We start from the raw sequence: 144,179 nt of genomic DNA, 5'->3' as shown, positions 1-144,179 counted from the left end.
TCTAATTTAGGTTAGACTTAGAAAAATGAACTGTCCATCAAAGGCATAATTAATATACAAATAAATAAAAATGAGGTTTTATGATGAGGAATGAAACCTCATCAACGGCTTGTACACTCAATGCCAAATCAAATAAGACAAGCAACTGGAGCAAAAGGAGGGCGTATTATCATTTTAAAGTTCTTTTTTTTTCTGACAAATTATAAGGTTTATTATATGCCAATAAATGTAATTATTTCACTGTCCTAGTTAATTTATACACCACTATAGGTATATACACTGTTGTTCATGAGAACAAACCCCAAAACCTGAAGTAGTTTGAGAAAGACCTTTATTAGGCCATTTGGTAGAGGAGAGGGAGCCACAAAGGAGGTGTGGTGTGGCTCCCTCCAGTCCAAGCTCTGGAAGGGTTACCTTATAGGATTTAGATAAGAAAACCTACATGCTAGCCACACATGCAGTTAAGCAATTTTGCAAAGAGGGCAACTTGAAAGCAAGGCAAATTGAGATGAATATGAGTAAATACAAACATTCAATAAAATCTGAGTGAAGTCCCAACACAAGGGGAACCCAAAACAAAAGCTGGGTGGTGTCTTGGGAAGATCCAGGACCTGGGGGAAGCCACAATTCCTTGTGGTCATCTCTGGCATTGCTGGAGAGTTACCGAGGTCAGGACAACATTCTGGGTTCAAACACTCTTTAGTCACATAAACTTAGGTTCAAATAATATGAATAAATGATAAATAATAACTCACAATATATATCCCTTAGAGCTAGCTCTTCACAAACTGTGAAGCAGACCTAAGTTTTTCTTCAGCAATCTTACTTCCCATTTTTATACCTTCCACTCCACTTCACTCCCACTCCTGACCCCTTTCAGAGTCCCTCAATTTGCCCTCTGTCATTTTATTACCTCAACCATTCCTATCAAAAAGACATCTGATTAAGAAAATGTCCACTAAGGTGTTAGTAACTTAATGTGTTGCCCCTCTTAAGAATATATGCATTTTAAGAAGCAAAGATTGGGGGTATGGATAGTTGAATGTTGGGCCTGAAGTCAGGAAGACCGGAGTTAAATCCAGCTACAGACACTTATAAGCTGTATGACCCTGGACAAGTCACTTAACCTCTGTCTGCCTCAATTTCCTCAACTGTAAAATGGGGATAATAGTAGCACCTAAACTCTCAGGGTTGTTGAGAGAATCAAATGAAATAATATTTGTAAAGCAGCTGGCACATAGTAGGGACTTAATAAATGCTTGTCTCCTTTCTCCCTAAGAAGAGGCAGGTAACAGGGCAACACCTAACTCAAAGGAATTTGTATTAACAGTGGAGTTCTAGATAGGAGAAAGAAGGGGATTTTTTGGTGAAACTTTCTTATGCCCACCCCTTTCTAATCAAAGCATACAAATGAATGTTGTGCTGACCCCAGTCTCTACATAGTGGATTATGGTCAGCGTTTGGTGTCAATAATTATAAATGAGTAGTTCTCTCAGTATTTGAAAGAGTATGGTATCAGGACAGACAGAACCAAAGACTGAGATCTGAATATAAGTTGATAATCTTTAAGAGAATTTTATGATTTTAAAAACCATTGTTTTTCAATAGTTTTCAGTCATGTCAGACTCTGTGTGACCCCATTTAGAGTTTTCTTAGCAAAAATACTGGAGTGGTTTGCCATTTCCTTCTCCAGATCATTTTACAGATGAGGAAACTGAGGCAGACAGGATTAAGTGACTTGCCCAGGGTCACATAGCTAGTAAGTGTCAGAGGCTATTTTTGAACTCAGGTCTTCCTGACTTCAAGCCCTTAATTCTATCCGATATGGCACCACCTAGTAGCCTATGATAACTTTGAAAAGTTATTGGGTTATTATTTTACTAGAGTTCTTTCTGCATGCATTTAAAATTTTTTCCTTAAACTTAATCATCATCAACATTTTGATATATAAATGAGAATAAAAAGGATTTACGTGAAACTACGAACATCATTAAATCTAGTACATAAATAGAGTACGTGCATGTATAGATACACACGTGCATACATACACACTACATTTAGGCATACAAATATCATATTTGTATGCAAAACACAGAGATATGTTTTATATATCTCTGTATATGCATATATGTGTGTATATATGTATATACATGCACTACATTTAAAACGGTAGTAACACAACCGCCATGTTTGCATCCTCTTCTTCTGTTCTCTAGGTACTTTTTTTATACCTGCACAATCATGTTTTACTGGTATCCTTTTTTGTTTTGTTTTAGGCCTCTCCATCACTTCTTACTAACTCCCTTCCCTTCCCTTCTACCTCCAAATAGAAGCTGTCTCTTCTCTTGTAACAAATAAGTATAGTCAAGCAAAACCCTTAGGCCATGTCTAAAAGCCCACGTCTCATCCTGCACCTCCAGTCCATTGCTCCTCTGCCAAGGAATATGCCTGTAGTTTTCCTTAGAGGCATAATCCATATTTTGATAGTCTGGCCAGATCGGATGTGTGTGGGATGAATGGAAATTTTATACCACTCTGAATAAATGAGTTCCTTTAAGAAAAAAAAAGTATGCACACACACACACACACACACACACACACACACACATATAATCCAACCCACTCTACGCTGGCTTGTCATTGCTTCCTTCCATTCAGAACAAAGGAAAGGCTTGCTTTGTCTTCTAAAACCTTAAGGCATATCAGTTAACCAGCTGCTCTGGATGTGGTTGTGCTGGTTTGTATACAACTCGGAAATGAACTAAGAAATTTTAAAAAGAAGTACAGGGGGAATATGATTTTAGTAAATGGCTACAAAAATACTAAGTGGCTTTAATTCATATTTGGCAACTCTGTCTGATAGTAGACATTGCCAGCCTGTGTGCTCTGCTCTCTTTTTCTACGTAAAAAAAAAAAGATATTTTCTAAGGTGGTTTTTTTTTAACTTCAAGAATTAAAACACCTAATCACAGCTCATGCCCTGCCTAATGTGCTATTCTGTGGATTGCACTCACCCCATTTTCTCACACAGATTTAATGACAAAAGCTGTATTCAAGTATCATGTTGCCAAGGCCTTTCCCTCTTGTAAAAGAGGAACCAGGGGATTATCCCAGGGCTTAACCTACTGCCTGAGAGAAAATTAGACATTTTTAGAAAATGTGTGAATTCTCTTAGGGTACTAGGGTGTTGGAGAGTAGACCAAAACAATCATTTGCTAAATATCATGCATTCTGCTGTAGAGAATAACTGATTGCTAAAACCATTCACTTCTCTGATTACTCTTTATATGGTTTGTTCGTGCAAGAATTTAAGACTTTTTAGAACCACTGGGAACATTCAGCAGCTTATGATACAGGAGGTATGTGGACTTGTTAGCATGTTGTGCTAGGAAAGCAACGCTGGGGTGTATACAGCTTTGGAACCTGCTGGGAAAATCACAGAGAGAGCTAACTTGTGACCAATTTTCCCAGAAACACACTAGAAAGTTATGGGCACTAAGGCTTTCTAGACAATAGTATGCATCAGTGAAATCCTTAAAAGTGACTTAGCTTTTAACTACAGCTCAGAAAAGCTGATGCTGTGAAATGCAAGACACTCTCTTCAAAAGACAGAGGCATTGTAGCATTTTGGTATGGTGGAAAGATCACTGCCTTTCGAGTTGGTAGACCTGGGTTCAAATCCTATCTTTGATGGCTGGTAGCCCTGTGACCTTAGGAACTTAATCTCCATGGGTCCTTGTTTTCTCCTCCATCAAATGAAAGGATTGGATTAGATGTTTTTGAAATCTCTTCCAAATCTGTGATCCGTTTGGGGTTATGGTGGTTGATGTTTTCCTTCAAGGGGCTAGGCACAGCTGAGGTTTCAATACTGATTGCTTTGCTTTGCTACTGAATCATCAATTAATAGATTTAATTCATTATTTTCCAAATCTGGTAGTTACAATCCTCATTTATTGTGCAACTGCAATAATTAGTAGTAGGCTTTGGACACGTGAAGATGCTAATCCCAACCTGGAGATACACAGCACTCTTGTTAGTGAGAAAGGTCATGGATGTCAAGGTGGTGAGTAATAATGTAAGCCTGCACATTCTTAATAAGAGCCAAATAGGTATTTACAAGTAATTGAAAGGAAGGAATATTTTCAGTATCAGAATGGAGTAGGCAACTTAGGCCCTTGGCAGTAAAAATTCAAAACTTCCAAGAGGATAAAGGGGGCAAAATATTCAAACTATGCCTAGGGGGAACCAATGATGTCACCCAGCCTAATTTTAGGTCAAGTGTTTTAAGGCCAAGTACCCACTGTTCACAAGTGAAGGCATAGCAGATAAGGCACCTGGCTGGAGACAGGAGGACTTAAGTTTAAATACAGCCTCAGATACCCACTAGCTGTGTGACCCTGGCCAAGTCACTTAACCCTGTCTGCCTCAGTTTCCTCATCTGTAAAATGAGCTGGAGAAGGAAATGGCAAACCACTCCAGTATCTTTGCCAAGAAAACCCCAAATGGGTCATAAAGAATCAGACACAACTGAAACAACTGAACAACTACCCCCCCCACCCCAGTCTGCAAAGAAGGGTTGGTAGTTTCTCTTATCTCTTCTTTGGAGCCAATTTCACCGAATCACATTTCAAAATATTTAATCCTTGTTGCTCTTTCCATTTACATTATGTATACTGTGCTCCTGGTTCTGGTTACTTCACTTTCCATTGGTTCATAAAAGTCTTTTCAAAGTTCTCTGTATTCATTATATTGTTTCTTATAGCAAAGGGATATTCCATTATAGTCATGTGGGACACTGTTTAGCCCTTCGTTTTAGAGTCTATAGGTAAACTAAGGCAAGTTTCATACTAAAGCCAAATCTACAACATTTAGAGTTTACAATGGGAGGGGAGATCTTACACACCATAAAGATAACCCCAGGGTTGAAGCCAGTCGGGATCCTTCCACAAATAAAGCAAGTGAAATTACTTTAGGAAGCCTTGATTTCCTTTTGGCTTCTTATTTCAAGAATGTCGGAGGCCTTCACTAAATTTTAATCTCCCAGGGGACAGGTTTCAGCTAGCTCACTTACTATTAACATCCCATGAGGTTTTTAATCGGCCAAATAACCTCCTAACCATGAGAAACTGCCCTGAATCCCACAAAATAATGACTAAAGCAAATAAAAAATTCTTAAGACTCTTAATCTCATTTTCTTTATCTGTAAAATGAGGGAATTGGACTTAATCAATGACTTCTAAGGACCCTTCCAGTTCAAAATCTATGATCCTATGATTTTGATTCCTCTGTGTACAAGCTAACTTCTTTCCAAGGTCTGTTGGGTATAAATCTTGTCTATGGCCATTTCTAATAATCTGTACTTGTTTGCCTAACATGAAGAGGCAACTGGTAAGGAGAGGACAGAGAGCTGGGCCTAGAGTCAGAAAGAGCTGAGTTCCAATGCCATCTCAGACACGAGCTATGTGACCCTGAACTTCACCTGTTTGTCTCAGTTTCCTCAATTGTAAAATAGGAATGATAACACCCACCTCACACAGTTGTTGTGAGGATCAAATTAGATAATAATTGTAAAAGCACTTAGCACAATGCCTGTACAAATTCTTCTCTCTCCTTCTCTCCTAATAAACCGGGTCGGTCAGCTTAATATCGATTCTAGATTCCTTGTCTCTGGTTTCCGGATCTCTGAGTGTTCTGCTGTGGACCTCTGTGACACCCACACAAGCTCTGTGACAGCACACACTGAGAGGCCTCAGCCTGGGGAGTGCCAGGCTGACTATTCCCCAGTCCCAGGGAGGAACAGGACAGATAATCTTTCAGAAGTGGAATGCCAGTTTTCTGTCTTCTGTTCCATTGGGATTAGAGAGGAAAAGAAAAGTCCAGTGCAGGCAAGTATTAGAAATACCCCTTTCCCCACCTCTTCAACAACAGCACAACTAAGCATTCCACCAATTACAGAATGATGTAAACAAACAATGCCCATTTTAAAAGATAAATACTTCCTAGGAAGGTTAAGCTTATCAGTTTCTTTCTTTCTTTTTTTTTAGACCAGACCTATGATTATATCAGTGTAAGGTGCTCTCAACGAGGAATACCCCCTACCAAAGATCTTCACTTTCCCTGAAATGTAGTTGCTTAGGGGCACTTCCTGAAAGGTTTAAGTGATTTGCAAAAAGTCACACAGATAATACAATCTGCCCATGGCACCACATCAGGAGATAATAAAATTTGCTTCCACATTCCAAATAATGGGCCCCCGGTAATAAGGCATAGCAGATAAGGCACCTGCCCTGGAGACAGGAGGACTTAAGTTTAAATACAGCCTCAGATACCTACTAGCTGTGTGACCCTGGCCAAGTCACTTAACCCTGTCTGCCTCAGTTTCCTCATCTGTAAAATGAGCTGGAGAAGGAAATGGCAAACCACTCCAGTATCTTTGCCAAGAAAACCCCAAATGGGTCATAAAGAATCAGACACAACTGAAACAACTGAACAACTACCCCCCCCACCCCAGTCTGCAAAGAAGGGTTGGTAGTTTCTCTTATCTCTTCTTTGGAGCCAATTTCACCGAATCACATTTCAAAATATTTAATCCTTGTTGCTCTTTCCATTTACATTATGTATACTGTGCTCCTGGTTCTGGTTACTTCACTTTCCATTGGTTCATAAAAGTCTTTTCAAAGTTCTCTGTATTCATTATATTGTTTCTTATAGCAAAGGGATATTCCATTATAGTCATGTGGGACACTGTTTAGCCCTTTCACGCTCCAGGGAATCCACTTTGTTTCCATTTCTTTGAAACTACTACAAAACTGGCTGCCATAAATATTTTGATGTACATGGGGCCTTTATTTCTGTAACTGACCTTCTTGGGAGTATACGTCCAGTACTGGAATCTCTAAGTGGATGGACATTTTAATCACTTTCTTCTCACAATTCCAAGTTGCTTTCCAGAAAGATTGAATCTATTTATAGATCTACCAGGAAGGCATCAGTCTGCCTGTCTAGGAATTCATTTTGAAGATTGGGGAAAAAACAAACAAATTTTTGTAGTAGAGAATTCATGGACTGCTTAACAAATCCAACACCCTGTCCATTACTCATCTCCCTCATCAGAGGTCCAGAAGAAAAGTAGGTGCTGACCTCAGTGTTTGTGAACTAGTGTCCGAGTTTGGAAGCTACACATATGGAGACCCCTTCTTATAGGAAAAGCATTCCAGCAGAGACATCATTGAGTACATACAGTCAGGGCTTCAGGTCCTTGCTCCCAGGGCACCACCAGTTGTGGCTACCAGTATGCCTTGGATGGATGGGGCTATTATTGGGAGAGGTATGGCAATGACTAGCAGAGAGCTTTCAGTGATATGACTATGAGAGAGCAGAGACCTTCAATCTCAAAGGTGCAGGGACTAGGCTATGTTCCCCTGGGGGTATAGGAGCCTGAAGCACTGGGACAATTAGTGCTAGTCAGCCTAAACCCATCTCCATAAGGGTTCCAAGCATGATCCTCACTCAGACAAAACTCCATGGGGGAGAATTAAGGCATCCCCTGTGATTCCTCAGTAACAGACATAAATTCCAATGGTTCCCTGTAACTTTCAGGATCTAATTAAAATCCTTTTTTTTTTTGGAGTTCAAAGCCCTTTATAATCTGGTCCCTTCATACCTTTCCGGTCTTCTTACACCTTACAGCCCCTTCCATATACTCTTCAGTCCAGTGACATTGGCCCCCCACATGGCTGGCCCCTGCTCATTCTTCCTCCTGCTCTCCACAGGTGTGCAGCTCCTACCTTCCGTAGACAGTTCTAGCTTTGCGTAAGTGGACCCTTCTGTAGACCTCCACGTAAAGAGCTCTGTAATGTGAATTTGCAAGCAGAGAGGGGTGGGAAGGGAGGGAGGAAGGAAGGTAGAAAGGGACACCTGCATCCCTGTGGAGGATGGAGGCTGGCACACAGTGAACCCCAACAGAGAAGGGAGAGCAGGAGGAAGGATACGCAGGGGCCAGCCACATGGGGTCCTGGCCAGAATGGAGTGGAAGGCAAAGAGCAGGCAGACACCTGGGGGTCTGACACAGATAGACAAGAGAGGATGGGCAAAGATAATGGAGGATGAGGAATACACAAGGCCTGTGATACAAGAGAGGGTGGGCAGAGTGGGACAAAGGTCTCCTCTCTAAACCCTAGAGGTCTCAAGCCAAGCCCCCATCAGGCAGCAGTGGTAGTGGTCTTGATGAGGTGATGGGACCTACACCCCTAAAAGGAAAAGACCATGTCTTTGAAGGCAACCCAGTCCCTGAATTTTCCCATACATTTCAGCGACCCAGATCACTGGTGCCTCCACCCAAGGCAACTGACCCACCCCACCCCACCTAGATCACCTAATTAGCTTACCTGACAGTCTTTTCACTGTTTCACCCCTTACCTTCCTACTTACCACTCCTTAATCCCATCCAGATGCTTTCACTGTCCCTTTTGTAGGTAAGCATCAGTTTCACCTCCATTAAGTTGCAGGTTCACTAGGAACCCTGCTCACTTCTATAGGTGTTACAGTAAACTGCCCCTTGACTGGAAGATTGTTTGAGCGTATGCATTCATTCCAGGCAGATGTTGCCCTGTACCCTGACATTTCAGGGCTCCCAGCAACCCCACACTGCTTCTTGGCTGAGAAGCAAGGAGGTGAGGTGGGGGCAAAGAGAGAAAGACAGAGAGACACAGAGAGAGAGAGAGACAGAAAGAGAATGAATAATACTGTAATGCTAACAGATTTTCTTTCTGGAATAAAGATTTTGCTTAACCATAAAGTGAGACCTGTCTGTATTCCTTATTTCTGCTTCCTTCAAGTCTCAGCTAAAATCCCACCTTCTGCAAGAAACCTTCCCAACTCTCTTAATCTTAATATCTTTCCTCTTAGATTATTTCCAATTGATTTTTTAATATTTTTATATTCTTTGTACTTTGTTGCTCCCACACTGTCTCCCCCATTTGACTGTGATCTCCTGGACAGCAGGGACTGGTTTTCGTCTTTTCTTTGCATCCCCTGCACGTAGCACATTGCCTGGCACACAATAGGTGCATAATAAATGCTTGTTGACTTGACTTGGAGCCCAAGGTCACTGAAGAGGAGATAATAATAATAACTGACATTTATGTAGGGATTTAAAGATGGTAGACTGATTTTCAGATGTTGCTTCATTTTATTCCCCACAATACAGTAAGAAAATCTACAATAAATTACTCCCCCGAAAAAACCTAGGGTACGTGCTCTGGTAAATACATACATCATCAGTAGGAAGAGTGAACATACATTGGTATCACACATGAGAGGCACACATAAGGGCCAGAGTACACGTGAGGAAGGATAATTCACACACCCTCACCAATGTTTTCTGGTAATGTAATCATGATGCTTCGACTATGCCTGCTCCCCACTGAGTGTATCCTCTCTGTTGGGTGACTCACCCAAGAGTCTCAGCTGGACTGTTCCCACCCGCCGACTGTAGGGAAATCTCTTCAGTGCTACCCAAGACATTTCAGTCCCGGCCTAAGAGTGCTGAAGTGGCTGAAACCTCTCCTGGAAAAGGCAAGGATAGCAGCTTTTGTTGTTGTTATAACCACCACACTTAGCCAAGAATGCCTTGAGGAATGTCTGCATGCTAAGATCAAGACATTCAGACCCTGAATCTGGGTGGAAATCAAAGTCCTCTGTTACAGATAATTATCTAAGATAGACTTAGACATTCCAAAATCCCCTCTGGGTTGGCATGCAAATGAATTTGACCCAGAACAACAATAACAACACAATAATAGCACTGACTAAATGCCCGGTACTAAGGGCTTTACAAACACCATCTCATTTAACCTGCACAACAACCCTGGGAGGTGGCTGTTGATGTTCACTCTCGTCCCATTCTACCGTGACCCCACGGACAAATAGGGTTTTCTTGGCAAAGCAGTTTGCCATTTCCATCTCCCTGTGTCCCCATTTTACAGACGAGAAACTGAGGCAACCAGGGGTTACCTGTGAGGTAGATGCTATCATTATCTCCAATTTGCAGTTGGAGAAATTTAGGCAAAGGGGGGTTCCAATCCCAAGGTCACCTCACTAGCAAATGTCTGAAATCAGCTTGGAATTCTGGTCTTGCTGACTGCAGGCCCAGAACTTGTCCACAATAGCCACCTAGCTGCCTTAAGTAAACTAAGGAGGCAAGTCATTGATCAAGACCTACTGAGCCAGCATTCTCCCCTTTGTTATGCATATCTGTCAGCACTTAAGCCTGATTGCTTTGTGGCTGTGATTTTGGCCAGCTGGGAAAGATCTGTTTGCCTGCCTAAGAAATCTTAAGGATGAGTCAGTCTTTTAGGGTCAACACTGAATCAAGGAAAGAGCAAAGACTGAAATGAAGGAGGACACGTTAGGAAATGCCCCAGGAGGAGAACAAAGGGAACTGGAGGGGAAGGAAGAGAAGCGATGGTCGTAGGAAAAGAAAGGAAGACAAGAGTTGTAGCACAGAGAGGAAGAACAGGGACACCAGGAACCGCTATGGAAAGATAAAATGTTGAGGTAGCAGGTGGTTGGAGCCATGGAAAAAAAGAATATGCTGAGTGGGAGAAGTCTAGTGAGAAAATAATACTATCCAGGGCAGCTACTTGACTCAGTGGATAGAGTGCTTGGCCTGTAGGAAGACCTGAGTTCAAATCCTGCCTAAGGTACTAGTTCTGTGACTCTGAGCAAGTCACTTAACCTTAGTTTCCTCATCTGCAAAATGGAGATAATAACAGCACCTCTCTACTGGAGTTGTTGTGAGGATCAAATAAGATAACAATTGTAAAGAGCCTGGAACATAATAAGCATCATATAAGTGTTAGCTATTATTATTTGGACATTAGAAAACTTACTGCAAAGGAAAACACTGTAGAGGGCATGTAAGGTGGTAACAGTTCCTTCTTTGAGGCTTCAGAGAAGTCTATTTGATGGGGTGCTTGGGTGCTTGTACTTGGACCCCAATTCCTCCCTAGCCTCAGAAACACTATCCCTGACAATTTCTCCCCAGCCCAAGGACACTGTGCCTAGCAATTACTCATGACTGGGCCCCAGCAAGACCCTTATCTCTTTTCCTGGTGCAGTTCCAAACAGCACCTGAAGGAATTATTAGTTTGAACTGGCTTTGCACTGGGTCATAAAGACATTCTTACCTACTGGACTATCTATACCACCACCCTACCTCATTATCTACATCCTGGGCTCCTCAATAACTGTATTCTAGACTTAAGACCTATGTGTACTCCCTACATCTATCTTGTGAAACAAGACATTGATTGGTGGCAGACTGAACAACTCTCAGTTACCCTGAATTCTAGTTAACTTAGTGACGTACTAGGCCTAAAACCACACCTCTATGTGGCCCCCCTTGTGGGCTTTTCCCAGTTAACTGTGGGTGAAACCCCTGTGCAGTAGATACAAGTGCATGTTCTTTTAGGAACTGACCACTCCTTAACCACTCCCTAATCCCACCCTGAATCACCTAGTTAGCATATTTGGCACATGTTTTGTTATTTTATCCTATATAAACTTAAACTGTACCACTTTAAGATTGCAGGAATCCTTAAGAATCCTTGCCCACTGAAAAGTGTAACAATAAACTTTGCCACCTTGACTTAAAGAATGTTTGGGTCTGTGAATTCATTCCAGAAGACTCACTGTGTACTTCAGTCTTTGAGGGGTCACAATCTCTCAACCTCTCACACCCACAACATATTCATATGCCTTGGGAAACCGTGATGCATATTCTACTCCATCATCATGCCTCCTTTCCCCAGGGCTATTTTAATTTATTGGGGTCATCCCCAGGACCTGGCACAGTGCTTTGCACATAGTAGGTGCTTATTGGGTTGGTCTGGGCAAGATGAGAAGAAAGAATGCCATGAAAATCTAAAGGTGATGGCAAAGTGGGAGCAGCCATCCATCTGAGGTTGTTCACACATGTCAATCTGTCCTAGGTCCAGTGTCCTAGTGATGTGGTTTAGGGGTGCTGGGACACCAAAATCACAACATGTGGATCCTGTTCAAAAGAATTTGACCCAAGCCTTCTTTCAGCCAAAGACAAGGTTTATTAGAACATCCACCATGTTGGGCAGACTCTTAAGGAGTCTGAACATTAGTATACTATTGGCTAGATTATAAGAATCTGACCAGTGGCTAGATTTTAGGAATCTGAGCAGTGGTTAGATTATAAGAATCCCAGCATCTTAATGAAGGCAAGATGGACCTTATATACAGAAAGCCTGTGGGAGGGATCTAGGAGTGGCAAAGTAGTCCATGAGATAACAGAATTACCAAGGGTGAGAAGTGGCGGGCCACACGGAGGCAAGACAATGGTGGGGAGATTGGGTGTAGCCACAATGAAAGGCCAGTTGATTATAGCCTCAGGAGAATGCCAGAGATTTGGCCATGTGGGAAAGTCCAGGGTTTTTCCTTTCTGGGGTGTAGGTCCCAACCCCATCACTAGGTCCCTGCTGTGCTGGTAAATGTTTGGGGTGAGGGGAAGAGAAACAGATTAAGTGTCATCTACGTTATTAACATTTTTCTCTATATATTAAGCCCTGATTTGTAGCATTGGCCAATTTCAAAGGTGCTTATAGTGAAAATTTAACAATCTGATCTAATAAGCCCATTTGAGTCGGCTTGGTATGCTCCTTTAGAAAAGGGGACACCTGTTTAGAAACTTTTGTTATCTACTCTAAGGTATAACTGGAGAAATGAGTCCCAAAGGGTGGAAGAATGGAGTCTGGCTTCTGCAGTGAAAATGGCTGAGGAGGGGAGAAAACAGAAGGAAGCCAGATTACTGTGAGCTAGTTTTAATCAACTGAGCAGGCTTGGGCTCTCAGGTGATAAAACTGGAATCACTGATTCAGTCCACTGTGCTAACCAAAATAATGGTTAAAAAGAAAAAAAAACTGCAATGACAAATGAGGTAATACTGGTGTTTGGGTAGGGAATGATGTAACCAAAATGCATCGAGGTAGCTTAAGAGATTTGAGTCTAGGCTTGTTGAGGCACAAAGGGTTTGCCAATGAATTATTTAGTGAGGAATGAGCCAAAGGAGGGAATCCTCTTATGGTTTGACTAGTATTCCAACTTTCTTAGTAAATACTTTCCACAATAGTAAGCAACAAGAGAAGCATGCTTGTTTACTATTAATGTCTTATATAGGGTATACAGTTATCTGGTATTATTATTCTTCTTCTTTAACCTGGCTATTTAATTTGAACTCAAGAAGGGAAAATATTGCTAATGAATGGAGGTTTTTACCATGTATTCTTCAACTTGAATAGATCATTAGCAAAAAATATGATCTTATTTGATTGGGTAACCTAGATGAATTCTTGTTTCTGCTCTTAGAAGTCTGTTTTAGCCTGGGAGTGGTGGTGCATGTGCCTGTAATCTCTGCTGCTGGGCAGGGTGAGGCTGGTGGATTGCTCAAACTCCGGAGATCTGACTGCAAGAGAGTTAAAAATGATCAGATGGACATATTATGTCCAGCATCAATATGGCAAGTCCTTGGGAACTGGGTAGGAGAGGGGTAAGGTATACCAGACTACGTGGGATCTGGCCCATGAAAAGCTGTTGTATTTTTAACTTGGGCAGGCTAGGGAGATCCACTCTAGGCCAATACATAATCATCCATTCCACAAACACTGAACAAGCACTCGCTATGTGCCAGCCACATAGGTGCTTCGGATGCAAAGACAGCTTTAAAGTTTCCTTGCATTCAAGGAGCTTACATTCTATTGAGGTAGGCAGGGAATAACCACATGGGTATAGCAAGCTATGAAGTAGATAGAAAGCCTCAGTATCAGAAAGACCTGGTCTCAAGCTCCACCTCTGACATCTTGATTGTGTGACTCTGGGAAATGGCGAAAGGGAAGGCTGTTCTGGAATAGATTTGCCTCAAGGGAGGGATTTTAGAATCCAGGTGTATCAGGTGACCTCCTCCTGGCTCTTGAAAATTTGGGTGAAAAGGTATAAATATAACTCCCAATTATTCCATATCCAGAGTAGGTATCCAAAGGAAACAATATTTGTTCGCCACATTAAAAAATTGTAGGTGGGGGCAGCTAGATGGCACAGTGGATAGCGCACTGGCCCTGGATTCAGGAGGACCTGAGTTCAAATCCAGCCTCAGACATATAACACTCGCTAGCTGTGTGACCCTGGGTAAGTCACTTAACCCCAATTGCCTCCCCAAAAACCAAACCAAAAAAATAAAATTAAAATTGTAGGTAAAAAAAAGCAGTCATGCCAGATTTATAAGGAGATAAAGATTGTCTGTGAGAACTGGGTCACTGGGATAGAAATGTTAATTTGGTTGAGCAACAGGTGAAGTAGACATTCAGAGGCTGCATTGAGTGAAACATACGTAATTGGGCACTGGCCAACAGGGGCCCAGTCCTTCAAGCACGCTTAGCATGCTCTGCCTGCTGCTGAACCAATTAGGGCTTGGTGAACCTGGTTCAGGGCATATGTAATGGAGGTCCCTGCCTCCCCTTCAGACTACGCACTGGTCTTCTGGGACTGCTTCCTGTCTACTTGCTGTGTGGTAACTGCCAGATGAGCTGGACCGACTGCTTACAAAAAGCTCCACCCTGGATCCACTGTTTGGCTGGGACCAACATGTTTCAGGGTTGGCTCCTGACTTGGCTCAGGTGATGATACTGACTGTTCTAAGGACTGCAGTTCCTGGACCCCTCATGCCTCCTATACTAGTTTGCTGAATAGCAGGAAAGACTGAAACACAAAATAGAAAAAAACAGTGCCAAGCATTGGTGCCCTGAGGCACCACCGAGAGGCTCACAGCAATTGTCTTCCTCACTTGGGAGCTGTCAAGGAGAGACCAAGGTCAGATTCCTTGTTGGAGCCTTTTGTAGGTACATTCATTTCCAGCTTAGCAGACAATTAAAATGTTTTTCTTCACCACTCAGTGAGCAGACAGGAAAGAATCACATTAAACACCTGTGCATGCTTGGAAGTAGAGGCAGGGCCCTTCATTACACATGCCTAGAAAAAAGACTCCCAAGCCCCCACATATGTTGGTAGTAGGCAGACCACATCGTGCACATTTGAAGGGACTGGACCTCTACTGACCAGTCCTGTTATACACACTAGTATCAAAATACCTATATTCTGTGAGACAAGCAAAAACTGAGACTGACTCAGACATCAGCAGATTCATGCCTCACCCTGTCAAAAATGCAGGGTGGCTTCGGTGACTCCTCTTCCTGGCCCTTCTTCCAGGCCCACTGAAGAAGAGTAGAAGCAGGCTGAAACTGACCTAAACTAGGCACCCTTTGCTAGCTGGGATGCAGCACTGCCCACCCCCACTGCTCCACATGATGAGCAGGTTAGGGTGACCATGGCCCTAGTTCCTGCCCAGCAAAAATGCCCCATAGAGATTAGGAGACATTTTTCATCCACCTCCCACCACTACCCCTGTGGCTAACAATTTCACACCATCTGTTTCTCTTCCTATCCCTTTATTACTGAATCACTGGCCACATAGGAACAAACTATCCCTCTCCACCTCCCTTTTTCTCAGCTCCTAAACCCTACCCCCCATTCATGTCCCATTCAGAATCCACCAACCCCATTTTCTGAAATTCCAAGTTCCAAGTGAAGAAACTTCTTCATCTTTGATCTCTTTTCTTTCACACTCTTCCTACCCATCTACTAGCCCTCACTGAGACCCCTCCCCATGATATTACATCTCTGTTCTTCCTTTCTACCACTGATAATGCCTTCTCTTCCTAACCCCTTCTCCCCACAAACTTCCTAGAGGAGGAATTAGATACGTGCTCCCCACTGCTACTGACAGTCTCGTTCTTTAGCACCATCATTTAGTAATCTCTCCTTCTTTGAAATTCTCAGTATTATGCATTTCCACACAACACAGATTATGGTCCATTCCTTCCAAGATTACCTATTTTTTTTATTCTCTCTCTTTCTCCATCACTGTCTGCCTCTCTGTGTCCCTGTCTGCTACTTTCTCTCTCTCTCTCTCTCTCTCTCTCTCTCTCTCTCTCTCTCTCTCTCTCTCTCTCTCTCTCTCTCTCTCTCTTTCTCCTCTCTCTCTCCAGCTAGTATATACATAGTTGTCTGCATGTTGTCGTCTCCGTTAGAACATAATACTTGTGGCAAAGAATTGGAAATTGAGGGGATGCCTTTCAATTGGGGAATGGCTGAACAAGTTGTGGGATATGAATGTAATGGAATTTTATTGTTCCATAAGAAATGATGAACAGGTATATTAGAAAAACCTGAAACAAAAATCTACTACAAGAGTGATAGAAAGAAAGCCTTTATTACACTTCTTGAGAGAAGCAGTCACACCACAGCCTAGTGGCATGTGCACACTGGTACAATGATAGAAACGACTTTTTTTTTCTTTTTTTAATATAAATGTATTTTAGTTTTCAACATTCACTTCCACAAGTTTTTGAGTTCCAAATTTTCACCCCATCTCCCCCCTCCCCCCACTCCAAGATGGTATGCATTCTGAATATCCCTTCCCCTAGTCTGTCCTCTCTTCTATCTCTCTCCCCTTCTCTTATCCCCTTCCCCTTCTATTTTCCTGTAGGGCAGGATAGACTTCTGTACCCCATTTCCTGTATTTCTTATTTCCCAGTAGCATGTGAGTAGACATGTTGTGAAAAACTAACTCTATTTCCCTTAATCCTATCCTGCCCTCCCATTTATTCTATTCTTTCTTTTGATCCTGTCCCTCCTCATAAGTATTTACTTCTGATTACCCCCTTTCCCAATCTGCCCTCCTCTCTATCATCCCCCTGCTCTCTTGTCCCCTTCTCCCCCTATTTTCCTGTAGGGTAAGACAGATTTCCATACCCAATTGAATGTGTATGTTAAGCCAAATCCTATGAGAATAAGATTCACTCATTCCCTCTCACCTTCCCCTCTTTCCCCTCCACTGTAAGAGACTTTTCTTTTCTGTTTTTTTTATTTGTGAGATAATTTACCCCATTCTACCTCTCCCTTTCTTCTTCTCTGAGTATCATCCTCTCTCATCCCTTAATTTTATTCTCCAGATATGACCCCTTAATCTTCATCTATCTATCTATATACATACATATAATTTTTTTCCTCCAACTACCCTAATACTGACAAAGGTCTCATGAGTTATAAATATCATCTTTCCATGCAGGAATGTAAACAGTTCAATCTTAATAAGTCTCTTATGATTTCTCTTTCCTGTTTACCTCTTCATGTTCCACTTGAGTCCTGTATTTGAAAGTCAAATTTTCTATTCAGCTCTGGTCTTTTCATCAAGAATGCTTGAAAGTCCTCTATTTCACTGAATGACCATTTTTTCCCCTGAAGGATTATACTCAGTTTTGCTGGGTAGGTGATTCTTGGTTGTAATCCTATCTCCTTTGCCCTCTGGAATATTATATTCCATGCCCTGGTCCTTTAATGTAGAAGCTGCTAAATCTTGTGTTATCCTGATTGTGTTTCCACAGTACTTGAACTGTTTCCTTCTGGCAGCTTGTAATATTTTCTCCTTGACCTGGGAACTCTGGAATTTGGCTATAATATTCCTAGGAGTTTTCCTTTGGGGATCTCTTTCAGGAGGAGATCTGTGGATTCTTTCAATTTCTATTTTGCCCTCTGGTTCTAATATATCAGGGCAGTTTTCCTTGATAATTTCTTGAAAGATGATGTCTAGGCTCTTTTTTTGATCATGGCTTTCAGATAGTCCAATAATTTTTAAATTCTCTCTCCTGGATCTATTTTCCAGGTCAGTTGTTTTTCCAATGAGATATTTCACATTGTTTTCTAATTTTTCATTCTTTTGGATTTGTTCTACTGTGTCTGATTTCTCATAAAGTCTGCTTCTAATTCTAATTTTTAAGGAAGTATTTTCTTCAGTAATCTTTTGGACTTCCTTTTCCATTTGGCCAATTTTTCTTTTTAGGGCATTCTTCTCCTCATTGGCTTTTTGGACCTCTTTTGCCATTTGGGTTAGGCTATTTTTTAAGGTGTTATTTTCTTCAGTATTTTTTTGGGTCTCCTTTAGCAAGCTGTTGACTTGTTTTTCATGATTTTCTTGCATCACTCTCATTTCTCTTCCCAGTTTTTCCTCTACTTCCGTTACTTGCTTCTCAAGATCCCTTTTGAGCTCTTCCAAGGCCTGGGACTGATTCATATTTTTCTTGGAGGCTTTGGATGTAGGAGCTTTGACTTTGTCATCTTCTTCTGGTTGTATATTTTGATCTTCTTTTTCACCAAAGTAAGATAATATAGTCTGACTCTTTTTGTGCTGCTTGCTCATGATCCCGGCCAATTACTTGAGTTTTAAACTCTTTGTTAAGGTACAACAAATGTGCTTCCAATGTGGAAAATGTACTATCCCAAACTTCAGGGGTTTGTATAGCTGTTTTCAGAGATACTTGTAGGGACCTGTAAATTTTCAGTTCTTCCAAGGTGGTATGATAAGGGGCGAGGTGTTTACTCCTTTCCTGGCCTGTGACCACAAGGACTCCTTTCTGTCCTGTGACTATGAGGAGGGGTTTCTCTCCACAGCCACTACAAGCTCCATCACGCCAGTGTTCCTCCTCACCCCAGCACTGACGCCCAGAACTGTGGCCCAGATCCAAACACGGGCAAAGCAAGAGATTCCTGCCTCAGCACTGGCAAAGAGATCCCTGAAGTCCCTCTCTGATCAGCCACTGGATTCCCCCTCAGTCTGTGGGCCGGAAGCTCGGGAAGCAGCCACCGCACCCGCGCTCTGTGTTCTGGAACTGGCTCTTCTCTCATGGAAAAAAAGACTTTTCCCACTGACCTTCTAAGTTGTCTTTGGCATTGGTGGATTGAGGAGTCTGGAAGCCACCGCAGCTGCCTGAGATTCAGTTCTCTGAGGCCTGCTCCAGGTTCACTGTGGCCTGCGCACCCACGCTGCGCTGCACTCCCAGCCCGGCGCAATACACCTTTCTGATCGATCATCCAGGTTGTCTTAGGCTAGAAATTTGTTTCACTCTGTCTTTTTGTGGGTTCTGCTGCTTCAGAATTTGTTTAGAGCCATTTTTTGTGAGTATTTGGAGGGGTGTGGGGGACAGCTCAAGCAAGTCACTGCTTTCACTCCGCCATCTTGGCTCCGCCCTAGAAACAACTTTTAAATGATTAGTAAAATCCGTACTCCTCCCCAGCTGAGCCATGATTGGACCAGCTTATCTGAGTTACACTCTTCCTGAACCACCCATCCCATATTCCTCCATGTTCCTCCTTGTCATGTTAGCTCCTCCCAGTTCATGTGTCCCATGTTAAAAAATGGTGGCTATCTCCACCCTTGGGGCATGCCCATTAATATTCAATAAGCTTATTAAGCAAGCATAGTGGAGAAAAGCCTTTCCCATCCTTGACTTTGACAGGCTGCAATCAGTTTAGCCTCCAGGGCTCTTTCTTAAGGAACTAGTTGTTTGTAGAGCGTTTGGGGCACTTTCTGATTGGTTGACGGAGTATCCACAAGATCTTGGAAGTCCTTCTCAGAATCCCCTTGTTCTGTTGTGGAAGCCTAACTTCGAATCCTTTCCCACAGATAGATTTCAGAAAAACCTGGAGAGACTTACGTGAACTGATGCTGAGTGAAGTGAGCAGAACCAGGAGAACACTGCACACAGTATCAGCAACACTATGCAATGACCAACTTTGATAGACCTAGCTCTTCTCAGCAATACAAGGATCTAAGACAATTCCAAAAGACTCCAGATGGAAAATGCTGTCCACATCCAGAGAAAGAACTATGGAGTCTGAATGCAGACGGAAGCACACTGTTTTCTCTTTTTTTTCTTTCTTGTGGTTTTCCCCTTTTGTTCTGATTCTTCTTTCACGACATGAGTAATGTGGAAATATATTTAATGTGACTGTACATGTATAGCCTATGTCAGATTGCACATCATCTTGGGGAGGGGAAGGAGGGAAAAATTTTAGAAGTTTCAGTCCTTATATTTATACCCCCAGTGCCTAGCACGGTGCCTGGCACATAGCAGACGCTGAAAAATGGTTGTTGAGTGATTGATGTCCCTCATTTTACCCTCAGTGTTCACATCTAGGGGTACATGCTCAGTAAGTGAAATGGTAGATAGAATAACTTCCATCTCTCCATCTTTCTCTCTCTTTCTCTTTTATGTCCGCACGCGCGAGCGCACACACACACACACACACACACACACACAATATAACAATAATCTAGTCCTAATGTAACAATGGCTTGAACTACAATGGGAGCCATGTGAGTGGAAAAAAGGAGATATGGAGGGAGAATCACAGATCTCAAACTAGAAGGGAATTTAGAGACCATCTAACTCAAATTCATTTTATGATGGAATCTCCATGGCAAGGAGGTGTCTTACCACATGGGTGGCTGTGGTAAGTGTTGGAGGTAGGATTAGAACCCGAGTCCACTGCCTCCATGCCAATGCTTTTCCACTGTACCATTCCATCAAGAGGACTAAGTAGATATGGGAAAAGTCTCAGGATGACACTGAAGTTTCAAACCTGCATGACTAAAATCTTATGCTCATGCCTTCTTATGGTGTGGAAACAATCCTGACAGGCTACACCCAAAACTTCAGCAGTTCCCAACAAGCTGGAAGGGCTTCAGATAAGACCCAACACCAGGCTCCATGGCTATCACTCAGGAACCAGTCTAGCTAAATTTGGTGGTGCTCACTGCCTAATGGGCTGAAGGATGATGGATTTCCCAATCAGTCTGCATGAATTTTTCAGGCAACTCTCAAATGTCAACTACTAAGTTGGGACTGCATGTTCTATATGTGGAGAGATTAATCTCCATGATGACATCTCAGACCTTTGAAGTGGTGTTGTACTTCCTTTATACCCTCTCTCTTTGCTTGCTTCTATCACTGACCTAAGTTTCTAAACTTTCCAAACCCCAACCCCCCCCCTTACCTGCCCAAACTGATTTCCTCCTGCTGCTCAATAAGCATCCTCTGCTTTGGTCAGGCTAGTGTCCTTATTGCCATGACCTAATCTTGCCTCTATGCTTTCTCTGTCCTAAAATAATGTGCTCTCTACACTTTTCAAGCAATACAAATTGCACCCATTCTTCATGGCCTAACTCTAGTATAATACCCTTTAAGACTACTTCAGTCCTTATGCATTTCCTTTTCCTGAAGTGCAACAGTATTTGTAGTCCACACCACACCAACTCTGAAGCTGTGTGATATCATGGATACCATACTACCCCTGGGTGCAGATTCAGTCTCTGTCATATTCTCTGTGTGATAGGCAAGTCAGTTACTCTCTCTGAGTGTCAGACAACTCTAATAAGATCGACTAAGGCAGACTTTGCTATATGAGAGGAATTTCCCACCCTGTAGATGCTTTCTTGACCTATCCACCCATACAACTTGGCACCAAATTCTATGATGTTATGTTATTTGATACAGTTTCACATACATTAGTCTTATCTCCCCAATTCCTTGTGGGCGGCCCCTAGACTGAGACAATAGCTATATGTCCCTGAGCAAGCTGCCTAACTTCTCTGAGTCTCGGTTTCTTATCTGTAAAATGGAGTTAATAATACCTGGAGCACTTACCTCATAGAGTACTTATGAAGCTCAAATGAGCTAATATGTGCAAAGTGTTTTACAAACCTTGAAGTGCTTTATATACTTCAGCTATTATCATTAACGCCTAGAACATCAGAATACCAGCAGGAGGCTATGGATTTCCCTCTTACATCTTCACCCACAACAGTGTCTAATACAGTGCTGAACACACAGTACATACTCAATTGTGGATTGATTTGTCATCCATCACAACCTGGCTGCCTTTGCTTTTAAAATGTCAAGTTCTTGCTCAATGGTTAAATTTTTCATAGAAACCCCAACATTCAATCAATTTCACAGTTGGGATCTCTATCTAAGGACTAAGATTCCATTCCTTGCTGCCCTCACCTTGCTTTACATTTGAAGACTGGCCATGATCTTTCCAAACTAGGACTTCAGCTATTCTACATTTAGACTAGCCCACTGATAAGGGCCTGGGACGTTAAAATAAATATCAGAAACTCATGCCTTTTTTGATGTGCAGCGCTGTGGGTGGCAGTGACAGCCTGAGAAGTCATTCCACCCTATTTTTCTCTTTATTCCCACCTTTGTTTTAGATCATTTTTTTGCTGCCATTTGGAGAGAAATTCTATTTAGAGTCTTATGAATCACAGTCATAGAATGTTATGAGTGGAGAGACCTTCTGAGAAGTTAGCCCAACCCCTGGCTTGACAAATGACGGAGTTGAGACCCACAGTGGTGAAATGATTTGCTCATGGCTCCGTGGCTGGCAGGGCAGAGACTCAGACAGAATCCTGGCCTCCTGACTCCCAATCTGGTTCTTTTCCTACTGTATCATGTTGGCTCTTATCACTGGACTAAGATCTCCCATTACTTGGTCTTTTTCTTTAGTTCTTTATGGCCATTTACAAAAACAGAAGGAAAAAAAAGATCTTTGACCAAATAATAATTCTTTCCTCACTGGCAAAACGGGGATAATCATAATGCTTACCTCACTGCTGGTTCAAAGGAGATTTTAGATAGATAGATAGATAGATAGATAGATAGATAGATAGATAGATAGATAGATAGATATGTATATGAATGTGTATATATACACACATATACATATACATACACACATACATACACATATATGCACATATTTATATATTTGCAAAACAAATGTTAGTTAATACTAATAATAATGCAAATTATATTAGTCTTACTCTAATCAAAGTCTTAATATATCTTTAAAGTTTGGTAGCTTTTATACCTTAAAACTATATCAAGACTTTTGGGAATGCCCTGTATTATAAATAACAATAAACAAAACGGATTTGAAAAGTATCCTAACAAAAACCCATACAATATTAATGAAACAGGATTATGGCAGATAAAGTAGCTGTTGAAAGATTTAGCACTTCCTTACAGAGAAAAAGGAAGAATATTAACAGATATTCTTAAACTACATGACAAACAGGTCAAAACCCAATGGAAATACTTTTGGAGCAAGCAGACATCACTTCACTTGAGCAATAGTCTAGGCTGATACCAGGTACACACCACTGGGTTGGTTGAATGCAAATGCAAGTAGTTTCCATCTGGATGGAGAGCTTCTGAGCAGCTGAGATCCAAGAATGGAACCAACAGACCCTTAATGAGTGGCACTACATGAAGGTGGCCAGCAAGACTGTGACAGAGAAGCCGTGAACAAGTGACTAATTTATGCAGCCTTGGCGACAGAAATCACAGGATTCGTGATGTCAATTCATGACTGGGTGACTCTCTCCAGAGACTGCAGAAAGGTTATGCTGAAGGATCCCAGAGCTGGTAATTAATGTAGAACATGCTACGAAATGGAAACTGTGAAGCATGACAGGCTATAAAAATTTATTACCCATTGAACACCTGGCATGATATGGCCAGTGGCTAGAATTAAACATGTGTGTGCACACACACATACATGTATGTGTGTATACATACATATATTACACCAGAATCATACCTCATGAGATGTGCGTATATCTCAAAAGGTATAATTCTGATGTAATAATAAATATAATATATAATTATACACATATTTAAACATATACACACATGCGCATACATACATGTATGTATGTGTACACACATACATAACATCATAATTATACCTTGTGAGATGTATAATTCTGATGTAATAATATAATATATAATTATATACACTATAAACATATGCACATACATGAACACATATACATATACATGTATATATATATACACAGGTATATGCATGCGTGTGGATGGATGTATAGATAGATAGACAGACAGACAGATAGATGGCACAGTGGATAGAATGCTGGACCTGGGATCAAGAAGTCCTGAGTTCAAATCTGGTCTCAGACACTAGCTGTGTGACCATGAGCAAATGACTTTACCTGTTTGCCTCAGTTTACTCATCTGTAAAATGGGGATAATAATAACACCTACCTTCCTAGGTTGTTGGGAGGATTAGATGAGATAATAACTGTAAAGCACTTAGCATAATACATATCACATAGTAGGCATTATGGAAATGTTAGCTATTGCTATGATGATGATTACTATTATTTCTATGATTAGATGTCAGTATCTTTCATGGACAGACAATAAAATTACAAATACAGACCTCAAAACATCCCAGAGAACTCACTCAATAAGCTGACCATTATCACAGATGGAACAATTTTCTCACAGTCTCCTAGACATAACAACAATCCATGAACACTTAAGAATACTATTTTAAATAGATGTTGCCATTTCATTCAAATATTCATTCTCTCCAAGTTACATGGAATGAAAAGCTTTCAAAATATAGAGATGTAGTAGAGGAGATCAAATGGGAACAGGATGAAATGCAGGTCAACCCTGTTCTGTCTGCTACTGGAGATATACCAAGGATGCTTTTAGTGAGTCTAAAAAGGATGGTAATGCATCCTACGACTTTTATTCAGCTAGGGCTGTGTAAAAACTATAGTTTCAGATACAATCCTCTCCTAGACAGACTTGGGAGGCAGCATGGCTGGGACAGTGGATAAAGGACCAAACTTGGAGTCAGAAGATCTGGGTTCAAAACCAGACTCTGATACCTGCTAGCTGTGTGACTCCAGCCAATCCACTTAAACCTCTCTGACCCTCAGTTTCTTTACCTGTACAATGGGAATAAAAATACCCATAGTGCCCATATGGTGGAATTGTGGGGCTCGGATGGCATAATAAATATAAAATGCTTCGCAAAGGTTAAATTGTTATATAAATATTCCTTATTATTTTTATATTCCCCTTGAAATGATCTCTTTCTATAATCTGCCTCCATATCCACTTCTTGCCGATGATATAATCAATCTTATAATATGCATAGCATGTGTGGTATAATAGGAGCCACAAATGAAGTTTCCTAAGAGGGCAGATTTAAAGCTGCAAAGGAACTGGATTAGATTATCTCTAAGGATCCTCCAAGTTCATACATTTAATAGAAATAGTCTCTGAGGAGCCCACAGAAGTTCCCCTGAAAGCCGCCAACTGGGACTGAGCATTTTAAAGAGATGTTTGTTTTTAATTAGCAACCAATAACCACAATGGTACCTTAAGGCAGCAATGTGGCACAGTGGATAGTGTACTGGGCCTGGAGTCAGAAAGACTCCTCTTGCTGAGTTCAAATCTGGACTCAGACACTTACTAGCTGTGTGACCCTGGGCAAGTCACTCCACTCTGTTTGCCTCAGTTTCCTCATCTATAAAATGAGCTGGAGAAGCATATGGCAAACCACTCTAGTATCTTTGCCAAGAAAACCCCAAATGGAGTCACAGGAGTTGGATATGACTGAAATGACTGAAAAATGGGGAAAATAATAGCACCTACCTCCCAGGGTTGTTGTAAGGATCAAATGAGTCAATATTTATAAAAAAATAAAATTATATAACATATACTTATATATTTATTTATGTTTTCTGCATCTTTAGGTTAATTATGAGATGGTAAAGATGTGATCTAATGTTGAATACTAACCTCATTAAGCATATGCTTGTTAAGTGTACAGATTTTAAAGATTTTATATAGATGGGACAGTAGCCATATAGGTAGGTAATTACTGAAGTTCTCTTGGTCACCTGTTTATATATAAATGAGGTCTGAATTCTTTTCTTTGGCCTTGATATCTTCACCTCTTTTAGACAGCTTGAAGATTGGTCCCTGAATGCCCTCCCAGTCGTAATGCCTCTAACACAGATCTGCTTCATCAAACCCAGCAGCTTTCTTGTCTTTGTTCTCTCTAGTGTCCCTGGAAAACCATTTTTGCCTTGGAGACTATGATATTAAGGTCTAAAAGCAGTGGTTCTACTATGAGACTGTTTGCTAAAATGGCTTTATCAAATACTTTTCATTTTCTCCTGTTTGCAGTCCTCTTCTCATTTTCATCTTTGAATGTACCCGGGATAACTTTGGGCTAGTTTGCCATGCTTTCTTTAAGCTGGTTTTATCTTCTACTGCTTCTCTCTGCTTTATGAAATAATACTGCTTATAAGCATCCATCAGCCTTCTTCATATGATCTTACAAATGAATTTATACTCTAAGTCAGTGTTGACTTTGGTAGCCATCTTTCTCCCTGTGGGCATGTTTGTTGACTAATGTACTTTCTAAACTCCTTTGGCCTCCTTGCTGTGGCAATTATTTCACAATGCTTAAACTTCTAGTTGAAATTATTACAGTACCTATTAGTTTCAATTCTGTTGTCCATTTCCCATTTTTTATTTTCCACTTCTCGTTTAAATAATTCAGAGTTCAATCATTTTAATTTCATTTTATATCTTTTTATTATCATTTTTTATTTTTTACAAACTCTGAATTTATCTCTGATGATCTAAAAAGTCAAACAGATATCTAACTCAGGTACCTGGGTGACTTCCACATAAATAACAAGTGTTTTCCTGTCAAAATAGAATTTACTTCATTCCTTACGGTGTTATTTGGTGCTCACCATGTCCAGCACCCTACCAAGTTCTTTTTCAAAGAAAGTGTTCAAAATATATAGGGATGAGGCTACTGTGAAAACTACAAGTCTTTGGCTTCATTTCTTCCTTCCACATAATTCTCCTGGTTCTTACCTATTCCTACATTTGCATTGAAGTTACCAAGTATGCTGATTTCATTTGGAAGGTCTTATCAAGTTCTTTGTAGAATTTCTCTTCTATTTTGTCCCCAGAACTCACTGTGGGTAGATAAGCCACAATTATGTTCATGGTGGTCTTTCTGCAAATATTTATCATTAGTACTGTAATACGTGATGACCAAATATTCCATAAAATAATGTTGCCTGTAACTCCTTGAAATATGATAAAGCCCAGTCCAGCAACAACTTTCTATGGCATAGCTGTAAATCATCTTTCCCTTTGGGTTCACCTTTCTTTTTTTTTTTTCTGGTTTCATTCATAGCCAGAATATAAAGACTGGTATGATTCAGCTCGTCCAGCAACATGTCATTGCACAAGGATCCCATATCTGGGGAACTAAAGTTTGCCGATGGTCTAAATTTTGTGGGCTTGTTGGAACCTCCTGTTCTGTTTCCTGCTCTTCTGCCACAGTGACAGAGGAAAAGCAGAAGGGAGTCACACAGGACTCAGCGCCATCTTTTATTAATTCCTTGCTTTATGTGTTGCTGGGGACAACAACAAACAAGCACACCTGTCTAAGATTCTGCCACCTCTGGCTGGGCTTTTTCTTCATCTTCTAATATAGTTTTAGTCAATATGGTCATTCATTCATTTTTCTACTCATGTATGTGTGTATGTGTATATACACATATAAACATAATGTGTACATATGTGCATACACATACTACAGGCACATATACATATATGTATGTACATACACACATATACATGTATATAAATTTGGAAGCAATTGGGGTTAAGTGACTTGCCCAGGGTCACATAGCTAGCAAGTGTCTGAGGCCACATTTGAACTCAGGTCTCCAGGCTCCAGGGCTGGTGCTCTATTCACTGTACCACCTCACTGCCCCCACATATATTTTTGGTTCTTCTAATTTCACTCCATATAAGTCTTTCCATGTTTCCTGCTATGTTTCATGTTTGTCATTTTTAATAGTACTATAATATTCTATTACATTAATGTGCCATAATTTGCACATTCTCCAATTGTTGACAAAAAGGTTGTCTCTGTCTCATTCAAAACAACACACTGAATATAATTTAGTTCTGATGACCTGAGGTCATTTTGAACATCAATTACAACACTGTAAATACAGGTCTCACAGCCTAATGAGCCATGTAGGTTTTTTCAACCCTACAATAACTGGCCCCTAAACTAAAGGGCTTTTGGATTTTTTTCAAAGTGCTTTTGGCTATTTTCCCCCCTTCTCTTCTTTTGTCAGCGATAATTTAAGTGCTTTTGAAAAACTTACTGAATCCTGGTCTCCTCATCTGTAAAGTGGGAATACTAATGCTTGCATAACACACCTTACAGTATTTATTCTGAAGATCAAATGTTACATTTGTAAAAATGTCATTTAAAGCCAAGAGTGCTATACAAATATGATTTGTTATCATTTAGCCCCCAGGTGGCACCGATGGCCACTTGCTTAGGGGTCCCACATGAGATTAGGTTCTAAGGCGTTATCATACAAAGAGTTTTGCAAACTTTAAAGTGCTTTATAAAACTAGCTCTCATTATTATCCACACAAGTCCTTCAGGGTTGAGTAAGTGCCCTGTTCTCTGGGGTTACCAGAAAGTCTATCCATTAGCTCTCCCACTCACTATAGGAAGCTGCCATCTCGTTTAGGGGTGTGCCGGTTCATGCATCTAACCAAGTCAGAACCTAACTCTGAGCTTCCACCCACTGCCTAACTCAGTAACACGCTGTATTTCAGTGCCAATCACGTGACCTCAGCATAATGGAACTTGCAGCACCCCAAGGCACATGCTAGAATTTTATATATAGTAGGCTTACTCTTAGCATGGCAATGGTAAGTAAATAAAAAGTAGTTGATAACAGGGAAACATGAATTATAATAAACAAAAAACTGTACTGTAGTATTTAAGTCTATCATTCTCCTAGACCCTGGAAGATCTCCCATTTAAAAAGGACTGAGGTAGACCAGGGAATTCTTGGCAATATACAAATTTAAATCCTCCCTTGAACAAGCAAGGGGATGAAACAATACAGTTCCCACAGGACATATGACTCATACTTCCCACAGAATTGGTCATTAGGTACGACCCAGGAGTCCAGGCCTTGGCTCACTCATGGCACAGGAGAATGGAACGTGGGAGCCAATGTGAACTGGAACTCAGGAGGGTTGCTGGTTTGGCTAGTCGGTGGCAGAAACATATTGACCTCATCAATGGAGGCTGTAGCCAACCTGGGCAAGTGGTGGTGCTGCCATTGTCCTGCTTCCCTTCCCCTTGAACAAGACCTCACCTCTCTGATGCTATATTATCACTTACTCCTCAATTCCTATGGCCATTATCCCAGGACTGAGCCTTAGCGAGAGGAAAAGCAAGAGGGCACAATTATCGTTACTTTACAAAGCTGTCAGTGCCTTGAGACCTCTTCCTCCCAACTTGCTACTTCAGATCTTCTGTGGGCATAGAACCCAAAGAGCCAAATTTGTTAAAACACTGTAGAATGCAGGCATCACTTGCATCTAAGCTGAGGACTAAGTAAGAATCTCCCCTTAGCCAGAGTAAAGAACACAAGCTTTAAGGCATAGACTTTTCTGGCTGCTCAGAAGTCAGTCTTTTTTCTTCCTAAAGTACTCCATACAGTTAAGGTTGCCTGACATCTGAATTCCAGGTTTTTTAGGTCATATTCTGCATAGATCCTTGGCTACCATCCCACCAACAGACATTACTTACTATACAAGATGTTAATAAATGCCTTCTACTTTAGAGATGTTTCCTGGGCTGGTGCCTAAGCTAACGTTGAGGAGGGAGGGTAATAATAAGTCCCTTAAGTTCTGTTGGTTGCCTGGGATAAATAAGTGGGTAATGATCACTTTACTCACTACTTGAAATGCAATTTGCTATAGCTGATGAAAAAGCACAATAATATCCCAGTTCATTTGTCAGTTTTCTGCTATTTGTACCCCACCACCACCACTACCACCACACACACCCTTTTCCCCATTTAAGAATGGCCTGAAGGTAATGGTAAAGTATGCTTTGGCTTCAAAAGTCAAAAATCACATGACTTTGGCATAATGGTGCTGCTTCCCCATGGAATTTGCTGTACCCCAAGGTACATATTGGAATCTTATATATAGTGGGTTTACTCTTAGCGTAGCATCAACAAGTAAATAAAAAGTACTTGATAACAAGGAGACAATGAATTATAATAAACCAAAAAACTCTACTGAGCTCTATTGTAAGCCCATCATTCTCCTAGACCCTGGAAGATATCCCATTTAAAGGACTGAGCTAGACCCAAGTACTTGGCAATGAATAAATTTGAACAAGCAAGGGATAGAACAATACAGTTCCCACAGGAAACACGGAAAGATGTATATGAGATAGTGCAGAATGAAATCAGAGGCACCAAAAATACAGGTGAATGGATAAATGAATGAATGACCCTATTGACTAAAACTATATTAGAAGATGAAGGGGGGAGAAAAAGCCTTAGTGGTATTAAAGCTTTAAACAGAACTAAGGTTTTTGGAATACCCTCTAAAGTAAATTGTCAGTGCCTGAGTCCTACATCAAACCCGATTCCTCTTTAAGGAGCAATGACCAGAATCCCTTGGGGGACTCTCTGTTTGTTCCATCTGCCTTCTGCCAGGTGGCGAACCATCACCGCCATGCTTTTTAGGAAGGTGAGGGTGTTCTCTTCATTGCAGCACGAACAATGATCTCATTCTGGATACTTTTCATAAAGGATTTAGTGACATTTATGTAATACAGGAATTTATACCTCCTTGGTTTCTGAGCCTACTATTTCCATCCCAAACCCCTTATTTTGAGAAAATTGGCATATGGATGGAGCATGACATAACACAGATTCACGTAACTCAGCCAACCCCACATAAACCAAAGATTACAGCTGGAGATAAAAGAAAAACAAACGCTTTTCATGTAATGACTATCCTGAAGAAATTTAAATGGTAAACCTAGCCTGAATTCTCAGGGCTTTTATTAGGCCATAGAACTGATCATACCCAAATAAAATATTTAAGTGATGGGTCGTTAGAGTCAGCACTTAAATTTTAATCAAATCCTCATGCTACTTAATTTCTTTCTATTAATAATCATCAAACGATATTCCCATGCAAGTGTGCATAATACATTATGAAGAGTTGCTTCAGAGAAGTAGATCCAAGTTTTAAAAAAACTAATTCCTATTGTTTTGAAAATATAAAATAATGGCCATTTACGCTCCTGTGATTTTTATCATTTAGAGAATTATAGATTTATAATGTTGCTCCTTAACAGAGCAGATCATTGACTTTATTGTGGGCTTAAATACACTTGGATTTAATAACAACACTTGCTGTTTCAATTACAACCATGACCTTTTTTTTAAACTTCTCCAATTGTTTCGTGTTATACTTCTTTCATAGGCACACAGTGCTGGGCCTGGAGTCAGGAAGACTCGTCTTCCTGAGCTCAAATCTGGCCTCAGACACTTACTAGCTGTGTGACCCTGGGCAAGTCACTTAGCCTTGTTTGCCTCAATTTTCTCATCTGTAAAATGAGCTGGAGATCTCTGGCAAGAAAACCCCAAATGAGGCCACAAAGAGTTGGACATAATTGAAACAACTGAAGAACATTTGTTCCGGCAGATGAGAAGCCAATTTACTTGGCAGTGACAGTCCAGTTCTATACAATCATGGAACTGGTCTGATAGGAATATCTTTAGAGATCTTAGTATCACAAAACCAGACTGGACCTTCAAGGTCATACATCAACTAAGTCTTGATACATACTATGTGCCAGGCACCTGTCTAACTCCTCATTTTATAAATGAAGAAACCAAGGCCCGCCAAGGTTGAGTGACTTGTCCCAGCTCTCACAGACATAAACAGCATCTATCTATGAACTCAGCTCCTGATGTTCAGAGCTCAGCTCTCTGGCACCTTGCTGCCTCTATCTGGATAGTGTAGAAAAATGCAGGGCTAGACGGGTCTTTTTCTAAATATTTGTACACTGAAATTAGGCTTAATTTTATCCCAATCCAGGGAAGCAGATATTTATGTCTGAATCTCTTTGAAGTGGGATAGTGTAATTTAAAAGTAATGTATGAAGTTTATATTTGTGTTTGTGTAACTGTGCTGTCAAAATCAGTCAACAGAGCGCCATGAATTACTGACTAATGACTCATGGAAAGGACTGGGAAAGTTGTCTCTCTGGTTTCATACCATTAATTTATAATTGCAGTAACAAAATAGGTAGCTAGGTGGCACAGTGGATAGAGCTACAGGCCTGGGAGTCAGAAAGGCTCATCTTCCGGAGTTCAAATCTGGCTTCAGATACTTACTAGCCGTGTGACCCTGGACAAGTCACTTAACCCTGTTTGCCTCAGTTTCCTCATGTAAAGTAAGCTGGAGAAGGAAATGGCAAACCATTCCAGTATCTCTGCCAAGAAAACCCTAAGTGGCGACAGGACTGAAATAGCAAAATAGCCAATAAGATATTACAGGTTAGTTCCAGGTCATCACAAGGTCAACATTTCACAATTTTGTATTTTATAACTTATTTCAAAAGAACAATTTTAGTCTACTTCTGGTGGTCAAAAAGCACTTAAGATAACAACCAAAAAAAGATTTAACAATTTAGTTCAACAAATACTTACGAAATGTCTACTAAGTGCAAAGGCCCTGGGGATTTTTTAAAGAGGTGCAAAACTGAAAGTCCATATATTTGGGGAGACTGAGTTCCATCTTAGCTCCAAAGTAACTTGGATATTTTTTATTTTCTCCAAGAGAGTAAGCTTTTTACATATATAGTTGAAGGTGGATTTTATAAGAGCTTAACGTGCATATGTGTCTGTGAAAATTAAGAATTTTCATAAGGAAAACCATCTTTCATCTTTAGTGATGATAACTAATTGTAGTTTCGTTTAAGTTCTGGTTTTCATCTTTATTCTTAATTCAAAGAGTTAGTGGGAGTTATATTAATACTTTTATTCATGCATTGGCATTTTTCTAAGGAACTTCCAATTTATACATTTACATAATTAGGATCATTAGCACTTGGAAGCGACCTCAGAAATCATCTAATCCAACCCTCTTATTTTGCAAATAAAGAAAAGGAGACCCTAGGGAGATAAAGTCCAAGATCACCCAAGGAGAAATGGGTAGAATTGGGATTCTGTCCCAGGTCCTTGGACTCCAAAACCAATGCTTTTTTATTAATCACTGAGGAGAAAAGCAAAAAACAAAAAAACCCACTTATTTTCCCCCATAATATGAATAAGATGTGGATATTTGGAAATTGAGTATACTTTGTGTGCAATGTTAGTTTTCTAAGACTAACTAAATTAGAAAAAATAAATTTGCTACAAAGTTTGGAGGAAGAGAGAGAGGAGGAAAAGGATATACAAGGAATTAACAGTGATATAAAAAATAAATGGCCTCAATAACTAATAAAAACCCCATTAAAATAAAAGGGCATCTAATAATTGCCACTTAGGTAACGACAAATAACAAATATGTAAGTTTTACTCTTAATAACGTTATCTTAAGTACCGTGGCTTACGTACAACTGTATTCCACACTGCAACAGGGCCAAACGTTACTCCCATGTCTTGTAACCTCAGTTCCACAGGTGTAAGTCTGCTCAAGTATTGCAAAGAAAACACTCCAGGAACACCCACTAATTTGGAAATTCTTCAGGCAGTGTGTGGTTTGTGGCTTTCTGCTTCAACACTGTTAGGTTGGAGCCCAGACCCTAATAAGGGATGAGAAACACTGCAGAATGGGTACAACAGATTTCTTCATCTGCTCCTCAAGGATTACGTTTAGCCTGAGAGATGCTAGGAATGCACCTGAGTCCTGACTGTGGGAAGACAGTAGGCTGAGGCTGAATTGGTCAGGCAGCGCAGGGATGGAGCTGATTTTTGAGTGTCCCGAGGCTTGGCTCTGTTTTGCTTCTGGAAATGAGAATATTTTTGAGAGGGGAGGCTGAATTTGGGATGGAGGCTGAGTTTAGAAAAAGGGCATTTTGATCAGCAGGGCATAATTTTATGCCATAAAGTCTCAGGAGAGTAAAATTATGGAGCATATTGATTGGAGTAATAGAGCACCCATAGTTTTTGGAGTTCCAAGAACCAGGGTTCAAATTCTACCTCTTGGGCCAGTCTTATTTTCTGGAGCTCAGTTTCCCCTTCCGTAAAAATAACGGTTTGAATAGATAATCACTAAGGTACCTTCGAGCTGGTGAGATGAGGGCAGAAGCTTGCATTAGGGCAGGTTCCCCACCCCTGCATAAGGCATACCCCATAGGAAATGGGGGAAGGGTTGTAGAGTTTCATGGATGTGCTGGGCTAACACCATACTTATATTTTCAGTGAGAGCATTTACACCCCAGAAAATCTGCAAGCAATCTCTGCAGATCGTGGTTTAATGAAGCATTGTGTTGATTGTGCAGGTAACACAGTGGACAGAGCATGGGCCAGGCTTCAGGAAGACTGGAGTTCAGATCGAGCCTCAGACACTTACTAGCTGTGCTACCCTTAACTTAACCTGTTTGCCTCAGTTTCCTCAATTGTCAAATGGCAAAAATAACAGCACCTACCTCCCAGGGTTGTGGTGAGGATCCAGTGACATAATCATTGTAATGCACCCAGCATAGTGCTTAGTACATAGCTGGTGCTATAGTATCATTATGATTAAGAAAGTCTTAATAATGCAGATTAAACTTAAAAGTGTGTGCATACCTTTTCTTCTACCAGCAAGCCCCTGTATTGCTATAAACACTGTTTGAGAAAATGTTTTCCGCATCCAGAGAGAATGAACTCTGAGTGCAGAAAGCATACTTTTTAACTTTATTTTTCTTGCCTTTTTTTATTTTTTGCAGTATGACTAATATGGAAATATGTTTTGCATGACTTCACCGGATATCATGTTGCTTGCCTTCTCAATGGGTGGGGAGGAGAGAGGAGGGGAGGAAGAGAATTTGGAACTCAAAATTTTAAAAAATGAATGTTAAAAATCAATTTTTTAAAAAATTGAGCTCAGCAGGAGTGCACTAGAAGACTCAGGAATGAAGTCATCACCTGGTGACTGTAGACTGACAATCATGATAATAACATTATCATTAGTAACAACCACAACTGTCATTTGTATACAGTGTTTCAAGGCTGGCTTCCATTATTGCATTTCAGGCCCACACCCCCCTGAAGGTGGGTGCCCTACCCCTAATTACTAATAGCTCTGAGGGATACAGTGCTCCCAGGTGTGCAAAGGGCTTGACTGACCTGGTGGGATCTGGTTTGAGCTTCAGAACAACCCTGGAAGGCAGGCGATATGTCTTTCGCCCATTTTACAGATGTGGGCACTGAGGCCCGGAGAGGATCCCTGTCTTGCACGGAGTCACAGCTGTCACGCGGCGGTGGTGGAGTTCGAACTCGCGGCGCTGCGCGCACCAGAGTGACGGACTGCGGCGCTCAGAGACTCCGGGCTGGGAACTCCCGCGTGAATGAAGCGAGAGGCGCAGCGGGAGGGAGAGGCGGAAGAGGGGGAGGGAGAGAATGCGGCGAATGCATGCCTGGCTCTCTACGCGCCCCGCCCCCAGGGTAATGTTTACGAAAACGACGCGGCTTTGCTCCTCCTCCCTCCCGCCCTCTTCTCCGTCTCCTCCAATCAGAACACAGCTTTCTGTGTTCCGGGCCCTGGAGCGGTCGCTATGACAACCGACGCCAGGCTCCGTGCCCCAGCTACACCCCCGGTGCCTGCCTGCTGCTCGGCCAGGACGCAAATGGCTGGGTCCGAGAGAGCCGATCCTCTCGGGGCGCAAATGGCTGAACCCCAGAGCGCCGAGCTACCCCGGGTGGAGACGTGGGGCCCGCCGCCTTCGATGGAGCGATGGAAGAAGTTCCACGTCCAACCCTTAGAGGAACAGCTGGAATACTTCGATTTCGACCCTCGGTAACTAGGGGCTCCCGAGCGCCCCGCGGCAGACGCCGTTCCTGTAAACCTAACCTCGGGCTTTGGGAAGCGCTCCCAGTCCGGTCCTTGACCTTCGCCCGAAATGCATCTCAGGAACACCTTAGACCTCACAGCTCCCAGCCCTCCGGCCTCCCTCTGGTCCAGGACCGTGCCTCAGCACGCTCCTCCGTCCTCCGTCCCTGTCCCTCCCAGATATCATCGGCTTTGTACACTCACACCTGCAAGGGACCTTCAGAGGTCACCAAGTCCAACCCCCTCCTATTACCGAAGAGGAAACTAAGGCCAGAGTGACAAGGTCACACAGTGTCAGAGTCCAGACTTGAACCGAGGGTCCCTGACTGCAAAGACGATCTTGATTTCTGCCATTTCATATTCTATAACCTTTGGTATCCTCGACTCCCCCAAACTCATGACCAAGAGCAGAGCTCCGAGTGGACCGAGAACAGAACTAGCCGAGTTCTTGTAGTCCAGGTGCTCTAGGCGGAGACTGTTAAACCTTGTATATGTCATAGAACCCTTCGGCTGCCTGGTGACACTTAAGGACCTCTTCTCTGGATAATGTTTTTAAACGAATAAAATAAGACACAAAGGATTACAAAGGAAACCAATTATGTTGAAAGACAGTTATCAAAATATTTAAAAAGACAAGTCCACTGGCAGTCAGATTAAGAACCCCTGCTCTAGTGAGTCTATACCTGCTCACTAAAGCCCTTTTCTAAAGCTAGAGCCTCTTGATTCTATTTCAGGGGCAATTATTCAATAATGGGAAGAGGAAACTTTGAAAAATATTATTTTATTGATAAAAAAAATCTTGTGTTTTTACATCATTTCTAACTACATCCCTTCATTCTACCCTTTCCAAAACCTTGTAACTAAGATTAAAAAAGATTTTTTAAAGCCAATTTGGCAAGCCAGAGCACACTAACTTCATATATAAAAGAATAAAACACTCTTAATGCAAGATACTAGAAGATAGAGTGGTGTAGTGGGGGAAACAATGACAAACCCTCCCAAAAATGTTAGCCCTTGGAGTCAGGATCAGAAATTTAGGGCTGGAAGGGACCTCAAAGGTTATCATTTTACAGATGATGAAACTGAGAATCACCAAGGGGGGCCTGGTGAAAAGTAGCAGAGTATTTGGACCAGGTCCTCTGACTTTAAATCCAGTTTAGACCAGGAGCCCTCCTTATCTAGGTTCCAAATTTCAGCTCTGCTATTTATACCACTGTAAGCTTAAGGAAGTGGTTTAGTCTCTATGGGACTCAGTTTTCTCATCTGGTTAAAAGGAGAGGATGGTACCAAATGGTATCAATAGTCTATTTCAGCTTTACATTTGTTATCCTAACAGGCAAAAGAACAAAAGTGCTTAAAATGGCACTGAACCAATAATCTCTCACTTTCTTATGGTTCACAAGTCCAGTTTAAAATATCCTAGAGACACTGATTAATTCACTATAAACAAATGCCCTCTTTGTCCAACATACACTTTTTCACACTTAGAAAAACACTTTTACTGTAGATAGATAAAACTTGGATCTTAACTAGTTGTAATCTTTGAAGATTCTGGTGGCCATTTTAAAAATAGTATGTGGACATTGGCCAAAATACAAGTTTGGTAAAATTTCATAATGTTAAATACGTTAGAAAAAAATTTGCCAGCACCCCTCATTAAAATAAAAAAAAAAACAGCCACCACCAAGACTACAAATCCCTATAGCCACTAAACCTAAATGTCTATGGCAAATCCTATTTATTGACATAGAATCATATCCTTATTGGTGGAATGAATTGTGTATGTCACAACTTTTAAAAAATAATGACCTTTTTTTTTTTAAAAGGCAAGACAAATACTCAGGAACTTTCCCATCCCTTGCTCACTTTTTCACCCACTCCACTCCCATTTGGCCCCCTAAGAAATGATAGATCCAATGGAAGAGCCATTGATTAGGTGTCCATTGCTTTTTGGTTCCAGGAATTGTTTATTGTCTCTACCTATGAGCTAGGAATCCCAAAGTCCAAGAATTGTTTGAGTGCCTCCAGAGGTATAGATTTGAACAGAAAGCAACAGCTCAGAGTTGAATAAAAAATCCAGACTGAAATCACTGTAGGCTATGAGGGCTCAGGGAAGGTACCATGACAGTTTGGCACCACAGTCTTGGGACTGCAGCTCCTCCGCGGAGAACGGGGTATGGATGCAAGGTTTGATCAAGAGGATTGAAAATCTAACTTTATTAATAAGGGAAGACATTCAGGACAACTAGGTCATGCAGTGGATAGAGTGTCAGAGCTGGAGTTAGGAAGACCTGAGTTCAAATATGGTCTTAGATACTTACTAGCAATGTGACCCTGGACAAGTCACTTAACCCTGTTTGCCTCAGTTTTGTCATCTGTAAAATGAGCCAGAGAAGGAAATGGCAAGCCATTCCAGTAACTTTGCCAAGAAAGCCCTAAAATCACAGAGTTGGACACAATTGAACAACAATAGACATTTCAACTGCCTGGTGAATTTGCTTCTAACGAATTGTGGCAAGGTATGGGGGAGGAGGGGAAAATGGGAAAGGACACCCGCAAATCTTTACATTTGTCAAACATAAGATTACTATAATCATTTAATACTGTGTATTGTACGTCTACTCCATCCCACTGAACTACCTTTCTATTGTCTTAGCCAGCACCAGATAATTTTGAAAATTACTGCCTTACAGTATAGTTTAAGATCTGGTGCTAATAAACCTTCCTTTACATTTTTTTTCTTCCTTTACATTTTTAAAATGAATTCCTTTGATATTCTTGACCTTTGTTTTTCCAAATGAATATCACTATTATTTTTTCTAGCTCAAATACTTTTTTGGTAAATTAATTGGGGTGGCATTGAATAAGTAAATTAATTTAGGCAAAATTGTAATTTTTATTATATTGGCTCTGCCCAGTGATGAACAATTCATATTTCTCCAATTATTTATTTGTATAAAATGTATTTTAAAATTATGTTCATGTAATTCCTGGGTTTGTCTTGGCAGGTATACTCCCAGGTATTTTATATTGTCTAGAGTTATTTTAAATGAGCTTTTTCTATCTCTTCTTGCAGGGATTTATTGGTGATATACAGAAATGCTGATGATTTATGTGGGTTTAGTTTATATCCTGCTACTTTGCTAAAATTAATTGTTTCGACTAACTTTTTGGCTGAATCTCTAGGATTTTCCAAGTATATCATCATATCATCTGCAAAAAGAGATACTTTTATTACCTCATTGGCCATTCTGATTCCTTCAGTTTCTCTTTTTCTTTCCTTATTACTACTGCTAGCATTTCTAATACAATATTGAATAATAATGGTGACAATGGGCATCCTTATTTCACTCCTGATCTTATTGGGAAGATTTCAAGCTTATACCCATTACAAATAATGCCTGCTGATGGTTTTAGGTAGATGCTTCTTATCATTTTAAGGAACGATCCATTTCTACCTATGCTTTCAAGTGTTTTTAATAGGAATGAGTATTGTATTTTGTCAAGAGCTTTTCCTGCATCTATAATACTATTTTTGTTACTTTTGTTCTGAATATAATGTGATATTAATAGTTTTCCTTATGTTAAACCATCCCTGCATTCCTGGTATAAAGCTCACTTGGTTAAAATGTGTAATCTTTGTGATATATTGTTGTAGTCTCCTAGCTAGCATTTTATTTAGGATTTTTGCATCCCTATTCATTAATGTAATTGGCCTATAATCTTCTTTCTCTATTTTTGCTCTTCCTGGTTTAGATACCAACACCATATAAGTTTCATAAAAGGAGTTTGGTAGGACTCCTTCTTTGCCTATTAATCCAAATAATTTAATGCTGGAATTAGTTGATCTTTAATTGTTTGGTAGAATTTTCTTGTAAATGTATCTAGTCCAGATACTTTTTTCTTAGGAAGCTCATTTGTGTGGCCTGTTCAATTTCTTTTTCTAAAATAGGTTTATTTAGATATTCTATTTCTTTTTCTGTTAATCTAGGTAGTTTGTATTTTTGTATTTTTCCATTTTACTTAAATTGTTAAATTTATTGACATAATTGGGCAGAGTAACTGCTTATAATTGCTTTGATGTCATCTTCATTAGCGGGTTTTTTTTAATCATTTATGATACTAGTGATTTGGTTTTCTTCTGTTTTTTTGAATATCATATTAGCCAATGATTTATCTATTTTATTTTTTTTTATAAAACCAACTCCTACTTTTATTCATCAGTTCAATAGTTTTCTTATATTCAGTTTTATTAATCTTACCTTTAATTTTTAAGATTTCCATTTGATGTTTAATTGAAGATTTTTTACTTGTTCTTTTTCTAGGTATTTTTTTAAATTGCATACCCAATTCATTGGTTTGCTTGTTCTCTACTTTATTGATATAAGCATTTAGAGATATAAATATTCCTCTCATCACTACTTTCGCTGCATTCCATAGGTTTTGGTATATTGCCTCATTATTGCCATTCTTTTTAATGAAATTATTGATTGTTTCTCTGATTTATTCTTTAACTCATTCATTCTTTAAGATTAGGTTGTTTAGTGTCCAATTAATTTTTTAATCTGTGTTTCTATGGTGCCTTGTTAAATATAATTTTTATTGTATTGTGATCTGAAAAGGATACATTTAATTTTTCTGCATTTAACTATAAAGTTTTTATGTCCAGATATATTGGCAGTTTTTCTAAAGATATCATGTATCACTGAGAAAAAAGGTATATTCCTTTCTATTCCCATTCAGTTCTTTCCAGATAACTATCATATCTAGCTTATTTAAAATTCTATTAATCTCCTTGACTTCTTTCTTATTTATGTATTTTTGTTAGATTTATCTAGTTCTGAGAGGGGGAGGTTGAAGTCCCCCACAATTATAGTTTTACTATCTATTTCAAACTATAATTCATTTAGCTTTTCCTTTAAAAATGTGGGTGCAATTGGTGCATATAGGTTTAGTATTGACATTACTTCATTACCTAGGGTACCTTTTATCATAATGTAGTTTCTCAGTTTATCTCTTTTAATTAAATCTATTTTTAACTTTGTCTAAGATCATGATTACTACCCCTGCTGTTTTTCCATCATCTGAAGCATAATAATTCTACTCCAGCCTTTTATTTTTACTCTACGCAAAACTCTCATTTTAAAATGTGTTTGTTGTAAACAACATATTGTTGGATTCTGGTTTTTAATCCATTCTGCTATCCATTTCCATTTCATACCTAAGTTTATCCCATTCACATTCAAAGTTATAATTACTAGTTGTGTATTTCCTTCCACCCTATTTTTTTCTCACTGTTTATCTTTCTGTCCCTCTCTTTTTACCCTACGCTCCTCAAACTTCTAATTTACTTCCAACCACTGCCTCCATTATCTGCACTCCTTCTAAGAGTCCCTCCCTTAACATCTCGCCTCACCTCTGATTTCTTTGTAAGTTAAGAAGACTTTCATACCCTTCCAGGTGTATATATTATTCCCTTTGATGCGAATATGATTCTAATACTACCAGCCCTTTCCATTCATGCCTCAGTTGTTTGACATAATTGCTCCATGTTACCTCTCCCTGCCCAATTTTATTTGTTAGGATCATCCCATCATAATCAACTCAACCCCAAGTCTTCTATCTATATATATATGTTCTTTCAAACTATCCAAGTAATGATAATATTCTTTTTTTTGCTTTTAGGCAGTTGGGGTTAAGTGACTTGTCCAGGGTCACACAGCTAGTAAGTGTCAAGTGTTGGGTCTGAGGTCGGATTTGAACTCAGGTCTTCCTGACTCCAGGGCTGGTGCTCTATCCACTGCGCCACTTAGCTACCCCAAATAATAACATTCTTAAGAGTTACGGATGTTTTCCTATATAAGAAGTAAACAGTTTGACCTCATTAAATCCCTTATAATTGGTCTTTCATGTTTACCTTCTTATGTTTGTCCTGATTCTTGTAGGTCAAATTTTCCATTCAGTTCTGTTCTTTTCATCACAAATACCTGAAAATCCTTTAATTCATTAAATATCCATTTTTCCCCATGCAGAATTATACTGAGCTTTGCTGGGTAAGTTATTCTTGGTTGCAAATCCAGCTCCTTTGCTCTTCAGGATATCATATTCTATGCCCTTCCATCTTTTAATGTAGAATCTGCTAAATCTTGTGCTATCTTGACTGTAGCTCCACGGTATTTCAATTTTTTTTGTAGTTCCTTGTAGTATTTTCTTTTTGACCTGGGAGCTTGGAAACTTGGCTATAATGTTCCTTTGAATCTTTTTCAGGTGGTGATTGTTGGATTTTTTCAATTACTATTTTATACTCTCATTCTAGAACTTCAGGGCAGTTTTCCTTAACAATTTCTTGAAGTATAGCATCCAGACTCTTATCTTGATCACAACTTTCAGGTAGTCCAAGAATTCTTATATTGTTTTTTTCTCAATCTGTTCTCCCAGTCAGTTGTTTTTCTAATGAGAGATTTCACATTCTCCTCCATTCTTTCATTCATTTGATTTTGTTTTATTATTTCTTGGTGTCTTATAATATCATTATCTTACTCATGCCCAATTCTAATTTTTAAGAAGTTATTTTCTTCTGTAAGTTTTTGAATCTCTTTTTTCTAATTGGTTGATTTTCTTTTCATAATTTTGTTGATTTTCTTCTATCACTTTTATTTTTTCCTAATTTTTCCTCCACATCTCTTATTTGATTTTTAAAGTCCTTTTTTAGGCTCTTCCAAGAATTCTTTTTGGGCTTGTGACCATTTGACATTTTTCTTTGAAGTAAAAGTAGCTGTCTTAACTTCACTACCTTCTTCTGAGTTTGAACCTAGATGTTCTCTTTCACCATAGTAGCTATCTGTGGTCGGATTCTTTCTCTTTTGCTTACTAATCTTTTTTCAAGTGGTTTATTTCTTGGCTGTCAACTTTGTGTTAGAGTTGGTCTCTAGACCAGAGGTGTGTGGAATAATGTCTTGGGCTTCAGGTTTTTTGTGCAGTTGTTTTCTGAACTTTATCTGGGGGGCCTGATCTCAGGTATTCTTCTCTGTTCCTGAGCCACTTCTTGGCCCCTGAGCCTCGACCAGGGCCCCCAGCAATGCTGTGACCTTGCTTGGGCAGTCTCTCCTGTGGCTGCAAGCTTCAGCTCACTCTTCTGCCCCAGAACTAAAACCAGGGGCTCTGCTCTCCAGCGAGTGCTCATGGCCAGCAGGGACACAACCTCACTCACCAGCCTGTGCTCACTGCTCCTTGACTACAGCTGCAGCCTGGGACTGCGGCAGGGCAGTGCGCCTGGGCTGTGGGTCCAGCACCGGTGGAGAGCCCTGCACACTTCTCCTAATGAGCCTCCCAACCCCCACACTGTCATGGAAGGAAAGTTCCTGAAGCTGGGGCCACCCCTAACACAGCTGCCCCAAGGGCTTGTCGTTGGTTGATTCTGCCTTATCTGCCTGGAGATATTTGCACTTCCATCAGGTCAGACCAAGCTTGGCTGGGGAAGGGGGGAAGGAGGATTGGAGGGGGGGGAGTCAAGTCTTTCCTAACTTCCTTCCAAATTATCCTAGGCTGCACAACCACTTTACCCAGACTTTTCATTCTTTCTGCTGTTATTTTAAATGGTGGAGGAATCTGGGAGAACAAGGTAGTTTCTGGCCTTATCCCGCCATTTCCCCAGAATCCTTTCTTCAGAAGGATAACTTCTAAGACCCAGGGAAGATCAAGGGAGCCACAGGGTAAGCAAGAAGAGGATTGCAGCAGTTCTACCCATGCCCACCTCTCATGCCCAAACGGGGCCAAGGCCAGAGAATCTGCCGTGAGAAAGTGTCCTTGAAGGTCAAAAGCCCAAGGGAACATGTTAGGATTCTAGAAGGACTGAGATCTAATAGCTGTCAACTTTGATATATTGTAATGTTTTTTCCAGGTTGATTTTGAGGGTTTGGGAGATGCTTACATTTGCTTACATTGAAGTAAAATAACTGTTGATGTCTCACATTGAAATTTTTCCCATATCAGTCATGGAAGAAATTGAACATTTTTTTTTCACTTATACATTTTCTAATAAATTCACTCTAAAAAACAAACATCCACATTTTTTAGTTTTTCTGTAGCAGTACACACACACACATATATACATATACTGCAAGGATAGTTTGTATCATAGAGTGTTTTGAAACACATTTTTTCTAACATCAGACAGGCACTTGTTTATTCTGACTCCCATGTCATAATCTTAAAAAATATAATATTGATAATAGCATTTGTTTTTGTTTTTAAAGCATGTTTTTATTCTGAAGGAAGGGATAGACAGAGAGGGCGAGAGAGAGAGAGGGAGGGAGAGAGAGAGAGAGAGAGAGAGAGAGAGAGAGAGAGAGAGAGAGAGAGAGAGAGAGAGAGAGACCTTTGTTGCAAGCAGTCAGGCAAAACCAATTCCCACGGCCATTTCCAAAAATGCCTGTCCTCTCTTTCTGTACCTTGTTACCATCACTTCCTTGGAATCATAGTTGGTCATTGCCTTGATCCAAGTTGGTAAGACTGTCAAAGTTGTTTTTCCATACAATATTATGGTGATAATGCATTGTCATAGAGGAGACCAGGACTTCTTTTTTTTTTTTTTGGCAATTGGGGTTAAGTGACTTGCCCATGGTCACACAGCCAGTAAGTGTCAAGTGTTTGGTCTAAGGCCAATTTGAACTCAGGTCCTCCTGACTTCAGGGCCGGTGCTCTATCCACTGTGCCACCTAGCTGCCTGCACTTAGGACTTCTGTTGCTTACTCTTTTGTGCTTTAGAATAAATTGTTGGGGCAGCTAGGTGGCACAGTGGATAGAGCACTGGTCCTAGAGTCAGGAGGACCTGAGTTCAAATACGGCCTCAGACACATAACACTTACTAGCTGTGTGACTCTGGGCAAGTCACTTAACCCCATTGCCTAACAACAACAACAGAAAAAAAAATAAATTGTTTCTCCTCTTCGGGCCTCAGTTTCATCATTTGTCAAATGAAGTGTTGGACCAGAGGATCATTTAAAGCCTCTTCAAAAGCACTTTGCAAAGAGCATTTTATCAAATCAGATAAACTAGATAATCTGGGTAAAGCATTTTCTGGCTATAGACAGGTAGATGATGGTCTTACTACCATGGATGGTCGGGGTCATCAGAAAAAAGAGTGTAGCCTCAAACTGTCAATCATTTTTAGAATAAATAAAGTGTTTTCTCGTTAGTCATTAATCTCTGGAGTTTCTGTTAATGATGCTCTAAGTTATTTTTGTTCAGCCATGCACATAGGCTTAGGGGTTCCTAAGCTCAGGATATGAAATTAATTAGGTTAGGGCTCTAAAAAAATTATGCTCTGGAAAAGCAGAAAATTTCATTTGAATTAAGATTTACTCATTAGTACTATTTCCTGTTACTACCAAAAGATAACTGCCATTACTACCATATTTGCAGGCATTTTTCCATCTAGGCTATTAGACATATTATCTTTGTAATATTTTAAAAATTGATTTATTTTGATTTATCAACAATCACTTCCACAAGCTTTTAAGTTTTAAATTTTTCTCCCCTTCCCTCCCCACCTCCCTCCCCAAGACAGCATGCAATCTGATATAGACTATACATATACATTCCTATTAAACATATTTTCACATTAATGATGTTGTAAGTAAGAATTAGAACCAATATACAATATTTTTAATCATGGTAAAAGCTGATAAGATATTTGGATAGCCTTCTGAGTGTTTTTAAGAGACAGCAAGGTGACATTTCAGTGCACAGAGTACTGGGCCTGGGAGTCAGGAAGACCTGAGTTCAAATCCCACCTCAGACACTTGCTACCTGTTTGACTCTGGGCAAGTCATTTAACCACTGTCTGCCTCAGTTTCCTTATCAGTTGAATGGGGATAATAATAGCACCTCTCTTCTAGGGTGGTTGTGAGGATCAAATGAGATGATATTTGTAAATCTTTAGCATAGTGCCTAGCATTCAGTAGGTACTATGTAAGTATTAGCTATTATTATTATTTGTATTGTAATCTGAAAGTTTTTTAGCCTTAGCTTGCCTGTCTTAATTGTATATACATATACCTTAATAGGCTTTCCCAAATTTCCCAAAAATTCTATTCACATGTGCCCCATGTTTCAAAACACTTAAAATATGGAGATTCCCAATTTACAAAATACATAAATTTGGGGGTGGTCTTATTGCAGTATAAGGAATCCTGAACTGGGAGTCAGAAGTCCCAAGTTCAAATGTGCCCTCTGCTACAAAATCACTGTGAGAATGTTAAGCAGTTTACTTAAACTCAGTATCCTCAACTGTAAAATGAGGAAGTTGGAATTGATGATGTTATTCTCTCTACTCCAACCTTAAATTTTATGGTCTCTAGCCTATGATCTATGACTAACTTCAGGGCTCCTTTAATAAGCCCCCTTAATGAACATGGATCCATGATCTTATCAGTATGGATTCTCCCTCTCCAAGTGAATACTGCAACCCATTCCCATCCCATGTGATTCTTGCCGGTGAATCATCAGTTGATCCATCCATCCATCAGCTAAGTGGTACAGTAGACAGAATGCCACGCCTGGAGTCATTAATATGAAGAAGAGATTACTATAGAAACTGGCAGATGTTGTCCATTTCATATATAGTTGTTTGTCTGGAATTATGCCTCCCCCCCCAAAAAAAAGTGTATAGTTACTTTCATTTATAAATGCCTTTGGGATGCTTTAGCTTGCTTGGTTTCCCACCACGATTCCTTTCTGATTCTGATTCTTCCTCACCCTCTTGCCTCCCAACTACTTTTCCCATGTCTTCAACAAGCATGTTTTCTAAGTTTCTTGTGTCTGTTCATTTATTTATTTATCTTTGAGTGAGCCATCCATCCCTGTGGCTACAGGGTCTTTATATTTTTGGGTCTCTTTTATAGCAAGAAATGTCAGCATGGATGTGGTCTTATTCCTCTTGATGATGAAAACCTCTCCTTTCAGAACTAACAACTAAATTAATATTTTTAGTCAGTCTAAAACTATATGAGGATATACTGCTAAGTCTTCTCCCACTCTGCAACCATCACTGTGAAAGCAGCAAAGAGCCCACACAGCATCAAGGACCATTTAAAAATATATTTATTTTATTTTTTTGTGACATTTTGAGCTCCAATCTGTCTCCCTCCTTCCCTCCCAACCCCTCACTAGAGAAGGTCAACATTTGACACAGATAAATCTGTGAAATCACCCAATACATACTTCATACATCAGTTCTTTCTCTGGAGGTGGATAACATCTTCCTTCATGAGTCCTTTGTAGTTGATTTGAATATGCATGTTACTCAGACTCTGTTAGCCATTCACAGTTATTCTCCAAACAATATTGCTGTTATTATATATGATGTTCTATTGGTTCTGCTTGCTTCACTCTTCATTATTTCATGCAACTCTCCATGTTTTCCTAAAATCAACCTGCTTGTCATTTCTTCTTTTTGGCTAGGCAATGGGGTTCAATGACCTGCCCAGGGTCACATAGCTAGTAAGTGTTATGTGTCTGAGGCTGGATTTGAATCCAGGGCCAGTGCTCTATCCACTGTGCCACCTAGCTGCGCCCCCCCCCACTTGTCATTTCTTACAGCGCAGTAGTATTTCATCAAAACCGTATACCACAACTTATTCAGCCATTCCCCAATTGATGGGCATCCTTTCAATTTCCAGTTCTTTTCCACCACAAATGCTACAGGTTTTCTCCTGATCACCTTGGGAAACAGACCTAATAGTGATATTGCTGGATGAAAAGGTATGCACAGTTTTATAACTCATTCGGCATAATTCGAGATTACTCTCCCAAATGGTTGGATCAGTTCACAATTCCACCAACAGTGTATTAGTGTCCCAGTTTTTTCCACACACCCTCCAACATTTGTCACTTTCCCCTTCTAATCATGATTGTAGCCAGTCTGATAGATGTGAGATGGATCAAGGACCATTTTCCATTTATCTGTTTCCCAGATTACTGTAGCCAAATAGTGTATCATTTCCCTACTCAATAAACTCCAGCGGCTTGTTATTGTCTCCAAGAACAAATATGAAATGCTCTGTTTGGCATTCAAACACCTTCATAACCAAGCCCTCTCCTGACTTTCTAGTCTTATTACACCTTACTCCCCAACACATTCTCTTTGATCCAGTGATACTGACCTCCTGGCTATTCCATGAGCAAGACGCTCCATCTCTCAGTTCTCGGTATTCTCTCTGACTATCCCTCATGCCTGGAACATTCTCCCTCCTCCACTCCAACTGCTGGCTTCCCTGGCTTCCTTTAAGTCCCGACTAAAATCCCAGGGCAGTTTCTCTGTCATTTCCTGCTTACGCTGTCTACAATTTGCTTTGTGTACATTGTTTTGCATGCTGTCTTCCCCATTAGATTATAAGCTCCATGAAAGGCAAGGATTATTTGTTGCCTCTTTTTGCATCCTGAGTGCTTAGCATAGTGCCTGGCATGTAGTAGGCACTAAATGAATGTTGGTTTAATTGACTTGAACCTGTTTAAATCTCCTCCTACTTGCCTACTATGGTCGTCGGGTAGAAGACACAGTCCTTTACAAAGTTCTTTCCAGCCTGGCCTTTCAGAGCCTGTGCCTCAGGGAGATAAGGCCTTGAGAACACAGGATCAGTGACATCCATGCAATGATGAGACATTGGCATAGGACTCTTGTGTCAGAGAACATCTCCCTTCCTGGTACATTTAAAATGTGATTTGGCTTACAAAAAAAGGGCACACATTGCTTTTCAGCAGCCCACATTTTATAGAAAGCAATGGTCACCATATTGACGGCTTGTTTGTCTTTCCTCCAGGGTGACCATTTCAGATGATTTAAAAATAGGCTATTTCAAAACAGATCGTGCTACTCAAACAGATGTCACTGAAGTATTGGAAATAAAAAAGCTAAGTGACACAACACAAAAACTAGTCAAGGTAATATCTTGACTTTCTTTTAAATTATTTCGATGCTTTCAGATCCTTATTGTCTTAGTTTGTGTATTCTTCATTGACTGTGTTTCTTGAAATATACTGTTTTATTTTTTCCTTTTAATGACATTCAGCAGCTCTTGGCAGCATTAATTAAACTTCGGCGATGGTTATTTCATCATTGAATACACTTAACTTCCATTAATATTAATATATGTTAACTTGTGCAATGAAGTATCAGTCTTGTTTTTCTCCCTGGGATTTGTCATACATCTGTGGAAATTTACTCAATTATATGTAGGGAAAAAAAGACTGAACCTGAAGCATATTCATATGTATATCCATACACCTATGTGTATATCTATGGATTATAGTTCTAGAGCTGGAAGTGAACACAGAGACCATAAAGATGAGAAAACTGAGCCCCAGGGAAATTAACTGACTTGCCCTACATCCCCACCTACCTTATATTTAGCTATTTTTGATTCATTTGTATTTATTCTCTTTATATTTTTGTTTGTTATGATTGTATATGTACTTTTTGCCTTCTCCATTAAAAGAGATTGAGATTAGGAATTGTTTCATTCTTTGTACTTGTATCAATAGCATTTCACATGGTGCCTACCACACAGCTTAATGACTGCTGTTGATCGATTCATTGTCCAACATATACCTATATATCTCTAGCTTTATATCAAAATACTTACTTGCAAACATGTTATTTGGAGAAGAGTGAAGAACACATTTATAAATGGAACCTACTTGTATAACTAAAACCCATAAAGAAAATTTTATTTCCCCCCCATGGAATAGTATTTTATTTTTTCCAATTACATGTAGACAGTTTTCAACATTCACTTTTGTAAGATTTTGAGTTCCAATAATTTTTCTTCTTCTTCTCCAAGATGGTATGCAATCTGATATAGGTTATACATATATAATCATATTAAACGTATTTCCACATTAGTCATGTTGCAAAAGAAGAATCAGAACAGAAAGGAAAAACCACGAGAAAGAAAAAATATTTTTAAAAAGTGAAAATAGAATGCTTTGATCTGCATTCAGACCCTGTAGTTCTTTTTCTGTATGTGGATAGCATTTTCCATCAAGAGTCTTTTGGAATTGTCTTAGATCATTGTATTGCTAAGAAGAGCTAAGTCTATCAAAATTGATTATCGCCCAATGTTGCTGTTACCATGTACAGTGTTCTCCTGGTTCTGCTCACTTCACTCAGCTTCAGTTCATGCATGTCTATAAAGGTCAGTTTAAAACACATTGCTGAAATCATGAATCCATTGAAGCAACAAAGTTCCTACTTTCTTGTTGACCAAAAGCCTTAAGAGAGTTGCTGACAAGAAGCAAACATACTCATCTGAGTTACATTTCTCCTTAGTGGAAAGATCACTGAATGTGAAGTCAAGAGACCTGATTCTGTGTCTGCTATTTGCTAACTCTATGACCTTGAGTCACTTAACTTTCCTGGGCTTCAGTATCCCTGTCTGCAAAATGAAAGAAGGACTGAATGATCTCTAATGTTCCTTTCAGCTCTGTCTCCTGTGTGATCCCTTTCCCTACAGGAGAATTACTACAACTTTGCCCATTATTTTCAAAATTCCATGAAACATGTTTAACTGAGACTCATCTCAGGTCCTTCACTTTAGGTCCAGCCTTTAAGGCCATGGGTCAGTACACTAAGACTCAGTCCCTGAAACTGTTCCAGTGGGTCACAAACTAACCCACTTATTTTTCTCTTTTTTTTTCTGGCATCTCAATGGGGAAGTTAGGACAAGGTAAAAACATTGTTCCTGCTCACTATAGCAAGCCCGTGGAGAAGGCTATTGGGTCAATTCTGCCTTTTAAACCAAAGATTACTTTATCTCTTTAGTTGTAGTACTGAGAGTAAACAGAATTAATCACGGATGATATGAAATGTGATCAGACCTGAATCCTCTCTCTCTCTCTCTCTCTCTCTCTCTCTCTCTCTCTCTCTCTCTCTCTCTCTCTCTCTCTCTCTCTCTCTCACACACACACACACACACACACACACACACACACCCCATGCCTATACAGGATACTGGTATCTTTATTTTTGTATATAAAACTTTGCCAGGAGTATTAGAAAGGTCAAGTACGTCTTGTCCCCAGAAAAAGCACTACAAGTAGATGGAGTAGTTGGTTGCTTCTACACTGTGATTTTATTACTGCTGCAGGAACCCATCTGCCTTTAAATATCTTTCCATTGGTCCACCATGACAGTCTTTCCTGCCTTTGTAGCCTGAAATTCATACCATAAAAATCATTCTTTTGGGATAGCCAAGAAAGGGAAGAGCAAAATTAAAAGGCTATCATTCAAATGATATTTTCAATGAGCAGTGTGTGTGTGGGGGGGGAGTAGTGAGAATCACTTTAGCCTTTTGAAATTGGTAAATATTAGTTTATCAAATGAATTAATTGTGTCCTTGGAAGACAGTCTGCTTGACTCTGAGGGAAATGGGATAAAGAATAGTTAAGTTTTAATGAAGAAGATGGGAGGGAGTGGGGTTGGCATGGGAACATGGAATGCCAACAAAGTAAAGAGAGAAGCTGTAAGGGGAGGAGGGAAAGCCTGATAGATGGAATTAGATTTGGTTTTGAGTTCTGGCTAACCATTTACTAGTTGTATAACCTGTCTAGAATCTCTGAACATGGGTTTCCTAGTTATCTGTAAAATGGGAGGAGAAAACGGTTATGGTATTTTCAGCACTTAATTTTCACTCAATAACAGGGCTGTTGATTGTTAAATGAGATCAAAATCTGTAAATCACTTTGTAATAGTCAAGCACCACATTAATATGAAGTGCTATGCAATCATGTCCTGGGTTCATATCCTACTGGCATTTATTTGCCTTTGTAATTGGGACCAAGTCACTTAACTTCTCTGGGCCTCAGTTTCCTTGTTTGTAAAATGAAAGAGTTGGACTAGATGACCTCTAAGATTCCTTCCAGGTCTTAATCTGTAATCTTATGATTCAGTAATTATATCATCATGAAAGACAAGGAAGGAGGGATATATCTCTTAGCACAGGGAAGGTCACTTAACCTCTGTCTGCCTCAGTCTCCTCACTTATAAAATGGGCATAATGATAGCATCCATGTTTGTTGTGAGGACAGAATAAGATAATATTTCTAAGTGTTTTGGAAACCTTAAAGAACTATATAAATACCAATTATTATTGTTTTTATTGTAATGGGTTTCTCAGCTTAGGAGACTGGGATGAGGGGACGGTGTGGCAAATACCTAGTTAGTCTACTTTAAAATCTTTTCTAGAGATGTTCCTATCTGCATCTAATAATACATACTTTATTTTTTTTTAGCTTACTACTCTCCTTCAACGAGATTTTAAATATCTCAAAATGTACCTCCAGATGCAATTTGAGGACCGCCTGAAAGAAGAATCCAATAAACTCTATAAAGAACTACAAATGATTATTGAGGAAATAGTAGCTCTTCATGAAAAGGTGCAATTCTGATCATCCCTATTCTGATTAGATAAGTTTGTCTTGTTGGTTATTTGTTTATTTAGTGCTATTATGAATAAACCGAATAAGGCTAACCAGTTGATTTGCATATATGAGGTCCCCATTCTGTGCCTTGGGGTGCTCTTCTATGACTGGGCTAGAGCCAGAGAGAGCAGTGTTAATGACTATCCTTCTTTGAGGAAGTTTCCAAGACCTTGGCTTCACAAGAGCATCCTCTCTAGAACAGAGGGTAGCCAGAATTTGACATTAGCTGCCATCTTGAATTGGAATAAGATTCTTGATCATTTTATTTTTAATGCAGTTTTAATTATGATAAAAGCAGATATAATCTAACTTTTGACCAAGCAGGAGTTGCTTATCCAGTTTATGTGTTATACCTCTGTCTTCCCACATTCTTCTTGCTGAACATTTTGCTGTGTATGGTGCCTCTATGGCAAAAGAGAGGGGCAAGGAGATGATAGGAAATTCAGATGGATCTTTGTTATATTTCCAGCAGCTCTATCAAGAGGTTTAGGGAAGATAGTTTAAACTATTGCCTAGAATGAAATTTCAGAATTAGCTGTGGACTTTCTTTACCCATATAGTCCCTGTCTTCTTGGATTATATATGATCAAGAATTAGATGTATTAGAAACAGATGTGGGGGCAGCTAGGTGGCACAGTGGATAGAGCACTGGCCCTGAAGTCAGGAGGACCTGAGTTCAAATCTGGCCTCAGACCAAACACATGACACTTACTAGCTGTGTGACCCTGGGCAAGTCACTTAACCCCAATTGCCTAAAAAAAAAATTAAATTAAAAAAAAGAAATAGATGTGGTATAGAGAATATTATGAAGAAAAGTGATTTCGGTTAGAAGCTTCCAGTTGATTGGAATAATGTAAATAACAGTTGTATATTATGAAAATTATCCTAGTGGGTATGGTTAGGATGTACTAATAATTTCATTTGCATTTGAATTGCAGAATGAGGACACAATGAGAAAAAGCTTCTATAAGCAGCTGTGTGATGCCATTGCTACTATCAGAGGGGCATATTTGGTAGGTTTTGTCGTCATGGAATGTTTCCAGTGGCACTCCATTTCAGTTAGGGGACCTGAATTCCAGGTCTTTTACTTCCGGGCCTGCCATCTTAAAATTAACCCAGCAGCAATCCGACCCTATGATTATTAACTTAATCAATTTATTGATGTGTAGTGGCAGATATGTCTGCCAGTAAATGAATGTCTGCTATCTAAATTGCCCCTTTTCTTGTATAAATATTCATGGGAAACTGAATCAGTAATTATAATTATAATAATAATAGTTAACATTTATAGGGTACTTACTATGGGCCAGGCACTGTGCTAAGCATTTTAACAATTATTATCTCATTTAATCTTCACAACAACCCTGAGAGGTAAGTGCTATTATTATCCCCGTTTGACAGATGAGGAAACTGAGGCAAACAGAGGTTAAGTGACTTGCCCAGGGTCACATAGCTAGTAAGGGACCCAAGATGGATTTGAACTCAGTCCATCCTGACTTTAGGCCCAGCTTTCTATCCCCTGTGCCACCTAGCTGGCCCTAATCAGAAGGTTCTTTGTTGAACATGGCACAAGGTTAAAGAAATTAAATGATCATGGGGGATATTTAATAGCTAACATTTACACCTTAAGGTTTGCAAAGCACTTTCTATATGTTATCTCATCTTATCCTCACAGCAGCCCTATAAGGAGGTGACATTATAATCCCCCCTTATTATCTCATTCCCAAATGAAGAAACTGGGGCTGGGAGAAATTAGTGACTTGTTCAGGGTAACACAGCAAGTAAGCATGTGAGGCAGGATTTGAACTCAGCTCCTAAGGCCAGGACACTATTGACCTAGTCATCCAGATGCATCTAGATATTTCATCTAGGCCAGACAGCATGGTACTATGAATGGAGAGCTGGCCTCAGGGCCAGGAAGAGCCTCTGATATGTACTTGCCATATGGTTACATATCCTGGAGGCTTGACAAGTCATCTGCTCTCCCAATGATCTGATCAGCTCTCTAAGACTCTGAGTTCCAGAGAAGGTGCCTGCTTTGGTAGAGAGGGGTTTCCTCATCCAGGAATGCCCTTTACCAGTGAGATCCCAAGCCCCATCTCTATCACTATAACAGAGCACAATATTCCTGCACTACTCCTTTCTGTTATATGTGATATCTTCCTCCCTTGGACAGTACTGGTAGATTCTTATTCTCTGGCTCCTTTTCTTCTATGAGGACCATCATCCTTCTATTTGTGCTCACCCTTACAACATTTTCTTTTGTCATTTCAACCTACTTTCACAGCACAGTCCCCTCAATGTGACAGATTCGTTGGTTATATGTTAACTCGCCTGCTTTCTTCAACATAAGGTAACCAATCACCTCATTCTTGAATAGGAAACTGTTTCTAAAGCATATTATAGAAAAGGTTACTTGTCTTTCTTTCTTTTTTTTTTGTTTTGAGTGGGTTACTTCTAAAAGGTTTGGGTCTTTATTTTTGTCAGCAGTCAATGTGTGGATCCTTCTTAATTTCAGTCACAGAAAGCTTTATCCTTGTCCCATACTCTTCCATCTCTTTGGGTCTAGCCTTCTGTCTATTTATGTATTATGGCATGATAACTCTAAGGCTATTAGTGATTATCAGCATGGCAACATTACATATGTAATAGTAGGTGCTAAATACTTACATACAGTAGGTGCTAAATTAATTAATACTTGTGCAACTGAATTTAATTGAATTGATATAGTGGAAAGAATTGGATTTGGAGTGGTAGGACCTGGGGTTCAAGTCTTATTATCTGGGTGGCAAAGGGCAAGGGCCTTAACCTCTCTAAACCTCTGTTTCCTGTAAAATTAGAGGGTTGGACCAGGTGCTCTCTAAAACTTTTCCCCATCTCATTATAATTCTTATGAATTGCATTTTGATACTGAGGTAAGAGCTAGACGTTGTCGATCTGAAATGTTCAGCATAAGTAAGCGTACCGCTCCAGGGCTACTTTATCATTATATCATTCATTTGAAATGATTAATATAAATATGGCACCCCCTCTGGAGCCGCTCACCAACTTCCACTAGTACTAGTAGATTGGGTCCCTAGAGGATGACAATTACTTCAACCCTTAAGGGGTAAAGGTTTTTTGGGGGTTTTGGGGGGTTTTTTTGTGATGTTGCTCATGAGTCCTCATCAGCCGTGTCCCCCATTGATGGTCATTTAGCCAGCCAGACTTCATTACCTTAAAAAAAAAAAGATACCTACTGAGCCAGTCTAGCAGGGACCACCGGCCCCCCCACCCCCAAAGGCTGGGACATAACTCTTCCCCAAGTACATACAAAGCACAGCAGAAAGTGGGCTCAAGTTTAGAGAGGAGAGTGCATGTCAAAGAATAATTCACAGCTCTTTGTTACTGGAAGTCCTTCCCTCCCTCATGGAGTCCATGACCTTCCCCTTAGGTGTTGCTCTCTGCTAGGCTCTGAGGATGGAGAGTTAGTGCCCTTGAGGGGTCCTGAAGATACTTCTTTCAGCAGAATAGTTTGTCTTCAATGTGTCTCTGAACCTCCAATGCAGACCCTGCCTTCGGCTACCTGTTTATCGACATTGCTACAAACTCTGACAGAAACTCAAAATCATTTACCCTTTCATTGTCTGATGAAGGGGCCTTGGGGGAGGGGAGTACAGAAAGGGGGAGACTTTAACAATCTCTTTGGGCTCCTTTCTCTTTCCCTGCGGTCCTCTTATGGCAGTACAAGGGTGTACCTCTTCAATGCACTCCTGAAATTTAAGTAACTTCCTGTTGGAATGCCTTCTCTGAAATATATAAGCCCAGAATTGTGTCTCATTCTTTCAACTAATCCAGATGGCTCAGAAGCACTTCACTCCTCCCATATTAAGTACTTTCCCCCACTTAGTTTATCCCTTTGATTGATTGGTACAGTAAAAATGTTGTTTATAGTTTTGATAGTGATTGTTTTCTGTTCTGGCCAGAAACTCTGAGCTTCTTCCCCTCTCAGACGGATACTTTTGGGCTGGTAAACCAGGCCATCTTTTGCCTCAATTCTTACCTAGCTCTTAGTCGTTGAATGGGCATTGCCTCAGACAAACTGAGACCTGGGAAAGACCTTAACCTAGAAAGGCCAAGGTCTCCCACTGCATCCTGGGCCATCGCCAGTTGTCTTGACTTTTGTCTTGCCACTGAACTCCAATGACTTTGGAGGAGAGAGTGAGGCTGATGACTTTGCACAGCTCTGCCTCACTGAAATCCAGTGCTCTCAAAGTTAAGATATCACCCTCATGACCTCATTGGTCTTCTAGAACAAAGGATGAACAACAATATCTTTGATTGAATCATTGATTCAACATGAAAGACAACTAGGTGGCAGCAGTGGATAGCCTGGAGTCAGGAAGACCTGAATTCAAATTCTGACTCAGATACTTGCTAGCTGTGTGAGGCTGGGTAAGTCACTTACCCTATAGTTGCCTTAGTATGATCAATTATAAAATAGGACTAATAAGCATCTACTGGCCTCATACACTTCCTAGCTGTGTGACCCTGGGCATGGCACTTAAACCTGTTTGCCTCAGTTCCTCATTTGTAAAATGAGCTGAAGAAGGAATTGTTTAACCATTCCAATATCTTTGCCAAGGAAACCCCAAATGGACAAAGAGTCAGACATCACTGCAACAACTGAACAACAACAAAAGTTATGACATGGAACTGTATAAAGAGGATCGTTTGGCTTGACCCCTATTCTCTGTACTCTAGGACCTTAAAACTGAAGACGAACATACTTTAATATTTTAATGGAGCTGTGATCTTATATATATGAGTACTCATTGCAGTAATGCAGACTAATTTATCCATGCCTTTTCATGCTGCATAGCTCTTGTCTGCATTCTTCTAGGACTCTTTAAAAAGGAGGTCCATTCAACGTACAGAAGCCCTTCTTCTAGGTGTTTGGTTTGTTTTTTGGGTTTTTTTTGCTTTTTTTGGTGAGACAATTGGGGTTAAGTGACTTGCCCAGGGTCGTACAGCTAGTAAGTGTCGAGTGTCTGAGGTCATGTTTGAACTCAGTTCCTCCTGACCCCAGGACTGGTGGTCTATCCATTGCACCACCTAGCTGCCCCGCAGGTGTTTTCAACATACCTGTGTAACACTTGCTATTATTAGCTTTCTCCACTGAGCTGTCCAGCTGGGGCTTCTTCTTTCTCAAAAGGAGGGTTATGAGAGTTTTGTTAGATTAATTAATTAATTAGCCTAAATCTAATTGTCACTTTTCCAACTCTTGTTAGTCAAGCCCACTACTGCATCCAGTTAGCACAAGAAAGTTTTGTTTTGTTTTTGTTTTTTGCAAGCACCTTCACACCCCCTCTTCTGAATAGGAAGGAGGTCACTCACGGTTTCCTTATATTTAGGTTGGGGCAGGAAATTCTTCTCAACTCCCATCATCTATCCCCAGCCACTGGGGCACAGAGCACCAGTGCAAATTATTTTGAAGTTATAATAAAACTCACAGAGGCATTTAGGAGGTAGGGTTCAGTTGGTGACCTTTTCCTTGACCACGGACACCTCTTCACCTCTCTGGGCATCAGTTTCCTTGTCTATAAAATAAGGGGGACGGAGTAGTTGGCCTATGAGATCCCTTCCAGCTTTATCCATGACCCTATGACTTCCTGCTGCTAACTCAGGTACACTTGTCATTTGGCAGGAATGATATAGTCAATTATGTGTTACAGTATAGAGATTAAGAGTTTTGTATCGTGGAAACTTTGTCACCCAACCAGCACCCACGAGGGTACATTTTATACTACTAACTCTTGAATTTTTCTTTCTTGGACAATTTCTAGCTACTATTTCTCCCGATATTCTGGACTTGGATGGATTTTCCATGACAGTTTCTTAATCTGGATTTAACTCCATTTGTTTTCAAAATTGTTTAAAAAGAAGAGTTGAGAGTTTCATCATATTGAAGGATCATATTGTATTCCTCATAATATTTGGGCTACAGGTCAAGGGGAAGGTCCTCTCTCTTAAATCTTGGGACTTCACTTTCCTTTATTCTGGGAGCCAGGAAGCCTGAGATTGTTTGAGGGCAGGTGCCTGCCTCCCTCAGCACCCCGCCTCCCTCCCCCGTCTCCCCCCCCCCAGTTTGTTTGATCATGCTTTGAATGCAGTGTCATTAGCATATTCAAATACTGCTTTAAAGCAACAGCAACCGCCACCACGTTTTGGCAATCTAGGATAGTAAAGGTGTTAAGTTTTCTGCCTGATTAACTAGTTAATTCTATTTTAATCCAAGATTATCTTTCTCAGTTTACTGAGAGTATTCTTTGGGATTAATATATGGATCTGATTTTTCAAATTTAATATCTGGCAAATTAGCAAATGTAATGAGATTTGAGTCGAAGGAAAGGGACTTTCCTCTGGGAAATTCCAAAACACTCTCGACAACCCTAGCTACCCATCTTTTAAAAAATATCTTCTTTCTTATCATTACAAACTTGAAAAATATCAACAAGTAAGAACATTTCCTTATACAAAGAACGGCAGAAAAGCATTGTGTATGCTATCTTGAATCTGTAGATTGTATTTAACAGGTGTCAGACTTCTTAAAAGTCTGTATTAAAATGAACCTGCCTAGCCACCTTTTAGGCATCAGTCTCATCCTGAGGATGCTACAAGTCCACCACAATCTCTAAAGTATCAGACTGAAACCAAAAGGCACAGAGGGCTCTCCTGATGGGTGTAAGCAAGCCGCGGCATATTACCAGGGATGTTATAAAAATGAAATGCATGTGGCTCAGTAGATGGAGTGCTAGATTGGAGGTGGGGAGCAGGGGAAAGTGAGGAGGGGAGATCAGATTCTGGCTATACTACGTTATACCTGTGTGACCTGGGGAAAATTACTTAACCTCTCTGAGCTTCCCTTTCCTCATCTATAAAATGAGAGTATTAGACTAGACTTCCAAGTTTGCTATCAGGTTTGTATCTATGATCTCATAAAAGTAATCATTAGCATATTCAGGTTTGTAAAGCACTTTACAAACATTGTGTCTCATTTGAGCCACACAATAGTTCTCTAAAGGAGGTACTACCTATATTATTCTCCCCATTTTACAAAGGAGAAAACTGAGGCAGAGAGCAGTCATGTGAATTGGTCACACAACTGCTAAGGGTTAGAGCTGTATTTTGAACACAGCTCTTCCTGAGTCCAGGTTCGGAGGTCTGTTTGCTATGCCCCAATTTTCTTCTCCATCCTGTGATTCTCAAAGAAATCGATGATCAGAGAATGAAATAGAGCCTGTCATGTTGAGATAGAAGCTAACAAAATGGGCAGCCTGAGGGAGACACTGGTACCCACATAAGGTGAAGAGGAGAGGAAGATTTCTAGGGTATCAATCAATTCAAGTGGTCAAGCATTTATTGAGCGCCTACTAGTTGCAAGAAATTATGCAAAGATAAGAAACCAGTTTCTACCCTCAATTGGCTTACATTCTAGCATACACAAAATGTATGTGAAGTAAATAGAAAGTGACATCTGAGAGAAATAGAATGGGAAATGGAGAAATGGAGAACCAGTGGCTAAGGAGGATGTACCTGAGCAGTGCTTTGAAGGAAAGAAGAATTCTGTGAGTGAGAGGTAATGCGGAAGAGCATTCCAAGCACAGGGGACAACCTGGGCAAACAGTAGGTTAGGCCAGTGGAACATAAAGTGAGTGAGGGGACACAGTGTGACATCAGCCATGCAAGATTTATGGGAGGGCGAGGAAAAAAAAAAGAAAAAATGCACAGGATAAGAAAGTATGGGTGGATTATGTTCCACATAGGAGTACATACATTAGTTAGATGATGGACTTGTAGAATCACCAAAGTCATTAGATTTCACTGTCTTACATTTGGGTTTTTAATATACATAGCTATAATATTATAATGAAAGAATGGGAAAATAATAAACAATAAGTCACAGAAAAATATAGCTAGAAAAGGAATCTTAGAGGTCATCTAATCAGTCAAACCAGCCAGCAAGCATTTATTAAATACCTCCTGTATGCCAGGCACTGCACCAGACACTCCCTCATTTTCTTTCCAGAATTCTCCATGGACCATTCCCAGCCACAGACACAGATGCATAGTTTGTAGCCTTCCCCAAACATCCCTTACTATATACATCCTGAGACTGCTGTGGCTTTTGAGTACTGCTGGTTACTTAGAGAAAGTGGGATATAGGAGGCATAACTAACTACGAGCTGTTGGTACGTGCAGACAACCTCATTGTCTCTGGGATGGCTTTGAAACAGCTCTTGTCCTAGGCTGGTCATCTCCTGATTGATAAGAGTTCACCATGTCTAGCTAGCCCCTGACCAACCTGCCAGTATTCCAACCATCCTCTGGCTATGATATATGCATATGCCCATGTGCCTGGAGTTCTTCTTCCAGGAAAAGAGATCAAAGCGACATTACCATTCCTAGAAAGGGTATGTCATTCAATTGTCCCATGTCTCCACTTATCATCTTTATGACTTCTCAGATCAAAACACTCCTTCCTGGATTGCATGCCCCATATGGATTATTTTCATCCATTAGATTGTAAGCTTCTTGAGGGCAGGGACTGTACTTGTATTAGCAGTGCTTACTGAATGATTTTTTTCTCACTCCTTCCTATCCCTTCTCTTTCTCCCTTTTTTCTTTCTTTCTCTTTCTTCTCTTTCTTTCTTTTTCTCCTTCCCTCCCCTTTATCTTTCTCGCCTTCTTTCCTTTTTCTCTCCTTCATTTCTTTGTTTTACTCCTTCCTCCTTCCCTTCCTTCCTTCCTTCCATCAAAAAAGACCAATTAGAGTACTAGATTGGCTTTCAGTTGACAAGTGCTAGCTCTGTAGAGCTCTTGAGCCATCTTCAGTTTGTAAACTTGATGAGGGCAAGGGTTATCTCATCTAAACTTTATATCTCTCCCAACAGGTATCATGGTATATTTCATACCAAAGGTACTTAATAAATGTTGTTTGGTCCTGTATGGCATAAACTTTTAAAATCTGTCTCTTCCTTCCATACTGCCCCTCCTAACTCCCTCCTTTTTTTCCTCTGAAGCCTCTGAGCTACTTACCTGACACTGAGGATGGTGTAACAACCTACAGAAGAAAATTTAGACATTTTACCTGTCTGCACATATGATGTGGTCTGGGAAACAATGATATATGATCCTGCAACTTTAGAATGTTTAAATGAAAAATTTTCTATTTTAAAATGAAAACCTTAAACTTCAACAGTGAATGGTATTACTTTACAAGGCAGTGTCTACATTCAGTTTTCATTTGCTGAAAGCTACTGCATTTGTATTATTTTTCAGCACTTAATATATATGTGCTGCTAATCACATGAGCATCTGAGCAGCTGATGCCAAGTAAGTGGAATCTTTTTTCTTCCCAAACTCATAGACTTCCTATCACTGTTGCAAACCTAAGGAGAAATAATTAAACTATTGAAATTCAGAGGCCCCATCTTTTTATAGGCTCAAATCCTGCCAACCCCTCAGTGGAGAAAATGAGACAAGAAACTCTTGGTTATAATGAATAAGTAGCTTAAAAAAAAAACCAATAACAGGGTCAGCTAGGTGGTACAGTGGATAGATCACCAGCCCTGGAGTCAGGAAGACCTGAGTTCAGATTCAGCCTCAGACACATAATACTTCCTAGCTGTGTAACTCTGGGCAAGTCACTTAACCCCAATTGCCTTATTAAAACAAAAACAAAAAAACCCCCAATAACAACCATATTTTCATGACCCATGCAAGCAAAAAGGCAAACTATGCTATGTATGTCATTCTATAAATGTTTTAGTGCGTAATTTCTTAATGTCTTTTAGGATAGAAAGTACTATGCTCAACATTGCTGGCTTTGGAAGATATAACATCTAATCTTTGGGGTACAATTATAGAAACTTATACTTGGGAGTACTAAGTCATTTAGAAAAGGACCACAGAGGTAAAAGACCATATTGTTACTTAATTTTGTCTGATTTTTATTTTTGATTCTGGATGTTTTTTTTTTCCAACAGCACTTCTTTGAAGTAGATGAAGAAGTTGCAAAAATACCCTCAGTGAATATAAATATTTTCAAAAGAAAGCTTATGGAGAAAAATGATATAATAACAGATTTACAGGAACAATTAGCATCCTATAAAGAAAATAAGTTTTCCAAATTGGTAAGTTGAAAGGGAAAGTATGGGCTAATTGTGAAAATATCTTTAGCAAATATCAAAAAGATTCAATTTCAGAGGGAGGAAAGTTTGTGTGGTCAAAATTATTACCCCTCTTGAGAGAGCTTGTAGGTCATAGAAGGAATTAAGCTAGTACTTTTTTTTAATCTTGGAGGCACCTTGTAGAAGATCCAGTTCAGAAACAACAGCAGTAATTTCATAATCATCATAAGAACCGTGGACATTTATGCTAGTGTTTTAGGGTTTACAGATAGCTTCCTTATGCTCTCATTTGAGTTTCCCAGCAATCCTGGGAGGAAGGAACTAAAGGCATTAGTGTCCCCATCTTACAGATACAAAATGAACAATTTCCTATTTAGAATGAAAACAAAGTGCCCCATTTTTTTTTTCCCTTGGGGGAAAACTACTCCAAACTAGAAAACTATCAAAGAAGAAAAAATGGAGGAAAAACACAATTTTTTTTTGGTGGGGGCAGAACTGATCCAATGGCATTGTTTTTAATTTTAAATTTGACCTAAATCAGAAGAGTTTGAAGCTCCCTACTTTATTTTAGAGATTCTGAAAGATGCAATGAATATGAGCTCCTTGAGGGCAGGAACCGAGTGAGTAAGCCCTTACAAAATGTTTTTTGACTGACCAACTGACTTCCTACCAAGAGCCTTAAGAATAGTTCTGAAGCAAGACTTGTTAACCTTTTTTTTGTGTGTCATAGCTCTCTGGTGAAGCCTATAGAGCGTGTCATATATTGAAATATAATTATGAAAGTATGTTTAAAAGAAGTTCATAGATTGTCCAATTTCCCTTCATGCAGAAGAAGTCAAAGGTTGCCTTACTGCTCAAACCATGGATTGATGTCTAAGGAAAGAGAAAAGGAAGTGGCTAGGAGGTTTGACATCAATTTTCCTTCTGAGAAAGAAAAGAAATTTAAAAGTCCAGGCACCGAGAAAGCTGTCCTCATCCTGAGCCAGCAAGGAAGGGTTGAGGTCAAGAACATGAGTAACATCACTCTTGGATTTCTTAAGGAACCCCAATTGCTAATTCAGATTTATCTTGTAATCCCTGGTCCTTTAAACTAAGTCAAGGCCAATCATAGTCAAGAGGCTGAGGATAATCTTATTGATATGTCTAGGGCTGAGCCCCTGACTTTCACATTAGAGAAATTTAGTGGAGCTCTGAGTTGAAGCCATTTTGCATCAGGAACATGATGCCTAAGTCTGAGAGGCCCTGTCTAACCCCAGAGGTCTTTGCTAAAACATGTTCCAGGCCCCATGCAAGGTGGCAAATGATACAAAGATGAAAACAACTGTGTTCCTGACCCCATAGAACTTAGAACTGAATAAATGTGTGCAAGCTACCTTCACAAATAAGGAAGAAGCAAGGTAAAATAAGGTATGTGGCAGGTAGGTGAAAGAGAGACTTAGACAAAAAGCGATTTTTAAAACACGTGAGGCGGAAGAACCCCATTCCCCCCCTTTTCTCATCCCCTTCCCATTCATATATTTAAGGCCAAACACCATTTCACTCTTCTTTGCCCCATGCCCCACCATTCCCAGCACCCCTCCCCCCAGTTTCTAGCATAGAGCTTTGTCCATAGTTGGTACTCAACAGATATTTATTGAATGGATTAAAAAATCAAATCAATCCACTAGCCTTTATTAAACCCCTAGTATGTGCCAGACACTGTGCTAGAGAGACAAAAATGAAAAATGGCCCCTGCCTTCAAGGAGCTTACATTCTATTGGAATGGAAAGGTCTTTTATCACTGGTTCACTTTTCCTGACCATGTTTTAGATTTTTCTCTATTACACTGAGATTGTATAAAGATTGTGAGAGTGGTAAACTGTTTGGGCGTATGTTATATAGAAAGTCCTCTTGCGGGGGACAGGTGGCCTAGGTGCCCTTCCAGGGCTGATATGGCCGCAGGTCAGGGATGTGTGGGGCTTGTATCTTGTTTGATTTCATGACAATGTGATATAGAGCAGAAAAGAAAAAAGAACATTCCCCCTGCCTCTATGTCTCTTTTTAAAAATGCGTGTGCTGAAAAGAAAGCATAAGGGAAAATGCTTTCTACCCTTTGGGAATAATCTCCTAAGAAAGTCTGCGCCTTGTAGTGAAGTACATTCTGGTAAATCAGTGAGGACTAAGTGAAGACTTCGCCTTATACAATTGCCCCACCTTGTGGTGAAAAAAAGAGAGGTGCCTAGTGTCTGAAGTTGGAGAAACTGATGGACTTTTGGGCAGAATTGCTTCGTAGAAGTTGCCGTAAAACCAGGGATAGCCCTGGAATACCTATGATATTTTACTGACATTGGTAATGAAATCATATTAAAAAAATCTTAGTGTCAATCAGCTTTATTATCTTTCACATGTACTTTTCTGGGGGATTTATTTTTAAGAACAGTATTTCAACAGTTGTTTTGGGAAATGAAGATACATTAACTAATTCTTTAAATGGCACATTCTGACAAAACAAATAGAAGAAGTAACATCTTTCGGTAACAGAAGATGAATTCCCTCATTAATTAGTACCTGCTCCACCGCTTTGCGTTGTTTTGGAAAAGTTCTTGTGGGTTTTTGTGTGGGGTTTGATTTTTTATTGGTGGGGGAGGGGGGGAAATGCAGTAAGAGTGAATGGGCAGGGGCAGCTAGGTGTCAAAGCAGATAGAGCATCACCAGCCCTGGAGTCAGCAGGAACTGAGTGCAAATACAGTCTTAGACACTTACTAGTTGTATGTCTCTGGACAAGTCACTTAACCCTGATTGCCTCAAAAAATTTAAAAAAAAAAGAGTGAACAGGTACAGGGAGTTGTCAGTGGCCAAGAAAAGTTTAGGAAGCAAGTTTATATCCATTTTCTCTTTCCTGTTATGATGGATTGGAGTTAGAGGCCGTGAGTTTACATCCTCCCTATGCTATTTACTCCTCGTCTCATTTGGACAGGTAATATAAGGAAAATGAAGGGGTTAGACTTAAATGATTTCAAATGTTCCCCAAGAATATGTGGGGCATGGGTAGAAAAGAGAAGAGTTATATTATAAAATAATCTTTTCTCTTGGGACACTTTTTTTTTTAGGCAATTGGGGTTAAGTGACTTGCCCAGGGTCACACATCTAAGTGTCAAGTGTTTGGCCTGAGACCACATTTGAACTCAGGTCCTCCTGACTTCAGGGCCAGTGCTCTATCCACTGTGCCATCTAGTGGCCTCCTCTTGGAGCATCTTAACGCTTAGCCTTTGTCCTCTCCCAAGCGGTGCTCTTGGTTTAGAGCATCTTTTCTTTAAATGTTCTTTGCCCCAAATGTTGACAGGAGCAAATGAGCCCCCTCCCACCCACCCACGTCCTTGGTGAGCATGCCTCTGAAACAGAGCTGTCACTCAGGAGAGATAGCACCCCAGGGCTGCACTGCCTCTATGTGTTACCCAGTGTCTGGCTGTCACTTCCCCAGGAAAGCACCTGCTCTTCTCTGAGGCTGTCAGGGGACAGTGGGCTGGCATCAGGCAGCCCCTCCCTGACCCATATCTTTTTGAGAAGCCTAGATATTAGGCATGATAGTTGCAGAGATGAGACAGACTTGCTCCTCCACCCTCTGATAGAAGCTGCTGAGAAGATGCAGAAAGGCCTAAGGTAGTCCTTGTGCTTCCTAAAGTTATTCCCACTCTCACAGGGATGTTTTGGGGCCTCAAGGGCTGAGGACCGGGGAAACTACATATGTCACAAAGACTCAGTTGAGAAATGGCGTATATGCCAAGCAGGCTAGATATTCAAGGCGTGGTTATGGGGTAACAGAAGTGTTACCAAAACTTTGTAAAAGTGCCCAAAGTACTCAGCCTCATGTGATAGAAAATCTTCATTTCAATCGTGTAAATGCATTTATTTTTAAATAATTCAAACTGATAATAGATCAGCACAGATAGACATTTACTGTACAATGTAGTTTTAAAGGACTGGATGTATTTTGTTAACTACCATTTAATGATCACCTTCCTCCTAATTGTGCTTTGCTTACACTATTTAATTTAAAAGTCTCTTGGTTTAAGCAAGCCAAAAACTACTGCTGTGGGCAGATGGTAGAAAAAACACTCCCACAAAACCTGCCACTCAAAGTGTAACAGATGACTGTAGCTACAGAGAACTATTCCTTTGTTCATTTTGCTAATGAGTGTCCTCATTGCTTCAGGACACTGAATAGTTAATTACTTGCAGTTCTTCTTTATAACAGATGGTGGAGCCAGAGCTAAAGATTATCTGAGAGAAGAATGAGTTATAAATTGATGAATGAGGAAATTAACCAGTTCTATTTTCCCAAGTTATTGCTCTAAGACAATAAAAAAAAATGAAGTAGGGGTAGTATTTAGGTCTTAAATCATGTTAAATTCTTCACATCACTTCACCTGATTAATTCAAATTAGGTTGTTTAGTTTATGATAATAGGCCCTCCTGTAATCATCAGCTGTTGATATTCAAATTCTGCCACTGGTAAGGAACTAATTCTTAAGCCTATTAAGGTCTGGACGGGTTATTTTAAAAGCCTTTTGAGTCTATAAATATATTCTGAAGTGATTTAGAATTGGATAATGTCAGACAAGAAATGAATGACTTCAAATATGAGAGGTCTTTATTAAGAAAACAACGGTTGATATTTATGAGATATAGGCAAGTTTTTCTAGTTAATAATAATTAATTATACCTTATTAATTAAAAGAACCCAACATTTCTAGAAAAAAATATACTTTCCCATCAAACAAAAATATAAATATAACTCAAAATAATAGCCGAATTTATCAGGATTTATTATTTCAGTTGCCCTTTTAAAAATCTAAAATAAAATTTAAACATGCATATTTGGGAGTGAATCACAACTTTATATAATACATGTTAGCTACATTTTTTCTTTGAAATGATTGGGAATCATGCAGGCAAACAAGTCATTTACCTTCACACATCTTTTAAATTAATCAAAGGGTAAGAGTTCTATTAATTAGGATAAAAATATTGGGGTCTTGGAGTGAGTTTCATCACTTTTGTTAGTAATTATTCAGCATTTGTAGCTAGAGATTTTTCATTTCTCACTTTGACTGAAGATGGCTTTCAAAGCTCTAATTTATTTATAGTATTCTAGGTAGCAAGCTTTGAGAATCACTCTTTATCTTAGTTACCTGTTTTTTTTTAACAACTACAAGCACTTTTATTTTAGAGCAGAATAAGTGATACATAGAAATGTCATGATTTCCCCTCCCCCTCCCCAGCGAATTATTTAATATCTTTATAGACACAAGGCTTAGTTGGATGTATTATAGTTTGAGGTAAAGTTTGACTCCAGCTTCTAAAAATCTGTTACATCTTCATTTTAAAGAAGAGTGTGGCAGTCACATCAAGGGCGCCATCAGAGAGGATATTCAGATGTTTTCAATAGCTTTGAAACAGACAAGAAAAAAAAAAGACTGGCTACCCAATAACCTTCAGTTGCGTAAGAAAAAGACTCTACCATAATGGACGTGGCAAGATTTAAACAAAAGACACACATAATAAAAATGTAAATGAGTTTGCTTTACTAAAACTATAATTTTAAAGTCTTTTGTTGTAAGTTATCCTGAAACCTTCTTACAAGGTAATCACTGTTTGCATAGAGATTTAAACCGAAGTCTTCAATAGCATTAACCGCTTGCACAGTCCAAGTGTGACAGGCATGCAAAGCCACGTTAATGTTCAGAATATGAATTGCCTCTGGGTGGCTCCTGCACCAAGCAGAAAACCCACTGTGTGGCTATCGGCGGGCCTGATGGACTCCATGTGGCTCCCAGCCTGGAAACGTCACTGGTTTGACATGTGATGTGCTCTTCTTGACACTGGCAGCAGTGACACTGAGCAATAATACAAAAGCAACAAGGCCCCCTCCTTAGCCATGCACTTTCCAACCCCCTGGTGCTGCCCATCCACAGTCTCCCCAGCTTGCCTAGTTACGGACAACGCTTCAGAAACACACAGAGGGAAGTGTGGGTGGAGAGACCCCAGCTGCCTCCCCGGACACAGCCTCCATAAGAAATTGACCTGAATGATGAGGGCGCACAAACAGTATGATATGCATTATTCCTGTCAATAAAATGTCCCCATGTGTTATGGTCTTTGTACATAATGTACTGCAGTCTTTCTTCCAGCAAGCTCTTTCATTTTCTCTATTCATAGGATAAATAAATGTGTAATAGAATTCAGAAAATGATATGTTGGAGCTGCTGTATATTTATGGCTCTTGTGTGTCTCATATTTAAATCCTGGCTTAGAAATATGAAATTTCTGGTCTTTTAGGAATCCTTAAAGGAAGAACACAATGAGAAAATAGCACAACTAGAAAAGGAGATTAGCGACCTCAGAAGGGAAAATGACAGAATGAATAAGGCCACTGCGGAACTTGAAGAGGACCTTCAACTCTGTGAAAAGGCAAATACACTCTTAGGTAACATTTTGAAGTGATCTGTGAGCCGGTTGACGAGTGCAAATCAGTCTGAGTTCCCCTAAGATTTCAATTACAGGCTACCATGTATGAATCTTGCACATTTTTCTAATCCTTTTGCTTGGTCTGCTTGGAATTTGGAACATTCTTGTGGATGATCCATGATCTATTTCAGGGGAAAATACTTTATTTTTTTTTTAAGCATTCTTTTCTGGGAGTCAGGGCATTTGCTGCTCATTTCTGAACTCTACCATTTTAACGTGGTGACATCATGATAGAGCTGTTTAATTCTTGCCTTTTGACTAACGTTTAAGAAACTTAATCTGAAGTTTTGTATGCTTAGAGAAAACTGTAAACAGTTAAGGACTTTCAATAATCTGTAATTCAGAAGTTACATATTGCAAACATAATGCAAAAGCTATATTATGGACGTGTACAAGTTCAGATAATGTTTGAATATGCTTTGTGCAGAAACAGAACGCATCTTAGGAAACATGCTTCTTAACTTCATTTTCTGGGGTTCATTTTAAAGCATAAATGGGAATTTGTATCACAGACTGTGGTGTCACAATCTCTTATAACTAAATTACTAAACACGTGTGCATTTATAAGTGTATTTTGATTATTTGCAGATATGAATGATCTTGTGTTAACTCCCCAGTGCTGTCACTAGGTTGATCAGTGAAAAGCTGAACTGTGTGAAAATAAAATCAGTTACCAAGTCAGCAGTATGACAGCATCGCTCAAATACGCCACCATCCAAAATGTCGGGATTGCACGTTTTCACTTCTCATTTGCTCTCAAGCTTAGCAGGTGTAATCAAGAATGACCTGCTAACACACTTCGTATTGGCTGTGACTAACAGCAGAGATGTCCGCAGCTCGTCCTGAGGAGAAGTGGTGGGCTCGTGCACACTTGGCTCTTTAAGTAACTTCTTAATCTCCATCTGACCAGCAGGCTGAACAGCAGGAAGGAGGCTGGGAAGGTCAAGGGCGATTGTGAAGGTCACAGTCCTGCTAGGACTTTGGTCCACTGTGCATTCCATTGGCTTACAGACTGACCTAGTGCACACAGTTGGAATGCATGGACAGAAGCATGTAATTTCATGGTCTGCTTTTTTCTTCTTTTGTTTTCAGAAGGTGAACTTTCGGCTATGAAACAAAGAATGGAGAATGATCAGAAAATGATTCAAAAGGTACTGTAACTTTTTGACATTGATGAATGACCCTTTTTAATTGAAATATCTGCATGCTTGGGGAACCCGCAGAATTTCCAAGTAGTTATACAAAGCAAAAGAAAATGGACATAATACATGTTCATCTGTCCCATTGCTTATTGTTGGGTGACTAATGATGAGAAGGGATTTTCCCCTAAATTGCAATTCTTCTTTGAAAAGTATAGTTGTTGGAAACCTTTTCTTATTTTGCAAATTTGATAACTTGTGATTAATTGTGAGCCGTTTAAAAGGTTCATAAAGAAGACTGAATGAAATTTTTAATGGGTGTATTTGAATTATGGGGAGAAAAATGATAGGAATCTGCATTTTATGTCTGTTGTACCCATCAGGATGTTGGTATGTGTTGGTTTTTACTTATTTTGATCCTTTAAAGGATTCTCAGTTTCTTCAAGGTAGGTATCCTTTGAACTGATACAGATTGCAGTCCCTCCATGTTGAATTTCTAATCTTTGTCTTTTCATAGATGTTTCATAGAGGACTCAACCTTTCGCTGGCAGCCGCCGCACCCCCCCCCTTATTTTTTTTTACATCTTGATGCCATCGATGTGCCATTCAGTCTATCCCTCACTACGTGACTGGTCCACCTCCTATTCCAGTTATACATGTCTTCAATTATAGCGTTGGCCTCGCTGTTTGTGTGCCAGCCATAATTGGTAACGTGCCATAGTCTACTTGCTCCTGCTGCATGTGTTCCCATTGCCCTTTGAGTTAATGGTTATTTGATTCTTCTGGCAGCATGGTGGTCTCTTTTTGCCATATAGCATCCCTTGGAGAATATCCTTATTAAAGAACAGCACATAGAGTACCAAATATAAAACAGACAGGTCTCTTCCTCCTACTTAATGATAGGCCCAGCTCATCACCCATCTATGGCACCTTTCCAAGATAAACGTGAACTGACTTAATAAAGCACTTGTATATAAGTGAGCCAGGCTTATAGTACATGGTATAAAAATTAACACTTTCATTCCTATTCTAGGGAAAAATTAGTACTCGTAACAGTAGGCAACTCCTCTGATATCAAAGTCAGATAAGATACTTCCTGGCTTACCCAAGCCATAATAATAACCAATAGTAGGTCAATGTTTAAATTTCAGGTGGCTTTAATTTGCAAAACAATGTCTTATTTTGAAGAGAAATAACATTACGGAAGTATTTTCAAAAGAAATGGTCATCTTATCCGGCCAATTTCCTGTAGAAATTTATAGGGTAATTAGTATTCCATTTCTGAATCATGAGAAATCCTCAATCTTCCCCCATCTTCTCCCCCACCTTCTGCTCTGTGTGGAAAAGGAAAGGAGGCTTGATAAATAGTCGTATTTATTCGGTGAAGAACCATAGGAGGAGGGGGAATGTAATCATGGAATTGTAATTTCTATGTTTGTGTTCCTTTTATCCAGAATAACACTGAGAGGAGCAAAAGGCCTACAAATACAGATGACTCCATAGTTAGGGATTATTAGGAAAGTTCCATGGGTGGCCGCCTGGGGCCATGAAAAGTGAAGAAATCTATGAAGCCAGAACCTCCATTCAGATCCTCAAGTTACTGGTTGAAGATATTTTCTGTAACTTTTTCCTTCCCTCACTCGAAGTCTTGGACTTTAGGAAAATTTTGCTTTGGTTCTCCTGCTGTTTCTTTATCAGTGGAGCCAGTTATCTGTTATCATTAGCCTAGTCTTATGTACATGTATAACAGATGGCCGTCCTTATGAAGTAACTTACTCAAAACTTCTTTTACTAAAATATTTACTTCCAATACACATCATAGACTTCTAATGAATTATTGTTGCAATCACAATGCCTTAGACTTTACTCTTACTCTGAGTGATTGCTTAAGTTTCTACCAAAGAGTAGGTGAGGTACTTGTGATCTGACTCCATTTTACTAGCTTGGGAGTCCATCACTGGGCCTTTGCCTGAAGGATTCTCAACTTGGTAGGACCTGCCTAAGCTTTGTTGCTCCACTGGGATATTCTTTCGAGAACCCAGTGCTTAAGAGGAGGCCCAAGTCGATATCCATCCATCCATTAATGAGCACTACTGGGGCCCAGTCATTCAACCTGTTCCAAAATCAGGTAAGAATATTCTTTCCCAGCCCAAATCTCTCTATCTTGCAGTCACAAAGAACAAGTCTGATCCTCTTGCCAAAAAAAAAAAAACACCAGCCCTTCTGATTCTTGAAGACAACTGTCATATTCCCTTTGTCTTCTCTTTTCCAGTCTAAACATTCCCAGTTCTCCAGTCTCAAACACAGGTTGTCCTCATGAGCCTGAAATGAACTCCCTCTTCACCTCTGCCTCTTGGAATCTGTATTTTCCTCCAAATTTCAGCTCAAATACTATCTCATATATATGTTTTTTTCCCCTGATTCCCTAGCTGCTAGTTACCCTGTCCCCCACTTACCTTAGATTTATTTTATATGTATTTTGCATATGCTTGTATAGCAGAGAATTGATAGGAGTCACTTTTGTGGAGCAGATTGGGAGACCCAAGTGGGCAGGGGTCCCTTGATCACCCAACCCCTCCCTTGCCTAACTTTCTCTGTCTACATGTTGTTTAGTCTGGTAAAATGTGAGTTCCTTGACTTGAAGCCAAATTTTGACTTTTTGTACCTTCCATCCACAATTCCTAGTTTTGCCCACTGGGCCAAACAGGGCAAGACTAATTCTTTTTCCACAGAACTTCAACTACTGTGAGCCAGTAATCATGTTCCAACTAAACTTTCCAAATGACTTCAACTGAGATGCATAGAGTGTGAACTCAGTGCCCTTCACCATAATGTTGTTCTCCTTTAGATACCCAGCTTATTGATATTATTCCTAAAATATAGTCACCAAAACTGAATATAATACTGCAGAAGTGAATTCTCCTCACAGAACACCTTCATTTGACAAAAGCAAACAAAAACAGTTCAGTATAACCAGTTAATATCATGGCAGTGACTGACAAAATATACATAATTCTGTTGACATAGTTCCTCACCTCTCCTCAAGAGGAGGAGAGTTTGTTCATCATTTATTCATGAATAGGCTGAGTTCTACTCCCGTTTAGTATTACTTTCATTTAGATACTGTAGTCGTTGTGTTTATTTTTCTCCTTGTCCTGCTTTCTTCACTTTGCATCAGTTCATCCAAGTCTTCCCATGTTTCTTTGAATTCATATTTGTTGTTTCTTCAGGTGCCATAATATTCCATTACATCCATATTCCGTAATTTGTTCAACTGACTTTGTTTCCAGCTTTTTGTTATCATAAAAGTTCTGTTGTGAATATTATGGTACATATATATATGTATATATATACACCACAATTTATTCAGCCATTTCCTAATTGATGGGCTCCTTCTTAGCTTCCAGTTCTTTGTCATAACAAAAAGAACTGCTATGAACATTTTTGTACACTTGAGTCTACTTGGGATAGTTTAAAATTGCTTCCCAAAATAGCGGTCCAGTGTGTAGCTCCACTAACAATGCATTAACGTTTGTTAATATTTGTCATTCCCCTGTTTTGTCAACTTTGCCAATTGACGGACATCAGGTGAAACTTTGGAGTTGATGATATAACCTGTATTTCTCTAATTATCAGTGAGTTAGAGCTGATTTTTTCTATGTGGTTAACAGTTTACATTTCTTCTTTTGGTCATTGTTTATATCGTCTAACCACTTATCCCCAGATCTTTGTCAAATGAATTGCTTGTCACCTGGTAGCCAATTCTCTGGAGATGAGGTGCTAGATTTTCAGGAATAATTGCAAATTAACTAGATTTTCTTAAAATATTTTGAATGTGTATATAAGAGCAACATACTGTAATAATAACTAGTAAATTATCACATTTGATCCTCACAGTGACTCTGAGGTAGATAACTGCAGCTAGCTAAGTGTCATAGGGGATGGAGGGCTGGGCCTGGAGTCAGGAAGATCCAAATTCAAATCCACCTGTTTTGCAACTTTAGGCAGATCACTTAACTTCTGTTTGCCTCAGTTTCCTCATCTGTAAAATGGAGATAATAGCACCTCTCTCCCAGGGTTGTTGTGAGGATCAAATGTGATAATAATTGTAAAGCACATTGTAAATTGTAAAGTGCCTCACACATAATAAGTGCTATATAAATGTTAGCTATTATCATTATTAATATAACATGTCATTCCTCCTGAATTCAAAATTATTTGAAGAGTTCTCTCCACTCCCTTACATTATTTAGAGCAAAATTAATTTCAGTGAAGTCTATTGAACACAAAGAATTTTAAATAAATTCTTATCTTTAATCAGAATTTAATACATTTTCATTTCAGCTAACCTTACTGAAAGACAAATTAAGTGAGGAGCTTGATCAAGAGAAAAGAGCAATTCAAGACATGGTAAGGGTCTTTACCTTTATTTCCTTTTTCCTCCCCCCTGCAGCTCTAGCCTATGACACTGAAAATCATCATTTTCTTGTTTTGAATTTTATTTGCATATTTCTTTATCAAGAAATATTCATTCTTGCTATTCTAAATACTCTAATATATACAATTTGGTAAACTATGGAAATATTTTAAAAGCATAATCATAAAGAAACCATTCTGTGCCATTATGATATTTTACCCTTACAAGAATCTTACTCAGAACCTTGTGTTACATATTTTAAATATGGCTCGCAAGATTTTTTTTTTTTGGTGCATGTTTTGTTGAAGATATTCAAGAAGCATGAAGCATAAGACCACACTAATATAAGGGGTTTGTTAGTCTTAGCTACAAGTTTCCAGAAATGACAGCCCCAGAAGCGCCATTGCTAGATATTTTGGCATCCTGTGGTAGTCTCATAAGAACACTGCCCTTTTTATTCTCCTTTTATAGAGCTTTCCAGACGGCTGGTCCTTTATTTTATCAGTTGACTTTTTTTTTTCTTGCTTCCCCCCTCCCCAGCTGATGGTGTATTTTGGCTTTCAACTGATCAGCACTAATATGTCTTTGTTATAGTCAACTGACTGTGTTTATTATAATAAAAAATAAGACACAGCTTGACTTGCGTCCTAAATGTGGCGGAAAAGAATATGATACTGTTGGGGAGAGAAAAGGTTGTTCATAGAAAATCAAGCCCACTTCAGATATTGAAACGTTTGCTTTTTTCTGGGTTGTCACACTTTGTGCCAAGTCATGACTGCTTCCCTTATTTTGTTTTGTGGCTCTTAGCTTCATGCACTTTGGGTTCCTTGTCATAGAAATTAATGAAAAACAATGCTCTAGGACCACAGTGAGGGCCTTCTATGGGACCGACTTGGAAATGCAGAAAACAAAGACAATTTCAGTTTTCTTTCCAACCAGAACCTTCCTTTTATAATATACATGTATATATAATCCTGAGAACTCTAGATATTTGAGATATCTGTGTCCATATTTATATTTGTGTATCTGAGAGAAGAGAGTTTGTTTTCTTTTATCTATCTATCTATCTATCCCTCTATCTCTAGCTCTACCTACATATATATACTACACATACATATGTACATGTACATACATGCATACATATATATGCAAAATTTTATTTATGTGTATATACACAAAATAAAATAAGGAAAGCAGTCATGAGTTAGTACAAAGTATGACAACCTAGAAAAAAGGATATGTTTCAATATCTAAAAAATTTTCTAAGAACAATCTTTTATCTTCCCAACAATATTCTATTCTTTTCTAGCACATTTAGGACACATATATCTATATATGCATGGAGAGGTAGATAGATGACAGATGGATAGATAGATAGATAGATAGATGTGTGTATCTATGTAGGTAGATATAGCTGTATAAAAGAAACCAAACCTTCTTCTCTCAGAGGTTTAGATGGATCTCTTTCACCCTCCTCCCTTGCCCCCTCTGCCCCTCATTTCTCTCCCATTCCATCAAAGCTCAGCCCTTTTCATTTGTGAACATTGAAACTTCTGGATCTTTCTATATTATGTCTGCATATTTGTATAATTGTATATTGATTTGATTCATTTTAGGAATACTTGTTTGTTGTAGATTATGAACTCAGCTTTATTTTATTGCTTTGAAAGCAGAAGTATGTAAAATCTCCACAAACATACCCATAGCGCTTTTATGGCTTGTCTCTATTATAACTGTCCAGACTGCCTACTTCATGGACATCTTTTTTTTTTTAGGCAATTGGGGTTAAGTGACTTGCCCAGGGTCACACAGCTAGTAAGTATCAAGTGTTTGGTCTGAGGCCTCCTATTTTTACTGTAGTTTTAATTAGTGTTAATGGAATTATTCCACAAAGGGCTAGGAAGATGCTTCCTCCTGACTGGAGATATTTCTTAGGCTCAGGCTGCACCTGTTCTGATCTACCACCAACATCTGCTCTCCCACCTGGGTTCTTCTCCTGGGTCTACCTGTGGAATAGGATGTTAGTTTTCACTTCTCCCCCTATTGTGTCTGAAACACACACACACACACACACACACACACACACACACACACACACACATACACACACACACACCCATGCCTTTAAGAGGTTTTGCCTCAGCTGACCACAGGGAAAGGGTAACGTGCGTGTATCAAAATAACAAAACAACAGGGCCCTTGCAAAATGTATGCTGTATTAAAAAACCTATAGGAGGAAGCATTGTAGTCTTCGTGGATATATTGTGCTGGTGTGAGAGAACACAGCAGTGAAGCACAAACAGTTACTTTTTCACTTTGGGCAGAAGTTGTCCTTTATGGTTACATTTTGTGAAAAATGTTTTTCTACTGAAAATAAATAGCTGTGATTCTGAGAAGTCACTCCTAGAGTGAGTCATCAGAAAGGACCCTAGGAAGCGGACAGAAGTAGTGATCTGAGCCAAGAAAATGGTCATCAGTCACTGGGCTCAGGAGAGAGAAGATCATGGCTCCACAAGTGAGCTGAGACACGTGGGTCCCTCCAATAGCAAAGAAGAGTTTGGGTGGGTGCAGATATGTGATTACTGGCAGTTTGATGGAGGGCACTGGCAATAGGTGGTGATGGTGGGTGCGCGGGCGCGCATGTATGTGTGTGTGTGTGTCTGTGTGTGTGTGTGTGTGTGTGTGTGTGTGTAAAGAAACAAAGTTGTACCAAGTGGAACCAACTTTTACAAATAGCTAATAAATATGATTTGGGAAACCAAACAGGTGAGGGGAGAGAGGCCAGGATTTCCAGAGACCTGGAGCTAGTCAGATCTCCCTGAGGTGCAAAAAAACCCAGCTGTGAGTTCATGAAATTCCAGTTGTCTCTGACCATAGCACACCTCTTTAACTTTTACTCTAGGTTACTCTAAGTTGAACCTGACTTAACACCTCCAGCTCTTTGATCTGATTTCTTCATCCACTTGGTCTTTATTGTATGGATGAACAGGCCAGACTCCTTTGAGGGTTACAGATGTGTGCCAAGAGACTCTGCAGTATTCTAGGCCTTGATGCAATCAGCACAATGTCATCATAAACAAAGGATTCTGGGGAATGCCACCATCTTCCGTACAGAGTCTTTCTTTAGCCTGGACTCTAGACTATATTGCTCTCATCAGTGGTGAACATTTTTGGCAATCAAACATCTCTCTCCCTGTTTTATGCCTCACCTGATGTTAATGATCCTTGAATAGTTATTTCTGCTCTTACTTCTTCCAAGCAATCTAGAATGATTTTGAGATTCCTTGTTGTAAAAAAGAATCTTACTGAATCAAATGCTTTTTTTTGTAATCAACAAATAGCGAGCACAATAAGATCTTATGTTCTCTTCATCTTCCAGTTAATTATGAAATATTAAGAACATGTTCCCTAACTAACTGCTGAATTTTGGTTGAGAAAGCCTACTTTTCTCTTCTTCTGTTTTCAAAGAGGATTTCCCTCAATTCTTTTATAGTTGATTGTACCAAAGTTTAATAAGAAGTGTTTAGTGTGTAAAACTAATCAACAATCTTATTAGGAAAATCAGTGAAACATATTTTTCCAATCTAATATCTATGAAGTTACTAATCAGAAAAGTTGCAAGTGTTAAAATATTTTCCCTTTGCATCCAGTTTTGCTTGGTATATTTTATACAAATTATCAGAGTATAGGTCTATTGATTTTTGATAATTTGACTGTTATTTTAAAGCTAGCAACAATTTTATATTTTATCTTTTTTTAGTTTTATTTTTTTATTAGGTGTTAGTAATAGCTTCTTTTTAAGAATACATAAGGTAGGATAGAATCATATTTCTGTTGAAAAAGTAATTTCTTGGGGGCAGCTAGGTGGTGCAGTGGATAGAGCACCAGCCCTGAAGTCAGGAGTACCTGAGTTCAAATCCGGCCTCAGCCCAAAAACTTGATACTTACTTACTAGCTGTGTGACCCTGGGCAAGTCACTTAACCACAATTGCCTTTAAAAAAAAAAAGAAAAGAAAAAGTGATTTCTTAAATCAACAATTTTCTTTTTTAATCATTGAAAGCCCTACAGAATTGAAACATCAAAAAATCTTATCACTAAAATACAGTATTTGCCCTAAGTATTAATAGACTTAGAAAAATGTAAATATGAATGCTTTAAGATCTTTACACCTAGGGCTTTTGGTGAAATAAAATTGAATACATTTATGACCCTAATATAATTTCAATATATTTTAAAGAAAAAATTTTCTTTTCTTCCTAGTGTTTTGATAGAAAAAAATTGTTCCTAGTGTTTTGATAGAAAAAAATTGTATCTTTTGTAAAAAGCTTTTTGAAGGATGAACCAAAAACTCAAGCAAACCTTTAAATGTCATTAATAGCTATTATTCTTTTTTATTTTCTTCAGATAGAAGTTGTGAAATAAGAGTTTTGTTCTAACTTTATTTGGACTGAACTTTGTGATTTCATCAATGGCTGCCAGTAGCAGACTTTCTCTATCAGTGCAAATTGGCACCTTCTTTGCAACTATCTTAGAGAATCACCTGAGGGCAGGAGTAGTTAAGTGATTTTCTCAAGGTCAAAAGTGAATCTAGATCTTTCCGACTTCCCAAATAAAATATTTTTACTTATTTTTTATTTGGAAACAAGAAATAAAAAGGTCACAATAGAACAGCAACAAAAGGAAAACAAAAGGTCATCTCCTGTACTTTTGATAGACTAATGCTACTTTTTAACTAATTACATAATAATGTTTAGCAAATATCAACTGAAACATTCATTGTCCGGTTTGCGTTAAGGATGCAAACCAAAAATAAAAATTTTAGGTTTTATTCCTATGGTGTAGCTTGAAGTTCTTATGCTTTATTAATTAAATCTGTCTCCCTGATACAAATTCAAGAGAACATTCATTTGATATTTTATCAATTACTTGTCAAGAGTGAAAATAATAGTAAAGGAATATCCAGTACCAGACCAAACTTTCTACATCATCACTTTTTCAGATACTGATGAACTTGGCACAAGGGAACTGTGTCCACTTTTAAGGTCTTTGACTACAGGCTTTTAAAAGACAATTTAAAAATACATCTTTATTGATATGTTTTATTTTTTACATCACCAGAATTTCTCCCAGTATCCCATATAACAAATACTCTTCCTCCTTTGAGAGAGCTGTCCTATATAACAAATCATATTTTTTAAAGAAAAAAGACAAAGGGGAAGAAAAATAAGTAAAACTGATCAATATATTTAAAAAGTCTGAAGGTATATGCAGTGTTCTACACCCTACAAAGGAATGATGTGGGGGTACTTCTTTGTATTTCTTCTTTGGAACCATTCTTTGTAATTCTGCAATATTCACATTTGTTTTTTTGTAGTTATGGTTCTTTCCATCTACATTGTTATCATTAGTTTGTTGTTTTTGTTTTTTTGACTCTGATTACTTCATCTCACATTAGATAACTAAGTCTTTCCACACTTCTCTGTATTTACCATATTCATCATTTCTTACAACATGGTAATATTCTTTTATGCTTACGTACTACAGTGTTTTAGCTATTCTTCAACTGATGGACATCTACTTTGTTTGAAATTGTTTGCTACCACAAAACTATGTTGCTATATTTTGGTTTATATGGGGACTTCTTATCAATGACCTCTTTGGGGCATATGTCTAGTGGTGGTACTTCTGGGTCAAAGGTTATGGACACTTTATGTTACGGTCACTTTATTTGCATAATTCCAGATTGCTTTCCAAAGTGTTTGTACTGTTTCACAGTTCCATCAACAATGCACCAGTATACTTGTCTTCCTTCCAACATTGACTCTTTTTATCTTCTGTCAACTTTGCCAATTTGATGGATGTGACACAAAACCTCAAGTTTATTTTAATTTGCATTTTTCTTATTATTAGTAATTTGGAACATCCTTTCATATGATTAATAGTTTGGAATTATTCTTTTGAGAACTGCATACCTATTCCTTGACTATTTATCTGTTGGCTTTTGGCTTTGACCACAGATTCAGCAAAGGATTGAGCTAGTCAGAAGGGATTTGAAATGCATGTGCAAAGATCACCTTATTCTTAAATCCTTAAAGACAAATTTCAAAATGGCAACATAATTTTATACTTGTATCTTTGTCTCATGGTTTTAAACTGTACTGCAAACAGCTCTTTTTTTTTGTCTTAGAGCTTAGGCTAATTGAGATCATGTATAGTCAGCTATACATCGATATCATTTGAATATGCAAACTCTTGTGTCAAACTAAGCATGAAATTCTATGAGGCATAGATTCCAATATCATTATCCATTATTCTGCTGAAATGAAAGTGAGAAAAGAAAGCAAGCTTTTATTTAATTTAAGTTGCATGAAATAGCTTTTGCAACTGAGACATCTCTTATGTTTTTCAATTTGGACTTTAGTATGTACTGTACTCAGCAGTTCCAGTTTAGAAAATTGCATGTCATACTCAGCATTTCTTACTTAATAATTTGTGTTTACCTTATGTTAGATAAGTCTGCAGTGAATGGACTTTTATTACATTGTTCAAGATGTTGGTTTTATTTAGTGATCTGCAATTGTACTTGCCGATAATGACAGAACTCATGCTGGTCATTGAAACACAATGCTTATATCATGCTGAATTAGGGATAGGGAAGGGGAGTGGACCTGTGATTTCATTGGTGTAGGGAACTCCTGGATGAGGAAATTCCCTCTATAAATGCAAGTCTGCATCTCTTCTGTAGCATATAGTCTTAGAGAGTTGTCTCAAATACTAAGAGGTTAAAGTGACTCACCCAAGGTCTCATTACCAGTATGTGTCAGAGGCAGGACTAGAATTCACATTTTCTTGACTTCAAGGCTAGTACTCTATTAACTACCCCCATGCTTTGACTGTGCTGTCTAAGAATAATGCAGCAAAGGTGCTCCATGTTTGAGAGAAATAAGAACTTGTGATGATCAACTAGAGAATCCAACTGGATTTTTAAAGCTCCTTCTACAGGCCTAACAGTATGCTAGGTACTAAGGATACATAGACAAAAAATGAAGCAATTCCTCCTTTCAACAGATTTATATTGTACTGGGGAAAAAAGCAGTAAACATGGCTTTAATGTTGGCAGGCCTGATGATTCTACTGGCTGGAGGGTTATGGAATTTGAGGTTAACTAGAAGAAATTTTCTTTTTCAGTTGCTAAAGGAAAACTAACAATGAACAAGGTTTTGGTAGCTGTCTCTCAGTGACTGGAAAAACATACCCTTTTATTTGTTTCTTCTTTTATTGATTCTTTTATAGAATATCTGGTATTCTTTTATATTACCTAATTAAGAGTTATCCATAGAAGGAAAAGAGTTACGCCACAGAGAAAAGATACTGCTTGGCTTAGGAATGTGTCCCCTGCATCTTTTCCATTTTGCTTGAGTATTTTCTCTGTGATTTCCTAGGAAACCACATTTTTTTTTTTGTATTGAGGTATTTGCCTTTGAATATGGTAGAGGGATAGAATGTATACAGTTAGCCATTGTAGAGATTTTAAGTTTCAAATGTTCTGACATGATGGGGGATGTTGTCCTTGAAATTTAAAAATTTTAAGAGACTTCCAAGCGGCTACTCTTTTATGAATTCATTAATTTGGACATACCTGGTCACTGAGTCTATTAAACATACATGCACTCTGATACATCTACTTCTATGCTTGGTGACATACTTACTGGGGTATTTATAGCCCATTTCTATCATGATACATCACATTGTAGTGCTAGTCATTGAACTGTGGAGTAGAATTAAAAATTGAAAGCCATAAAATTAACACAAGACAAAAGAGATGATACTGTAGAAACAGCATTAGATTAAGAATCACAAGATGTGGGCTTGAATCTCAACTTTGTGACTCTTTACATGAATGGCCCTAGCCATTTTACCTCTGTGGGTTTCAGTTTCATTGTCTATTGAATGGAAGGGGGTTAGACTAAAGAATTGCTAAGGTACCTTCTGGTTCTATATCGTATGATCTATGATTTTTGTGACTATTTTGCAAGGATTCACCTGCTTTCTTTGAGTGATTTTAAAAATAAAAATATCACAACCTCTCAAACCTTTTCAAAACAGAAATCATTCACCCAAGATAAAGTATATTCAGCTGTCTCCGTTATTTAGGACACTCAGAATTCCAAAGATTGTAAAAAGAACCTATAAGCTGTGAGCTCACTGACCCTGAGCTTGCTCAGCAACCTTCCCCCAACTCTAATGTGACTGACAATGAGGCTGTACCAGTAGAGCCAAGGACCTGGCAGATGCTTACAACAAAATCTCTGTACCCAGTTCCACCCTCCCTCTTTCCAGTGCTATAGATACCCTAGCTCCATGGAAATTTGCCATGGCCACAACAGACAGCCAGATAGTCACAGCCACAAAAGACTGCCTGGGACATTGCAAAGCTCTGCACTGCCAGTGGCAGGGGACAGCCTTGTAACACCAATAGAGTCAGAGCCAAGCCAACAACCCTGTAGCACTAGTGCTGCAAAGCTCTTATCTGTGGGTACCAAGACAAAGAATTCAGGAACAGAAGGAGCAAGACAGGACACTAGGACAGGACACAATTTGTGGGAGTGGAGTGAGGTGGAGAGAGGGGTTGTGCAACACTCCACTAAGCCTGAGGGAAAGAGCACAGCATCCCCATGGGACTAATTCTGACCACCCAAAAGTCACTTGAGGCAGTGACCTAGGCTGGTGAACTGTGTATTATTCAACATGGGAGGAGGCTGAGATGCATTGAGACCTAGTCCCTAAGGAAATCACAATCAGAGGAGAAGGAGTCAGAAAGTGAATGATAGGGAAAATAAAGGGAATGATGGAGACTGAAATCACCAAATATTTTAGGAAGAAGAAAACTCAAAGACTTTGAATGTAAACAGATAAACCAACAGGAAAAATAGAAGTAATATGGAATTTGAGAGGACCATTGAATTACAACATGCTGTTCCAAGTGGTTCAAAAGAAAAACGAGAATTATGAGAGCAGAATTTATGGCCTGCACAGCAAAAATAATGGGCAGAATAGTAAAACTAGGATCTGCAATAGCAAGTCTCACCAAAGAAACAAAAGAGAGAAAAATAGGTTGGGAATGCAAATACACAGGAGTAAAAGACATAGAAGAATAGAAGCAAAGAACAAGAATATTAAAAGAAAATATACTCACTATGCAAGCAAAACATATAGACCTCAGAGACAGGATGTGCAGAGACAACCTAATGACCATAAGTCTTCCAAAGAACATGAGAGGACAAAAAGCCTTAACATCATAATGAAGGGAATAATAGAAGAGACTTGTCCAGAAGTTTTGAACATAGAAAACAAAATTCCAGTTGAAAGGATTCGCAGATCACCTCAGGAAAAAAAAAAAAACATCCAAGGCTTCAAACTCCAAGACACACAGTCGTTAAATTTAACAATTTATTTCAGAACCAACAAGCTCTGCAAGTGGTCAGAGAAAGACCTTCAAATACAAAGAAAAAAACAATTAAATAACACAAGACTATTTTTCACCCAGCAGAAAATGTAGGAGGCAATGAAACAATGTGTTTTGAAGAGCATTGGAACTTAGGATACACCCAAGCTGACCTACCCTGCAAATCTGAGCTTAATCACATGTGAAAAGGATGGGTGTTCAATAACAAAGAAGAGTTTGAAACATTTTTAGCAAGAAAACTTTGATTGAAGAGATTATTTGCTTCTGAGCACCCCAAAAAACATACATGCAGGAGTAAATAAGGGCAGCAGTCAAGAGCAGCAACAGCAGCAAAGTGGCAACAGAGGAATCAGTAACATTCTTCTTTCTAAATGTACACAGGGAGACAACAGTGAAGGCAGAAATCTGGTAGAGCCAACAGTGAAGGCAGAAATCTGGTAGAGCCAACAGTGAAGAGTCAGGAAGGAGCTGTAATGGACAGGAGCTGATGACATCTTGTCTACAGGATGATCAGTGTATTTTTGTTTGTTTTTTGGTAGGACCAAATTACAACATGAGAGAGTGCATGAAAGGAGAAGAGAGGAGCAGGGGGAGGGAGAGGAATGTGTGATGTCCTGCGGTCAAATCAGGGGTTAACAACAAGCGAAAGGTGACTCCTGTAGTCTCAAAAAGAAAAGAACATACCAGGGAGTAGGTGAGAAGAAGGGGGAAGGGTTGAAGTGGGGGAAGGAATGAGACCTTACTTTGGTAGAGGGAGGGGGTTTCACTGATTAATGTTCCTATGAGTGAAGGGAGATGGTCTGTGAAGGGAGATGAGGATCTTACACTGGGTGTGGCTGGGAAATTTGGTGCTTGAAAAATCTACTTATCCTAAATTGAGAGAAGGGAAGTTAGAATCCCTGGAGACAACTGGCACCTGGGGGAATGTAAGAACATAGGCCCAGGGGTGAGATTTTTGAGGCAAATGTGGGGGGAGAAGTAATCAAGGAAGAGTATAGATCAATGGTGGGTTGCATAATCAGGGATGTGTGGCAGGGGAGTGGCCCTGCTGTGAAGCCATGTCTTCTCTGACACCTGCAATAATTGGCATTGTTCTGGAGGTGAGACACAATGGAAAAGGGGAATCCACAGGGCAAGTCCTACAAGGCAGTGGCAGAAAGGGTCTAGAGGGAAGAACCTAGAATGGATATGTTGGAAGCTTTGATTGTATAACGAATAGAGAGAAAAGAAAGAGATCAGATATAGGGACCATGGATCAGAGAATGAAGAGTCTAGAGTAGACAGAAAGAGAGGATGGATAATGGACAGAATGAGAGAAATCCTTTTTGGAAAGAGGTGCAAAAATGAAATCTGGAAAACTAATAAATGGGACTAGTTGAAGGTGAGGAGAGAAAGGGGGAATTTATTTGAATGGGAGGGGGGAAATAGGGTAAAGAATTATATAACCAGATAGAAGCAGGAGAGAAAAAGAACTAAAATCCTAAAGGGAAAGGGCAATAAGCAAGAAGAGGACATCAGGAGAGAAGGGAAGAGAGCTGGCAGAAATAGGACCACTTTGTAAAAAAGATTAAAGTAGCTGAAGGAAGGGAAGGAGGGAATCATAATTTGGAAAGAAAAAAATATTAGAGATGGAAGGAGGAAAACATAAACCTCTTAAAACTTTAAATGTGAATGGATTAAATAATCCAATAAAAAGAAGATTGACAGATTAGATGAGAAAAAACTCTATATAATCTGTTATAAGAAGCACGTTTAAAAAATATACACAAAATAAAACAGACAATGGAAAACATTTTGCTATACATCAAGTGAATCCAAAAAAGCAGGATTTGTAGTCATGCTATCTGACAAAGGAAAAACAAACTTTCAAAAGATAAAAAGGAATAAACAAACTATATTATGTTGAAAGGAACCATTGATCACAAACCAATATTAATGATAACCTTATATGCTCCTAATGCCTTAGCATCTAAATTCACAAAGGATACTTTATCTGAGCTTCAAGAAGACATAAACAATAACACAATAGTGACAGAAGACTTCAATATCTCTCTATCAGTTTTTGATGATAAGTCAAATAGAAAGGTAAACAGAAGGGAAAATATGGAATTGAATAAATTGCTGAAGACACTAGAGTTAAAAGATTTATGTCATCTTCTAAATGGGGCATAAAAAGACTTTTTCATATTTCTCAGCACCATGTGGAACTTTTACAAAAATTGGCTACGTGTTAGGGCACAGAAGTATCAGAAACAAATGTAAAAATATAAAATAAAGTAGTTAAAAATCCTTTACAGACCATAAAACAATAAAAATAGTAATTCATTCAGGGACCACAGACAAAAGATATAGACCCAAATGGAGATTTAACAATAAACTATTACATAATAAGTAGCTCAACAAAATCATAGAAACAATAACTATGTAAAAAGAAAATGATAAAGATGAAACAACACACCATAATTTGTAGTATGTAGCTAAAGCAGTCCTCAGGGAAGAAATCACATTCTTACAAATATAAATTAACAAAATAGAAAAAGAAAGGGTTAATGAACTGCATATTCATTTTTTTTAAAAGCTAGAAAGCCAAAAACAAACCTGAAATAAACACAAAATAGAGATATTAAAATTAGAGAGGAAATAAGCTAGAAACAGAAAAAACATAGAAATGATAACTAAAACTAAAAGCTGGTCTTTGAAAAGACTAACAAAATTAATAAACTCAACTAATACGGTTAAAGAGAAGAGTTCAGAAAATCAAATCAATAAAATAGCAAATGAGCAAGATGAAATCACAGCTAAACCAGAAGAAATCAAAAGAATAGTCAGAACATCTTATGCATATTTATATGCTAACAAAACTAAGAACACAACAGACATAGAATGATGCCTTCAAAAATATAAAGTGCCCAGACTATCAGAAGACCGTATAGAGATCTTAAATAATCAAACCTCAGAAAAGGAAATAGATCTAGCTATAAAGGGGCTACCAAAGGAGAAACATCTCCTGATCCCGATGCACAGTAGTGCATTGCTGGTAGAGCTGTGAAGCAGTACGGTTATTCTGGAAAGCAATTTGGAACTATACAGACAAAGTGACTAAGATGTCTTTACCCTTCAAAGCAGAGACTTAAACTCCAAGGAAGTCATCGCTCACCTACTCCTAAATATTTACAACAGCATTTTTTTTTGTCGTAGCTAAGAGTTGGAATGGCTGAACAAATTGTGGTACATAAAGATTTATATGAACTGTGCAGAGTGAAGTAGGCAGAGCCAAGAAAGCAACATACACAGTAACCGCAACAATATAATTGAGAAGAGCGACTACAAACCAAAAGTAAATATAACAAAATTGTAAAGATCAAGCAGAGCTCAAATAAAGAGATATGAAAAGACGCTCCCAAACTATGGAGGCAGGAGGTCCTCAGATGTTACACATTGCACATATTTTTTAACATTTTTTCTTTTTTCTTTTTTTTCTTTTTTCTTTTTGCTAGGCACTGGGGTTAAGTGACTTGCCCAGGGTCACACAGCTAGTAAGTGTTATGTGTCTGAGGCCAGATTTGAACTCAGGTCCTCCTGACTCCAGGGCCAGTGCTCTATCCACTGTGCCACCTAGCTGCCCCTGTAAACTTTTTTAACGTATTGATCAGTTGTGCCAAGTTTTTGTCCTCTCTTTAAAAAATGCTATTTGTCATGTGGAATGACTTTCTGGGAGAGGGAGTGGAGGATATTATTATGCGGAGTAATTATGTTTTTTTTTTTACCATGTGATTGCCAGCCCCTCAACCCCAGTTTATCTACTCAAAAAAGACAACAGAGGTAATGAGGCATTAATATGATAACAAGGTGTTAAATTAACTGTAAAGATTCTCCCCTGCATCCCCTTACTTAGGAAGAAAACATTTCTTGGATTAAATTGGACAGGAAGCTTGGGATTGGCTGGCTGAAAACTGACCATGCCCCTGGAGGTCTTTAAGCAGCAAATCTGCCAGCCCTGTAATCAATTTATGTAGTTGGAGAGTTTGGGTCAATCCAGGCTTGGAGCTTCTCCTTAAGAGTATGACTCCTGAGCCAATATCAGAAAGTAGCCAGGGATTCTGGGAGTTTCTCTTCTCCTCTCCTCCACTCTCCCCTCTCCTCTCCTCTCCTCATCCCTCCTTTCCCTATTCCCTAATCAGCAATGTCACCTAGGAATTCACCTCATAGGAGACATACTGTCCATCAGTTCAGAAGTTAATTGGACGGTGTTTAAGGCACAGCAGGGAGCAGAGATAGAGTGGGAGTCACTTGAGGGAGGAAGTAGTTTTAAGGAGTGTGACACCTGGTAGCAAAGAAGACAGCAGGTAATGAATTCAAGAGAGAACTAACCCTGGCAATTGGGAGGTAAACTGAGTATTATGTGCAGAGAAGAAAGACGTTGAGGCCCCATTGCAGCAACACATATTCCCAACACGTACATCTCACTACTCACTCTGTTTTTGTCCGCTCTTGTAATGATCTGTCTGAGAGGATGTACCCAAAGTTTCTGGGAGAAATGCTTTGTAACTATTGTTCTCTACTATGCTTTCTTAGTAAATGTCTTTTGTTATGAACTGATTCTACTGATTTGAGTATTAAGGGGACTCTCACTGTCAGAGTTCATGAGCTATAGCTATAAATGGGACCAATGTGTAAGGCAGTCAGGAGTTAAAAGTGCATTCGACCTCTAATGGACCACATAACCAAGGAGGCCATGGAAAGCAGTCGTGGGTTGCAAAAAGTAACTAGTCTAAAAGGAAGATAGACCAAACAGGCATAGATAGGTCCAAGGCTGGATAGAATCAAGCAAACGGGTATGGTGAGCAGCGGGGCTACTTCCAAGAAGGGTGGTTGATTTCTTGGGTGCTGGCCCCCTATTTACCATCTGTTAGGTTAAACAGGAGCTCTGAACGCACCTCCCCATTCTGTGCCATACAGCTGCATCTGGGTGTGGTTATTCAGTTGTGTCTGACTCTACGTGACTTTTTCTGTGGGGTTTTCTTGGCAAAGATGCTGGAGTGGTTTGCCATTTCCTTCTCCAGTGTGTCACCATTTTACAGAGGGGGGAACTGAGGCAAATAGGGGTTAAGTGACTTGCCCAGAGTCACATAGCTAGTAAAGTGTCTGAGGCCTTATTTGAACTGAGATCTTCCTGACTCCAGGCCACCACCTACCTGCTCCTTGCACCTAGGTCCTTCAGACTATTTGGACCCTTAAACTTTTTGTTTGTTTATATTTGATTTGAGGATGATCTGGGCATATTTGGCTTCATTATTTGTTTTTAAAAAGGTTTCATTGATTCTTATTTACATTATTATCCTTTCCCCACCTCAATAATTCCCTTGTAACAAAGTACTATTAAGCAAAAACAATTGCCACATTGGTCAAAAGTATTAAAGTTCTAATAACTGATACTAATAGAGCATAATTTAACAGAAAATAATTTAAAGTCTGTAAAGGACTGAGCATTCATTATCTTATTTGTCCCTCACAACTACCCTATAATGTAGATAAGTACTTGAGGTACCACTTATCATCATTTTATAGTTGAAGAAGCCGAGACCCATGAATGACTTGTCATGGTAACATAATGTCAGAGGTGGGATTCAACCCCAAATGTCCCCTGACCAGCTCCAGAGCGTTTACAGCTACCTCATTCTGCCTCCTTATATGTCCCGCTAGGATACAGCTGTTATAGTAATGTATAAAGTATGGTACAGTGGAAAGGACAACCAGGTGGTTCAGTGGATAGAGCTTCCAGGCCTGGCGTCAGGAAGATCTGAGTTTAAATCTAGCCGAGGATACTAGCTGTGTGACCCTGGGCAAGTCATGTAACCCTGTTTGCCTCAGTTTCCTCATCTGTAAAATGGGCTGGAGAAGGAAATGGCAAACCACCCCAGTATCAGTTCCAAGAAAGCCCCCAATGGGGTCATGAAGAGTTGGACAAGACTGATACGACTGAATGATAACAATGATTTGGAGTCAAAGAACCTTAGTTCAAAGCCCAGCTTTACTTTTTACTGCTTGTGGGTGCTTAAGTGAATTACTTCAACTCTCTCTGCCTCAGTTTCTTCATCCATAAAATGTTGGGTGGGGGTAAGAAGGTTGGACTGGATGGTTTCTAAAGTTCCCTCTGGCTCTAAATTTGTGATCTCATGGTTCCATGGAAATATAATACATAAGCAAATATTCATACAAATTATCTACTGAGATATTAAAAAACCAACAACAACCCCAAATATGAGAGGCACGAAGGTCCATGGGGATTATGTGATCCATTCCTAGCACAGTTATCATATTTGCCACCAGCTTTGTTGGGATCAGGGCTAGACTTGTAATACTTCTCATCCTAGTGAGCATGAGAGAAGGAAAGGATAATGAGCAGCAGTTCACCCAGCTGAGTCAGTCTTGGAGGAGCTGGTCAGAAGCTCCACCAGATTCTCACCAAGGTCACCACAACCACTCCACACAAGGAAGGCGGATTTCCCAACAATGTGCTCGCCAATTTCTACACGCATCCTCTGGCTGCTGAATCTCTTGGGCACCTCCTTGCCCAGCTCCAGGACTAGGGAGCTGACAGTCTTCTGGGACAAGTCCTAGTGGCACCTGCCATTGAAGAATTTGATGTTCAGCATTTTTACTTGGCTTCCTTCAATGGGCTGGCCCTTAGAAAACTCTCTGAATTCTGCTGTGCTCAACACAGTTCTATATTTCAGGGATCCCTGGTTTGATCAATGTGTATACTTCTGCCAATGAATATCACAACACCTCTTTACCCTAGTAGACTTTTAGGCATCATTGTCATCATCTTCATCTTCATCATCATCGTAGCTCAAAAGTGTATTTTAAGATTTGCAAAACACATTATGTATATTATATATCTAATCATGCATTATTGTGGCTGAAAAAAAATCAAAACCTGGTGGCCAACCACCTGGTAATGAACCTTTATGAACCCAAGAGCTAGGCAAATCTCCTGGTTTCAGGCATATAGCCTGTCACTGGTCCCATACTTGAAGGCTTTGTGCTTGGTAGGACCTACTTAAACCTGCACGTGGTGTAGCCCTAAAAAATTTAGGATGAACACAATGCTATGCTAAGACCTTGAGGTATTATCTTATTGAAGTAGTAGGGGGGAAAGGAAGGGGAATAAGTATTTATATAGAACCTACTATGTGCCAGGAATAGTACTAAGTATAATACTACAAATATTATCTCCTTTGATCCTCACAACAACCCTGCAAGAGGGGTGCTGTTATTATCCCCACTCTATAGTTGAGGAAACCAAGGTAAAAAGAGGTTAAGTAACTTGCCCAGGTCACACAGCTAGTAAGTGTGTGAAGCAGGATTTGAACTCAGGTCTTCCTGACTCCAGGCCCAGAGCTCTACTTCCCCTTTCCCTCCTAGAATGGCAATATTCCCAATCCCACTTCCTTCTTTGCTGTCATGTTTACCTCACGTTTCCACCTTCTATGTGAAGCCTCCCCTACAAAATTATTTTGTATTTATCCTGTATATACCTAAAGATTGCATGGGTCATCTCCTCCAAAAGAATATAAGCTCCTTGAGGGCAAGGAATATGTTGTATTTTTGTTCTTGTATCTTCAGCACCAAGCACAGCACCTGGCACGTAGTAGACCCTTAGTAAATCCTTGCCAATTTACGGCTGGTGACACTGTTCACTGTCCAATGAATCTGGATGCTTGTCCTTCCAACTTTACATGGCTGCTCTTCATGGCACCCCTTAGAGGTGACTTCAAGGCCCTCTTGTCTCCCCAAAAGAGCCTCTAAGTGTCATTTTACAACGTTGACCTTTGTCTTGACAGTATGACCAACAAAAGGAAGATATTGAAGAAACAAGAAGGCTCTTGGAAGCTGAAGGCATTGGTGCCAAGGTGGGTGACTGTGTGTGTGTGTCTAACTCCTGAGAATGTGCTCTTCTGACATTCCACTCAAAGCCCCACATGCCATCCTTCTCACAGAACAAAGACATGTATAACACCAAATCACAGGGAATACGGATGAGCCAGGATGCTCTACCCTACTCATATGTGTCTGCAGCACCTGGTCATTGGGCAGGACCAAGGTAGACAAGCCCTTGGGGAGTATGAATAAACCGGGGTGCTTTACTCTGCTCGTACATACCTACAGCACCTGGCCATGAGATAGAACCATGGGGTAGACAAAGCCCTTGGGCAATGTGGATGAGCTAAGATGTTCTGCTCCATTGCGATCCACAATGCCAGGCCATGGGAAAGGACTATGGGGTAGACAGACCCTCAGGTTATATGGATTCACCAGGATTTTCTACTCTACTAAGATTCTCCTTCTCCCTCCCTCAGACTCATAATCCCTGCAGTTTCTTGTCTTTCTGACCTGTATTCTCTGCCTTACATTGGTACCTTTCCACCTCCTCCTTGAGCACTTCCTTCTTCTCATCCAGGTTTTGTCTTCATCAGTCAATTCAATCATTCAATAAACACTAAATGACTGCTATGTGCTAGGCACTGTGCCAAGTGCTAGGGCTACAAAAAGAAGCAAAAACAATCCCTGCCCTCAGGGAGCTCACAATCTAATGGAGGAGACAACATGCCAGAGAAAAATGCCCAGAGCCAAAAGATGGAGTGTCTTGCTCGTGGGACAGCCAGGAGGCCAGTAGCACTGGGTGGAGGAGTACATGGAAAGGAGAAGGGTGTAAGAAGATTGGAAAAGTAGGAGGGGCTCATGTTGGAAAGTGAGAAAATGAGCCAATCACACCAAAGAAACAGATAGGTAGCTTGGCCATCATGCATTTAGATCCTTAAATGCTGACCTTTTCTGCTTTTTTCTATCTCTTCCCTCACTCCTCTTCACACTTGTTCTTCCCTAGATTCTCCAGGAAACCTTCTGTCATTATATCCCTATTTCTTTCTTTCTCTTCCCCAGTCCTTTAGAGAAACTCCAAAGTCACAATATGAAGAAAGGCCAAGTATTCGCAGGACCCCCACGGTAAGTCAGGGAAGGGGTCGAGGTCACTGGGCAAAGCAGCTGTAGCTTTATTTGCAGTGGCCCAAGCCAGGCTGGGTGGGTGACACAGACCATTTCTTGCATACTGTGGGCGCTTAACATATGTTTGCTGAATTTGTCAAATTGAATCAAATTTAACAGCAGTGTTAGCTAGGGTCCAGTGTGAATTGGGTCTGGGTTTGAGAAAGATAATGGGGTGTGCATTTGGCCAGGATGGAGGGGGAGAACAATCTACTTAGCGAATGTGAGTTGGGGAAATCATGGCTATCCGACCCGACTATTTGCCTAAGATTTAATGGGATTTAGTGCCCTATGCACCGAGGGTGGAGCAAGGCTGCCCAAAAAGTTAATGCACATTTAGGCTGCTTTAAGAGAGTTTGGGAAGTGGGAAATGATTGTTTTGCTATGCTCTTTCCTTGTCATATCACACCTGGGGTATTATGTTCAGTTTTGGGGGCCACATTTTAGGAAGGGCATCCACAATTTCAAACAAATTCAGAGAAGGATTAGTAGGATAACAAAGGATGCACATCGCTTGAAGGGGGAAGGGGAAAAGAGAATAAGCATTTATATAGCACCTACAATGTGTCAGGCACTATGCTAAGTGCTTTAAAAATGCCTCATTTGATTCTTACAACAACCCTTCAAGACGATGCTATTTTATACATCACCATTTTACAGATGAGGAAACTGAGGCAAACAAGGTTAAGTGACTTGCCCGGGGTCACATGGCTAGTAAGTGTCTGAGGCCTGATTTGAACTCAGGTCTTCCTGACTCCAGGCCCCGTGCTCTATGCACCTCTAGCTACTGCTTGAAGAAATGGGGGATGTTTGGCCTGGAAAAGAGAAGTCTTAGAGAGTACCTGATAACTGTGGAAGAAGAATTTGATTTATTCAGCGTGGCCCCAAAAGGCAGAACTGGGGCAATAAGTGGAAATGGAAGAAAAACAAATTTAGCTTGAGGTATTGGGGGGCTAGGGAAATTTCTTCCCAGTTAGAGTTATCCAGACATAGAATGGATTGCCCATGGAGGTAAAGGTGTTTTCCTCTCCAGATGTCTTCAAATGAAGGTGGGGTTACCACTTGGGTGTTGTAGAAGGGATGTGTTGTCCAGATATGGGTTGTTCTAGATGGTTTTTGAGGTACCTGAAGTCCCTGCCAATGCTGGGAACCTGTGCTTATGTATGCCATAGTTACTCAGGCACTGGCAGTTGGTGGGAAGAATGTTATTGACAGGTCAAGAAAGGGACCAAAGCTGAGTGTGGAAGAGCCTTCCAAGAGATAAGGAAAAAATCCGACAGATTAGTGTGCAAACTGCCAGAAGAGGCAAACTGCAGAGTGTGCATGTATTGGAGATGGTGTTAGGAAAGGCATTGATGCAGGAACACATGAGATGAGTTTTGTAAATGGTGAGTAGTCCAGTTGCCAGGAAAGTGGATTATGTGAGAGGATTAGTATAATAGAGTAGTGGGTTAGTGCCATATTGTTGAGGTGCTTAAATGCCCAGATAAATAGTTGATTGGATGGGCACTAAGGAGCTATTAAAGAGTTTTGAGAACAGGAGTAGCATTTTCAGAATTACAGGTTAGGCAGATGACTTTGGTAGCTGTATGTAAGACAGATTAAAGCAAGAAGAAATGAGAAGTTGGGAAATGAGTTAGAAGATTGTAGCAGTAAGCCTAGACAAAAGGAAGGAATAAGCATTTATTAAACACCTTCTATATGTGCCAGGCACTATGCTAAGCACTTTACAAGTATTATCTCATTTGATCCTCTCAGCAATCTTGGGAGGTAAGTATTATTATTATCACCATTATACAGTTGAAGAAATTGAGGCAGAGATTAACTCACTTGTCCAGGAGTCATACAGCTGGTAAGTATCTAAGAAAACATTTGAACTCAGGTCTTTCTGACTCCAGGTCTAGTGCTCTTATCTACTAAGCCTCCTAACTTCAAAAGGCAATGAGGGCTGTATATAATGCCTCTGGGCAGCTAGGTGGTGCAGTGGATAAGAGCATTGGGCTTGGAGTCAGAAAACCTGAGTTTGAATTTGGCCTCAGACACTTTGTAGCTGTGTGACCCTGGGCAAGTCACTTAACCCTGTTCGCTTCAGTTTCCTCATCTATAAAATGAACTAGAGAAGGAAATGGCCAACCACTCTAGTGCCTTTGCCAAGAAAGTCCCAAATGGAGTCATGAAAAGTCGGACACAATTGAACAACAACGTGAAGTTTAGAAAGTACTTCACTTGTGGTTTAACAAAGCACTTGACTCACAACAACCCTGTGAAGTAGAGTTCAAATATCATCATCCCTATTTTATGGATGAGGAAAATGAGATTTGAAGGAAGTTAAGTGATTTGCCTACAGTCATATAGCCTTGAAATATCACAGCTAGGACTTGAATTCAAGTCCATTGATTTCGAGTCCTGTACTCCTCTTCTGCCAGCTGCCCTGGCTGCTGCAATGCCACTAGAATGGTAGTAGTTAGAATGGAAAGTCAGAACAAACAGGAAAGATGGTTAAAAGGTAGAATTAACAGGACCTAGCAATTGGCTGCATGTGGGTAGGGGCAATGAAGGAGGAGGAAAAGCCAAAGATGGCCTGAGTTTTTGAGCCTGTGTCACCGTGAGAAAAATGGCACCATTAACAACAGACTTAGGAAATTGAGATCAAGGATTGGCCTTGAGAGAGAAAGCACCCCCTTTTGGATAATGCTGTGTTTGAGGTTCCAAGAAGACATACAGATGGAACCTGCTGGAAGGCTGTCGAACATGTGGATCTGGAGATAAGTTAGGAGAGAGGTTAGGAGAGAAAGTGTAGATTTGAAAATATTCTGCAAGTGGCAGTAGCTGAAACTCTGAGAATCGTAAGTTTGCCTGAGAGAGGATATAGAGGAGGAAAAGAAGAAGGGAAAGGAGCCAGAGTTTGGGCCCATTGTTTGTGCATTGTTTCCCATATATTGAATATTCACTTTTCAGTTTTAAGCCTGATTTCTTCAAAATGTCATGGAAATGTATCATTTTGGTCTAGTAAGAAATGATTTTTTTAATCAGCAGAAAGCACATTTTTATGTCTTTTGGGAAAACAGTAAAACAGGGCTTTCTTTCAATACAATTTTTAAAAGAAAAAGTCATGAAAGTAAAAGTAACTTCTATTAAGCAGCTTTTGAAAATTGTTGTTATATGCAAATGGTATTTTTCCTATATCTTTAAATTATTTCATATCGGAATTTTTTTTGGGGGTAGGGAACTCCTGGTGAGGAAAGTCCCTTTACCAATGCAGATTCTGTTACTCTGCAATTTAAGAGTCTTAGAGAGTTGACCAGGGCACAGAGCCAATATATGTCAGAAGCAGTTTTCTATCATGATACCACACTGCCTCTCGTAGGAGAAAAATAGTACTTAATGTACTCTCTAGCAGAACATGTCAGCTGGGCATATGAGCATCCAGCCCCTCCAACGTGCTCATCTCTCCACTCTGCCCTAAAGCACCACAGCCTCACTAACCCAGTAATCTCCAGGGACTCCACAAATTGCTTTGGCCTTAGTTGTAGCAAAGGCCACAGGATATGGTCATGAACCGGAAGTTTCCGCTGAAAGAGTATTATCAAGTCACATGTGAAAAAAGTTTACCATTGTTGCGACTGAGGATAAGAATTGGAATAGTTTATCATTGTTAGAGGCAGCTAGGTGGTACAGTGGACAGAATTCGGGGCCTGGAGTCAGGAAGAGGTGAGTTCAGATCTGGTCTCAAGACACTTAGTGTCTTGAGTGACCCTGGGCAAGTCACTTAACCCTGTTTGCCTCAGTTTCCTCATCTGTTAAATGAGTTCGAGAAGGAAATGGCAAACCACTCCAGTATCTCTGCCAAGAAAACCCCAAATGGGGTCATGAAGAGTCAGACACGACTGATCTGACTGAACAACAAAAACAACAAATCTTTGTTCGGAATTAGGAAAATAAAAACAATAATTCATTTAAAAAGCACTTTCCTCTCAGCTCTATGATGCTGATATTATAGATATTGTTACCCTTGTTTTACAAATGAGGAAACTGAGGCTCAAAGATACAACTTATTTTTCCCAAGGTCACACAGTTAGTAAGTGGCAGAGATGAATAGATTCAAGCTCAAGTCTTCTGATTCCAAGAAAACTGTTCTTCCCACCATATTACACGGCATGTACTGTACTTAGCCTATTAAAGAATGCCTTTATTTCTTAACCTCAAATATTTTTACTTGGAAAAAAAATCATGAATTTGAGTTCAACTGCTAGTATCTAGGTGAGATTGGAAAACTTTGCAACCTAATTTTCAGAAGTGACTAAATTCAGTTTGGAAGTCTGGTGAAGCCTTTGAACTCCTTAGAATGGTGTTTTTAAATGTATTAAGTAGAATTTAATAGAATTCTATTAAACCAATTCTATTAAAATGCAGTTATCTGCATCTATATCTATATCTATATATTTGCTTAGGCAATGGGGTTAAGTGACTTGCCCAGGGTCACACAGCTAGTAAGTGTTATGTGTCTGAGGTCGGATTTGAACTCAGGTCCTCCTGAATCCAGGGCCAGTTCTCTATCCACTGTGCCACCTAGCTGCCCCCATCAAAATATATTTTTTAAAAGGTTCACAGAGCCCAGATTAAGAGCCTCTGTGAGACTTCGAGGCAGTTTGGGGTAGCAAGCATAGGGCTGGCCTCTGAGTCAGGAAGGTCTGAGTTCAAAGCCTACCTTTGATACATATAGCTATGTAAATGTAGACAGGTCGTTCAACTCCTAATTGCCCCCAGGCTGTTCTTTAAGATGACAAATGGTCCCTCCTCTCTCCAATAAAAACATTAGAGAATTTATCAATAAAAAGATGTATGGTTTTTAAAAAATGTTTCTTGAGAGATTTTTTACTACTCTAAGGAAAAGGGCTAACAGGCTGCCACTAAAAATTTAGAGGATTTGAATATTCTAGTTCTTTTATTTGTAACTTTCAGCATTACTGTCTTGATGATTCTAAACTCTAGTTACATATTTCCAATGACCAATAAATAGTGAGAAGTTAACATGTGAAACTGTATGTTAACTAAACATCTTCTGTTTACTAAAAAGTATATTTTATTATGCTATATTAAATTATGTTCTAAGAATATAGTATAATGCCCTAACCCTTGCAAAAAAATCTCCTATCTTACATACTCTGGCATTCACATTCTACTTGTTTTTTATATCTCTAATTTTCTATTTATTTCTTTGTAAATGTTTATTATTTATAGGTAGCTGGTCCAGTAAAAAGTCTTAATAGAGTTTTAGAATATTAAACATTTGCTGATCGCCAACTAGTGAACTTGGTTCAGGGACTTTTTACATCAGTCATTAACTTAACAACTTAATCATACTCTTTTTTTGGAAACCTATGTCATTTGGTGGGAACAGAGCACATGCTGAGAGATAAACTGAATGTTTAGTTAGTCTGAAAAAAATGTTATAAACATTACTGTCTTATTTAAATTACAAAATGGCTCATAAAGCAAAAACTGTATTTGGACATGGTGTTTTTGTTTAGTTTGCTTTTTGATATCCTTAAAATACTGGCGATATGGAGGTTTGTACGACAAAGTTGGATAAAATTCTTAGCAGATATGTATTTTTCCTCTGAAGAAATTTGCTAACTAATTAGTCTAGGTTCTAGCAGCTACCAAGCCAGAAAGATTTTGAATATGATTCCAGTGTCTGACTGTTATCTTCTGTCTAGGCTGTAGTTTGGAGAGGCACACTACCCAAAGACTGCCAGCCAGGTACTAAACTATTTGGGCCTGGTTACCCATGAAACAGACAAAAATACAAAACAGGTCTCAACCTTCTGCAGTCTTCTACACTGACAGCAGTACTATAATGGAATATGGTGCAGATAAACATTCACTATTCATATTTTTAACATACTCTGTCCAACGACCAAGAAATTAACAAACACACTATGAGCAAAACTTCAGTCCATCATAACGAGTCTTGTTCAGTCATTTTTCAATCATGTTTGACTCTCTGTGACCCCATTTGGGGTTTTCTTGGCAAAGATACTGGAGTGGTTTGCCATTTCCTTCTCCAGATCATTTTACAGATAAGGAAACTGAGGCAAACAGGGTTAAGTGACTTGCCTAGGGTCACATAGCTAGGAAGTATCTGAGGCCAAATTTGAACTCAGGAAGAGTAGTCTTCCTGACTTCAGGCTGATACTCTATCCACTACACCACCCGGCTGCCCCTTTTGATAACTGTATTTTAATATAACTGGTTTCCTTTGAATTCCTACCTATTTTTACTTTTTGCATTTAAAACATTATTCTGAGAATGGTCCATAGGTTTCACCAGACTCCATGATACAGAGAAGGTTAAAATGGAATGAGTCCATGATACAGATAAGGTTAAAAACCCCTGCCATAGCTGGAGTGATACAAATGCAAGTGCAGAATATGGAAAGGCTTAGATTTCTACAGTTAAAAGGTCTTTCTTAGATGAAAGGAATTACATGAGTATCAAATTACTCTTACTCTGTAGTTCTTAAATTTTTTCTTATCACAAGGCAAATTGTTTAGTATGATAGACATTAATAAATAAGATATTTTTAAAAATTATGTATTTTTGTCAATTAGCAAAAATCTACCTTCCCTACTCCCCCTTCCCTTCAACTGAGAACAAAAGGAAAACAAATCCCTATTACAAATATTATCTATCTATCTATCTATCTATCTATCTATCTATCTATCTATCTTCTATCTATCTATCTATCTATCTATATCTATATCTATATCTATATCTATATCTATATCTATATCTATATCTATATCTATATCTATATCTATCTGTCTATCTATATCTATCTATCTATCTATATCTATGTATATATCTATGTGTATATATATATATATATATATATATATATATATATATATATATATATATATCAGCAAAACAAATATCCACATTGGTCATGTTAAAAAAAGATCATCTATATCTACCTGTAAATGTATCTATATCTATCTCATTTTGTGTTTTGAATCCTTCATCTCTCTATAATCAGAAGGATAGCAGACTTTGTCATTAGTCATCTGGAATGGTGGTTGTTCATTAATGTTAATCAGTCACTAATTCTTTCTAAGTTATTTGCTTTTAGCATGTTGTTGTCATTGTATAAGTTGTTCTCCTGGTTCTGTTCACTCTATGCACCAGTTCAAGCAAGTCTTCTCAGGTTTCTCTGAAACCATCCCCTTCATCATTTCTTACTGTACAATAGTATTCCAATACATTTATATATTATAACTTTTCAACTATATCCCGATTTATGGACACCTTTTCAGATTCCCATTTTTGCCAACTCTAAAAAGAGCTATAAATATTTTTGTACTCCTTAGAGGTTTTTTTGTTTTTGTTTTTTGCTTAGTACTAATCCCTTCCTTAATCTGTCCTTTATCCAATTCCTCCTTTTGCTTTATTTTCCCTGTTGACTGAAATGTATTTCTGTACCAAACTGTGTGAGTATTCTTCTCTCCCTTGACTAGTTCAGATGAGAATGAGATTCTAGTGTCAGCCAGTCTCTCCTAGTTTATGTAAATGTTTACTTGCTCACCCTCATTGTGTGATGATTTTTTTCCTTTCCCTTCCTAGCCCTCACTCCCCAGAATATTCCTTTTACCTCCTCTTTCCATTCTTCTCTTAAGAGCGAGACATAACAAAACTACTCCCAGACCTTGTCTAATTAGATTCCCCTTATGACTTTTGATGGTAACCAGAGGAGACACATATATTATCTCCCCATATTTGAATGTAAGCACTTTATTTTTGTTTAGTCCCTTATAATTGATTATTCACACATACCTTTTTTATTTCTAATTCTTGAGTTTCAACTTCAAAGTTTCTATGTGGCTCTGGTCTTTTCATCAGGAATGCTCGGAAGTCCTCTATTTCATTAAAGATCCATTTTCCCCGGTAAGATTATGCTCAGTTTTTTTTTAGTAAGTTATTCTTGGCTGTAAATTCGTAGCCTTTGCCTTCTAGAATGTGATATCCCAAGTTCTCTGCTCCTTTGTAGTAATGGCTACTGAATTGTATGTGATTCTGAATATGACTCCTCAATATTTAAATCCTTTCTTTCGGGTTGCTTGCAGTATTTTTTTCTTTGATGTGGAAACTCTAGATTTTGGCCATGTTCCTGGAGTTTTTATTTGAGAGTTTTTTTAAAAAAGTGACTGGTGGATTTTTGCCATTTCTAACATGCTTTACCTTCTGGTTCTAAGAGATCTTGGAAGTTTTCTTTAAACATTTCTTGAAATATGATGTCTAGGTTCTTTTCCTTCTCATGGCATTCCAATAGTCTAGTGATTCTTAATTTTTTCTCCAGATCTGTTTTCTAGGTCAATTATTTTTCCTATGCAACATCTTACATTTTCTTCTTCTTTTTTCCATTCTTTTGACTTTGTTTTAATATTATTGTTGGCTCAAGGAGTCATCAACTTCCATTCGATCCATTCTGATTTTGAGGAAGGTTGTTGCTTGGGCAAGTTTCTTTACCTCTTGTGCTAAGCTGCTGCTTTCCATTCCAATTCTTCTTAATATAGGTCTTGTTTCTTTTCCAGTTTTTTCTCTAGCACTCTCATTTCATTTATAAAAATATTTTAACCTCCCTTTTAATTCTTACTCCATTTCTTCAGGAATTCTAGTTGAATTTGTGTCCAAGCTGTTTTTGTATTTGAGACTTTTCTTGTTGGCATTTTGGAGTTATTCTTTTTTTTTCTTCTGGATATGCTTCTTGAACATCTCTGTCTACACAGTAACTCTTTATGGTGGGATTGTTTTTGCTTTTTTGTTTACTCATTCTCCCAGTCTTCTTCCTGACTGAATGTAATGTTAAGGCCAGCCCCTGTACACTTCTAGAGGGAAGGCCTGGGCTAGGTCAGTTGCTGCTTTCTTGGGGGGTATAGAGTATTGGGTTATTTTAGGATCTGAAGGACAGTCCAGGCTCAGGACCTTAAAGCTTTCAGTGTTCTCCAAGTGGGCCAATCCAGGGCAAAGTCTTATAACTGCCCCCTGGTTTGAACTCTCTGAGCAACAGTAAGCTGCTGCTGGACTCAGCCCCTATTAGCCCTCTGGGAAGCTGTGCTGACCCAGGGCAACAGAACTGCAGATTTCTCTTGGATCTAGAATTCCTGTTCTGGTTGTTCTTCTGCAGGCTCCAGACTGAACTAGAAGCTGGAACTGTGACTGCTCCCCTCCTGTAGTCTGAAACACACCACTCCTGCTTGCTTCTGAACTTGTTTCTCTCTCTACATAGCCTAGGACCTGCCGCCACTCCTTACCCCAGAATGCCACTCCTGGGCACAGGTCCCCTCCTCATTCTTTTTTTTTTTAGACAATTGGGGTTAAGTGACTTGTGTAGAGTCACACTGCTAATAAGTGTCTCAGGCCAGATTTGAACTCAGGTCTTCTGACTCCAGGGCTCTATCCACTGTGCCATCTAGCTGTCCCAGGTCCCCTCCTCATTCTACCCTGGATCTATGACCCAGAACTGGAGTGGGTGACAAAAACTGCCAGACAACACCCATTCCATTGTGGTGCTCTGTTGTGGTCCTGGGACCTCCACTTGCCCTGGTGTATAGCCTCTTCCTGGGCACTGGAGCACTCTGCATATGGGCTCCTGCCCAGATCCCATATCCATTGTCCACAGTCCTGTCTTCCAATGCTGACCTGGGTTGGAAAAATGACTTGCTATGATTTTTTTCCTTGAATTTCCCCATCAGCCTTTGGTGTGACACAAATGTATCTAGACCAAATCCACATCTGTTTGGAGGAGGATTTTTTTTGGGGGGTGGGGTTGGGACAGGGGCAGAAGCTCACTGGACTGCTTCCTGCCAGTTTGCCATCTTGTTTCTCTCTCCTAGGGGGTATTTTCCTTTATGCTATCAGCTCAAGCCCGAGTTCATTGTGTCCTCCCCTCTTCCCCCTCTCTCCCACTGTCAGTTGCCAATTAACATTCCAGTTCTATTTAATTAATTCACATCAATTAGCTTTTTTAAAGGGGATATTTACTTTAAAGATATAGCAAGAACAGAAATAGAAACACTTTCCCTCAACACCCAAGGAACATATTTTCCTGTATTTCATTCTGCCACCTTGGTCTCCAAGAGATTGAATGGAGTTTCTACATAGCATGAGCCCCATATGGTTCACATCCAAATATCGTATCACTTGTGGATGAGTCTGCTTCTCAGCTGTCATTGTTAGGAGCCCTGAAGCTTACTCTTGGATTTTCTGAGCCTCAGTGCTGAACAGACCGGCTGAAGAACCTTGCAAGGACCCCACTCCACTTGCACAGACTCTTTCCTGACCTCTTGAAGCTCTCATGGTCATAACCATCTCGAATCTCCTTTAGAACATATAGGTAGTGTGAGGCAGATCCACAATTAGAATTCAGATCTCCTTACTCCCAGGCCAATTCCCCTTTCACTTCATCCCTCCACCTCTCCTTTTCCAGTTTTGATTTATAGCATTGTCAATACAATAGGACCTGTGATTTCATTGTTAGGGGAACACCTGCCTACAGATTGCAGCATATCCTACTTAGAGTCTTAGAGGGTTGCCTGAGGTTAAGTGACTTGCCCAGGGTCGCACAGCTAGTAAATGTCAAAAGGAGGATTTTCTCCCGGTTCCTTCTGCTTCCAAGCCTGGCAATTTATCCACTAGGCAAGGCTATTTCTTTCTTATTGTTAATACAGGTCATCTTGTCATCTTTTATTGTAGTGAAAAGGAAATTGTGTTATGGAGCAAATGGGCAGAGAAAAAAATGCTTTGGAAATTGTAATGTGCTGTCCTTTCCATTCACAGCTTTTTTATATTGTTAGAATGCTAATGAAGTGGAAGATTAGCTCCTTCAGAGAATAAAATAACACAAATTAGGCCATATTATTTCTTTCTGATTGCTTTTTTTTTCTTCCTCTTGGCTTCACTGGGGAAAGCAAACCATTGCTGTTAACACATGGCTGTGATGTTAGCTGTCGTTTTGTTCAGTGTTTATATTGCAACACTGATTAGGTTGAATAATATATAGATAGAAGAGTACCAGACACCTGCATCAATTCCAAAGACTTTCTGAAGGGCTTTCACCTTGTACAGATTGTGTTTACACCAGAAAATTTGCTTTGTTACAGCCAAGCGAATTGAATTTTTGTTGAATGGCAAAAATGATAACTTCCAAATTGATGTGCGCCATGCATGCGCGCACACACACACACACACATACGTATATATACACACACATGTGTGTATATATGTAAACACATATATGTATATATATGTTCAGCTTGTGTCTCATTTATTAAAAACTAACAGTAAGAAACTGAGAAATACTTTCTTCAGAAGCTTGTTAAGCTCCTGGGATCATAGATTCGAATCTAGAAAGGACTTCAGAGGTCATTTAATCTACCTCCTCGTTTCATAGGTGAAGAATTTAAAAGGTGGCTTTTTACTTTATACAGAATTATAGTTGGATAATTCGGTGGTAGATTAAATTCATATTTTCAATCAATATTGGATTGAAAAAATTTAATAAAATACCCAAATCTTCAAATATATTATACCAGTTTAAAAAGATAAGACAATATCAAATTCCTTCTCTTCTTTTTAATTTAGCTGGGAACTATGGAAAAAAAAATTTAAAGCAAGTTTTCTTTGTCCGATATCAAGCATTTTATGGACGACAATCACAAGCTGAATTTTTGCAATGTTGTTTTGGAATTTTGGAAAAAGTCCAATTTTTTAAAATTTCTAACTTTCTTATTTGGTCAGATGCGACATTTGCTTGTGTATGTATTTTTTTTTTAATTAAGATTCCTTTCTGAGCATTCGGAATACAAGTTTAATGACCTCTAAAGGCATCAGGCCAGACAAATTGTAAAGAACAAGAAAGGGAGAATTGAGGGTGAGTAAGCATGGTAAAAACACTTTTAGGTTCTTAGGTTCAGAAGAGCATCTAGGACAGGTGGAGGGGAGTGTGTGTGTGTGTTCCATTTTGCCTTGGATATATGATTCTATGTAAGTACAACATCTTTTTATTTTTATTCAGAACCATAGAATCTCAAAGACTAAGAATCCTCAACACCTCCAGAAATGGAGAATTCATTACAGTCCCATTCTACTCATAGAGAAGCTCTGCTTGTTAGAAAGTTATTCCTTATGTTGCTCCTCAGTCTTTCTCTCCAGCTTCCGTCTACTGATTCTTGTTCTGCCCTATAGGCTAAACTGGGTCAGTGTAACTGCTCTTATATATGATGGATCTTTAAATAAAGACAGTTCATCTTCTGAGTCTCCAGGCACCAGGTAGCCTACCTCCTTTTCCCACCTAAGATTGCTTCCCTGAGTCACCTGCCGCGTACCTGTAAAGTGTGAGGCCCAAGGCAATCGCTACTGCAAGTTAGGGACCAATGAAGCCATGTTTCTCTGTTTCTATTTACTGGCTACTCTGAATGTGTTGAGGAATCCATTCATTACACCTTCTTGAGGGATTCACTAGACATCTCTCTCTTTGTATGAGGAAGAGTATGACATGAAGAATTCCCCTTCCTTTCCCACAACAGATACAATAGTTCTCTCACAATCATTTTCATTAGGTTCTTGTTGGTTGTTATTGTTTTAATGATTGCAATATGGCTTTATTGACTTGGACTTTAGACCTTTAAAACAGAGATTTTTAACCTTTTTTGTCTCATAGGCCTCTCTAGGGACCCCTTCTCAGAATCATGTTTTTAAATGCATGAAACCAGATACAAAGAAAACCAGTTATATTGAAAGTTATAAAAATATTGGAAAACATCATTCATAGAACCCAGGTTAAGAATCCCTCCTTAAATTATATAGATGTGTCCGGTTCAGGAGGAGCCACATGTCTCCTGGGAGCTTAAGAGGCAGTCACTTCAAATCTTTCAAAAGTATGGAGTAGTGATAACTGCTTTTATTGAAATCCTTCTCTTCCTTTAAGACTTGGGTGCCATGTCTGCAATGAAGCCTCTCCTGAGCTCCTTCCCTCTCCCCAGCCAAAATCAATTTCTTCATCCTCACGTCTCCTTTTAGTATTTTTCCCAGATCTCGCCTTTGTCCTTATCACATTATATTTAGGTCATATTTATTTTCTAATCATATTTTGTTTTTTCCAACCAGCAAAAATCTGCTTCTCCATTCCAATTGAGAATGAAAGAAAGACAAAACTCCTGTTACAAACATGTCATATTTATTTGAATACATTTATCCTTCTCCTCCCCGCCCCACCAGTTACACTCCTTGGAGGCAGGAAGCCATATCATTTTTTATCTTCATATGCCCAGAGGCTAGCCCAGCACCCAGTGCCACTTTATACCTAGTTGTTGAATTTCTCTACTCTCTGACTCAATTTCCTCAAGGCCCTGGATTATCTCTCTTGGAACTTGGAAGGCATGGAAGTGACCAGGCATGGATGAGAGGCTATCTACATTGTTGGAGGGAGTTACAACATAGATGAGAGCACAGATCCATCAAACAACCAAAATATGGTACATCATCTGCCATCCCTTTTCTCTGGGCATTTTTTCCATCATCATCACTACTGGGGGGTGGGGGGGCATCATCTTCTAATCAATAATAGCATGTTCTATGACATTCCAACTTTTTTTAATTTTTAGTTTATTTATTTTTAGTTTTCAACATTCACTTCTATAACATTTTGAGTTCTAAATTTTCTCCTCTTCCCTCCCCTCCCCCTTCCTCAAGATGGTGTGCAATCTGATATAGGCTCTACATATACATTCATATTAAACATTCACATTAGTCATGTTGTAAAGAAGAATTAGAACCAATGGGAAGAACCACAAGAAAGAAGAAACAAAACAAAACAACAAAAGAAAAAGAGATCAAATAGTAGGCTTCTATCTGCATTCATATTCCATAGTTCTTTCTCTGGATATGGATAGCATTTTCCATCATGAGACCTTTGGAGTTATCTTAGATCCTTGCATTGCTGAGAAGAGCCAAGTCTATGAAAGTTAGTCATCACACAATGTGGCTATTGCTGTGTACGATATTGTTTTGGTTCTGCTCACTTCTCTCAGCATCAGTTCATAGAAGTATGACACGCCTTCTTGTATATGACATTGTGCAGATGCCACCTCAAACAAGCAAACCAGGACGGCAATTGGGTCTGTACCATACTATTCAGTACTTGATTACCAATTACCTTATATATTATTCTCTAATTGTTCCTTATTCATAAGCCTTTCCTCACTAAACAGATTACAAGCTGGATTAGGACAGTCTGTCACGTCGACTTCTTTTGTAGTCTGCTTAGAACCTAACATGGTAAGGACAAGTAATAAGCTCTCTAAAATAGTAATTGATTAACTGGAAGTTAAATAGAAAATATCTGCATACAGAGGGGCTTAGGGGAGAGGGAGAGATCTTAGTGATGAGACAGAAAGATGATTCCAAAAGTGTTATTTTTTAAGAATTAAAAGGGAGTCAAGCGAAACATCGACAACAATGGTAAGTTCTATTATTTATTTCTTTTATTAAGCATGATTAGGCACAATGTGAACAAAGGAAATGTTTGCAGAGATATAGAAAAAATCATAATTTGTCAATTGCACTGATCATCAGGAGGAGAAAGAAGACATGCTTAGGATATATGTGTCCCTTTACCATGTGAATGTCATTCCCATAATACAGACAATGACTTGTCATTATCCCAGCCTTAGAGGGTAGCCTCTGTTATAAACTGATTTCAAAGCAACCTAAGCATTTGTGTTTTTAAAAAGATTTTTCTCAGATCTAAAAATATCAAAAATGTTTTTAAAAAACACTTTGTTTCTGATTTTGGGTCAGTTAGTAAGACATCTAGACAACATAGTGACTACTGGGCTGGGTTTGGCATCAGGAGAACCTGGGTTCAAATCTCACTCTAATACTGACTGAATGAGTTACTTAACCCACAGATATTAAGGTAACTTCCTAGGACTAACTACTAAGTCATAGATGGGTTGCTATCTGCATTAGTGGAGGGAGTTCTCTCACCAGGATTTCTTCATACTGATGAAATCACAACCCTTCTTGAAAGGGTAAAAGTAGAATATTTGGCCAAATTCTAAAGGAAAATTTAGTAATTGAACTAATTTGCAGAAAAGGGGGGGGGATAAAGGAATAAGAAGGGATACAATCCATTCTGTGGTTCTCTACTCAATGAAAATTATTCTGCTTTATTAAGCTTCACAAAATTTAGAAACCATAGTGTTTATTTCCCAAATAACTAAAATTTCATAGATATGTTTTATCTTAAGCACTTAAGGGACTTGAAAAACCAGTTAATAGATGTTTAGGAAATGTGCTGCTGAGTCATCATCCTGAATTCTTCCCTGCAGTTGATTTTATTTACCTTCCTCCTAGTTCATGAAGTCGTCTTTTTATATCAGCTAATATCACTATTTATTATCACCTCCACCTATTCTTTCATTGTCAACTGTTTGCACCTGTCAATGAACTGACCACATAGAGACCAGTGTGTGTATTCCAGAGAAAGTGGAATGTCAGCAGCTGACAAAACAGAATCATGGCTTAAAGGGGATGGGGGAAAAGGACTCGATAGAATGACGTTGAAACTTTAGTTACAACAGAAGAGCAAACAATATCATTTGTATGTGGGTTGCATGGTGTTTTTTTTAAGAAACATTTTCGGTCTTTGTAAAAATGTCAGTGCTGTAAGGGAGACTGGAAAATTATTTGCTGGAAGATAGATATTGTTTTGCTACAGACTCCACTAACTACAGTTCAGATACGGCATTAAGCTGGATATGGGAAGAGGAAGTATCAGCCAGGAGTTGGTCCACTGTGTATCTGATCAGATTCAAAGCCTTTTATAGATGTGAAGTCATCGATTCCCAAGCCAGAAGGAGGCATCTTAGAGATCACATAGTCTAGCCTCACCATTTTACAGATGACAGTTGAAAAGATTGAGTTATTCCCCCTGATTAGCCTGGAGATCTCTTGGTGATAAAGTTGAGGTGAAGAATTGGCCTTCTTGACTCCTGTATCCTTTCCATTAAACCATGCTTCCTCTTAGTAACTATAAAGCAATTAAACCTTTCTTGGAGTCTCCAGAACAGCATTTCAAATGTTATGTCCTCTGCTTTCAATCACTGCGGATCAATCACTGCTAGACCTAGGGTCTAGGAGGCAGGGGTTGGGGTTGAGGGAAAGGGCTTCCTCTTTTATGGCAAACTCAACTGAGATGTGATCACATCCTTTTCAGCAACTAATGTTGTTTGGGATACAGTGAGATCCCAAGGTTTTGTTGATATAAGATGGATCAGATTATTTCCCTCCCCCCCTGCAATTTCTATAGGTTGAAATTATTAAAAAAAAAAAACAACAGCCCAATTCCCTCTATTAACACAGAGAGAGGTGTTAGTCATAGCCTCTTCTAGGTATGTAGGTTTAATATGCTGACAGTGAATAATCCCACCTCTCTGTATTTCCTTGAAGTTATGCTAACTTACTGGTAGTCAAGTGATGACTAAAGACCAGTAACTCATTCACACTTCAATGACTTTATGAATCTTGAGTCAACAATAGGCTCACAGAATGTTTGAATTGGAAAGGATTTTGTAGTTCATCTAGTCCAGACTTTTCATTTGGCAGATGAAGAAACTAAGACCTAGAGAAATTTTAACTTTTCCAATCCAGTTAGTGGCAGGGCCAAGGCTAGATTTCCAAGGTCTCCAGATTTCCGAGCTAGTGCTTTCCCCACTATTCTATAGTTATTTCCATTGAAGCATGGCTGAGAGGATAAGAAGATATAGAGTAAAGGATGCCTCTGAGCTTGGATGTTATCAGATCAAGTCTCTTAAGTTGCCTTCTTTTAGCTGAGTATGATTCCAGGAGGTCAGAGCCAGCCCTGTATCTCATTTCTCTAGAGGACATGTATCACTTTGGTGGGGGGACCCTAGAGGATTTAAAGTGCTATTTACTAGGTCTTCAATGATCCTAGGAATCCCCAAATGAATATATTCCCTTAGACCTGCCAACCCAAGGACTGATATCAAGAGAGCCAAGGTGGCAGTGTAGGGAGCAAAGAATGTGCCAAGAAGTCAACTGTTCTTTTTTTTTTTTTTGGTGAGGCGATCAGGATTAAGTGACTTGCCCAGGGTCACACAGCTAGTAAGTGAAGAAGTCAGCTGTTAAGACAGAAGTAGGGGTCATAAGTCAAATGCACAGGAGGTAGGAAATCAATCTCAGGGGTTAAGATAGAGCCAAGGGTGCTATGAACACAGTCAAGGAGGAAGAGAGCAATTGAGCTAGGAGAACAAGCAACCACTGCTACTACCAGAAGCTGTGACCTTCAGCCCCTCTGCCACTCTAAAGGGGCCTTAGGCAGTGTATAAAATCAAGGAAAGCCTTGGCCTTTGGTCTTATGAAATTTGCCTTTATAATATGTTGCTAGAGCTGAGTACGTTGATAGGAGGGAGAACTAGAAAATCTAGTAAGACATCATCTTGGCAGAATTACACAGTTCTGGCTTCCTGGGTGGCTTTTACCATCGGTCTTTCTTTGTGTTTCCCTGGGATGTGTATGTGTTTGGAAAAGCCATGGTTCATTGGGCCATGCACCAAAGGGCTAGGTCATGATGGCTGTGTCACGAGGTAAGTGACAACTGCATCCTTAACGACACCTGCAGAGATACTCCTGATTTTCTTGGGTGTGCCTGTCTGTGTCAGAGGTGATGGGACCAGGGTGGTCAGTGGTCACAGGCCCCTGAAAGGTTTGGAACGAGGTAAGTAGTAGTCCAAAGTAGAGACAGGCAAGGGGCCCAGCAAAGCAATGGATCAGCACAGAGGCAGTTATTCAAGGAATCAGAGAACAGAAAAAAGATGGCAGAGGTCAAACCAGCATGGTAATGACATCAAAGAGCAAGGAAAAGAAGGTCAAGGATTCAGAAGACATTGGGGAAGCAGGAGATCTGTGAAACCCTGACAGCATAGGAGGCCATAAGATTAGCACTGAGGCAAGCAGTTGGGACAAGCAGGAGATAACATAAATATTCAGACAATAGACACAGCAAAGAAAACTTAATACCGAGACCTTTTTCTGCACCCAGCCAGGAAAGCTTTCCTGTGCTTCCTGTAGGGGCAAGGTCCGATTCCAGAAAGGATTAGGCGAGCCATTGTTAAAGAGGAAGGCAATAATAGGAGAGCTATATTGGGAGGGGGGCAGGAAAATGACATGGCTGCAGTGGGGAGTGGGGAAGCAAAGATAAGGGATGACCAAATCCAATTGTTCTGAGCCAGAACGACAAGTGGGAATCAGTCCACCTGCTGGCAAGAACTCTCTGTATGGCCAGGATCTGGGCCCATTTCATGAATCCAATGATCCCTAGCAGTCACTTAGCCATATTTTGCCCACTTTGGCCATGCCTTTTTGTTGCTTCAAGATATCATAGGTGTCTCACTAGGTAGCAATGACTTGGGAAGATAGGTCTGAAAGCAAAGACTAGAAAATCCAAGACAATCCAAGGAATGATGAGGGAGATAAGGAGAGGTGACAATCTAACCCTGGAAATGACCCCAAATTAGAAGTCAAGGTGAAACAGCAAGTGAAAGCTGGGACAACGAATGGTCAATAGAGAGCATGCAAATAGCAGTAGAGAGGGCAGAGTAGATCCAAATCGGTGAGCCAGCAGAAGCCAAGAAGTTGGAAGAAACCAGAAGTCTAGATTGAACAACAGGGAGCAAAGTAGTGCACGGGGCGGGAAGATGAATTTTGGCCAACACCTAGGTAATAATGCTGTTTTGTGGAAAAAGTGAGTATGGGAGAAGAGGCACTGGGTTTCAGTATGTCTTGTTGGTCAAACTTCAAAAATGTGGTGAAAATGTTGAGCTTTAGAAGTCCCGTGGAAGAACAAGGAAGTCAAACTCTTAAATACTTCCCCTGACCAAGACTGGGTCAGTTATTGTGATAGTTCAGGCTAGTCTTGTCTTGGGCCTGAATGATCAAGCTTCTCTGCAACTGTAAAAATGTGGCCTCAGTGTTCATAGGAAACTACAATATTGATCTCAGCTTATTTTTTCATTTCAGTTGAGAAGTCAGTCAAGAAGTCAGTCAAGACGTCTGTCAAGAAGTGTGCAAAAAGAAGGTTTTATGAGAGAAGGGACCCCAGCAGCGTCAGCTGCGGCGGCGGCGGCGGCAACGGCGGCGGCGGCAGCAGTAGCCAAAGCCGAGCACAGAAGAGATGAGGTATTACTTTCATCGTTATTAGTAACATAGTTGTCTTTATTAGAGATTTCTAGAGAAAGGCAGAAATATTACTAACTGCACTGAGGGCTAACCTTATGAATAGAACACTGACCCAAATGATGTCTCCTCTCCCCTTTCCGGTTCACTAATAACTAAAATTGTACCATTAGAGAGTTATTTCTTTGGCTTCTCCCACTGTTAAAATGAAGATTACTCTAGGAGGAGATAACATCACACCAAGAACACAGAGGTGAAGGCTGAGACCAGATAACAGATAGATATCCTGTCATTTCCCTACAAAAAGACTTTATGCCCACCTTTTTCTGGTACCCAGATATTTTTACCCATCTTGTTTGTGGATAGCTCTTCATCCTTGTCACTGTGGTTGAGTTAATTTGGCTAATTCTTGGTTGTATTAGAAGCATGATCTAATATGGAGAGAAGAAGTAGACAGTAAACAGTCAATGGAGTTTCAAATCAAAAAGCTGAAGAAGATTTTGGAGATACAGAAAAGACAGTTAAGAAGGTATTGCCCATCGTTAAAAAAAAAAAGCAACTTTGATTTTGTTGAGTAAACTATTTAAGTCCTTTCATTTTTTTTTTCAGTCTTCAAACTGATCAGGAAAGCAAAATGTGGCAAAAGAAATACTTAATTCTAAGGAACAGGTATAGATGATGTTGTACACCCTCAACCTCACTCCTCTGTACTTCCCCCCCCCATTAACTTAGCATATCAGATATTTGACTTTACCTGGTCAAGTCAATTTCCCTATCTGTGAATAGGCAGTTGGAATAAGCGTGCTTAGAAGTCTCTTCCAGTCCTCACATTCAGTGATTCTTCATCAGTTCTGAGAATAACTCACAACTAAGAAAAACATAGTAAATCTATACCTCATTAAGGTAGATATACCTAAAATGAAAGAAATTATTCAATAATATTCTAAATCAAACACTTTCCATCACTTTCAGTTTACATGCCCTCAAGGATGAGATGTTTACCAGACAGTCCTTTGTTCGCCAGTTTGTAACACTTTCCGATGCCTACTTCAATTATCACGTATGTAACTATGTTTTAGATACTCTTTGCCCCTTTTGAGCTCTCCTGTTGGTACCTTTCTGTCATGCAGCTTCTCAAGTGGGTCTTTCCATGTGCATTCATGGGGTGCATATGGATATATAAAAGCTCACTTGCAGTTGTCCTGCCTGACTTTCTCTCTGAAGGGAGAAAGGAGTGGAGGGAGTAGTCCCTGGGACCAATACATTAGAAAGCAGAAAAACTGGAAGTAACTCATCAAGGAAACACAGTTAAGGATATGTCTCTCTAACCTAAATTTTTGAGGCTATGAAATTGAAATCTTCTAAGTGTAGAAGTTTGTTTGGTCAATTTCAGTCAAATAGTCAATTTAGAAATATTCAAGTCATAGGACACAGAATCATAGAAGGGACCTTTGAATTCATCTGGTCCAGCATCCACATTTTACAATTTAAGAAACTGGGGCCCAGAGAGAGAGAGAGATTTACCCAAATTCACATAGGTAGTAAGAGCAGAATTTGAACCTGGTACCCCTGACTCTGGCGCTCTTCCTGATATACCATACTGCCTCCTTTGTGTGAGGTATGTTCCTGTTCCTCACAGGAACATGGAGGTGATGCTTGATTCATGGAGTCTATCCCAGTGGAACAAAAGGTCTGCAAGTTTCCACCATGCTGGAAAAGCTTTAATGACAATTCCAGCAATAGACTTTGCTTTATAGCTAAATAGAGGGAAGCTGGTCACCAGTAGGCTAGCCACTTGGCAGTGAATTATTTGGCCATGGCAAACCATTAAAAATGCCCTGGGTAATTCCCATCTGTTTCTGCAGTAATCGTAGCAAAGTAGCAGAAAAAGGGAGCAAGGTGGTACTCAATAAAAATCATGTTTTTGGCACAGTGCCTTGGACATGGTACACACTTAATAAATGACATTTGACTTGACTGTTAAACATTCACTTAGTTGTTGGTTTTCTAAATATGGGGTCCTTGTCCAATGAATGACAGAAGAAGTGAGTCATATCAGTCTTACCGCAGCCATTTGACCAACAAGAAGTTGCACCTAAACAGATTGTAGACTCGTAGAGTTAGAACTGGAAATGATATTAGAGTTCACCCAGAGACCATCTAGTTCTCTTCTTTCAAAGATGAGGAAACTGAGGCCTGGGGAGATGAAGTACCTTCCTCTAGGTCACCCAGGGCATGAGTGGTTGAACAGGGTTTCAAATCCTGGTCCTCTGACTCTAAATTTAACACTCTCACAGATCCTCCATTGGAGAAGCAAATAAAGGATTTGGTGGAACTGATTAGAAAAGATCCTGATGTTGGGAAACATTGAAGACTAGAGGAAAAGGAGACAGCAGAGGATGAGATGGATAGATAGTGTCACGGAAGCAATGAATATGAGCTTGGACAGACTTTAGGAGACAGTGGAGACTAGAAGGGCCTGGAGTGCTGTGGGCTTTGGGGTCACGAAGAGTTGGGCACAATTGAACAATAATAAAAAATCAATGGTGTCAAACTCAAATAGAAATGAGGGTCACTAATTGTTACATCAGGATACCTGTGGACCCCATATTGACTTGGTTTTAAAATGTAATAATATTATCCATGTTTTATAACATTTTTATATATTTTCTCAAATATTTCCCAATTACATTTGAGTCGGGTTTGGGCTGTACTCAAGTATAGACTGAGAGTTTGACACCTCTGGTCCAGATGATAGTGCAGTTAGTTATATTCAGAACTGGTTGAATGAATAAACTATAGGTAGACAACAGCTTGAATACAAAAGGTCCGGTACTCCAAGTAGACAGCAAATTTAACCTGTGTCTTTAATGTGAGATGGGAGCAACAGAACCTTCCTTACCTGGAATGCTTCAGTTATCTTAAAGAAAGGTCGCGCCCTTAGAAAGCCTTACCTCGATGCCTCATCATGGTGAGGCTGTGACCCTAGTTTCTCAAAGGCTAACAAATGGGGCAAAAGCTTTTGTAGGGTTTTATGCTGTGCTAAAAAAAAGCTTTGAGTATAATCTCAGTAAAGGATTGAATACTTTCTGGGTACAGAGAGTCTCATTGCCAACAGGCAGGCCACTTGCGGATGGATTCTTTGGCCATGGCAACCCATGAAAAGAAAAATATAAAAAGTCCTTAGTCCTCTGCTGCCCCCTTCCACTTTTGCTGTGGTAGGAGCAGAAGAGCTGAAAAAGAGGGTGCTAAAAATGACACATTCCTTGCGACAAATCTCTGTAGTGAAGGAAAACAAATTCCCACGCTGGTTGTGTCAGAAAATGTGTCTCATTCTGCATCTCAGGAGGCAGGTGGCATGCTTCATCAAATCAGTCCTCTGGAACTGTGGTCAGTTAGTCATTGCATTGATCAGAGTTCTCTAGTTTTGCAAAGTAGTTTTTCTTTCTAATGTTGCCATTATAGAAATTATCCTCCTGATTTTGCTCCCTTCTCTCTGTATCAGTTCATATAGGTCTTCCTATATTCTGAGCTTTTCCATGCCCATAGATGACTGTGGACACACAGTCATGCATGGCTCTTCTATGTTCATTCATTTTCTGTTTCCTAAGCAAAGAACAATATTTAATCTAGAGTTACCTGAACTTCAGTACTGAATCTGCTTGGTAAATTAAAAATCCAATCACTCTTGTCTTAGTATTCCTATATCAGATGTCATTTTTAAAAGTATTAAAGTATTTCATTTCCTTTAACATATGACCAAACAGTTAGACTTATTTCTGCTTTGGTAATTTTTCTTCACCAACCCTTATATTCATCAGCTAAGTGTGAATGCCCAGTTAGGAGCTAAATTAATTGGTTGCTGTTAAGATTTAGAAGTTAAAACATCATGTTATAAGTTAATCATGTTATATCTTTCTCAAGAACCCAATAGTCAGTCAGAGGCATAACTTTAGAAATACATATGCCAGATACCTTGACCAAGTCAGTCAAACAGTGTTTTGACTCAGGGATACGAAAAGTAAGCTTGAGGAGAGAGGAGAGGTTTTTAGGTCAAACAGTCAATCAGCAGGCATTTATGAAGCCTCTGTTATGTACCAGGTGCTGTGTCAAGGTCAATTGACAAGCTGAAAAGGGAAGTGAAAGGCACCTGACTTATTGGATTTAAGTTGGCTATGTTCCCAGCTCCAATGTATGCTCCCTCAGGATGTGGGAAGCTACTTCCAGGTCCCAAGTGACTGCTGTTTTTCAAGCTCCTGCTAGGGAGATCACTACCTCTAACTTGGAGTCCACTTTCCTGATGCTAGAATTCTGGGGAAACTAACTGCTCATACAGAGGCACAGTTGTTCAGTTTTGTTCTATAACAGTTTTTTTATGTCCACTGTAATTGGAAATTTGAAGGGATCGCAAATGGACAGATGCCATTTCTTTGAAAATTCTACATGGTCTCTTGTCACCATTTTAAATGAATTATGTGCAATTTTCACAATTCAACAAATAGTAGGCATCTGCTATGTGCAAAGACTGCCAGGTGGTACAATGAATAGAGCACTGGGCCTGGAGTCAGGAAGATCTGAGTTCAAATCTGTCCTTAGACACTTACTAGCTGTGTGACCCTGGGCATGTCACTTAACCCCTATTTGCCTTAATTCCTCATCTGTAAAATGGGGAAATGCTGGAGATAGAAATGGCAAACCAGTCCAGTATCCTAGTCAAGGAAAACTCATGAGTTGGACACACCTCAGTAACAACAACTGTGTGCAAAGTACACTGTACCAAGGAACATATATAAAAACACTGCCCTTGCTCTCAGGGAGTTTACCAAACACCAGAATAATGACACATAGATAGCTAAAAGTCTGTAGTTATCATAAAGAATAGAAGAGGTAGGGAATAGGAATTTCATATTGCTCTGTTGTACTTGTCTTTCAGTGTGTGATGTTTGTAGTACTTTGGCATATGTGCTGCTGTTTCTGAATCCCAAGAAGCGGCAATTTCTTCTTCTTTTTTTTCCCCACTGTGATCCCAGGGATATGGAACTGGTTTGGTTACAGCTTCCTGGGGCCTAGATCTTACTACAGAATGAATCTGAATTCTGACAGCTACAACAGGCTTCCTAAGGCTCCCAGGATGATGTAAAAACAATTTCAAAGTAGAGGAAACGTGTGTGCATATCTTTGTGTGTGTGTGTGTGCATGCATCTTTTTTTTTCTTTTTCTTTTTTTGGTAGGCAATGGGGTTAAGTGACTCGCCCAAGGTCACACAGCTAGTAAGTGTTATGTGTCTGAGGCCGAACTTGAACTTGGGTCCTCCTGACTCCAGGGCCAGTGCTCTATCCACTGCACCACCTAGCTGCCCCAACGCATGCATCTTTAAAAAAAAAATTTTTTTTTTTAAGCAATTGGGGTTAAGTGACTTGCCCAGGGTCACACATCTTTGGATAAGGTAGTATGTCTTATTTAAACTTTGTATGTTGCCCTAATATAGTGTACTCTGCATGTAGCAGATACTTAATGATTGTTGAATTGTGAGTATTGTATATAATCCATATAAAATAAGGATAAGAAACAATGTAAGACTTTCAAAGAAGCAGAATCTGTCTTGTAATTCTTCAAATTTCAAATTCCAGTGGGCATGAAAATACTCCTATAAGCAACACAAAATTTTCTTGGTTTTTCTTTTCTGAACGGTTGGCACAAGAAGGAAATAACACTATGTTTGAGCTAAGCTGTCAATCCAAGGGAACATCTGGCAGCTCCTATCAAAGCAGAACTAGTACTGTCCTACCACTCATTTCTCTATTCCTTGAGTACCAAAGAATATTTTGCATGGATTGTTAGTCTCTTGTTCACAATGCTGATCTGCCATGATCGTTCTGCTTACTAACTCAATGTCCTTTCCATTTTCTGTGCATTCTAGAAAGCAAAGCCCTTATACATACAGCCAAAACGTGTTTCCTCAATGAAAGAAAGGCCACATCAACCTACAGTTTTGGTATGAAGATTTATCTTCTTTAGATGTCTTAAATAATTCAATAACTATTGTTCAACCTTAATAATTGAATATTTCCCTTTAGCCCCATCTAGACAGCAGTAGTCATTCTCAAAACAGTGCCGACTTTTTAATCTTTTCAATGCCCACTACATCAAGAGGTAAGAATTTTTACATACCTTCTAAAGATTTTTCATTTGCTCATTACTATGCAGTTAGCATGCAAGGTAGGTGGTGCTGTGATAGAGCACAGTCTCTGGAATGTGATACATTTCAGTTCAAATCTGCCTGCAGACATTTGCTAGTTATGTGACCCTAGGCAAGTCATTTAAACCTGTGTCTACCTTAGTTTCCTCGTCTATAAGACAGGGGTTGTAATTATAGCACCTACCTCCCAGGATTGTTGTGAAGATCAAGTGAGATAATGTATGTAAAGTATTTTGCAAACCTTAAAGCATTTTATAAAGGGTAGCTATCATCATCAAGATCGTTATTATTATTATTATTATTATTATTTTTAATATTATTATTATTATTATTATTATTATTATTATTATTATTATTCAGGGACAGAAATGCTAAAGAGAGCAATATAGAATGCTAGACATTTCTCTTTGTTCGCTGAAATCAGAGTTAGCCCCTCTGCACAGTAAGACACTGTCCCATTTGGACAGTCTGCTTGAGTGGTTAAATATTTGTTGTTGAATCATTTCAGTTGTGTCCAACGACTGCTGACCCCATTTAGATTTTCTTGGCAAAAATACTGGAGTGGTTTGTCATTTCCTTCTCCAGCTCATTTTATAGATGAGGAAACTGTGGCAAACAGGGTTAAGTGACTTGCCCAGGGTCACACAGCTAGTAAGTGTCTGAAGCTAGATTTGGACTCAGGTCTTCCTGACTCTAGGCCCAATGCTCTATCCACTGCACCACTTAGCTGCCCTTTTGCAGTCTTACTTCCATTTTGTTATTTATCCTGGCTACTGATAAACTTACTATATGAACTAGAAGGAAGGGGGTAGTCAAGGGGACCAGAACAAGATGCAATTATAACACAGCAATTCACTTCACTTTTCTGTGCCTCAGTTTCCTCATTTATAAAATGAGGGGGTGGGGCTAGATAAATTCTGAGATCCCTTCTAAGCTCTAAGGTTCTCATGCTATGATCACTGAAGGAACGAGATGACTGCATGTGCTCCATGGCATCACACAAACTTTGGGGTCTTCAAGCTGATGTTTTCATAGGTTCTGGCTACCATACTAGAAAATAATTTTCTTAGTAAATGTCTTTTCTATTTGCTCCTGAAAAGCCTTTAGAGGGTCATAAAATATGTATTGCAAAGTTCCATATACATGTATGTTGTATCAGATGTTGTAATAACATATTGCAGTATTGTAAAGGGCCTCTGATTTCACGGATGTGGGTTTTCCTTTCAAAAGTGCGGATCAAAATCCATCCACGCTCCCCTGGCCTATGAGACTCTGCTCTGTGCCTTCCCATGAATCATTTAGAAAAGATCCATTGAACATGATGGAAGTCTTTCTCTGGGTCCCAAAGTCATACCCATTCATCCCATTTCCCAGTGCTATACTGCCTTTATTATGTGGTTGCTTTTCAGTTACTTTGTGTAATGCTAACAGCTATTTATACCTACTGTTTATCTCCCTGTTGCCCTTCAGTTATGATTGGCAACATGAAATTTTGATGCTTTGTTGACTAATGTGTTCCATAATTTTAAGCCAGACAAAATATCCAGAAGGATATTAGTATTTACAGGGTTTTGTTTCAAGGTAGAATTCAGCTTGGAATTTCTTAAAACTGCCATGTTCCCAAAAACAACACGGTTAGCCCTCCAGGTGGCATAGTGAATAGAGTGCTGGATTTGGAGCCAAGAAGACCCGAATTAAAATCCTGCCTTATATGATGCTTATTAGTTGTATGACCTTGAACAAGTCTTTTAACCTCTCTCACCTTCGGTTTCCTTGTGTATGAAATGGGGAGAATTGTAGTACCTATGTTCTCCAGTTTTTTGAGGAGCAAATGAGATAATATATATAAAGCACTTTTGAGCCTTAAGCTGTTATATAAATACTAGCTATTATTATTGTTAACCTTGTTTTCCCTCTTCATTTCTGGGCCTAGCTCAGTCTTCATCTGCAGCACCTGTCTATTGCTGCTACTATATTATCATTAGCTACCCTTTATATAACACTTTAAGTTTTTGCATAAATTATTTTCATTGGATCCTCACAACTACCTCTTGAGGTAGATGATGCAATTACCTGCATTTTATAGATGAGAAAACTGAGACAGAGAGGTTAAGCAATATAGCTAGTAAGTGCATAATAGGATTTGAATTCAAGTCTTTTTGACTCCAAATCTAGCACCTTTTCCATGACACCACCCAGCTGCTTCAAGATATGAACATTTATGGACTGACTCAATGGGTTGACTAAGGAGTCTCTGTCATATTCTGGGATTAAATGCACCAGCACATCACCATTCACAAAAAGGAATCTCTCTCTCTCTCTCTCTTTTTTTTTGTCTCACTTGTTTGCCTCTCCCAGGCTTTCTTTTTTTTTTCTTAATTTATTTTGAGTTATCAACAATCACTTCCATAAGCTTTTGAGTTTAAAATTTTTCTCCTCCTCCCTCCCTACTTCCCTCCCGAAGACGGCGTGCAGTCTGATATAGGCTATACATATACATTCTTATTAAACATATTTTCACATTAGTCATGTTGTAAGGAAGACTTAGAACCAATAGGAGGAACCACAAGAAAGAGGAAACAAAACAAAACAGAGCAAAAAAAAGAGCAAATAGCATGCTTCGATCTGCTTTCAAACTCCGTAGTTCTTTCCTTGGATGTGGATAGCATTTTCCATCATGAGACTTTTAGAGATGTCTTAGATACTTGCATTGCTGAGAAGGGCTAGGTCTATCAACGTTAGTCATCGCACAACGTGGCTGTTACTGTGTACAACATTCTCCTGGTTCTGCTCACTTCACTCAGCATCAGGCCATACAAGTCTTTCCAGGTTTTTCTGAAGTCCACCTGCTCATCATTTCTTATAGCACAATAGTAAGGAATATCTCTTTATGTGAGGTCTTTGAACTTATTTTTAAATATTTTGATAACTATTCCAATAGAATTAGTTTCATTTGTAATCTATGTATTTTAGTTTATTCCTTCAAAAATATTTTTGTGAAAAGTGATCCATAGGCTTCACCAGACTGCCCAAGGTTTCAGCAATACAAAAAGATATCTTTGATCTATAATAGAAAGAGTTCTTCCATTTGAACTGCACTAAACACCCTCCATGATTATGACAAACACCTTTGGCAAGAACACAGCCCCCATCTCTGTTTCACATCTCATTTTATCATGATAATCAGAGGACAATTAAACAAACTACCTCCATGATTGTAGCTACCAAAGAATATTATCTGATCCAGAGGTATAGGAAACAAGTTGTAGGAGATGCTTTGTTTTTCTGAGTCAGATGCTTTTTTCATCAACAAACAAGACATAATGGGATATTACATTCTCTAAGCCATTTAATCAGTTGTGTCCTCCACTAAAATCCTCCTCTGATGCCTCATCATGAATTGGGGTTCCCAAAGGCCTTGCTAGTAGTATAGAATGGCTGACGGTTTCTACCAAGCTGGAAAGTCTTGGGGTACAGTCTTTGGCCTTAGCAACTCCTGAACTGGATCTCCACCAATGCAATGGCCAGCAGGAAAGAGACCCTCACAGGATTTTATTTGGTCACCTGATGTGGACAGTTTGTGATCCGCACCTTTGGAGAAAGCACCCACATTGATGAGATCTCAGCCCCATAGAGCATAGAAGTAGACTTTATTTACTATGACATGTGAGTATTATAGATCAAAAGAGGAAAGGAGATTTAGCCACCACTTAAATTAGTGGAGCCAAACTTAAATGGATCCTTGTAGCTGCATATTGACTTAGAAAGACACATGTTAACATTACATGTACACATTTTTATTATATTTTTATTTATTTTGTTAAATATTTCCCAATTACATTTTGTTGTGTTGTGGTTTTTTTTGTTTGTTTTTTGGCTAGGCAATGGGGTTAAGTGACTTGCCCAGGGTCACACAGCTAGTAAGTGTTACGTGTCTAAGGCTGGATTTGAACTCAGGTCCTCCTGACTCCGCCAGTGCTCTATCCACTGAGCCACCTACCTGCCTCCCCAATTACATTTAATCTGGCATGGCCCTATGGCCCTGAAGTACAAAAAATCTGATGCCTCTGCAATCAATCATAGGTTTCTAAACCTCTTCTAGCTGACTTGATGATTATCTGATACTCCTCTCCTAAAAGCATAAGCTAGTATAACACATATTTATTTTACTTTGAGAGTTTTTTTCCCCCTCTGAAGAATTTCCTAACTAAGCTTGGGATAATTGGCACCATCCTGGAGTATTGTAGAACCAAACCTGAGAATCACCAGCTTCAGCTTTCTGGCCAAGTCAAGTCCAAGTGGCATTTCATCAATCAGTTTCCAGTAGTTTGTACCAGAAAAAAGTTAGGGTGGATAATATCATGTGTGTATTAGGGAGGGTAGACTGTGATGTCATGGAAAATGAACTGGCTCAGAAATCCAGACACTTGGGTCTTTATTCTGGCCCTGAATATCTGTGTGACCTTAGGCAAGTCAGTTAATCATGATCAAACATTTATGAATCCCCTTGCTACTTGAGAGATAATGACTTCCCCTTCCCCATCTAAATGGTGTGTGTTGGAGGTTAAAGAAGATAAAACCGAGAATAATATTGTACTTCTCAAAAATAAATTTGCCGTCTGCATTCAAAGGAGAGAGAGGAGCAGCTGCTTGGGGGCTTTGGTTGTTTTGTCATTTAAACCTTTGTTAAGATCCTTTTTTGTATCTGAGATGGAAATGAAAGAGAATTTTAAATTTTAATAGTAATGATTCTTAGAATGGAAAAGGGGGGGATTTAATTTCCTTAGTTCACAAATGTCTCCTGTTAAATAGGTGCCCCTTCTTTCTTTGTTGCCATACCACCATTTTCTGAAGCATAACATTCTTGCCTTTTAGCCCCAGAGATTCTTCGCATGATGACCACATTCTTTCAGAAAAATATACAAGTATATGCTCTTGAGTAAGCAGTAGATATTTCATAAATAGAATCGACACATTGTGACCAATAATAATAGCTCACATTGATATAGTGCCTACTATGTGTCAGGCACTGCGCTAGGCACTTTGCAAATATTACCTCATTTTATCCTCACAACAACCCTGGAAGGTAAGTGCTATTATTACCCCCATTTTACCGATGAGGAAAATGAGGCAAACAGAGGTTAAGTGACTTGCCTAGGGTTACACAGCTAGTAAGTATCTGAAGCCAGATTTGAACTGAGGTGTGCCTCTCTATCCACTGTATCATCTAGCTGGCTGCTGATTGTATATGAGGAGTGGGGAGAATAGTGATGGATATAGGAAAGTTGAGAGAAGAAAGAGGGTTTTTTGGGGAATGGATAGAGGTGTTGAAGATGTTAAGTTCAATTTGGGTCATGTTGAGTCTAAGGTGCTAGAAGAACATCCAGGTGGAGATATCAAGTAGACAGTTGGGAATGAGGGATGGAGCTCAGGGATGAGGAGAGAGACAGAGAGAGACAGAGAGAGAAATTTATTTAGGGATTTATGTCTGGAAGTAAGTCACCTATGTAGAGATCACGGTTGAAACCATGGAAGTGTATGAAATTATACAATAATAAGAGTATAGAGAGAAAATAGAAGTAGGCTGAGGGCTGCAGTCTTGGACTATGCCCAAACAGAGTCAATGGAGGAGGCTGAGAAGGAATATTCAGACAGGTTAGGAAGAGAATAGGAAAGAGCGTAGTGTCTAGGAGGAAGGGGTGGCCAACAATGCTGAGAGATCAGAAAGGAGGAATCTTGTTATTTGCCTCCTTGTACAGAAGTAGAGAGAAAAATGCCTATGTCAGGTGGTGGGGAGGGGGAGGAAAGGGTTGGAGATCTCACACTGTGTTACGATTTCTAGTGAAATGGGTTCGAAAGGATCAAGATTTCACTCTAAATAGAACTTTCACAGAATCAGAGAATGTCAGAGTTGGAAAGTACACCAGAGGCCGTTTGGTCCTCCCTCCACAGGGATGTCTTCCACAACGTGCTCGACAAGTAGTCATTCAGCCTTTGTGTGATTTGTCGTAAGGGGGATGCCAGCAGCTCCCAAGCCTGTCTGTTTTGCTTTCAGACGGTCCTCTGAATAAGGAAATGAGGCTTTCCTTATTTTAAGCCTCAGTTTGCTTCTCTGAAAACTATACTCATTGCTCCTAGTTCCTCCCTCTGGAACCAAGCAGAGCAAATCGAATGCCTTTTCCATGTAACGACCCTTCAGAAATTTAGACAGTGGTCATGCCCTCTCCCCCCCAAAGTCTGCTTTTCTCCAAGTTCAACAACTCCTGTTCCTGTAACTGATGGTCATATGCATAGTATGGAAACCCTTGACCATGGAACATATGAAACTTATGAAAGTTCTTCGTGAAATGTGAACACAAGATAGGAACACAATTTTCCAGCTGTGATTTGATCAGGTCAGGGAACACCGGGACCATCTCCTTCTCAGTCCTGGACACAAAACTTTTCAATGTCGACAAGGTCATACTAGCTGTTTTTAGACACCATATTAAGCTGTTGATTCATACTGTTCGTGCATTCCTCTAAAAGTCCTACATCATTTTAATACCAGCTTCCTATCTAGTCACACCACATTGATTTTGTACTTGGGAAGTGGATTTTTTTAAAATCCAAATCTTTTTCGATCCTGACTTCATCATCCAATGTGTTAGCCATCCCCTTCAGCTTTGAGTCATCAGCAAATCTGATAAGCATGATAGCCACATCTTTATCCAAGTCACTGATAAAAAAAAAAGTGTTATAATAGCATAAGGTCAAGAACAGGTAGATCCCTGGGAACTCTGCTCTCCATCTCCTTTCGAGTTGATCCTGAATTATTAGTGACTATGCTTTGGGTCAAATACACCCAATAGGCTCCAGATCTACTCACTATATTATTGTCTAGGCAAACGTAGCCAATAATCAGCAAGCATTTATTAAGCATCTACTATGGCCCAGACACCATAATAGGCACTTGGAATTCAAAGACAAAAGAGAAACAATTCTTGTCTTCCACTGGATGACCTAGAAAAAGCCTCACATAGAAAGTCGTGTGTGAGCTGAGTCTTAAGTGAAATCAAGAAGTGCAAGAAACAAAGGGAAGGAGGGAGTACATTTCAGGCATCCAGTAAAGAGGATAGAGAGGGCTATGGAATGTTCTCTGTCAGGAACAGCAAGATGGCCAGTCCAGCTCACTCATAGTGTGGGAAGCAGAAGTGTATGTAATAAGGCTGAAAAGTCGGCATAAGGCCAGGTTGTGAAGAGATTCCAATGCCCTAAAGAGGAGTTAGCATTTGATTCTAGAGGTAACAGCCTTCATTAACTATTGGAGTTTAATGAGTAGGGGGTGGAGTGACATGGTCAACCAAACAGTCAATCAGTAAGTATTTATTAAGTGTCTACCCCATACCAGGCACTGTGCTGGGGGGAACAAATACAAAGAATGAAAAAATACCTACTCTCAAGGAACTTACATTCTAACAGAGGAGATGAGAAGAATATACGTATATATATATATATATATATATATATATATATATATGCATACATATACACAGCACAAACATAAAGTTAATGTATGCAAAGTCACCAAATACAAGGTAGTTTGGGAGGGAGAGCACTGGCAGATAGGGGGTAAAGAAAGGCTTCATGGTGCTTGAGGGGCACCAGAAAGGAAGTGAAGTATTCTATGACTCAGAGGTGAAGAGGTGTGTGGATTGAGCAGTAAAAAGGCAGAGAGATAGGAGATGGTGTGCTCTGTGTGAGACAATGAGGAAAAAAGACCAGTTTGGCTGGATCCCTGCATATGGGAAGGTAAGTAATGTCCAAAGAGGTTGGGGCAGATTGTGTAGAGCTTTAAAAGCCAAACAGAGGAGTTTATATTTTATCCTACAGGCAATAGGAAGTCACTAGATTTTGATGAGTAGGGGAGTCACTTGATCAGGTCTACAATTAAAAAAAATATTTTGGAAGCAGTGTGAAAGATGGACTGTAGTAAAGAGAGACTTGAGGCAAGGAAGGAGTAATGAAGGTCTGAACTAAGATGGTAGCTATGTGAGTAGAGGGAAAGAATCAGATCTGAGAGAGTTATGGAAGTAGAAACAGCAGAATTTGGAGTGATTGGATATGCGGGTGAGGGAAATTGTAGATTCCATAATAATGCCTAGATTACAAACCTAGGAGACTGGAAGGTGGTGCCTTCAACAGAAATAGGGAAGTTTGGAAGAGGGGAGGATTTAGATGGAAAGATAATGAGTCCAGTTTGGGCATGTTGAATTTAAGATATCTCTGAGACATTCAATTTGAATTGTCCAATAAGGAATTAGTGATATGGGACTGAAGCTCAGGGAAGAGATTAGAGCTAGATATATGCCAGGCCAGATCTGATCTTTTGGGGCTATATGGATAGTGGATTGAAGTGGGGAGAGACTTAAGCCAGGGAAAACAAATAGGAGACAATTGCAATAGTCCAGAAAAGAGGTTTTAAAGGCTTTGATGATAGCTGTGTGATTAGAGAGAAGACAGATATGGGAAAGGTGTGGGAGTAGAAATAATAGGATTTGTTAACTGACTAAGTGAGTGAGACTAAGGAGTTAAGGGTGGTGTAGAGGTTGACAACCTAGGTGATTAAAAAAATAATGATGCCTTTGGGAGAAATAAGGTTTGGAAGAAGGATGGGTTTGGGAGGAGGGGAGGTAATCATTTCAATTTTCTATGTGTTTAATAGCCTATGGGATATCTAGTTCAAAATGTCCAATAGGTATTTGGTGATGAAGATTTGAAGCTTGAGAGGGAAAGACTAGGGCCAAATATATGGATATGGTAATTATGAAAAAAGGAGGGCCCAGTATAGGGCCTTGGGCTATAGCCACATTTAAGGGGCATAACATGGATGATCATCCAGCAAAGAATTTGAGGTCAGATGGGTAGGAGGAAGAAGAGGAGAAAATAATGTCACAAAAACCCAGAGAGGAGATCTCTCCAAGTTTACCATGAAGGACTTTGCCAAATACTTTGCTAAAATCTAGGTAAAGAAAAAAAAACAATTAGACATAGTAAACTATATCTGTCATTCCTTTTATCTAATCATCTTGTCAGATAGGAAATGGGGCTAATCTGGCATGACGTATTTTTTTTGTAGTTCATTTTTTTACCTTTTTTCTTCTTTTTTTAAAATTTCTTTATTTTGTTAGCAGCATGACCTATTCTCAATGAAGCCTGCCTGATCTCTGCAGTCACTGTTTCCCTTTCTAGATATTCACCAACCATCCCTTTAATAATAACTCCTAAAATTTTTCCAGAATCAAGCTCAAGCTCCTTGGTACATAGTATACAGATTCCTTTCTCCTTTTTTTGAAAACTGGGATATTTGCCATTCTCTAGTTCCACTGGGCCTCTCCCTTTTTCCACAGTCTTTCACATGTCTTTGGTAGTGTTTCAGCAATCACAGCTGCTGGTTCTTCCATTTCCTCAGGATGAAATTCATCTGGCCTGGTAACTGAAACTCAACCAGGGCAGCTAGGTACTGTCTGATTATCTGGAATATAAACATCCTGTTAGCCACTTTTGTTTTCTTCTTTCACCTCCAAAGAGCACATTCTCTTTGGTAGAGAAAACTGAAGCAAAACAAACACTGAGCAGCTCTGCCTTCTTTCCTTTGTAGATTATCATCATCCCATCCACCCTGAACAGCAGTTCTATCACTTTTTTAAATCCTCTTCTTCCCCCCCCCAATGTAAATTGAAAAAGGGTTGAAAAAACCCTTTTTTGCTGTTCTTAGCTTTACAGGGCCAGCATCAATTTCTGTAGCACTTTCAGCATTTTGCCATGCTTTTATGTTCATTTTGTTTTTATTGCCTGCCCTTCCATCTTCTGCATGTCTTTCAAAAATTTAAGTTGGATGATGGCATATTATTCTCTGTATATTCATATTGGTCTCTTGAGGCATTTTCCCCTTCCCCTCCTCATTGGCATTACTTGTTCAGACTTCCATTCTTGAGAACTTCCCATCCTTCCTAAAGTTACTTCCCAGACAGAATTTTAAGCCATAGGATGCTTCTCCTCTCTAAATAAACTCTTCAAAATTTGCTCTCCTGAAACCTAGACACATGTCAGACTATGCATTACTATTCTTCTGCTTTGCTATCACATTCTCAGCTAGATTAGTCCTCTTAAGGTTCCTACCATTTTTTAGTTACTCAATCTGTTCCTCCTTATTAGTGAGGCTCAACTCTAGAACGGGTTTTTTTTTTTTTAAGGCAGTTGGGGTTAAGTGACTTGCCCAAGGTCACACAGCTAGTAAATGTCAAGTGTTTGGTCTGAGGCCAGATTTGAACTCAGGTCTTTCCGACTTCAGGGCTGGTGCTCTATCCACTGCACTACCTAGCCACCCCCACAAGTTCTTCTTATTTGATCCTTCCACCTTTCGAAAAGATGAAATTATCATTATAGAAAGTCACAAAGTTATCAGGTACTCTGCTTTTGTCAGAGAAGAGGACTCCAGTCGATGAGTTATCGATCACTTTATTATGCCTCCCTGTTAGGCTTGTGATCTATGATCCACAGTCTTCTATTTCCTCTTGAAAATATGTTCTCTTGAAAAAAAGGTTCCTTATATGGGTATGTTTGACTGGTTTAATGCTATGCCAACAAATGATGTTCATGAGCATGAAGAATAAAAAAGTTAGAGATTCATTGCCTCAAACTTTTAGAAAATATTGCAATAAATTAAGGTTGTGAGAGGTCCAACACACGCATACATACACATACACACACACACACACACACACATATATATATAATATGCATATATATGTTCCATTTTTTTTAACCTTGCCCTATCTTCCAATATGCCAAGATATATAATAAACCATCTTTTTTTTTCTTTTTTTTAAAGGCAATTGGGGTTAAGTGACTTCACAGCTAATAAGTGTCAAGTGTTTGGTCTGAGGCCAAATTTGAACTCAGGTCCTCCTGACTTCGGGGCCGGTGCTCTATCCACTGCACAACCTAGATGCCCCCATCTTTTTTTTTTTAACATATGTTTCTTTGACCTAACTCTAATTGAATGTGTCTCCAAATAGAAATCTGGTAGTCCTTCTCTCTGGATTGGAAAGGACAGAATAAACATGTCAAATAGAGAGATGATATCCAAGATGTATCTTTAACTTTTAATTTTATACAACAATAGTGCCCTAAGCATCACTTTGGTGTCTCAAAATAATTATTTTTCCTTCTTTAGTAGCTAATTTACTACCAGTAAGTGAAATAGGCATTGGGGAAAAGAGGACGTAATATTATTAAAACATAGAGTAGATATATTAAAATAGTGACATAAAACGATGCAGTTTAATAATTTTTGTTGAGTGATACCTGCTTTTTTAACAGAGCAAAAATTATTTTTCACATATTGTACATTTCAAACCTAAGATTCGAAGAGAATTATAGATGTTAAACACAGATAAACATCGAAAGAGAGATATAGCCTTATTAATTCTGTGAGATGACTAGATGAAAGGAAGCACTGTCTGTAAATTTTCAAAGCATTTTGGGGCAGAATTGCAAAGAAGTCACAGCCTGAGGAAGACTGTTGTAACTTTATTAATTTTGTTTGCTATTTCACAGTGATAAAATTTGGCATCTAAGCCTCCCATTGTATAATGTGCTCTGTGACCGATTTTATGTACTCAAGAAGACCTTTCTCACAGCCCAGTAATTGGGGGGTATTGACTTTGTAATCTTTGGAAATGTTCTTAATGAGAGCAAAAGACACGAATCTTATAGATAAAACCTCAAAGTAACAGTGCCTCTTTGCGGGGCTTGTCAGCAAGAGAAAGCTCAAACACAAGTATCTGATGTACAAGAGTGGCACACGTTAAGTAGCCAGATTACATTGTTCTTTTAATCCAGAGAAGAATTGCAAGGGGAATTTAAAAAAATAAACGACTTCTAAAGGCTAACTCTGGACAGTTAATACAACCTGAAAATCTCCGTCTGGAATTGAAATTGAGTTCCTTCCCAGGAGTATATCAAACTTGTTATTAAGTATAAGAAGAGATTGCAGAGAAAGACTTGAACTACTACCACTGATAAATCTTTCATGCAAAAACCACTATTTAAGAATGGAAAAGCACACATCTAGTACATAAATATTTAACGACAAGAAGTAATCAAGAGAAAGTTGGTCTAATTGTCAAGGTGATCTCTACACATAGATCAACTGCCCTCCAGATCTAGCCAAGAACAATATGGCAAAATTTTTCAACTCTTGAAGCATGTAGAAGGTGTTTCTTTATAGTATTTGTAGAACAGACACCATAGCACATCCCTTGCTAATTCTAAGGCTTTGTCATCTAGAAGAGTTCATGATGATTCTGTTTCCTTTATTGCTTCCCTAGAGACATATATGAAGTGACCAATACATCTGAGAATTTGTATAAATATATGTATGTATGCATGACTATATATATATATATATAATGTTAGAATTTAATTGTGTGTCTATGTTATATCCCACTATTGTTTTTGTTTTGTTTTGGTTTTTTTGGTTATGTTTTTGTTTTTTTCAAGGCAATTGGGGTTAAGTGACTTGCCCAGGGTCACACAGCTAGTAAGTGTCAAGTGTTTGGTCTCAGGCCAGATTTGAACTCAGGTCCTTCTGACTTCAAGGTCAGTGCTCTATTCACTGCACCACCTAGCTGCCCCCCACTATTGTTTTAATGAGTCCGAAATTAACTCATATTCACCTTTTCTTAGTATTTTCTTCCATGTTTTTTCATGTCATTCCTATTTTCCATTCTATCATTAACTTATAAGGACTTAGAAATCATTATTTATAAGGAAAGAAATAAGCATTTATTAAGTACCTACTATATTCCAGGAACTGTACTAAGCACTTTTAGAAATATCTCATTTGAGGGGCAGCTAGGTGGCAAATGGATAGAGCACTGGCCCTGAAGTCAGGAGGACCTGAGTTTGAATCCAGCCTCAGACCAGACACTTGACATCTACTAGCTGTGTGAAAATAAAATGAGATAATATTTGTAAAGCACTTTAAAAACATTAAAGCACTGTATAAATGCTAGCCAAAAAAAATGAAAGATATTATACAGGTAGAATTGACAGGACTTGGTAACAGACTGGATATAGTGGGTGAGGGAGAGTGATGAGTTGAGGATGACACCGAGGTTGGGAGCCTCGGTGATTGGGAGGGGGATGGTGCCCTTGATGGTAATAAGGACATTAGGAAGAGAGGAAGGCTTTAGGGGAAAGATGATGAGTTTTGGGTGTGGCCAGTTTAAGGCGTCTAAGGAGTAGCCAGTTCAAGATGTCTAATAGGCAGCTGGAGATGCAGAACTAGAGGTCTGGAAAGAGGTTAGGGCTGGATCTTAGAATCATCTGCATGGAGATGATAATTGAATTCATGGGAGCTGATGAGATCAGCAAGCAAAATGCATAGAGGCAGAAGAAAAGAGGGTCCAGAACAGAGCCATAAGGGACACTTAAGGTTAGCAGGTGAAACCTGGATAAGAAACAGCAAAGGAGATTGAAACTGAGTGTTCAGACAGATGGAAGGAGAACCAGAGAAAGCAGTGTCTCTAAAACCTAGAGAGGAGAGTACTAAGGAGAAGGACAATGTCCAAGGCTTCAGAGATGTCAAGAAGAATGAGAATTGAAAAAAGCCATTAGATTTGGCAAATTAGTATAGAGATCAAGGGTGTACTTGGCCAATTTCTCATGTTCTTTTGTTATTTTATTTTATTTTTAGGCAATTGGGGTTAAATGACTTGCCCAGAGTCACACAGCTAGTAAGTGTCAAGTGTTTAGTCTGAGGCCGGATTTGAGTTCAGGTCTTCCTGACTTCAGGGCCGGTGCTCTATCCACTGTGCCACCTAGTTGCCCCATGTTCTTTTGTTATTAACAACAACAATAAAAAAAAAACCCTTAATGTTTAGAGTTCACTAAGTGATAAGTCAAAACTGTTTTGGGATTTAGTCAAGTAGCTGAATTGATTAGACCATAATGCGAAATCAAAGTCATGAGTTTGTCACCTGTGGGTTTTCCAGCTTCTCTGTGTTCAGTAACCCCAGATTATACCCCCAAATTCTAGGTGTTTATAAGAAAGGGATATCACAAATGAATATAGCTGGTAACAAGGAGACTTGTGGCAAGATACTGTGAATGAAAGTATCCACTCAAAGCCTTGCACAATTCAAAGAGCGCTAACGTTACTGAGTCAGCAGGGTCACCTTGGGGACATATACAAAAGAGAAAGGAAATAGGAATTGGACCTGTGTCGTAGCACATTAGAATTCATTTGGACTGGGTAGAGCACCAAATGTGGAATGTGAAGATTTTTTAAGATCCGTAAAATGAGCATTAGCAAGATTCAGCTGCAATCAATTCAAAACTGAGGAAAATACAGACGTAACCATTTTTGTAGAGTATTGAATTTTTTTTAAAAAAGAAAACAATCAGTGCATAAGCATGTATTAATTTATTGATGTAGAAACTGAATGTGTGACTTTTTAAAAAGCCCTAAAACTAAGCAGCAAATATTTCCTGAGCACTGTCAGGAGTTATAAGGCAATGCAAAGCTGACTGAGATAGCCTCTGCTCAAAAGTATAGATTCTACTGGCTGATGACATTCTCCTCAATGCCTTGGCTGCCACTACTACCGCTTTCAACAAGTGATCCCACTTTCGATATTACTGACATTGAGGTCACCCAATGTGCTGAACTTCTTGAAGGAAGAGTCTTAGCTCATTGCTTGCATTTCCTTAGCACCCCCCCTCTCTGTAACCTCTGGAGTTTGCCTCTGGCCACTGAAATTGCTCTCCCGAAGATCATGACTGACCTCTTCATTGTCAGATCCAATGGGCTTTTTTCTGTTTTTTTTCCCTTTCTTTATTCTCCTAGATCTGTCTGCAGCATTTGACCCTGTCAACTATTTAGTCATTCTAATCTGTATCTTGCCACTGGACCTAGATGGCTCCAGAGGAGAGTGAGGCTGGTGACTTTGCACAGCCCTCCCTCACTTATATCCAATTCACTGGCAAGTCATGGCATCAGCTTCCTGATGTCATGGTCCTCTTTGAGAATGAAGGACAAAGGGGGCAGCTAGGTGGCACAGTGAATAGAGCACCAGGCCTGGATTCAGTAGGACCTGACTTCAAATCCGGCCTCACATAACACTTACTAGCTGTGTGACCCTGGGCAAGTCACTTAACCCCATTGCCTAGCTTAAAATGGTAAAAGAAAGCTGGAAACCACGAAGTTGTGGAAAGCTTTGAATGCCAGCCTAAGTGACTAGTGGTGCCACTGTCAGGAAGAGGAAAGTTAGGGGAAAATCAGCTTTAGGAGAAATATGGCAGGCTCCCTTTCAATCCCTGGCTTCCATGCTATGCTGCCCTTTGTTCTATTTCTCTGTCAGCCCCTCCATGATTCATTTTCATCCTCTCTTCAGAGTATGGAAATACTTCAAGCCATTGTCCACAGATCCTTTCTCTTCTTCACAAAAGTAAGTCACTCACTATTTCCTGCTATTCCTTATACTCTACCATCTCTGGGGATTTATGTATATTGTCCTCCTTGCCTAGAATGAAATACTTCACCTGTCAAAACCTTTTCTGTCTTTTAAGAGTCAGGTGCCACTTTGTCCATGAGGATTTCCCATCCTTCTCAGCTCAAAGTGATCATCTCTCCTTCCTAGAAACTCTCCCATCGCCCTGTCTAACCTCTCCTCCCCACCTACCACATTCTAAGTTGTGATATAGTTATCTGTGCACATGTCACATTCCCTCTACTGGATTGTAAGCTCCTTGTTGGTAAGCTCCTTTTTGTATCCCCAGTCTAGCACAGTGCCCTATATGTAATAGGGACTAAATTAATGTTTGTTGGAATGAAATGAAATGTACAGATGATAGTTGAAGACTTGGGAAATGACAAGATAGCTTAGAGAAGTGGGCTGAGAACAGAACCTTGGGGAATGCATACACTTATGGACCATAAGACAAAGAGAGGCACTATAGCATAGTGACTAAAGTACTCGCTTCAGAATCGAGGAAGACCTCAGCTGAATCCTGCCTCCTGTATGACCTTGGGGAGGTCATTTCCTTTCTCTTGGAGTTGGATTAGATTATCCTGGGGTATCTTCCAGCTTAGAGTCTCTGATCCTGTGAAGTCAAGGAGAAGGAGAAAGAGAATAAAATGATATGGTATTTTCCAGATCAGAGATTCAGGATTGAGTGTCAGTGGGCCACATCTGTGGGGATCCTTACCTTGACTCATCTTCGTATACTCTCCAGTGGAAGAGTGACCATTGCTGCTCCCATGATTATCATCCAAAGCATTTTTTTAGTGCCTGCAATAAGGATATAATCACTTTCAGAAGTGTCATATTTTACAAGACAAAAATCTTGTCCAGCTTAGTATTTTATTTGACAGTGTCACTAAGAGATGTCTTGTGGGAGAGAACAGTGATCAGCCATAACATATATATATATATATATATATATATATATATATATATATATATATATATGTATGTATGTATATATATATATATACACACACACACATATATGTATATATATATGTATATATATGTGTGTGTATATATATATACATATATATATGTATATATATATATATATATGAAAGATGAGGTATAACTCCTTAACATAATAATCCCATGGACTCGTTAATCAACAGCTTTTTCTATTCATATGCTATGCTACGTTGAGGTCTCTTCTAACACAAAGTGTCTTCAGGGTATGTGTTAAAATGAATGAATGAATGGAAAAGAATTCATTAAGTATTTTTGATGTGCCAAACACTACCATAAATACTGGGGATTTAAGAACAAGAGTGAGACAGCCTCTGCCTTCAAGGAGCTTACCTTCCCATGGTGGGTTGAAAGAACATAGAAAGGGCAGTGCTGCCCAGGGAAGGATATTCAGGTCTGGGAAATCTCCGAGATGATGAGGGGGGAAAGTAGACAAGAGAACACACACTTATTAAGTGCCTATCATGTGCCAGGCATTGTGCTAAGTGCTTTACAAATAGTATCTCATGTGACCCTCACAACAACCCCTTGAGATAGGTGTTCAGTTTTCTCAACCATGGCAGAGAGAGGTTAAATGACTTGCCCAGGGTCACACATGTCTCTGAGGCTGGATTTGAATTTAGGTCTTACAGACTCTGGGCACAGTACTCTAATTTAGTCTAATTCTAATGTAGCTGGCTCAAATGAGAACAGTCAATTGACATTCCCTTTCCAGAGGCAATGGTAGCACTGATTTGATTATAATTCTCAGATAAGAGCTAAAACTATTGAAATAACTGTAGTGATCTGCCAGATTTTTACATCAAGTGAGGTAGATAATAGGGAGTGTTCTCCAATATCATAGAAAATGCAATATCAAAAGAAAGTTCTGTAGATACTCCTATGTACTGATGATATCATATTAATGCAAGTGAGCTGGGGACTACTACAGAACCATTTCAGTGACATCCACAGCAACTCAAGAGACTAGTTCAACTATCAGTCTAGAACAAAGGCAAGAAAGTCTCAAATGAAAGTATAAAAATAGAAAGAAAAACAAATTTCTTAAAAAATCTCATTACCTACATTTTTAATACACAAATTAAAACTATGGCTACCACTTTGCTAAATCTTCAGGTTCTGCAAGTATGAAATTATATGAAATCCAAGTTATTCATAAAAGGTAGGTAGCACAGAGAATGGCAGTGAATGGTAAACTGAGAATTTAAACTGATAACTATTTCTTGCTTCTTACCTTTATAACCCTCTTTACTGATCTCACACAGCTTGAAAAACAATGGTTTCTTCATTTTTATACCTATATAAGTTTATACACAAATAAGAATAGAAATCCTTTTCAAAAGTATATCCTGATATCTTCCAAAGTGCATTCATTTTTCTGTCCCATCAGTAAGTATATGTCCTAGAATCTCATAGTCCATTACATAAGTAGAGGATCACCTCCATTTATTCAGAAAAGGTACAATATACAGTCCATCTGCTAAAATTGAGCAACTTCTTATATTTTACAAAAAGTCTGGTTTGTGTCTGAAAATGTATCAGAAGCTATTTAGCAACTTCCTAACAATCTTTCTTCTGGTCCAAAAAAGTAAATTAATTTAAAAGAGTCCAAAGAAAGTTGCTTTTTCAGATAAAATTTGGCACAGAGCATTTCTTTAAACTACAAGAGAAGTTCACAGAGTAATGGTGAACAGATGAGCTTTCCAAAGGATATCCAGTCTTTTATTAAACACATGCTAACTGTGGTCAACTGTGACCAATTTGGTTTATTACTCTCCACAAGAGTTTGAACTGAGATTAGCCAGTTAATTTAATTGAGAAATGTTAGATGAACTTGAACTGTTTCTTAGACACGAAGGATGAGAGACTTTGTTAGCTAAAATATCAAGTATTCAGTTTGGTGGGTTAATCTTTGACAATTTGGCTCTGTTATTTCTTTAGATCATTTGTGTATCACAAAAGGAGAAAGAGGTTTGTCTTGCAGATTCATAATTTCTTCTCCTGTTTGCACAGAGGTAGAGCAAAATGACAAAGGTCCTAAACAGTGTAATAATGCTATTACCAAAAAGGAGAATTCCTACTGGGGCTACAAAAATTGCAGTTTTTACATTAGCTTTCATATGTGTCATCAGCACACTTTGAGGGGAAAAGAGATAGAAGACATTTAGCTAGTGAGGAAAAACAGAAACAAAAACAAAACCCCAGGAATGAATAAAATCATGGTAAATTTCAGTAGCTAACAAGCCAACCCCAGAGGTAAGAGATTTCTTTTTAGAACTTTTCCTCCTGATTTCACTCATAAAAAACAAAATGGAGAACTTTGCTTGTTTATTTACTAAATAACCTCCAAATTCTTTCCACATAAGCCATGGAAATGTGAAACATCATTGACAGCATCTTATTGAAACATCAGTGATAACTTTATCAGTAGTATGTGACACAAGGTGGCACCATACTGTAAAATGTGTCCTTATATGTGTCTGTAAACGTGTTAGAGATACTTTTTTTTTTGTCTTTGAGAAGATCAAAACTCTAAAGGGTAATTTTGCTACATTTACTTTTTTTTTCCTAAACTGAATTTAAGTTTCATACCCTCTCAGTTATTCTCAGCAACTCAGACAGAAAATCTTTGAATAAATTACAAAATCACCCTTAATGTTACTAGTGACTCTTTAAATGGAATTTTTCATTCAAACTTTGTCATTAAAATAGAAAGGCCTTTTGGTTGTGACCATACAAGCATACTAAATGGTATATGTTTGTGATACTGAATGAATCTGGCCCATATGCTGCACTGCAAAGCTACATGAATGAAGCATTTACCAAATCAGGCCCACCACATTAAACAGAAAAACAATCTTTATTCATGGTAACTTATCAGTTTCAATTAATCAACCTTAACAATGGAAATTCTGATGTGTTCAAGCAACTTGAAAGCAATAGGTCATCTCCAGGGCAGCCATGTTGTGTCTTTGTGCCTATGGCTTGGAACAAAGCTACATCTCCAATAAATATACATACATATACATATATACATGTGCATATCTATCCATAGAAATGTACAGTTATGTGGATGCCCCTACCCATCCATATGAAGGCATGCTTATTGCTTATGGTTGTTTTGGGGAGGGGGTCATAACAAATTTCATTGTTTTCCTCTAAGTATTAGTTTTGGAGCTCTGTAAGTTTAAACAAAAGAAAAGACATTCCCATTGGCTGACCATCCTTTCAGTTTCTGTGCCGCTATGTGAATGGCATTGTGCAGACGGTTCCAATGGTATTGAAAAGGGGTAACCATTGGTTTGATTTGGTTACACGGTTTCGTAAAGAGCTCCCTCCCACTGCCTTAGGGTCTGTGAAAGGTCCCTGACCTGTTTAGAACTGCCAAGTGAAATGTCATGTCGCCCCTCCCAAGTGGGAGTATCTGCATTCATTTGATCAGTATAAAAAATGGTTGGGGATGGTGAGATCAGTGCTTTTGAATTGCAATTTATAGCAGTTTACAAAAATGCACATTGTTGGAAAAGAAAACATGGAAGTGTTTCTTTCCAAATTGCATTACCTGTGAAATGTCATTAGTCTTCTAAGGATAGTTACATCCTAATTTTTAAAATTATTTAAGAGAGTTATTTCAGCTAAAGAAAATCAGAATCTTGTTACATGATGACTTAATATTCTTCTGTTGAACAAGTTATTTTAGTTTTTGCCTCAGATTTGGGAAGGATGGGATTTCTTACTGAAATGAACTTACCTAGTGATTGCTTCCATTTAATGATTCCAACAACCAGTCTCATCAATAAGTTGCTAGAGCAGAATATTCTTTTCCTAAATTATAAAACAAACCGAATGTGTTAATTAAGTGCCTAGCCTCCTCATGTTCACGTGTTTGCAGTTATACATTGCATTCTGCCATGTGTCCATACACCTTCACCCCAGCAGTGCTTTCTCTCAAATCCAAACACAGCAGAGGTCCTGGAAATTTTTTTGTGGATAGTTTTGTGAACTCCAAGTTATAGAAACACTTACTATGTGCTTCAGGCTAAGCATCACCATAAGATTAAATTCTGACATATTTTTCTTGAAAGAAATGTTACTCATATTCATAAAATGCTTAAAAGAACATTTGGATTTTATGTCAAAGTAGTTGAAATGTTGACAGAAGTTAAAGGAAATTTGAGAATCCAATGTTGTCTTAGGATTTTCAATCTCCACTCTCCAAAAAATCCTTCATATCACTTTTAAACAGCTGGGAAGCTGGATCTCTCACTTTAGGAAGTGTGTACAGGTGGCTAGAGTGATAGTGGGGACTGGGTGAAAATTGCTTTAAGGAAGAGGGGTCCTCTTTTTTTTAACCAAAGAAAAAATTTTGGAAAATGCCATGGTAGCTTGGACTGGTATTGATATTTAATTTGAAGAAGGAAAGGGAGGAAAGGCCCCTTTTCTCTTAGGATTGGCTCAGATGCATCCAATAGCATTCTACTTTGAACATTCCACCAGTGAAAACCGAGCTTGTCACTTTTTTATCTTTGTTCATGTTAAGCTTAGGAATGACAGCCAGGCTCTGTGTGCTTCTCTCTCTCATTGCCCTGGCTGTAGTGACCACATTGACACCTACCGGTGCCCAAAGGCTGCAATTCTTTGTCGCCTTCTCCACGCTCCTGGATTTCACTGGGATTAGTTAGTAGCTCCATTGTTCGTGTTCAAAGCTGTAACATCAGATTCCCATGTTTGGGCCTTCCCAGCTCAGACCCCCAACGCTCCCTTCACAATCCATGAAACAGGTAAAGTTCCCTCCCTGCCAGGACAAAACAGGAGACAGCAGAACCCATTATGGGGTCAGTCTAGTCCCCTCATAACTGAATCCAAATAGGGAGGCTGTTGTTAACTTGCTGGATCAGTGCTTGCTGGAACTTGTTTTTATGTTCCTCAATTGTGTTTCAAAGGAGAAGAGTTAGAAATGCAAAATTTTGAACCTTTCAATTTTAGAGATAAAAATTAACCCTAGATCTTGAAAAAGGCACTTTTCCTCCATGACACTGCTGCCCAACCCCAACCCCCCAACAGCTGCTCCAAGCCCTGGGAAGGGGACACTGTTGAAGGTCACTCACTGACCCTACTGATTTGATCACAACCACCTATAAAGTCTATTTCAAAGGCTGTAGGACAGCAGGGATTCAGGGGAAATCAGCTAAGGAGACCTAAAGTCTGGTTTTAGAAAAAATTGCATTGTCAAATAGAGAAAAGGCCAATTCCCCCAGGCAAGACATATTTTGTTTCTGAGAGTTGTTTTTTTTTTTTTTACCAGGCATAGGATCATAGGAGCTAGAGCTGAAAGGCATCTTAAAGAACACTTAGTTGGAGCCTCTCATTTGAAAGATGAGGCAGCTGAGGTCCAATAACCTTACATGAATTGCCTAAAGCCATACAAGTAGCAAGTAACAGAGGTTGGGAATTCCAACCCAAATCCCCTGATTCCAAATTCAATGTTTTTTTCCACCAGACAGATCAGGACAGACCAAGATGGGTTGAAGGCCTGGGCTGTGATCACCCCATATGAAGTCCATGACCTCTACTAGAGAGAGATAGTGCTTAGAAGTTGAGCTGGACTCAGCTTGTTTGGATGGGGCTTCTTATAGTGGGTGCTGAGTATACCAAGTTTCATGTCTCTTTCATCTTCTCTTCTATGACAGTGGTGATTTCGGAAGGAGAGGAAGAAGAAATTGATATTGAATTCCCATAATAAGCAATGCCCCAATAATAACTAAGGGGCAGAAAGTGGAGTACCAGAAGACAAATGCAGTGAGCAGACCTTGACTTTACCATAGTTCCAGATAGACAGTTTATCAGCTTGTAAATTAACTATTTAACCTTTTCCCCTTCCCATCCCTGATTTTGCCCTGAATGAGCTCCTATAATTGAAGGGGAAGCTCTTCGGGTTGCCGCATCAGCGCTCAATGTATCCTTTTCTCAAGTAATTTTCATGCGTGTTCAGGTTAAGCCCTGGGCCGGACAGATCCTCCAGGGGCTGCCACAACCCTCAGCTCTGGGGCACTAACCCCCTGCCTACTCTAGGACCTGGGCTATATGCAAAGGAGCAATCTTCAATAAAGAGGTTTACCAAACTAGGATTGTCTGTGCCCTCTGTAATCCAGAAGACAGGTCAGTATTGGTCCCCACCTCCAAGCAGACCCTAGAAGCAGGAATAAAGTCTGACCAATGATGCTACCTCCCTACACAAACCACACTGCTGGACAGCTGCCTTTACTGAGTAAGTCTTCCTTAAGGGAAGCCATAAAGGTTCGAGGTTATCAGTGAATTCTTCCTCAAAACATTAGCGCTGGCGCAAAGCTCTTTATTTAAGAAAGGAATACTCTAATTTTAAATATCCCTTCCAAAAAATTAGTTCTGTGCTGGGAAGTTAGAGACACCATCTTTTGCTTTTCTTGAAAACCAGGATTAAAGTGTGAGTTATATATTCCATTTGAAGAACGAAGAACCACTCTTTCTTCCTTTACATCCCTTCATGCGTAATGTTCAGTTCCCACTTTCACCCTAAAAGTTCCAGGACTATAGCGTCAGCAATAACCTTTTAGGAAGTCCCCTCTGCTAGATAACTAGATCCTCATTAAGCCTCAGGAAATATATTTCTGCTAGCAGTCACCTATAGCTGAAATCCTCTGTCGCAAACAGAAAACTGTGGGGATAGACTCCTCTGTGCGTAAAAGGAAGCAAAAGATTTAACTGGAAAAGAGCCTCGCTATTCTCAACCCGAGTACATGGGGTGGCACAGCGCAGCCCAGCATTATTCGAGCTTCATCTACTATGCACTATATACCACCGTCTCCAAAGGATTGTTGCCCTAGAAACTTGTTTTAAATCTCCTGCTATATATCAACACCTTGTTTTAGCAGTCTTTGGCTGAATTACAGTTACACAGTTTGGCGCTTCTTTCAAATTTCCTCCCATCAGTTTGGCCAAAGAAAGGAATTTTTCTCCTTTAGAAATGAATCGGCTTAATTAGTAAGTAGATTAATGGCAATTGCTGGTGAGTTGGTTTCCAGCAGAGTTTCACCAGAGAGGGTTAATCGGAGTCAGGTCTGGAATCTTTCCCAGAACTGGCTGCCAGCCATTTCCACCAACCAATCAACCCTACAAGAAACGGAACGAGTGAAATAGAGTTTATATTCTCACTGCCATAATGCCTGCCCTAAATTCCTAGGAAGCAGGCTAGCAGTTGGGGGTTCAACGTGTGGTTTCTTCATTCCAGAATGGCAACGGAAGCCTTAAAGGTTTCATCTTCGAAATTTATTTAGAAACCAAAAGAGAATTTCAAGCCACGTGGAACATGTCCTCAAGGAAAAGCCCAGACGTTGTGGAAACTCCTAGAGGCCCTTTGGCAATGTCAGATCTAGAGAAGTTACCCAAACCTCCTCAAACTAATTCCTCTACCAACAACAAGTCTTTCAAAAGTTTTCCTGGACGTTTTGCAATCGTTTACACTTACTTTTTTTCCATAGTGATAAAAATGCTTTCATAGTTTAACCCGCAGCTGCATTAGTCTTGCAAAAAAAAAAAAAAATCCCTGCTGAGAAATGCATATAATAGGAAAAACAGATCGGCTGGACAGCAGTGTAATTAATGCCAGAAAGGGCTGAGGCCGGTTTCATAGTTTGTCTTTTGAGGATATCAAGACGAGACCTGGTGAAAAATGACGCATGCTTTAGCATTTCAGAAAGCTGGCAACTGGCAGAGCCTTTACTTTTTTTTTCTTTGACTTCATGCCGCTGAACAAAGAGGTCGGCAGAACTAGCTAGGTTGTAATGAGTTCTATGTCCCTAGCACATTAAGTGCATCATGGAAACATATTGTATCGAAATAGTTTGGAGGAGAATACTGGGGATGAAAGAGAATGGGTGCTTTGATCAGCTCCCTGGGGTCCTGAGTGCGCACAGACCGACTTGCAAGGAGTTATTCAGCTCTAGCGAGACACACTTACAACACCATTCAAAGAAATTTGCATATCTGTAATTTATCACATTGGTCCTGAACATTTTTGCAAGGTAAATAAAAGTTGGCTGAATAAAAAATATCAATCATCATAGATATAGAGGAAACTGTGAAGCCAGATTTTCCTTTTTAAAAAAAGTTCATAAAATGCAAAGCTTTATCGCTGGTTTTATTTTAAACAATCCCTGAAAGCAATATGTTAGGCTCTGGGGAAGCTACCAGAGTGGTCTCAGCCCCCTTCCAATATTACTGTTCTGAAGTTAAGGGATTAAGTTTTGAGATTTTTCTAAAAAGCCGAAGCCACACTGACATTGGTGTCTATAAGCCGGACGCACGGTGCAGATGAATTCTATCAGACTTTGGAGAATGGGAAAGATGATTTAGCCCCCAATCTTTTCTTGCCGTCTGCAAACGTTCAGATTAAATCTCTTCCCATCCTCATGTTCATTTCACTTGTGTTTGTTAAAGTGTCAAACTTGTTTGCAAAACTGCAGCTCTGGGGGATGAAATGTCCAGAGAACTGGTCAATAGGGAAATTTCCTTTCTGATTCCCCTAGAAGAACAAGAGAAGAGTTAACAGGCGGGCATTGTTTGGCTTTTTTTTTTTAAACAACTCCAGTTAACAGCAAACAAGACTCTTCAACTTGACCTTGGAAAAGGGCTATGTGCCTGCAGATAATCTATCAACCGACCCCGGATGACAATGATGTATTTCAAAGTATTGTCAGATGAAAAGATTGATAAATATGCTGCTGCAAAGAGTGAGAACTTTGAAAACAGGCAACAGGCAAATGGCGTAGAGTGTTCCTCTTCCACCTCCTTCTCCTTCTCCCTGATCCTCTGAGAGTGTGAGCCTGCCTGGTAGAAGAGGGGCCAGTAAATCAGCCCCGTAATATTTCTTTAGGGGCACGGAAAAGCTGTGAACAGTACTTCTCATATTAAACGCAATATTTCTTTGCTTTCGTGGGGAACAAAAGTCATAGCAAGACGTCTTTATGGCTAATTCAGTCAAAGGCACATCTCTGGTTCCCCTGCAGAAAGGTCAGTGTCGTTGTGTTTGGTCCACCGAGGGGGTGTTTTCACACTGAAAACTAAGCCAGCTGTCCCTGTCATACTCTCACCATTGGGGAGCGCGCACTGTGCATGGTTATTAGCCACATTCTACACCTGCAAAATATACCGATTTCCAAGACTTTTCAAGCTCCCCCCACTCT

General features: G+C 39.4%; 1 protein-coding gene across 1 annotated transcript; it reads left to right on the top strand.

Moving 5' to 3' along the window:
- Window positions 1–35,496: 35,496 nt before the first annotated feature.
- Window positions 35,497–141,048, top strand: CUNH10orf67 (chromosome unknown C10orf67 homolog). Its single transcript, XM_020978253.1, has 17 exons — window positions 35,497–35,696; window positions 48,551–48,671; window positions 52,020–52,163; window positions 53,147–53,221; window positions 62,237–62,383; window positions 68,699–68,846; window positions 69,980–70,038; window positions 74,371–74,436; window positions 91,758–91,826; window positions 92,857–92,919; window positions 112,060–112,218; window positions 112,638–112,744; window positions 112,825–112,884; window positions 113,188–113,275; window positions 118,136–118,210; window positions 118,293–118,368; window positions 140,649–141,048. Exons 1-17 carry the CDS (start codon window positions 35,527–35,529, stop codon window positions 140,696–140,698), a joined length of 1,677 nt encoding a protein of 558 aa, XP_020833912.1. The 5' UTR covers window positions 35,497–35,526; the 3' UTR covers window positions 140,699–141,048.
- The last annotated feature ends 3,131 nt before the right edge of the window (window positions 141,049–144,179 follow it).

The sequence above is a fragment of the Phascolarctos cinereus genome, unplaced genomic scaffold (assembly GCF_003287225.1).
Source record: "Phascolarctos cinereus isolate Bilbo 61053 unplaced genomic scaffold, phaCin_HiC Scaffold_1;HRSCAF=81, whole genome shotgun sequence".
NCBI classification, from domain to species: Eukaryota; Metazoa; Chordata; class Mammalia; order Diprotodontia; family Phascolarctidae; genus Phascolarctos; species Phascolarctos cinereus.
This window is presented reverse-complemented; position numbering and strand designations above follow the sequence as displayed.

Bases quoted from the DNA above. Each gene is read 5' to 3' on its own strand.
- CUNH10orf67 (XM_020978253.1), top strand. From the start codon at position 35,527: ATGGCTGGGTCCGAGAGAGCCGATCCTCTCGGGGCGCAAATGGCTGAA. The intron at 92,920-112,059 runs GTAAGTCAGGGA...TTTTCATTTCAG, and splicing joins GTATTCGCAGGACCCCCACG to TTGAGAAGTCAGTCAAGAAG. The intron at 118,369-140,648 runs GTAAGAATTTTT...CTTCTATGACAG, and splicing joins AATGCCCACTACATCAAGAG to TGGTGATTTCGGAAGGAGAG.